The sequence below is a fragment of the Falco rusticolus genome, chromosome 9 (assembly GCF_015220075.1).
Source record: "Falco rusticolus isolate bFalRus1 chromosome 9, bFalRus1.pri, whole genome shotgun sequence".
Taxonomy (NCBI): domain Eukaryota; kingdom Metazoa; phylum Chordata; class Aves; order Falconiformes; family Falconidae; genus Falco; species Falco rusticolus.
In genome coordinates, this window is record NC_051195.1 from 17038200 (window position 1) to 17182378 (window position 144179).

The 144179-nt window shown below is 41.0% G+C and overlaps 2 protein-coding genes across 3 annotated transcripts; both read left to right on the forward strand.

Moving 5' to 3' along the window:
• The first annotated feature begins 757 nt into the window (after positions 1-757).
• REEP3 (receptor accessory protein 3) lies at positions 758-43491 on the forward strand. Its single transcript, XM_037399766.1, has 8 exons — positions 758-848; positions 21725-21797; positions 26261-26337; positions 26906-27026; positions 28326-28439; positions 35856-36003; positions 38513-38664; positions 39448-43491. The coding sequence occupies exons 1-8, from the start codon at positions 817-819 to the stop codon at positions 39502-39504; spliced, it is 774 nt and encodes a 257-aa protein (XP_037255663.1). The 5' UTR covers positions 758-816; the 3' UTR covers positions 39505-43491.
• Positions 43492-45934: 2443 nt separating this feature from the next.
• On the forward strand, positions 45935-70551 carry LOC119153693 (solute carrier family 22 member 15-like). 2 transcript variants are annotated; one of them, XM_037400443.1, is made up of 12 exons: positions 45935-46024; positions 47521-47667; positions 51454-51586; positions 52254-52418; positions 54029-54158; positions 55900-56121; positions 57788-57928; positions 59680-59765; positions 63979-64087; positions 67791-67863; positions 68362-68525; positions 69555-70551. In XM_037400443.1, the coding sequence occupies exons 1-12, from the start codon at positions 45935-45937 to the stop codon at positions 69565-69567; spliced, it is 1473 nt and encodes a 490-aa protein (XP_037256340.1). In that variant the 3' UTR covers positions 69568-70551. The 2 variants fall into 2 exon arrangements, with proteins under 2 accessions (XP_037256340.1, XP_037256341.1); XM_037400444.1 differs by lacking the exons at positions 45935-46024; positions 52254-52418 and having other exon boundaries at positions 46741-47667.
• The last annotated feature ends 73628 nt before the right edge of the window (positions 70552-144179 follow it).

A 144179-nucleotide genomic window follows, 5' to 3' on the forward strand; every position in this document is an offset into this window, starting at 1 on the left:
TGCCTGTCCACCTGCACTTTTGGATTGACAGTGTGCAGCAGCCTGTGTGGCCCACACAAGGATGCGACTTTAGGCGGCCTTTGGCCCTGAGTGCTTGTAAACCAGTATGGAGGAGAAGCACCTTCCTGTGGCGGCTCAGAGGGGTGCTGGGGCCCTGGGGAGGCAGCTGGCCTCCCAGCCTGGCTCTGCCGGGAGGGCTTCAGCCCCTGCCAGCCAGGTGAGGCACCGCACCTCTGTCGGGCCCTGTCAAGCTGCCCCAGTGCTGGGTGCACTGGGTCCTGCAGCATGCGAGCCACCTCGGGACAGCGCGGCCAGCGTTGATGGTGTGAGGGGAATGTTCTGCCAGGCCTACAGCAAACTGAGCGTACGCAGGTAGGGGACATAGCAAGGGGTGAGTGCCCCAACCTGCCGTTCTCGCAAGAGCTGGTCACTGTGCTGTGAAGGGAAGAGACGGCAAGGGGGGCAGGGGTGCCTCATGGTGTTCTTGATTAATTAATTGTATCGGTTCCCGCCTTCTTCGTGCGCCGGCCCGACGGGCTGTCTTCGCGCGTCAGCCCAAAAGCAGACTGGGCGGCTGTGGAGGGACCCAGGGCGCGGGCCCCGCCCGCAGCCCCCGCCAGCGCACCCTGTCCCCGGGCCCGCCCGGCACCGGAGCGAGCCCGGAGGGACGCGGCCGCGCCGCGGGGGTAAGCGACCCGCCGGGCCCCCTCCGCCGCCAGCGCGCATGCACGGCAGCCGAGCCAATGGGGCGGGCGGAGGCGGGGCCGCGGCCATTGGGGCCCGGGCTGGCTGAGGGAGCGCGCCGCCGCCGCCGCGATGGTCTCCTGGATGATTTCGCGGGCCGTCGTGTGAGTGCTGGGATGGGGGGAGTGGGCAGCGCCGGCCCTCGGTGGGGCGGGGAGCTGCTGGTCGCCCGGGGCGTTGGGCGGGCCTGGGGCTTCCCCCGGTGGGGCTGGGCGGGGGGCAGTGGAAGGGAGGTGGCGCCCCTTCTCCCCCCCCCCCCCCCCCCTCCCCCATCGTCTCAGCGGGGTGCCGGGCGGGCGGGTGGTGGGGACCGAGGTGCCGCATACAACCCAGGGCTTAGAAGTGCTGTGCCAAAACACCCCCCCTTCGCTTTTAGCTGTGTAATTAGTTCGGAACGCATTCCCCCCGGCCCGGCCCCGCCAGCAGCGGGGTAGCCAGGCTGCGGTGCTGCCCGAGGGCGACACTCGCCTGGCAGCGGCTGGGCTGGCGGGTGCCTCGGCGGGCCCTGGCGCTGCCAGACCCGCCTGCAGAACCGACACCGGGCAGGCGGGTACCTCGGGGGCCCCGGCGCTGCCAGACCCGCCTGCAGAACCGGCACCGGGCAGGCGGGTACCTCGGGGGCCCTGGCGTGCGCAGGGCGGCCCCGCTCGCACCGAGTGCCTCCCGCTGCCGGCTTCCCAGGGCCGTAGAGCCTAGAGGCTCAGGCCGTTGGTGCCTGTCACACATAATTTCTGAGCCTTGACTGTAAATTGATCCAAATTAACCTGTCAAATGCGTTTGGTAACTTTTTCTTTTTAATTGTGGCAGAGTGAGGAGGATGTTTGGGAGGCGGGGGTCTGTGGTGGGTATGGGCCGGCGGCGGCTGAAGGGCCGGGCAGCCTTACAGCGTACTGCTCTTCATAAAGCTGAGGTTTTGGCAACCAAAGGGGAAAACTTTCTTAGGTGAGACGTGTCATTTGACGTGTTGTCCAAGTTTTATCTGAGAAGGAGTAGACTGCGGCGCACCCTCTGATCTTTTCCTTAGGCCTTGTACTGCTCTTCTGTGAAATTGGTGGGTTATTTTCCTCATTTGAATAATATTCCCTTACCAATGTTGAGTAATATTTAAGCCGCTGAGCCTTCCTCGTGTTCCTTGCTGAGAAGCTCTGTGACTGTGGGGCCCCCAGTGCTTATTGGGTCACTTGAGCAGAGATTTGCTGTGTGTGACTTTTTGCCAGGCAAATGAGGTGAATCTGCTCACAAAGCAGTCCGACAACATCTGAATTTGTGCAAAGTATGTACCAGGAGTGTGTGACCCGAAGCAGGGTGTAAGAGGATTTCCTTGTTTTGTTGGTGACAAACATCCCCCTTAAGCTCTCTCATGCAATTTAATCTGAAAACTTTATTTGCTGTCAGGAAGTTTCCTCATACTATCCTGTACATTTTCCTGCTGTGATCTAGTCACCTAGATAAGTAGCAGCCCTTCTCCCTTTCCCTGCCCTCCCAGAGACTTATCAGATAATTGAAATTTGCAAAGTAGAGGATTGTGTTCTGCTGTTGGCAAAGGATGATGTTGGTTTGGAAGAGAGAGACTGTGGGAAGAATTGCTGTTCGTGCACTTTGTCGGTGTGATCTTCCCATGGGCAGTACACAGCACTACAGGCAAGAGGCTACATCAAACGTAGCTGTTGAGGGTATTTTACTTTGCTACCTGAAATCATCAACCAGAAACATTTTAACAACAACTAAGACCGTGTTTGTTGAAAGGATAGTATCAGTGATAATGAGCACCTTAGTTTCTAATGAGCAGATTCTTGTGAAGTTGTTTTTTCCCTGAAAGGGGTTGTATTTGCATTTTGAGGATTAAGTCCTCTGTGGGCTTAACCAATAGCATGGAGAATGTAGAGAATAGTTACTGCTATCCACAGTTTTATTGCAAGAAGCAATAAAGGACAATGTGTTGTGCAGTTCTGTGTGGTTTGGTTTTCTGGTTGCCATTGGTCACTAATTTGTGTGCCCTAATTATTTTTGCTAAAAAGGGAGTCCTTAATATTATTTATAAATCCTTTCCACCTTCTTGTGTCCTTGTTTCCTAGCTGTGGGACTTAACTAGCTTGCCAGTGTTCAGCTTCCCAGGAAGGGGGAAGTGTTCAATGAGAACTTGGACAGCTTTGAGACTATTGTTTAATTTTGATTAATAGAGCAAAATTCACGTGGAAGAGGAAGGTGGGAAGTAGCACAGAAGTACATGTGGTGTGACATGAAGTCTTTATTTCAGTGGTCTTGAGGCTGTCCTCCTTGTACTCTTTTTTTTTTTTTTTTTCTTTTTTTTTTTTTTTTTTTTTCCTTCCCTCTGTGTTCATTATGCTATCTTCCTCTATTTATTTGATCTGCTTTCCTTCCTGGTTGCTTTCCAGACATACCTGTTCCAGTGGCTTTGTTTTTCTGACTTGCGTGTCATGAGGTGTGTGTGTGTCGGGAGGTGTGGACTACCTTTTCCTTAAATGCTATAAGAAGGATGGAAATATTTTTACCTGCTATGTAGCTGCTGAGGCCTGAGGTTCTCTTATTCATGTAGTGTTTTAATTTTGGTGTGGTGACTTTCTGTTGTATATGAGAGTTACGGATGCCTGTAGCAAGTGCAAGAAACCCTGTTGTCTTGACTAGTGATTGGAAGGAGCAGCCGTTGTTTTGGGTGCAGCAGAATTTTCTCCTGACTGACCTATATTTTTCAGGGCCAAAAGACCAGCAATGTATTAATTTGCAGGTGTGTCGCAGTGCCCTCTGCTGACTTTTGACATGGAGGGCTTGTTCTGACACGCGTGTCCCAAGGAAACTGACTTCTGATTCAGTTTGAGAACTGGCAATTTGGGGTTAATCAGCTCCACTAGAATAGGTTGGTCAAAGCTTTAAGGAACTAGAGAATTGAGCTAGTAGAGAATTAGAATTTTTAATTGCATGTGAATTGTCTCGAAGAGTCATGCACAGGAAAGAGGGAGTGGTTCAAATTCTTTGCTCCACGTAATCATCTTTGGCAAAACTTAATTTTAATGAAATCTTTTCTCTTTGCTCTATAAATGCTGTTATACTTAGGCATCTAAACATGTGAAATACCTTGTTTTAATTGCATGTCCTCTCCTTGCTGTGAAGAAGCAGAAGACTTGAAACACATAATTAAGACGTCTTTTAATTTGTGTCTATGGGGTACTGCTGTAGTAAGTATAGGTTGTTATTAATTCTAAAACACACTAGCTATTGCAACAGTTTTCAGAATGATTACTGCAGATTTTTTCCTTTTTTCATTTCCAAAACCAACAAGATAGTAATTTATTTCAGAGTCTCAGAAAACTTCAAGAAGTTGTATGCCTTGTCAAGTTCTTGGTCTTTAATGGTGGGAACAGCTTTTTAAATTTGTGGCTGCCTGTCTTGTTAACTTCTAATAGAGCTCGTGCCTGACTTTTAGTCTGTTTTGATTGCTCATTCTTCTCATTTGTAAGGTCTGAGCAATTGTATACACATCAGTTGCTGAGACAGTATTTAATAGTAAACATGCTGAGTACTTGTCAGTCACAGCCTGGTATGGATGAGATCAGACTGTGCTCTTGTGCCAAGCAAAGATGTGAAGCATCCTAAATACAAAGTAGATGGCCATTTTGTTCTTGCAATCTGTTAAAGCAGACTGTCTGCTGTAATCTGTTAACTTTTTTCCCCTCCTCACTTAAAATGGAAGTTCCCCCATCTGTGTTGCTTTGCAACGCTCTCTGTACCCTCATGTTTAAGTACGTGTTTTGTTTCCAGTACAGTTGGTCAGCAGTCATGACTGTTGGAAGGAAGAGTTGGTGTGGTCCACAGGAGGATGTAGTTGTCTTGGGTACTAGTGGTTACTTTTCTGTCTGCTTGTACTTAGAATGCCTGCTTGTACTTGTAACTTGTGTCTTCCCCACTTCCATTTTGGAGCCTTGCAAGGAGCAAAAGATGTACTAGTAAAAGATGCAAGTAAAAGCATTCTGATGTTAGATTATAAATGTAACTATATTAAGCGGGACAAAGACTGTTGGGGCATGCAGGAGGTGACCTGAAGGTAGGTAGTAATATTTCAGCTGTTGCTACCTTACAGATTGGAGCTGTTTCTTTCACGGTAGTTTCCAAGGCATTCTCTTACTCTATTTTTTTATACTATTGTTGTTGTTTGGCGTTTCAGATATCCAGCTGGCTCGAGAATTACTAGGCATCTGAGGATGGGTGGCTGAACCCATAGCTTCTGTATTTGGATTGTCATCAGAAATACCTGGCTTAGTGTGGTGGTGTTGTTTTATGTAACTGTGTATGCTTTGACCGTAAACCTGGATTGTGTCTTGCTCCTGGAATACAAATTTTTTAATGAAAAGCAATAAGTAAAAAAATATTTACCCTCTTGTTTGCTCATCAACAAGCTGTCAAAAGTGTTGTCTTGAAACAACCATAATTCATCAGATGGAATTAAGTAATGATACCACCACATGCTGTGAGGAAGGAATAGCTATATACAGCCTAACCTTCAAGTCAGAAGGGCCATTTGTGGGAGAGGTTCTTTGACTGTTTGTAGCCTGCTCTTCTGGCAGGATGGTTCCAGCTGAAGTATGAAGAAGGATGTTGAGTGCTGCTGGATGCTGAATACCTTCCGGTATCCTCCCAGTTTAAAGGCCTATAAATTGTTGCTGCACCTGTGGGGAAAAAGGAGTTGCTGTCATAGTGTGAGTGATTGAGATGGAGAGATGTGCTGTCTCGCCACAGAACTGCAAAGATTCAGTCACCACATATCAGTTATCCTTAGCACTTCATGCTATGCTTAAACAGATCTCACTGGCCTGATGTTGGCAGGGGCCATCCTGCCCTTCACCTTCTCCTCATTCTCCACTTTCCACAGGGGCCAAAAGTTGTGTGGCCACAGGGCAAGTCTAGTTGTTCTGTCAACCCAAATTAAAATTAGCATGCTTGAAAGAGGTTAATCTTTTATTAGTTGCATTGAACTGTGCTAGCTCGTGCTGCTGTCCTGTAGTTGCTAGGTAAGCGCTACGCTGAGACTGAAAAGTTGCAGGACAAAACTAGTGTTGTTTTTGTATCAGCATAGTAACAGGCTAGTTAAAGCATACTCTCAGACGAAGTTCTTCACTTGCACATTGCTGCTTACTCTTTCCTGTGCTGAAACTACTTCCAGTAATAACAGTGCAGCTGTTCTAATCAAACAAGGTGTCAGATTTTTTTAAAGGGTCTTAAATTTTATAGGTTGAAATGTGTAAGCATATGTAAGTCTAGGGATTAAGTGTATTGTCTGTGCGAAAGTTTAAAGTCATTTACATAATTGAGCAATGAAACCATCAGAGCACTTCTGATAGTTCAGCTTCTCAGTTAGGCAATCCTAATATGTACAGCATAAAGTGTCTGCTCACTAAACTTTACTTGTAATACCTATTCTTTAAGTTAGTGCAATGCAAAATGACTAGCTCTGACAATTTGTTGAAGTGTCTCCACTGCCTTAAATCAGTGTTTGCTATGCAGTCTAGCTGCTTTTTTCTCTCCTGTGTTTGTGGGATTGTGTAGATGCAGAGCATGTGTGGTCGGTGGTCATGGCCTGTGGCAGGGAAGTGGACTAATGCGTGCTCAAAGCAGATGGAGTTGAACTAGAGGCATACTGTGGAGTCTGATGTTCTTACTTAATGATCTTGGCATGTACTCTGTTACAAAACGTGCTGAAATCCACATCTGTGTCCTGTGCAATGTAGATAAAGAAATACCAAGAACTGCATGGTCTGGCACAAAAGGATGTTTCTAATTAAAACAAACAATGTCTACTCTTGCATGTTCCACAAACCAATGCCTGCTTCGACCGAGCATATTTAAGGCTCTTGAGCATCTCTGCAACCTAGATGGAACAGCTTGTCTTTCCTGGTTATTTTCTATGTAAGCTCATATAATGCTGAGGAGGATCCCAAGCCAAATTCTGATTATTATTTTTTTTTTTAGTGTAGCTTTGGCTCAATACTTTTAATCCTTGATGAGAAAGTATTAAAAGATGTATGTAAAAACATGTCTGGCAAAAAGCCCTGTACTGGTGCTTCATGTGTGAAGAAACTTTCTCTAAGCTTGCTGATCCTTTTTATTCTGCTTTTAAAATTTTGGAATGTCAAAACCTGTATTATTATGTGAAACTATTACGTATTTAGAGAAGAAAATATTACAGTTTTACAGCTGAAAACATTATGATCTCTCTGTTGTGAATCTTTTCAATTTTAAAGACCTGCCAAACTAGATTGCAGCAATTTACTACTGGACAAATGAGATGAGGTATATAGAGTCTAGGTAGGAAAGATTATTGCAGGTTTTTTGCTTACCAGTCTGACTTTAAACATGACTGGCTTTGGTGGCACTGAATAACCAATCTGATGAGATGCTTTCGGACATAGGGGGAAATAAACCACCCCGTAGTGGCTGACTCTGCATGGAGCCTTTTGTCAGCCATCACTGTTACTTTCCAGTTCAGTTTATCACTGACAAAATAATAGGGTGTTACTTCTGTTTCTGCTGTTTTATAGCTAGTCTGCAAGCATTGACGTGGAAGTGAGTTTAACTAGATGAATGTTTTCCCTGTGTTTGTCATCTCTGAAATATTGCTTACGTATCCTGGAGATGGTTGGAACTTGCATTTGATGTTGAAAACTAAGTGCAGTTTCTTTCAACAGCCTGTAACCCAGAATTTAAATGCAAGGATTCATAAAGCAGAATTTTTCCTGAAGTGAGATGTCTGACATAATGCTTTACTTTCTTCTGCTAATAAAGCTGTTGGAACTTGTAGTGCTTGAAGGGGAAAATCAGAAAACAGTTTGTGCTTGTGCCTTCCTACCCCTGTCTGGTTTTGTTATTTCCTCCCCACACCTCGTTTTGTAACTCACTGATGTTACATGGAAAGTGAGGGGAATGGTCACTAGCTTAGAGGTATCTCGATAGTTTTGATAGTATAGTAACATTAACTTAAACCATAATGTTAAAAAAAACAATAAAATTCTTTGGCTTTGTGCTTTTATTATTCACTCTTTTCTGCTAATCTTTTTTTCCAGACTCGGACTCTGTTCTAGAACACATGGTTTCCCTTATGTCTAAAAGCATGTCTAGTGTTACTCAGTTGAGGTGTATTTACTATTAGACCATTTTAGAAGCCAGAGAAGAAGCTGACCTATTCACATTTTTCAGCAGTGAACAGCTTAAAGTTTACTTGGAAGACGACATATCCACAGAAACATAAAATACATGTTTTAAATGACTGCTTTGGCAGTCGTTAGTTTGCCATATATGCAATATAAGCGGTGTTGGTTCTACTATTCTACATATAGAACTTTAAGTGGTAGTTTTTCTTGAATAAAAGTTAACTGTATGTGTGAGACAAAATGGATTTTACATTTGTGTAAAGAGGATGATGTGAATTAGGCAAATGACCTTTTCATTTGCATTTGGCAAATGACCTTTCTGAAGTGGCACACATATACCCTCTGTATCTTCTGGGTTTTTAGCCTGTTTACCTATTACCAATCAAGCACATTTGTGTTAACAGAATTCTTCTCTCAAAAGTGAACCTTTGGTTAATTAGCATAGTGTGAATTATCTGCTTTTAAGAACAAAACCTATCCCTCAAACTGCTTTATTAATGCACAAGTCTCTCAAGAAAAAGCAATAAATGATTTGGGTTCAGAAAGGAGAAAATGAAGGTGTCTTCTAGCATGGTACTTTTGAACATGAAGGTGAAGTTACTAATACAACTACATGAATAAGTGTAGTAGAGATTCTGCATGTTGTCAGTTCTTGACTTGGTGTCTTATTAGCATATTCAGAGTTCTCTAAGCACTGGTTATAATTGAGGGAACACGTATACTTTGGAATGGCAAGTCCAGATGTTATCATAACAGTATTTGCCAAATACAAATTTCATAAAGAAGCCTTTTTCTGTGTACAATGGGGAAGTTTGCTTTTTGAATGCTCTAAGAGGCTTCAGGAATATTTTTCTGTGTCATAAGATTAACAGAATTGTTTGGAAATCAGGGACCTTAAGGCAAAAATTGAGATGTAAATAACTTCTGATGGCCAAAAGCAAAAAAACCCCAGCTGGCTGGGGAAGAGGTAATAAAACCTAATTTTTTACTTCAAGAGTTGGTGGTATTTGGTTGCATTTTTTCTTTGTTCTGATTCTTGTCTTTTTGTAGCATTTTCTTGGGAGAGGCAGGACCCTTGAGGCTGATCTGCGACAACACCCTTAGGTTCTAGGATGTGTAACGAATAAGTAGGAGCTTTCTGGGTTATGAACTTCACTTTTCTTTCTAGAATCAGCCAGCCAGATTAATATTCCACATAGTGTGGCCTGTAGCAGTATTGGACACATTTTTTTCCACTTAAAAAAATGCAACCCGTATGATGAATGTATAGTTACATGCAGTGTGGTGTCTTTCACTTGCAAATGGCTCAAAAATAAAATGTGGCTTTCCTTGGAACAAGCAGAAGTAATTCTTAGTTGAGGCCACTCCTATTTTAAATGATAGTTTCCTATAGCCAGTTATTTTAATGTTGATGGTGCTCCAAAAATGTTCGGAGAGGATGCTGTCTTAGAGCAGCAAGCAGTGGCATGAGTGTGGATTTTAAATTGTGAGATTCTCCGGAGTTTCTAGCAGACCAATGTAGGGTGAAAAAGCAAAGGTGACAAGGTCAGAATCCCAGTGGAAATCCATTTTTGGTTAACTATATGGTACTCTGAGGTAGTAGAGGGGATGTGTCTAGACTATTACGTGATGGTAGAGGCCAGGATGGGGAAACTTTAAAGCCACTTTCCAAAGCTGAAGAAAGCTTTAGATTCTAAAAATGGTTGAGAATGAGCACAGCTTTATAGTCTTAACTTGAGAGAATATAAACTGGTTTTCCTCTAATATTGAGAATTGTGTTAGAAATATTAGATTACTGAACTTTCATAGAGAAAATATGCTTGAACACTTTAATACAGAGAATTTCTCCCCATCACATGCAGTTGAGGCTTGGATGTATATAGTGTGCAATTATGCATGGGCTTATCATCATGGCCTCCACAGCCTGATTGAAGATGATATAACTTAGGGTAAATATGCACAAGTCAGCACTAACAGAGAAAAAGCTGGCCTTGGATCCTTTCAGACAACCAAAAATTTTTTTCCTGTCAGTGGAAGAGATCACTGCCACTTAAAATACTGAGTTATCTTGCTTTGGGACTTAGATACATTAATGAGTGAGGCTACTTTAAACATTAAGTACTGTTGCTGTAATGAGAATGTATTTTGTTTGGGGGTGGGTGGGTTTTATTCTGGAGATAATGTTGTTCATGTTTTTGACAACATTTCTTCCAGGGTTGGGATCTTTGTTAAACATGTTTTAAAACATTCAGGAGTTGGCAGTACTGAGAGAATACTATCTGCTTTAGTCTTTTACTCTAGCTTTAGCTCCTTGAACCCATCTATTTTTGCTTGTTTCAAAATTTACTGTAGCACAGAGCAGAGAAACATTTGAAAAGAGGTGACTGCTGGCTTTACATGAGTTAACATGAGTTATTGTAATGAACAATTTTTTATTGTACCAGATAGATTAAAATGGAAGGTGTTTGCAAGGTCTCTTCTGGAATATCCTTGATATGAAGGACTTCATGTTCTTATACAGAAATTAAGACCTAATTGAAAAATTGTAGGAGCTTCCAAAATTATTTTGAAGACACCAGACACAAGGCCAAGAGTACTAAGTAGGTAAGAGAGGTGGTAATTTTTTACTTCAGTTTATCAAAGCTAAAAACTAAGTATCATGCATATGTAACTTTAACTTTGTCATGAGCTTTAAACACCTCATTCTTGAATTTGTAATGTTCATGTTAATCTTGTTCAGCACTTGAGCTCCTAAAAGACATCACTAACAATGCAGATGATCAGAAATATCCTAAATTGAGAGGACCCTATTGCTCATGAAAACTGTGTAGGCTGTAGTACCTCCGAGAGCAGTAGGTATAAAGAACTTTTTCAAAAACAAGGAAGCTCATGAATGTGTTTCTCTGTCAGTCACCTTTATAATGTGAACTCTTTTAAAGCATAATTACCTAAACAGAGTTTATCCTGTTAGAGTTTATGCAACAGTTTCTTTCAACATCTATGTAGGTATCAACTTTCATCTTTAAACTTCAAAAATAATTGTGGTTTTGTGTTCTTGCTTACCCATTCCGTGGAGTAAGCTTATTCATGTATGTACTAGATAAAAATAGAAAATACCTGCTGAAAACTAGAGTTGGTTTGACCTTTTTTTTTAAAAAAAGGAAAATAACAAATCAGTCAGTTGGTCTCTTCTGACATCTTTAATCCAGCTGTTGATTGTTGCTGATCATTAAAAGACAAGCATGATTTAGTACGAGGACACTTTTTCTTTGTTCAAAGTCATGCCAGGCTCTTTTAAGAGCTGTGTGAGAAGTAGACACAGTCATTCCTAGCTGTTGGCTAGGTCTCAGTGGTCAGTTGTGCTTCTTGTCTGATGCTGCAGTTGGCTGCTGTGAGGCCGCAAATACTTTGCTTCCAAACTGGTGAACAGTCCTAGCAACAGGTGAAATTAGGGACTATTTAAGTTAGAGTTGAAGGAAGATAACTTATTTGAGGTTTAAGTTGAGTGTGAGCAGCTTTGGAAATTAATACATCTCTAGCAGGGATGACATGTTGCTATTGAGCTTGAGGTAAGAGCTAGGTGAAAGATCAAGTTCTCTAATAAGGGTTACTCTTTATGGAAGGCCGTCTGTGTTTGGTTTTTATCACATGTAAGTATTACAGATGCATCTTGTTTCAGTTCTTCAGTGTGGGTGCTTGGAAGTTATGAGCTCACCTGCTGACTGCTCTGCACACGTGGTTGAGCTTAGTAAGCCTGTAAACAGGAAATAGTGTGGGATAGTCAGGGTGTTTTTACATTAGTGATCAAACACGTGTGTTAAAATAAAGCAGTGAATAGGTAGGCATGCAGAGAAGTCACTAAGAATTTTATAACCATTTCTATTCCTACTATCTTTTTCACTTTGCTTTCTAGTACTAGCTTTTTGGAATTTTCTGTACTACACAGTAGTCTTTTGACTGTATGTTTTGAACAGGCTTTGAGAGCTGGTGGTTTGACTTTTGGTTTTTTCTTATGACATGGTGATGGTCTTTCCAGGCTTCTGCCTTTCTATTAAAATATGCTTAGGCTATCCAGCAGCACAAGAAAAGTTGTTCAGTCCTGGACACAAGTTTTGGACACCATATCCAGACACTGGCATAGATTCTTCCAGCGAAATTGATATGCAATAGCTTCTCCACAAGTACTTCTGTACTGTGCGTGATCTACATGTGAACAAGAGGCAAGTTGTTTCACAGGGTTTGTGTGCCAGTAATGCCCTGTCAACTCCAAGGAGTGACAGGGAGAGCTGTGCTGTTAGAGCACTGAAGTAGCTTGCCCATGTGAAAGACTGCCTCAGGCTGACTTGTTAGAGAGGGTAGCCTGGATTTTGCTTGGGGGTTGTTTTTTAGCAGTACCTTGTTCCAGATGCTGCAGGCCCCTGAGAGAGGGCTGTTAGGACACACATGCAATAGGTTCGTTGCTGGGAAAGTGGGACTCCACGGGGCTTGTTTTTGGGGTGTATTGCCAGCTGATGGATCTGGCCTAACAGGCTGCAAGCTGTGTGTAGGCTGTGAGTTGGAAATTCAAGGTTAATTCTTGCTGAAGGAGGTAGCACATCTAATGTGTATTCAGGTATCAAGTAAATTGTTAATTAAGACTCCTCTCTGATCTTTATTGTGTTATATAGGGTTTTGTAGTAGCAAGTAGAATGAGTAACAGGCAATGTAGAAAATGGTATGAAAGTTTCCAGTGCTTTCAACTCTTTTTGAGCATATGTGGAAAACAAATGGGAATTCTTAGGAGGGTGCATTTGTAGGTGAATTTTAGTTAGGGTAATGGCAGGAAAGGAAAATCCTTGTTTTGTACTCAAAGAAATTGCTCTTCAGAAAAAAAAAATGGGTTAAAGGCCTGACTGTTTTCTTGGCATCTAAATCTTGTTTTCTCTGAGAGAAACCTGGTAAGCCTATGTGAATAAGCAGTTAATCTTACTGATATATCTTGCCCATAACGTCTTCAGTACTTCTGCATGGATTTCAATACAGAGCATGCCTTACAGAAGATAGTTTTTTCTCATTATTTGGTGTGCTCTTTTTAGACTTCTTTTAAGCTTCAGGCAATGCTGCTTCCATGTTGAGAACTGGAAGAATATCTGGCAAAAGGTTCCCTATTTTGGGGTAAGTCAACAGAGTGTACCCCATGGACATGAGTAGATAGGATATATGGATTGGAGCCTGCAGCTCTGCATTGGAAGAAAGGCTTAATTGTCTCCTATCAGACTGTTGCAATTATTATACTTAGGACTTATTTAATAAATGTGCCTGACACATCAAAGTCCCACTTTATAGTGGGATTGGTAGGGAGGTCACCTTTCCTCTTAAAACTTTAAGGTGATTTTTGACTGCTTGAGTAATTGCATTACTTTTGGTTATGTTGTGCTTTGGAAGAATCTGGCAGGTGCTCTGGAGAATTCCATCTATCTAGGTTGGAAAGTTAACAGCCTTCTTGCTTGGCTCAAGAATGTGCTTTATTCAGATCTGTTAGTGCTTCTGGATATATCCTTTAACTGTTAAGACTTTTTTTCTATGGCTTTTGGGTATATTCTATATATATGAATGCTGTGAAGATTTTAACAGACCTGTTTCTGGTCGCATTCTTGCCTTTTGGTAACTAATCTGCTAAAGAAGTTGCAGAGTTTAAGGTTTGCTACTGTTAGCAGACATGTTTTCTTAATAGGATTTATGTGATTTCCCCTGCTCCTTGCCCAAGGCTGGGGGGTGGAAGAAAAAGCAGAATGTAATTTGGTGTGAGGTTCAGGAGCTTATCCTCATGTTCCCCTGTCCTTGTAACAGACTAGCTTTTTAGTCCAAATGTATTCTTTGTAGTTACTCAAATATGTAGCCTTTCAGTGTAGATTATGGTTAGCGTTGTATCTCTGAATGGTGTCTGGTGGCAAAACGGAACTAAATCCTGTCAGGTGCTGGAGTGCAAGACTCTATTTAGTGTAGTGCCTTTCAAAAACATTCAGGACAAAAATGCCAGGGTGAGCTTTCATTTGTCTAGATGTGTAAAAACCTAGGAAGATAGCTGGCTTAGTCTAGAACTTACTACCCAGTTGTAACTCTCAGGGGGTTTTGGTGGGCATGACCGAGTGTCATGGTTTTTCCATTTAATTGCAGTGTATTTGGTTTGTGTGGCAAGGTTTTGATAGTGGGGGGGCTACAGGGATGGCTTCCGTGAGAAGATGCCAGAAGGATCCTCCATGTCCAATGGAGCCAATGTCAGCCAGCTCCAAGACAGACCTGCCATTGACCAAGGCTGAGCTAATCTGCAACGGTGGCAGTGCCTCTGGGATAATGTGTTTAACAAGGGGATGATGACTGTGCAATTGCAGCTGGAGGGAGGACTGAGAATATGTGAGAGCAACGACCCTTGCAGATACCAAGGTCAGTGAGGAAGGAGGGGAGGAGGTGCTCCAGGTGCCAGAGATTCTTCTGCAGCTCGTGGAGAAGCCCACAGTAAGGCAGGCTGTGCTCCTGAGCCTGTGGGGGTTGGTGGTGGAGCACATCTCCACCTGCAACCCGTGGAGGACCCCCACACCAGAGCAGGTGGGTGTCCGAAGGAGGCTGTGACCCCGTGGGCAGCCCGCGCTGGAGCAGCTCCTGGCAGGACTTGTGGTCCTGTGGAGAGAGGAGCCCAGGCTGGAGAGGGTTGCTGGCCGGGCTTGTGACCCCGTGGGGGACCATGCTGGAACAGGCTGTTCCTGAAGGACTGTACTCTGTGAAAGGGACCCACGCTGGAGCAGTCAATGAAGAACTGCAGCCTGTGGGACCCGTATCGGAGAAATCCATGGGGAAATATCTCCTGTGGGAGGGACCCCACAGAGGAGCAGGGGAAGAGTATGAGGAGCCCTACCCCCCCCCCCCCCCCCCCCCCCCCGAGGAGGAAGGAGCGGCAGAGATAGCATGTGATGAACTGACTGAAACCCCATTCCCCATACCCCTGCACCGCTGGTGGGGAGGAGGTAGAGAACTTGGGAGTGAAGGTAAGCCTGGGAAGAAGGGAGAGGTCAGGGGAAGGTGTTTTAAGATTTGGTTTTATTTCTCATTACCCTACTCTGATTTGATTGGTAATAAATTAATTTCTTCAAGCTGAGTCTGTTTTGCCCACGGTAGTAATTGCTGAGTGATCTTCCTGTCCTTGACCTATGAGCCTTTTCTTATATTTTCTGTCCTCTGTCCAGCTGAGGAGGGGAGTGATAGAGCAGCTTTGGTGGGCACTTGGGGTCTGGCCTGTGTCAAGCCACCACATGCAGGTTCCCCGCTGCACTGAATAGGGTACTTACAGATACTCCTATTGCTTTATTTTGAGTATGAGGGTACCACACAGAGGAGCATAGCGTTTTTAACCTAGTGCATAACTGATTAACCTTACTGCTTTTATAGCCAAAAAAAACCCCGAGAAAATCCAAACTGCTTAATTTTTATGGGAGTGGCTTACAAGTATATGAATAGCATACAATCTAAGCAAAAAAATGTATGCTTTTCCAGTGTGTGCTCATTGAAACCTCAGTGGACGTGTTGTTAAATAGTGTGGTGCTATCTGCCTTTTTAAAGCCAAGAACAGCCAGCCAAAGACTTGAGCATTGTTATTCAAACTAGATTTCATTCCATTATTTAGTTTCCATTAGCAAATTTCCCTTCAAAAGAAATACTGTTTAAACTGAACTTGCTAACCATAACATGGAATGTTAATTATATTTCATGTAGAAGCAAAGTAACGCTAAGAACATCAGACCTAGTTTCTGCATAGATACTGCAGTACAGTTAAGGCTTTCATACCACACACAGAGCTGGGAGCCATCTGTGTTACTTCCAGTATTTCGGTGGTGCCTGACCAGCTCTTAGAAAAGCTTGTGTGTGTACGATAGGGCATCTTCCATTCCTGTCATATAATTTGCTGCCTATGCCCAGTTCCCCTTCCCAATACTAGTCTTTACCTGCAAAGTAAGGAAGTATAGCATTTACTTATATTTGCTTCCATGGTTTTGTGGAGATGGGGAGGATTCTTTTTTTCTCCAACCTACCAAATGCTGTCAAGTGATCCTTCAGGATGTAGGTGTATATTTCCACTGTAGAGGCACATTAGCAAATGTCTGGCTCTGTATCAGTCTGTGCCAAGATCATCAGTCTGTCAGTGGGTGGACAAATGGGTGTCATCTCTGTTATCAAACTTGTTAAGGAAAGGGAACTTAGCAAATGGCATTGTCTTCAAAGTATCTGCTGCTGAACGAATTTCCTGAATGGCTTTTACTATTAGGGAACACTTGTGGCTCTTGTCTTTCTGCATTTCAGAGGAACAAAAGAATGACGTGCCAAACGCTATTCCTTGCTTCAGGCAATTCTTTGGAGATGGGAACAGACTGAAGTCTTAAATGCAGTGTTGGTTTGACGGCTTAATGTTTTGGGAGTCACGATGCAAGTAGTCGTTTTGAGCGACTTGATGGCTTTCATTTGTGTCTTAGTTGTATTTTTTTATTTTTTATTTTTTTAAACATAACCTTTCGAGTTGTTTACTATCCAGGCTAAATATGCTCAGTGCCAGAGCAATGTGTGTACAGGTGACTGATGTTTCAGTTATCAGTCAAATGCAAATCCAGTTGCTTTGCTTCAGAAATGAGCTTTTCAAATAGTTGTGCGCTTTATGGCTATTTAAACTGTAAGACTGTAGATTATATGATAATACAGGCAGTAGGTTATGTTTCTTTTAATACTGGTATATGGGTACACAAAGACATTTTTTAATTCAGATTTCAAGGCTTTTTTGATACTTTTTGGTTTGCTTTGTCTTTTGATTTTAATCTACTAGTGAGGAACATTTGTCTTTAAATGACCAAAATGTTTGTAGAGGAAGTAGCTGTACCACTACATCAGTTGCTGAGTACAGCTGAGAAAGTGAAATACCTAAGCATACAACTGGAAGTAAAATTACATTGGTAAGCAGGATTATCCTTATCTACTAGTAAAATAAAGTAAATGACATCACAGCTGAAATCAGTTCCCAACTGTGGAAACAGGCTTTGGTTTTGACTGCTATATTAGTGGAGTGTGCCGATACCCAGGGTGAAAAACTGCACTTTTAAAAATAACAAGCTTTTAAATTTGAAAAGCCTTGGAATAATTGGGCACATCCATGAAGTACATAGTATGGTTATTGTAGACATACCAGAGGAGGGGTGTGCTTATAATGTGTAGCAGCAGGTGTTGCTAACAGCTTTGGGATTTTTGGGGGTGTCAGTGCAAACAAAAACTACTAGAAAATGCTCGGCTGTTGTAGCTGTGTTAACGATTGTGCCCAGGCTCCCTGCTGCTCGTCCTGTGTGTTTCTGCTTCAGTCAGCTGCAGTGATTTCCCTTTTGCCTGTATGCTAATCTATCGTGTATAGATTGAGGGTAAAGTGAATTTGCTGACCTTCAGCTACACGCAGTGGTGACGAGTTGGCTTTTCTACTGTCACATTGCCTGGTAGCTTTAGCTAAGATTAGATGACTTTGCCTGTGTGAAGGAGGTAGTGATGCCAAGAGCTGGCAGCAGCATCATGCCACACTTAAAATGTCAACTTTGGCTGTAAGGAGATAAAACCTTAACAGTACTGGTTCCTATTATTACTGACTAAATTTTTTATTTTGGTTCTGTCTACTCACTTCCAGTGAACAAGTGGCAGTTTTGTGAACACTACCATGTTACAGCAGTATTGAACAGTAATAAGTAATGATATATTGGGGTGTTAAGTTTCTTCTGTGATTTTAAAAGTGATTTCTAGAAGAATTATATAAAAGAAAAGAGTACTGAAATAGGGATTCTTTTAGCTCCTGATTTGGCCAGTATTGAGTAACATAAAGATTTGCTAGTTGGGAAAAATTACTTATTTTTATTGTGTTTGTCTCATGCAAGTGTTCTCCTTTAACTTAAGGTTGTCTTTAGCTTAGCTTTATGATCTTCTTACTGTTACTGTAATAAGCTTTCTGCTTGAAGATCAATTGTTTCTGAACCAGTGCTTTCAAAATTCCTTTCTGTCCCTGTTGTTGTTTCTACCAGATTTTAGAGGATGACAGATTCACAAGATAAATTTTAGAGGATGACAGATTCACAAGATAAATTGCTGTTAAATTTAAAAATAGGATTATTTTTTTAATAGAAGTGGTGCTACTTGACAGTAAAATGAGTGGAAAAGTATAGACCAAAAATTGTGGACTGAGTGATTCAAACTGTTTCTCCTGTGCTTCATAGCAAGAAACTTACATATGCAGTCTATTTAAATAACTTTGGAATATTTTTTGAGAATTTGGGAGAGGTGCATGACAACCAGTAACTGCTGGCATATAATTATGGAGCTGTCTGACAGCAGTGGTTATAATATTCGAGAACCTCTTTTGTATCTTTTATTTGAACAAGTAAATCTCTGCCCTTATAAAGTCTGTATTACTTTTAAGGATTAACAAAGCTTTCGTTATCTCTGGTACTTAATGGCTGTAATGTCAGCCAGAAGAACAAGTAGAGTTAAGAACCATTAGAGCTGATGGGTTACTGAACAGGGTATTCCACAGGGACAAAAATGAGAGGAAGAGCTCTTGTCTACAGAATTTCATCAAAATAAAGGGTGTTTGGTCTGGTATTCCTTCTGTTTCCAGATCTGTTATTTGGGCAAAGTGAGCTTTTTAACTTGTGTTGGCAGACGTTTCTCCTAGTTGGGCAAGAAAACCATTCAGGGGTTTTTGACTGTTGCTTTTCTTAGCCTTAGGATGAAAGGGTTTTGGATTGTAGTAGAGCTGTATTTGGAGAGGCTTCTACAGATTAGTATGCTCTACTGGAATTCGAGTGGTCTGGACTCTTTCAAAAGGCATTTCAACATGTGAAACATGTAGGTAAGCCCTGCTGCAGTGGAGCAGCAGCTTGCCTATACATATAAAAGAGCTTCAGAATCCATCTTCTGTTAACTCCAGTTTAGCATGCATTGTGAAATTCTGAGCATCTAGATCCAGGTTTTAAGCTAGTGCTATGGTACACCAGTTATGCTTTTTCACATCAATATTAAGTCATCTGCAGTGCCCCTTCCCGTCCCACTACAGAGGAAGCTGACCTCCTGGAGACCTGCCTGAAGTGCCCTTTAGCTCCTCTGCTGCTGTGGGCCATTAGCAGCTCTGTTGTATGAGCAAAGGCCTCAGGTGTGTGAAGACTGCAAACATGCCCTGGAATATTTGTTCACATCTAGTCTTGTGTTGTGGGTAGTTACTGCATCTTAGAAAAGAGCTATACATGATTAACTAGTTATGACCTTTACTTATAATCAGGTAGTAATTATTATTACTGTCTTACTTTTTCTTAGAGCCACCTTTGTTCTTTAAAGGCAAAAAAATATATGGCTCAGTGTTTGAGGGTTGTTTTTTTTTTAATTGAGTTTTAAAATTTTTAAATTACGTGATGAGGAAAATACATACATAGGACCCATTCAGGAGGGGATGGGGATGTAGATGTGAGATTTGTACATTTGATTGCATCTGGCTTTGGGCATCTTAGTGCAAGGAAGATGTTGATTTGCTTGAGAAAGTTCAGTGGAGGCCACAAAAGTGGTCACAAACTGGGCTTGTTCAGCCAGAAAAGAGAAAGCCTTGAGGGGGGGGACTTAGTACCTAACTTTTTGGAGGTTATGAGAGCCAGGCCCATTCTCTTGCTTTGCTAATCTGTTAAGAGAGATGATGGGCATAAACTTCTGGTTCTGACCGGGTATCACGAAAACTTTGCACCAGGAGGCTCATTGAGCATTGGAACAGGTTACCCAGAGATAATGTGAAGTCTGTCTTTGGAAATCTCCAAGACCTGACTGGCTGAAGCCTTAAGTAGCCTGGTCCAAGTCTGATGTAAACCTTTGCTTGAGCAGGGGATTAGATTACATGACTTCCAAAGGCCCTTTCAGACATGGATTCTGCAACTACACTTCCATAATTTTATCCTTGCCCTTTACTTGTGCCATTTACCACTTAGTGTTAGTACCTCTACCAGTATCCCCTTGCCCCTGCAACAGGCTTCCTTCCACAGGTAACCACGTCTTGCACTAAAGATGGAGAAACCCTCTCTCCATGGTGTCTTGTGGTTCTGTGATGTTGAAGAAAGTATCTCACCTTTGCTGTTAACAATTCTTGCTTTTTTTTCTTCCCGATTTATGTACTATATGATAACTGTTGCAGATAACTTTAGTACTCTAAATTTTTCTTCTTACCAAGCAGAAGACTTTCTGCCTGTGTATCGGAGTGGTGCTTGGAAGATAGTGGGTATCAAACAGATTGAATTCAAACTTACATTGATGTCCTGGACACTAGGAAAGTTCTGTGGTAGTATTTGCAAATAACATCTTGTAGAAGACAAAGGCTCTTGGAGTAGTTGCTTAAGAGAGGGAAAAAGAAAAAAAAGTACATTTGGCTACAAGTTCTTAGAATTCTTTCCTGGGTCTAACAGTAAAGTAAAGCTTGGTAGTCTCATGCAGTCTTCTGCAGTGGCTCTGTTGGAGAACCACTTATTTAGAGCTACCTGACACAACTATAAAGCCTTAAATTTTAGTTGATTATTTACTTTGGTGAACTTGAACCATGTGGGTTGAAATCTTACATGCCCGATCTGTCCCAGGCAGACTCTTATTAAAAAAAACCCTATGTGATGCATCTTCCCTAACTGTAAGAAGTTAAATTGAGTTCTGAATGTTCTTAGAAGATCTCTGGATAGCCATACAGAATCGCATAATGGTCAGGGTTGGAAGGAAGAACTCTGAAGATCTAGTCCAACCTCCTGCTAAGGCAGGTTCACTTACAGCAGGTTGGACAGAGTCACATCCAGGCACGTTTTGAGTATCTGCAGAAAAGGGGACTCTGCAAGTGTAAATTTCCCCCACATAACCATCCTGAGCAAGTTGTAAGTGATGCTGCAGAGATGTAGCCAGACTTTCTGTAATTGCTGCTTTAGGCCAGCTTGAACTAGGGACAGGCAATTGCTTGACTTGGCAAAGTGTAACAAACTGGTGAAATAAAAGTATGGAGCTCTTGCCTTTGTCAGGGAGATGGCAACTACTGCTGTTCAATATCTCATAAAAGAACTGTTCCACTAGTCTGTGGCCAAGACTTTTACTAGAAAATACTGTGTTGTAACCGAGTTGTGTTAGAGCAGGTCTTTGTTCTGATCTTGCTATCAGCATGGATTGCTTGGCATCTTCTCACACTGCTCTGCACCTTACTTTTGATTAATTTTAGTAGAAATAGGCTGAGCAAAACTAGCTTAATCCCACTTGCCTCTATTTCCATGTGTTGCTGTTGCAGAGTTCCTAGCAAAAAGAGATGAAATTACGTAACTTGTCTTGTCTTAAAATTGCTTTTGAAGAATCTTCTGGTAATCTGATAAAAGTAGATGATTCTGATTACCTGCTTGTATTTGTTTCGAGGCTCTTTAAGTGTGATAGCACTTACAATGTGGCAGTAGTCTTGGTATGGACAGACTGCAGGACTGGTTTTACTTGTAGCTGAACCAGAAGAGCTACTAGTTTTACCTTATCTATTAGAGGCAGTCTTACGAAACTGTTTGTTGTCTTCAGGCCTTACAGCCTTTTATGTTCATGTTGCTCTATTTTTGTGTATTGCTAAACTTTCTCCAAGCAACCTATAATATTGTGATTATTTTTTCCCCCAAGCTAGAGAACGGGACTTTTTCAAGTTGGCTGCATTGCTCTGATGATGTGTTGTCGTCACTGTTTTGTCATATATGGTATAACAGACTCTGAAAGCTCTTTTTATTTTTCAATAGGCTGGTGTTTGGGATGCTGTATCCTGCATATTACTCATACAAAGCTGTGAAGACAAAAAATGTGAAGGAGTATGTAAGTCACATTCCTTTTAATTGCTTAATTAAATGCAGTCACACAACTGTCAAGTTTTCATTATGCAGTGTAGTAAATGATATGAAAACTTGATTTGACTATCTTAGTATTAGATATGACACCTGTGTGAATCTAGTGGTAGTCCTGTGGCTTTGTCTGGAGGGCTAAAGTTAAGGTTTTTCAGGCTTTTCATAGACTTTGCTGAAATGTGTCCAACACACCATGCTGTATATGGATATTTTTAGGAGGATTTTTAAACATAAACCTTAGAGTGTTGGCTGTGTTTCAGCAAAGTGTCTGAAATAATGCACTTTTGGGCAAGGGGTAGAAAAAAGGTTTCTCTAATTCTGCCAACACCTGTAGTATAACTAATGACAAATTAATTCTCAGTGACCACTTGAACAGTAGCAGCAGTTTAATTGTCATTGTATGGAGCATAACAGGGCATTCAAAATCTGCCTGAGAAAAAAGGGGTAGCTGTAGTTCATCTAGCATTCCTCAAAGAGGAGAAAAAATGTGACCTGGGAAGGGAAAGATTTGGTTAAGGTGTTGAGGGAGAAAGAAGCAGAACAGACAGAGTAAAATGGAGAAAAACACAATTACTGTAGTTACTGCAGTTTCGAATTAGTCTGTTAAATAATTTACTTTTCAGTGTGAGCAATGATGATTGCAGCGGGGTAACATTCTTTTGGTAGTCACGAGGAGCTTTGGTCACTGAGTTACTTCCCTACTATAAGAGGTAGCCTAACTTGATTTCCGCAGCTAACCTGTATTCTGTCCTGAATCTTGTTCTTAACTTGGTTGCCTGACTCAGGAGGCTCAGTGCCATCGTTACTTAAACTCAGCAGCCGTAGCTGTGACCTAATGCTGCTGCCTGGATGTGTGGTGTCTCCACTTCATACTTGGTTGTAGTGGTAGAATGCTGTAGCTGTTGTTCCTCCCCTTGTGTGTCTTACATTTAGTCTGATTGCTCCATCAAGGCTCCGAAGTATGAATACGATGTCCACTTCTTCTAGTTTTGGTGTACGAGCTGATTAGAGCTTATTTGTGCACATAGGGCTAGTGCCTGCCAGAGCTACGCTTCTGGGAGAAAAAAGTATCAACAAAAATCAGAGAAGAATTTCCTCTGTCTCATGCTTACTTTACCCTGTCAGGAAGTTATATAATGCAAATAATTTATAATCTGCTTTTCCTCCCTCCTCCCTCAAAAGGAATCTACAGGCTAAGTAGAGGACAGCAGTTTCAAGCTCTAATCCAAGAAATCAGAGATGCCTATCCACACAAGACCTTGAGTAGGACCTGGAACCATATTTTTTCATCTGTATATTTTCATTTACTGTGAAAACACTGCCTTTCAGTAACTTGTGGTCTTTGAGCAGTCCCTGAACTTGCAGTTGCATACAAAATGTTCATGGGGCGGAGATGAATGAGGCCCATCACAGTGACTTTTTCAGTGACAGGGAATGACATTAACTCATTGGTGAATTACCACTCCATGGTAATGGTTTTAAACTAAAAGAGGGTAGATTTAAATTAGATACTAGGAGGAAATTCTTTACAGTGAGGGTGGTGAGGCACTGGAACAAGTTGCCCAGAGGAGTTGATGCCCTAACCCTGGAAGTGTTCAAGGCCAGGTTGGATGGGGCTTTGAGGAACCTGGTCTAGCAGAAGGTGTGTCCCCACCATGGAAGGGGGCTTGGAGCTAGATGATCCTTAAGGTCCCTTCCAACCCACATCATTCTGTGATTCTATGATTGCTGGTTGGGTCGAGTGTCCAGATAGATCTCAGGGACAACCCACGGCTTTCATCTTCTCAGCTAGGTAATTTTTGTTCGTGGAGAGGGTGTAGGTTTAACTGCAGCCTTCCAAATGACACAGCTGTGCTGCTGGTCACGTTATGGCCCAAGCACAACTTCCTTTCCGGGATTACGTGTGGCTAGGAGCCATCTGTTTTTGTTTTCTATATTGCAAGAGCTTCGTAACAGTGAAATTTTTTACTTAGCCACTGCTTCCACCAGTAACAAACAAACAAAGAGTAGAGACATCTTGACTTGCTGTTTAGGTCATGATGCAGCAAGTTGTTCATAATTATTTAAGGGGAAAAAAATGTTGCTGCTCACTTTGGTAATTTAAAAGACTTACGGACTTTAGTTCTAGAAATTAGGATCTGTGTCTTTGAGGAGATTTATTTCTTCTTGTAATTACCTTGATTTAATGGAGTTGACCAAAATCTTTGAGGAGTTTTTTGACTGTTACACTAAAGTGCTTGTAATAAGCATCTAAAATCTAGTTTAGAAGGCTGAGTGAGCAGTCTTCCTAAATCCTAGCTTAAAAATCCTGACTTGAAAGGATGTGCTTCAGCCAAAGCCAACAAAGATGGGCTTAATGCTTGGATGGTAGAAAAAAAAAGTTCAACAAAACAAATCTGTAATCACGCTTTTAACCTAAAAAGCAAAATTCAATCAGAGCTTCTGTAGCTTCATCTTTAAGAGTTAAGCAGATGATAGTCTTCTGGGCAGTGTCAAATATGACCATCTGTTTTTCCTGTTTTGTTTTTTTTTTCTGGTATGAAACCCGCTGTAAGTTGCTCAGATTCATTTGTTAAGGATACTTTTGGTATTTAATACGTTAGTCGTACTAGAATACGATTTGATTTGTGTTTTTGAGAATCTTTGCCCAGACCTCAGCAGGACTCCTGGCAGATCTCATGTGCCTGTCTGCAGAGCATTTCTTACTGTTTCTAGCAGCACAAGAGAAACTACTTCTACTGTGGTTCCTAATTGGATAAATCGATGTTGATTAAAGAATGAATAGCCTGGATAAAATATATTGGAAAAAAATTAAGTCTTGCATGGCATCCTAAAAATTGCATTGTGTCATGCCTAGGTTGATGGGGCAAGAGTGGATGTTAATTTTATTTTTATTTGTGTATTGACTCTGGTTCATGGGAGGGTCACTAGTCTACATGTCACATGGCCTGTCAGAGATGACTTCAGCTGTTGTGTACATTTGTCTTAGTTTATTCAAGCCTGAAATATCTAAATCCTCTGAGAGATTGAAGTGAAGAATGTCATCACATGACTGAGTTTCTTTTCAAATTGAAATGCAGAAAAGCATTTAAGATAAATGGGTCTCGAGTTGTGACAAAGGAGGTGGTTTTAAAGCATAATGCACAGCTATGAAATAGGCAGCAGGGTAGCATTAAGTTTTGAGTACTTATTTAAGTCCACTTCAAAAAAAGATTGCTTTAAAAGTGAAGATTAAATCTGAGCCACATCCTCTGTAGGAAAGTATGTATGTTCCTCCTTTTGAAAGAGGGTACTATGAGTTTAGGACTTGAACTACTGTCTAACAAATGTGGTTAATGCTTTCTGGGTATACCAGGAGAGTTAGTCTGTTAGTCACAGATGAAATGAGGTTCCTGCATCTGGTTACGATGGGTTTTCTTCTCTTTTCTTTCATTTTTTTTAACAAACTGTTTGGCTTTTTTTTTTCTAGCATAGATAGCATTGGAATTTAAAGAACATGTGGGCATTCAGTTAGTATGAATAACCAGTAGTGGTTTGCACAGACCTGTTTTGGAAATACATTGCATTTGGCCACTGGTATCTTAGAGAAGACAAATGAAGAACTAATTCTATATGTATTCTGAAAGATGTAATCAGTTTAGGCAGCCAAATCTGAAAAAATGTTCAAGAAAAATGAGTGATGTGGTTAACTATTAGAAAACAGAACTAAAACCTGTATTTCAAGAGCATTTTCTGATTTCAAAACAATGATGTATACTGTCAATCTCAAAAACAAAAAAGTATAAAGATGTAAACATAATGCGAAGCATTAAGATGCTTATGTGGGAGCTCTTTTATTAACAAGAATTTTGTGGTTCCTGGTATATGAATAGAATTCAGTTTCCATGAAAATGCTTTTTTTCCCTACCTTGTCCCAGTGTTTAATACCATAATGCTAAGCACACGTGTAGAACTGAACTGCAAAGTGTAGCTGAGTAACGTAGACTATGAAATGAAATCAAGGGCTGCCTGACTTACTGACACTGATTTCTGTGTGTGTGGTATAAACATGTGGAAGAGAGTGAAATACCCTTTAGTGCTATAGTGGGAATTGCACTTCATAACTTACAATAATCTACTGACTCTTTGCAGTGTTTTTTCTTATCACTAAAGCTTTCTAGAGGCAGAATCAAATCTGTGAAGCCAGCTTAGGTGAGTCTGTGACCTTGTTGACCCAGCCATTTCACACAGCTTGTTGCAGCTGCCACCAGTTCTACTTATGAACAGAAAACCCTTGGGACCTTCATGTAATTTCGCTTGAAACTTGGTTGATGCAGACTGAGTTGCTGTTGAACGTCTTGCTGTGACAGCTCTGAACTGTCTGTACAGTGTATAGTGTATTCTGTGTAAAGGCAAAATAAAAATTCTTTCTGAAGATGGTGTTTTAATTTTCAGGTTCGCTGGATGATGTATTGGATTGTGTTTGCTCTTTACACAGTCACTGAAACAGTAACTGACCTAACAATCTCTTGGTAAGAGCTTGCTTTTTATGAACTCTGGCTGAAACTATATTTGTTCCTGATGTTCTTTGACTTGTGGCGGCTTCATTTTTATAAAGAAGTTGTGCTTGTTGATAGCCTTTTTTTTTCAGGAAAAGATCGCAGTGTATGTGACGTATAACATCTGTGTTCAAGCTTGCTCTACACTGTCACTTGAAGTAGGGACTATAAAACTTCCACCTTTCCTGTAGAAACTGAATAGAGGAATGGAACTCTTAAAAGGATGGACTATAATTTCTCTGTGCAGGAATGTGTAATGCAAAGCAAGTATATTAACTGTTTCAATGTTTTAAATGACGGTACAATCAATTAAAAACATTAAATCCATAGGTCTAAACTTGTTTAATCTTGTCTTAATTGTTTTAATTTGTTTTAATTTTAATTCATTTAATAATTGCCTAATATAACTTCTTGTATGTGAAGAATCCTATATGCTAATATGTAATTGTGTTTTTTGTAAGAGATCTTTTCATGATGATTAATTACTGTGCATTTTCTCACTGCAGTTGTTGATCTCATGCAACCTTTAACTTGTGTGTAGGTTTCCACTGTACTATGAACTGAAGATAGCTTTTGTTATTTGGCTTCTTTCCCCATATACTAGAGGGGCAAGTTTAATCTACAGAAAATTTCTCCATCCACTTCTTTCTTCTAAAGAAAGGGTAAGAAAAAAACTTCTTACTTTTAATGCCTAATATGGAAATAACAATATGCTGAAATACTAACTGTTGCTAGATACACGATAAGAGCGTATCAGTGTGTTGCTGATCTGCCATACAGCACGAACTTGGACTAGTAGAGGCAAGTGCATATGACTGTCCATATATATGGTTCTGTTAAGCTTGCATGAGCAGACAATATACTACTTCTTATTGCCATGAGGTAGCTTGCTGTTCTCTGGTCTACTTAGTGCGCTTTGGGGAGCCCAGTTGAATGGATGGGATGCAGTTTGACATCCTCCTGAATGAACTGGTGCAGTATTCTCCGTGCAAAAGCATCGGTGCAGTTTTAGCAACAGCTCTTCATGTAACCGTGGGTTTTTTTAGCATAACCTAGTAACAAAAACTCTCAGGACTAATGACATTGATGACTCTTCTGGTGTGCAAATTGACAGGGTAAGAGGAGAGCCTTCCTACTGAGGTTTAAGGGAAGACCAGTCTGCAACAGAAAACAGCTAAAGGATATATAGCTTCAGCCAAAGTATGACAGGGCCACAGATCTGCTTAGCTCTTTTTCAGTATCCTGTTTGGATGTGTGGAAAGAGCAATCAGCCAAGGTGTGAAGACTACCACTGAAAAAAACCTTCCCAGTATGGAAAATAGCACTCATAAAAGTCAGTGCTGGGCTTGGCCTTTGTTAGGCAAAACAGGTACCTGGCATGCTTGCCACATGTATGACTAGTAAGGTCATCTTGACCTTCTGAAGGTTGAACCATAAACTGTTTGCAGTTTCATAAGCTAAAGGGATTTTCCCACGTAGTCTGCTAGCTGTTGTGTACTACCTTGAAGACTTTATCTCCAACTCGGACATTTACCACAGCTGGGGATAAATGTCATGACTGTATTGTCCGTGGTACTTAACTATGTCAAAGCTCTGGCTTCAGAAGTTCTTTGTGAGCCTACTACCTTTCGAAGGAGCTCTCTGATTTCATCTGAAGCATGTTATTTCTTCAACAACTTTTGTCTGACAAGTTAAGCTTACTATCTGTAAGGAACTTGCTGTGTTTCTGAGCCGGACAAAACTCATCTATTTTAACTTCTTGTTTGACCAGCTGTAATCCTTTTCTAAATGAGAGAGTATAATTGAGTGAAACATCAGTATACAAAGGCAAAAGTAATTGTTCCATTAAATGTTTTCTTAAAGAATTCTTCTGTCTTCCTTTATTGATGGAAAAATAATACTGTGGGGTAATGTGACTTTCTAACACACAGTGCTCTAAAATGTCAGTGTTTTGCTTTTAGGAGATTGATGAGTACATCGTACAAGCCAAAGAAAGAGGCTATGAGACCATGGTGAATTTTGGAAGACAAGGGTTGAATTTGGCAGCAACTGCTGCAGTGACAGCAGCTGTAAAGGTAACTTTCTGCTTGCATTAATTGCTTTTGTCCTTGCTGTAGAACAGTGTAATTGTACTGATGATTTGCCATTCCTAAACAAAAAGATTAATTCTGCAAATGCATTGAAAACCTGGAACACAATTTAAAGGTTGTAGCTCTCTAGTCTTCCTCATTCTATGTGTGTTTAAAGGTGGCTTCTAGTTATTTCTTGGATGATAGGGATCAGTTGACTGTAATTCAAAAGATAGCATGCAGTTTTCTAAGCAGGCTTTTGGTAAAGATGACCATTGTTTCTTTTTTGTCTCTGTTGTGCTTTCTTGTTGGTAAACAAACTATTTAAAGGATTTCTGGCTTTTCTGCTGTTACTCTCCAATCAACTTGAGGTAACTCCACATATGAAGTAAGGCATGAAAGATTACTACCACAGATAAAAGTTCTCTTGACACAATTAACTTGTTTGCAATCTGTTGATTTAATTATTAAATTAATACACTAAGCATATGCTTGCATATCGCTGTTTAGCATACTCTTGCTTTGTCATGTAGTTTTCATTACGTTATGAAGTAACCTGTGGTTGTTTCTAAATTAAGTTTCTGCAAAACTCATCACCTTCAGCTGAATTTCACAGGATTCTAGTTCTCGAAAAATTAAATACAAGCTCATAAGTTAGATTCTAAGCAATTTCTGGCCCACCAAAACGAGTATAACTTTAGGCAATGTGTATCCTCCCCAACAGTAACTTAAACCAAAACACAAAAATAGTATGGAAAGAAAGATGTGCATATGCTAGTTAAATGGCAGTTTTAAAGCAATCAGGATTACCTACTTAATGGGAATAAATGAAAGTGCTGTGGCCATAGTAACAGAACTGAAAACATGAACACTGTTAGTAGGTAACAGGAAGCAATGTAGAGATCCCTGGCTGTCAAAGTTAAGTAGGTACAGCTAGCATTTAACTTAAATTTATGTGCCTGTATGTTAAATTCTTGCTTTATAAATCAAAGACATTTCTAAACACTGTATTTTCAAATGTATCTCAGAAAGGTTTGGAAAAATAGTCATGCATATCTTGTTTGTTCATTTTCTGTCTTTTTAAAGATGTATGTGGGTGATAGTGTAAAAAATACAACTTTTTGTTTTAAAATATGGACATAATGAGGCTAAAATACTGAGAATGTGATTCATTTTGATCACTGGTTCTTCTTCTGTTATTCAAACTCTTAGTATTGCCTTGAGACATGAAATAATTTAGAATGAAATAGAGTACACCTTTAAAGGAATGAAAGTATCCCGAGTGAAAATAGGTTGCTAAAAAAAAAAAAAAATCCATCACAAACAAACCCAACAAACAAAATCTCAAAGTACTCTGGGGAAAAAAATTAAAAACTATACCAAATGCTAAAATGCAAGTTCTTTGCCAAACAGCAAATTGGAATTTATTGCAGTGTGCACCTGTAATGATACTTACACTCAGTGCATTTTCCTTATGTCTGGCTAAGGGTGGATATTTCTGTGTTAATCCTTACAGTGTTACAGAAATATTATAAAATAAGTAAGAGAAATATCTCCTCCCACTTCCTTCTGAAATAATAAGTTTTTCCTAAATGCCTGTGTTTAGATTTCATTGCTATTCAGCTGTGACTGGCAAGATGTCTGCTCTACTTGTCAACTTGTTAAACATAACTGTGGATATTTGTACAGAATTAGTCCAGTGCAGATGAGATGCTTGGGCAAAACAACCACCACAATATCAAAGACCTAAAATAGACAAGACTTTTACACAACATGCAAGAGGAGACTCTCTGAAAAATTTTAATTTTGGCATGTTAAACTGCTATTTAGTTTGTCATTCTATAAAGCTGAGCATGACTGCTCCATGCAAGCAAATGGAGACAATGCATGTGTTCTTGATATTTTTTGATTGTTTAATTTTTATTTTTTTGTTCCCTGTATTTCAAAAGTTGACTGCAGCCTCCAGCAGGTGAAAAGATGATCCCTTCAGCATGAGCTGGTGGAGCATGCTATAGGATTTCAGGAATGGAATCCTATTAGTGGGATCAGTTATGATGGGAAAGAGAAACACTTTCATCACTCTTTCTTTTTCTTTTTGTTTTGTGGGGGTTTTTTTGTTGTTGGTGGTGGTTTTTTTCTTTAAGGAGCAGGCATGCTTGTTCTGACATATCAGATCTCAAATTAGGAGTTTTAGGAGTTTAGAATGTGGGAAGTTTTATGCAAGAGGAACTCCAAGAAAGCTTTTCTTCACTGAAGTGTCCAAGCAAAAGATGCTACGATGTCTGCTTATGCTGACTTTAGAAGGGTGGTAAAATTGCTTGTGAACTTTCTGGAATATTTTCAAGAGCAAGTGTGGGAAAGAGTGGTTTTCTCCAAGGGCTGAAACAGGAATAGGGGATTAGTATTTAAAGGCTAGCTGGCTGTGTGTGGGAGGCAGGAGCAGTCAGCCAGCCAGGTCAGTCTGCTGAAATTTGACATAGATTTAAACCTGCTCTGCTGCAGTTAAGTTGAAATGTAATTGGCAGGAGTCATGGCTTATAACTTACATTTCTATACAGATAATTTTAGCTGGTACTAGTTAGCCCCTGCTAAATTTAATCTAAAATTTAGAGTTTCAAAACCTGCTAAATAGCATACATTAGCAATAAATTGTGTTACTTAAATCAACATGACAGAAAATAAAACTTTGTGAAATCCTAATTTCAGGAGACTTAGAAAATCAAATAGGGTCTAGGCTGACTTTTACAGTTTACTAATAAAAATTTTCTTCGTATGAAATAATCAGCAACAAGATGCCTTTATTGATAGGAAAGTTGTTGGAGTTTATTCAGCTCAATAGTGTATAGATTTGTGGAAATTATATTCACAACACTAATTCCACTGGTATATCTTGTATTTTGATGCATCTGCTTTCTGGATCCTCTGAGATGCTGATTACCTGTATGTTCAGATTTTGCTAACACCTACCTGACTTCTCAAGCTACTAGAGAGAACTGGTTTCTATATCAACACATGCACGATGGCTGCTAATTAAGTTGTGAAATGTACTGTCCTTTATGAACAGTATTTGTGTGACCTCATTTGTAAAGCATTATTTGGTGGTGATAGTAATAATAATAAATATATTATGAGGGCTGTGTTTCTGCATGTCTTTTAGTCATCCTGAATCTCTTTGCTGGTTGAATACTGTTCTCATGGCCTTGCCTAGACTTTCCCTTCTTCCTGCTCAGGGCATGGCAGAGGAAGGAGATATGTTAAAGCCAGCAGTGGCGTACAGCTACTGTGACTATGAGCAGCTCAGCTTGCCAGCAATATTGCTTTCATCCCTCCTCCCTGCTGGGACTGCCTGGCATGCTGCAGAGGTCATTCATGGGACAGCAGTCCCTCTTCAGGTTGAGAGGGAACAGAAGTCATTCGCTGTCAGCCGGGATCGGATCAAGGGGAGAACAGCTGGGAATGTGGGTGCTGCACGCTGCAGCTCTCCGGCCACAAAGCTCCAAGCAGCTTTGTGGATGTGGAGTTCATTGAGAACTTGTCTAATGGAGGCAAGCAGCTTTAGTTGGTGATCCGGACCACTGAGGGGTGCAAGCCCAGTTTAAACAGCAACAACAAAAAGAGTCCCTGAGGCAGACATACTGTGTGATGTCTGTTTACAGCAATTTCCCTGGCTCAAGTGTATAGACTATAAAAATACATGCTCAGAAACAAAATAGAGAATGGCATTTCATATATGAGAGTCAGCTGATGAGACTGCATACTAATAGCTTACTAGAGCCTGAGTAGTCTCAAAAGCAGTCCTTTAAGTAGGCTATATTTATCAAAACCTGGATTTAGAAACCTATTACAACTTTAATTAGTGTTTCAGATTGGTCATGGGTAATGAGTGTGGTCTCTGAAAAGCATTTAATATGTTTCAGGAAATACTATTGAATAAGGAAGCAAGCTCATTTTTTAAGACTTGCATTTTAAGACAACACAAACTTCACAGTTCATCTCTCCTCGAAGTTTTATTTATATAGAAATTTGAGCACTGTGTTCTGTGCTTTTTTGCCTGCATTGTGGTTGTAAATGTGTGTGTCTGTCTTTCATGGTGTGATTTAGTTGGTGGCCTCCAGGCTGGATTCAGCCTGCTGAATTTCTGCCTTACTGGTAGGAACTGTTGAGATAATGGGACACCAGTGCAGGGGTGGCAGCTGCTCTGCGATCTTCTCATAAGCAGCATCTTGGGGCTGTGTGTATGGCTGGGGAGAGGTGACGGCTGCTGCCATACCCATGACATGAGAGCAGAGGCAGGAGATCCCCTTTCAGCTCCACCTGCAACCGTATTGCTCTGCCGTCTGTTTTGGGGGCAAACATCTTGCTCGCAAGGTGTGGCTAGCCACTCTCCGAACTTTCAGCAAGGTAGCAAAGCTCTTCATGCATTAATGTTCTAAATGTGAATATTACTCTCACGTTTCCTGCAACAGAGAGTATTTAATCTCACTTTTCCTGCAGTAGGGAGGGTCTTTAATATTTTTTGGCCACACTTTTATCCTGAGCTGAGAGTAATAGAGATCCTCACAGAATACTTTGTTTTGGCAGAAAGCAGTTATCTGCTTTTTTTGGGCCTGGGGGGTGAAAGAATCTTAAATCTCAAGTGCTATAGGAGCACAGTGATTTTTTTTATTATTATTATTTTTCCCATAATGAAAAAAACCCACACAAAACACCTTGAAATTTGTCCTCCGATTAGGCTGTGCAGTGGTGTGAAGTAGAAACCAATGCTGATGTGGCTAGAGTGGATCTTCCTAGGGTGGGATGCAGACTGCATTCAGGCAGGAGTCTGGCAGTGCTGTAGGGAGTACCTGCACAGGGTGGGTGTAATGTGTGGCTGCGAGTACGTGCAGTACAGCAGTGCTTGTGTAGCCCCTATTCCTGCTGTGAATCTCAGGCATGTGAGCTGCATCTCTTATTTGTATACATATCCTTTCAAACTTCTTAATATTTGCTGTGTGTAACTTGAGTAAAACTTTCCATCTTGGCAAGTCGTTTTGGAATGAAGGGCCCATTGTATGAATCAGCCGTATCCTCCCTGAATAAGGCAGCACTCGGCAGGAGCTCGAGCCTCATCAAGTGTGCAGTTTGTTTAGGGGCACAATGTTATTTTATGGCACATAGTTGACTTTTTTTCCCCTTTGAAAAACAATATTCTGTATATAAAAGCTGCCCTGAAAAATAAGGCTGAATGTTCCCAGCTTAGATCTAGTCCTCTTTTCACAGTGGAATAGGAAATACAGGCTGTAATGTGAATTCTTCTTGGCATGTTAATTATTATATTCTTAATTACATTATCTTGTACAGTTTCCAAATGTCTTTTTGTAGTATATCACACGATGAATGAACTCGCTGTGCAACTGTTACGCAAGTGTGTCTTCCTATACTTCTGCCTCTGCCCAAATCCAGCTGCTGTCACCATTTTATTAGTAGATTCTGACCGCTCTTAGTGAGTGGAGTTGCACTGAGTTTATATGGATTCTCCTGAGAACCTACTGGATCAGTTTTATGCTTTCATCAGTGTTCAGTGATTGAGACCCGAGTCCTCTTGCATCTCTTCAAGCAGTGGACACAGACTGATCAACAGTCTTACGTGTTATAGCAGTTACGTAAGCTGTTACTTGTCAAAAGAAGCAGTCCTGCCTTTCCAGGTCTTTCCTCTAGCATCCTAGCAGCTGTTTCTTAAGTTCTGAGGCGTAGCTGGTTCCTGATTTGGTTTACTGTGTAAATGTTCTGCAGCGCAAGAAGAGGAGTAGTGGAAAGGCAGGAATTCCTGCTTTAAATAAGCCATTTTAGGGAGTAAAACTAACGTAAGAGTTTCTACAATAGTTTTTGCGCAGACTGTTGGTAGCGCGTTTTAACTCAAAGGCAGGCTGTAGTTGTCAGTAGGGCAAGTTGTGGAACTGTCAGTCATCCTGCACATGTGTAGGAAGAACTAGAAAAGTAAAGACTTGAACTTCTCTCATAAGGAACTTTTTCTTCAGTACTGTTTAGTGGCAATGTATGAATGGTGGTGTAGAATTAAAATAGGTTCTTCTTGCCTGTGTAGCACACTGTCTTAGTTTTGCATGCTGTACTAATGACTAGTCATTAGAAAATGAATATTGGGTTTCAGCCACCCCCACCCTCTGCCTTGGTAGCCATGTGAGCTTAAGGAGTATCACTCTACTGTCTCTTCACTTCACATGGCTATTTTTAACGTGGAATAATTTAGTGTGCTGGTCTATCATCTGCGAACAGTTGTTGCCATCAGAGTGGGAACAAATGGCTGTGGCCAGTGGTGCGAGAATTGCCTTATGCTGGTGCTGTTGCAGAGAGAGATGTGTGGAATTGTACCCAGATTTCTGCTACTGCTAGCTAACATAATGCTCAAATGAGGAATTTTACTGAAAACGTTCATTTGTAAGAACAACACAAAATCTTGAACACTTGCTTAAAGTGGGATTCATGCACAGGCTTGTTAACCTTCTTTTGAAATACTTTTTTTTTTGCCTCATATGCCAGAGAGGGAAGAATTAAATGTTATTTTAACATGACGTTGAGTAATGTGCTTGTTCTTTTAGTTGCTTATGCTATATAATCTTCAGTCCTTTAGTAATAACATCATCTGATATAAGGTGAAAGAGCTGCTTCACGACCCTCCTTTCCAAAGGGGAACTTAGTCTTTGTCTTTTCTACATGGGACATACAGAATCGGTGAAGGAATACTGATGTTCAAATGTGATCAACTATTCTTATATGTAGCATCAGATTTTTGGGTTGGTATTGTGTCAGTAAAGCTGCATTAGTAAGAGAACCTGCTAACCTGTAGTCCAGGCAGGACCTCTTTGGTCGGTGGCTTCAAGTTTCTGTCAACTAGAGCTTTTTGTAATGCTTCCAGTTTCTCAGTTACTTGAGTTACTGTTACAGAGCGTGTTTTCAACACTTTTTCCTTTGTTATGCATATTCAAATTTATAGAGGGTAAAATATAAAATAGTATAAACCTTTATTATCTTCAACCATGTTTTTTAAAACAGAAGTGTTAAACCCACTGTCATGGTACCTAGCACTGCTAGAGAAATAACATTTGAAGTGAATTGACTGTTTTTGGTTTTTTCTTTTGAACGCTTCCCCTCACCCCAAAAGCCTTTATTTGTTCAAATTAAAGCAGTGAAATGAGACGTTTATAATGAAGCTGCTACCTTTTCTGTAACTGTTTTGTCTAGGAGCAATATACAGTTAAGCTTGGGTAAAAGCAATACTTAAAGCAAATATAAATCTACTGCATGCTTATGTTTGATGAATTCCGTAGTGCAACAAGGAAGCATGGGCTTAAACATCTTAAACCGACTTGAACAGCAAAGTTAAACCTATGCTTTGTTTTCAAAGATGCTGTTCTTGTGTTTCAGAGTCAAGGTGCGATAACTGAGAAACTGAGAAGTTTCAGTATGCATGATTTGACTACTATACAAGGAGATGAGCCAGTAGGACAGAGACCCTATCAGGCATTACCAGATGCAAAAAAGAAAATCAGAGCCTCTGCAAGTGAATCTTCAGGTAAGTATTTTTTTTCTCTAGCTAAAAGATCAAGTCACCAAAGACAAAAGAGGGAAAGCAGAAATACTTTTACCCCAGTTAGAAATTGAAAAGGCCACAAAGAATTCCAGTACACTTGGAACAGAGGAAGATACACTTGACTTCAGCAAAGTATATTATGATAGCTGAGAAGTCCTCTCTTATTTTCTTCTTACAGCCACTAACACTGTAGTCATACTATACTCGTTACTCTTACCTTTGCCAATTAGCGGCAATAATTCCTTGCCAAAGTAAAGCTTAATTGTAAGTAAAAAGATGTGTGATTAAGTAGTTTGTAACAAATGTACAGATGTTAAACATGAAAATTTATGGAAGTTCAATAAATAAGAAGAGAAAATTAATGGAAACAAATTCAATAGGTCTGTAGTGATAGTTAAAAATGTAAAATGACATGTGGTGATAGGAATAATGAAGGCATTAAGTTGTCGTAATACACTGATGCACATCAGCACTCAAAAGATGGCACGTGGTGACCAATATATGTTTTTGAAGAGGTATTTTTTAATTAGTCTTATTTTATGATCATCATCACTTTGTTCTTCAGCCTGTGACGCCTGAAGGAAGGTTTCGGTGGAGGACTGTCAATTGCACCATGTTAAGTGGCAAGGCTACAGTGTGAAGTAGTTGGTATTTCCCACAAGAGAAATAGCTTTAGTCTATTTCTTTTTCACCTAAGCCTGTCACTTCTCATCTCTCCATTTTTGGAGAGTGATGGTCCTTCTGGAGTGCAAGGAATTCCGGGAATCGCATGGTAGCTCATGGTGTTTCTGAGGAATAAATGTCCACCTGAGCGGCCCTAAGCTGAACTGCGAATTGATCCCACGTGTAAAGATGGGGGGTGCTGGCCACAAGAGAAAGCCCATGAGTTCGTCAAGAGCTGCGTTACTGTCACTGCAGGTGTTGTGCAGGGGGTGTTTCTCAGTATGACGGCTGTAGTTACCTATCTGAAATAGCTTGAAAATGCTCAAAACACAGCGGTGTGGTTTGTTTTGGTTTTTTTTTAAATTATTCGGGTACAGCTTATGCTGTGTAAATAATCGCTGATTGTGAGATTGAATCTCACATGTCAAAATGCTTTCTTAAGAGCTTGTTTAACTTAATTGTTTCTACTCCTGGACCCAAATCTAGTATATGCCTCTTCTGTTTTCTTTGATTTTTCTTCAGCGTTAGAGATTTTAAAAAAGAACAAACCATGGATAGAGTTAGTAACACCACGTAGGAATGTTTCACCGCACTTGGCAGAATGTTACTTCTTGTGATCTGAGCTGGGAGTTCCTGTGCAAATTAGCTGAAAAGACCTAGTTGTAGGACATTGATCATAGGGTGACTGAGCTGCCAGTGCTTGCTGTGGAGAAGGCAAATATGGTACTGATGCATCAGAAGAGGCGTTGCAAGTAAGAGATAAGGAAGCGTGGTTGTCACTGCAAATACCCTGGTCAGAAACTAGATGAGTAATAGGTGTGCTTCACATCCTCCGTATTGAAAAAGATGAACTGAAACTGTATTGGAGGCAGAGACGTGTTTCCCTCTAGCATGGCTGAGGAGGCAAGTTTGCCTTAAGTAGTTGTGGAGTAGGTGAGTGCAATTCTAATTTCAGGACAAAAATGAAATGACCAAAGGAAAAGAACCTAATTAAGACTAAATGAGATACTGACTTAAGATAAAATGTACATTGATCATGAATAAAAATGGGTTTGGAGTTTAGAAGATGTCCCTGAGTGTTACAGCTTGTAAGTTCTGGAATGGCTTTGTGAAAGGAGAGCTCGGCGCGGGGAAAGAACCCTTTGGGGGCTTTAAGATACATCTATGATGGGATTCAGGGCTTCGGGACCCCGAGGAGCTTTCCAGGACGTGTTTTTAAAGCAATTTGCGCCATCTAGTGACGAGCTTCAGTAATGATCTTGGTCCTGTTCCTGCAGGATGTAAACAAGCCCTAACAGTATTTTGACGTTGTATCTGTCTGAAAGGAAATTTGCTATTAAATATGCAGAGCGGTATGAAAGTATGAAGAAAGATCATATGAATCACTTAATGGTTTTGGTTGGAAGGGACCTTTAAGGATCATCTAGTCTAACCACCCTCCCATGAGGATCGTGGCCAAAAACCTTTAAGTGCTTCTCAAGATGACCACTGAGGTTTTTGCAGTTCAGGGTAAAGCAGAAGATGGTAGCAGACTGATGGTTTAATTTTTGACCATTGAGGAACCACTACATTACAAACCTGTGGAATGAAGTGGCTTGTTATTTGCAGATGGCAGAATTATAAGTAACAAGTTCCTGGCAGACTAGATGTTCAGCTGTTTTGAAACAGCGGGCAGACTGATCATATTATCTATGGTCCGTATATATAGTATTATATATATATATCAGTTCTAAAGGATGTTTGTTAAAGATGAAACTCATGATTTGCTTAGAAATCTAAAAGTTATAGGTGCATCTTATTAAACATTTTTATAAAACTGTTTTTAAAGGTTACAAAACTCCACTGGAAAAAAATCTTGGAGATGATAAAACAGATGAAGAGATGGAGGGGACACACTCGGAGGATGAAATGATTGCTCAGAGAGGCCTTCGAAGAACTCAGAGTATGAAATCTGTGAAAACTATTAAAGGCCGTAAAGAGGCAAGTATAATCTTAGTTAAGTATTGAGTTTTTCAACAGTGTACCTTAGCATTTTTAGAAATGCAGAAATTTATTTCTTTTTTCTTAATCTTTAGAGGGGTTATCAATGGTAGCTGGGTTGTAGAAGGCTAAATGGAGAAGGAAGTATGTGATTAGAAAAGCTCCAAGCTTGGAGCTTTTGTTATTTGTGGTGTTTAAGGGAAACACCTGAATGAAATGAACTAAGCGAGGAAAAAGGGAGAGGAGATGAAATGGACTCTGTGCTTGTAATGCTAATTCTGGCACTAACAAGCCCAAACTCCAGGAACTGCTGACATTGAAAGGGGTGTAGATAGCGGTATTGTCATCTGCATTTGAGCGTCATGGTTGTGCACACTTAAACATCTGCTGTTTAATGGATTAAAGAAGATTCAGAATTTTTTAGTTCCCATAGGCATGGCCTGCTTTGACTTGTAACCCACAAAGCGGAGATTCTGTGCAGTAATCAAAGTGCTTTATATTTGCGCATCACCAGATTTCAAGATACTTAAAAGATAAATCTCTGTGGAATCTTTTAATAGTTTTGGGGTAATTCTGGGAAAACTGTTGAGACTTATCCTTCTTGCCCAGTTCTTTGAAACTGTATCCCGTTCAGTCATAGGTAGATTCTCTTACTGAAACTGTGGAGTGTCCAAAGCACATTTAAAGACACTCACTAGATTGGATTAGTGGAAAGGTAAATAATACTTCTGCCTGAAGTGATCTCAAGTCGTTGTTACTTTTTTTTTTTCTCCTCCCCCTCAGATACGGTATGGATCACTGAAATACAGAGTAAAGAAGAGAACTGCTGTTTACTTCTAGGTGTATTGCACAATGCCTGCGAGACAAACTGCTGTATAATAATAACTTGAATTCGGTGTGTCAAGGATCTGTATATGATTCTTAGAATGAGTATATATGAATAGATATGGTAGGACTTGGTTTTATGAACCTAAGTGGTCAGATAAAGTATTACTCTGCTTTTCTGTAATTGCTTATTGTTTAGACTTAAATCTGGAAAAGTTACAGTATGAATTTCAGCACTCCTTAAACAGGAGTTAAATGAGTAACAGGAAGCAGCTTTTTTTCAGAGGAACTGAACAGGTCAAAATAATTACAATTCCAATTGAATTAGCAGAAGCTGTAAGTATTTGGAACTTGTGAAAAGTGAACCCATAGTCAGTCCCCAAGTTTACGTGAAAATATAGGTATACTTGAAATATTTTTCTGAACTACAGTTCGTGAAAAGCCTTTGTGTAATTTAAAAACGTACAGTTTAATAAAGGACAGTAGATGGTGGGGAAGGGAAGACGAAGTTGATACGGTACATCCTTAAGACCATCTTCTTGCATCGTATTGCCAAGCTTAACAAACATATATAATACTAATAGGTGCAAACTAGGGGGTACACATAGCACTGTATGCAAAACTGTATAGTTTTGCACACTTACTGATTTATAGCTGCACATGTCATTTTAGTGACTTCTTAGGTAGGTTAGACTTATCTTTTGAATGCCAGCAATTCTTGTATTCGATTATCTCTTTTTAATTTATCATGATTACTTAAGTACGCTAAGTATGCTGTAGATAATTGCTACTAACACTTAACGATATTATCAGGTGCCTTTCTATGTATACAAGGCTGTGTGTTTTTTTTGTCTGTGGTTTGGTCTTTTGTTTTCTTCTTCTTTTTTGTTGTTGTTTTGTGTCTTTATTTCTCCTTCACCTAGAGAGATGTAACATGATTTAAGTCAACTTTTGGTTAAAATTGTGGTAAGTAAAACTTGTTAGTAATACCAGTGATAGACCTCAGGGATCTGATCAGCCCATCAGTTGTGTATTTTAAGTCATGCTGACACAAAGGCATGTGTGATAGCTTATTCAGGCCCTGGTTTGGTTTTGCTCTGCATTGCTTTAAGAATGTGTGTGTGTGTGTGTGTGTATAAATATATATATAAAAGAACATGTATGTGTGTATATTTCATATCATGTGTAGATTCTAAAATTGGCTGTGTACTACTTTCTTCTATTGCTGAAGTTGTTACTAAAATATTTACATACAAATAGCTTTTTATAAAGGTCTAGCTGATTTAGTCAGCCATTTTATAACCTAGAGTCCTATGGCATAACTGTTTGCACAGGGACTAATTTTGAAATGTCATTCAAGGCAGGGACTTGTCAAAATGACTATTTGAGTCCCCTTTGATTCTATTTTCTGCAATTCTGAGAATTAGGCTGTTTTAGTTTTCTTTCTACTCTGGATTTAGGGAGAAAACACCCACTTTCTGTAGATAGTATTTTATTACTTGGCATGGGGAGAGGTGGTTTTACTTTTCTTGAAGAGAAAATGGCGTGCGATTCCCTCTTAGCCTTGGATCTTGGACTTCAATCCTTAGACCTTCCCCCAGGTGTGACGGTCTACTGCAGCGCTTCTGAAGGTATTCTTAAACCTTGGGCTTGCTGCAGTTCTTTTTCTTGTATGTATATGACATCTATAGCAGGTGTCCTGCTGTTAGGCACTTCATGACCAGTTAATGTACACTGGCGTTAGAAGTAGCCTGCCGTAGGCTTTGGGCCAGGGTTTGAACTGTATGGATAAAAATGCAGCTGGTCTGTGTTGGCATTGCGTTCCTCGCTATTGTAGGCGTTTGTAAGCCAAGTGCAAAGCCCTGGTCAGGTATAACAGTACCGATGGCACGGTGCTTTTAGCGTCTCCGAGGAAGCTAAATGCTTTAGTCAGAAGTTGCAACAGTCCATACGTGATTAAACGGCCAAAGCTTGCATCCCTGTACTGGAAAATGCGGTTTCGTATGGTAAGACAGGAAGGCTGCTCTCTCCCAAATGAGTAGAGGGCAAAAATCCCATCCTCTAACCTAAACTGCAACTTGTGATCGAGCTTTTACAGGGAGCTGTTGTCTGGGGGGGAGGCAGTGGTCAGAAAGGAGCTTCTCCCCCAGGCCTGTTTCATCACTTGTGCCCCAGGGATGTCTCTGCTTCTCACCCGTTTCCCTGAACGCACAGAAAGGCTGGCTTGTGTTGTGAGGTATGTAAGACGTCAGAGGAAACAGGCTTTTGTATCTGTGTCTCACCCTCTCTGAAAATTAGACTAAGCTGGCCCTTGGGTGGAATCTCTAAATCTCACTCTCCAGTTGAGCATCCTCCTCGAGCATTTGCTGCCACATCTTGGCTTTAACTCATCATGTTTATTTTATCGGCAATAAAACTGTCATCTTCCTACAAACCAGAATCCTGCATGAAGGAGCAGGGTAAGCCCTTCTTTCAGAATTACAGTTCCTGTTACAGGCCCGTGTAGATCCTGCTTTGGGGGTCGTGTGCTTTTCGCATTTCCAAGGCTAGAAGTCATTCGAGTAGTTTAGGCTCTACCACGCTCGTGGTCAGTAAGTTGCTCGACATGCCACTATGTACTGGAGGCTGTAACTTCCAGCAGACTTAACTTGCTAATTAAGCAGTGACAAAGGCTAAATAAATTCTCCTTTTTCTGAACGATGCATGACACTGGGAAAGCTAGCAGTGTTATTCATATTCATTACTTTTTCCATATGAATGTCCTTGTGTTCTCTCAGATACTGTCTTAAGTGATAAAACTTCCCGTGTTGTCCTAGCTGGCTTTTTCAGCCTAACATTCAACCATAAAATTCTTTCCTTGACAGCTTGATTTTGCTCTTTGAATTTATCCTGAAACTGGTTCACTGTATGATCTTAATTCCCACCCCCCCGCCTTGCTGTTCATGGTCAGCTGGTGCTTGGTAGGGCACAATGGCGTGATTAGCTTTCATCCCAACAATACGTGTTTCTTTCTGCTTGTGGAATTCAGTTGAGTTTGGTTTTGATATATCGCATAATCTTGTTAAACTTTGTGTACAGGGAATTTTTAAACTTTTTTGCCTTAGCAACTGCAGAAGTGATCTGTCTAGCTCTTGCCAGTAAACTTCTTGGGGAAAAAAATTAAAAAAAATTGAACATTCTTTTTGGTTTTGAAACGTAAAGAGTAGAACATGTCAAATTACATCATCTTATGAATAAAGCGTTTCCTGAGAACTGACTGACTGCCACCAACAGGATCGCTAATATAGTTAAAGGAAAACTTAGAGAGAGGTTAAAGGCACTTTAAAAAGAGAGTATGTATGTCGTGTTAAATCGTGTAAAGGTTTCAGGCCTTTCCAAAATGTAGCTGGACTGACTCAGATTTCTTAGCAAGAGCCTACTGTACGTGTTAAAATACACAGTTTGAGATGAGGATTCAATTGATGGCCTCAGCTGCAAATAAGTTTAGGTCAGACTGATTACAAGGTAATTGCCAATACTAGCTACTTAATGCTAATTGCTTTGCTATGTGAAAGTAAGTGAATATTATCCAAGACACTTTTTGCAAACCATAATGAATTTTAAAATGAACAGAGGATAATTTGGTTAAATGGAGCGGTGGAGTAAATGCTAGATGCATTTTACACGCTGTTCATGACAAAAGATGTGTTTTATTTTTGGTGTTGCTTTTATTAATAGAAAGTTGGTATTTTTAAGTATTTTTCTACAAACGTGTATGTGCAAAGGCAATACTGTAACATTTTTCAAGAACTCGTATTTTTAAATGCTACAGACCAGAGACTGTCTACATTGAGACTGAAGTTAGTAGCTTTACAAAAATGCAATGTAAGCTTTAATTTTTATATTGTAATAATAACTTGCTGTCAACTTGTTTACATATTTGTAGGAGGGAAAGCTTCATTATTCATTGACTTATCTTGATAATATCTTTAATAAATGCTGCTTTGAGCAGGATGCAGTGGATATTTTATTATCTGAATTATGATTAACAAACCGGTCGCTATGTAATCCGTATTCTGTTATTTATTATAATGATTCCAGTGCTGAAACAACCAATCTGAATTGTGAAGAGACTTTTAAAACCGTTCAAAGTATGGTTAAACTGTCACTGAGGTTTTGCCATGGAGCCCAATGCTGATTTAGACTTGATGAAACTTGCCTTGTTAAAGGCAACTTGAAAGTGCTGTAGTGTTACCTATTTGATTAGATGCTAAGTTTGTAGTAAACTCCAAGTAAGATGCTTAGTCTCCCAAAAGAGTACGGCTTCCTGGGGAACGGTTGGATTTTTTTCTTCTTTTTTAAATTAAACCACTCCTAACAGTAGCCTTTTTTTTTTTTTTTTTTTTAATTGATATAGCTTTACTGTTGTTTGTGCCAGCAAACATTTTGTTTTGTACTTCCCCATCAGAATTCTTCTGGTAACCCAGAGAAGGAGCTGCATAGGTAAACTTGGGCTTTCCCTTTTTCGAACCTCCCTTCAAGTAAGCTGTTAACGCCCCTAGCAAAACCCAAGCAAAACCCCTCCATAGCCATGTTTTCTGGACCTTTTTTTGCAAGGCTTCCTGACTTACTGCCTCAAAAGGAAGTAATTTCTTGATCGGATTGAGGAGAAAGACTTAAAAAACCTACTATTTATTGCTACGGTCTTGTAAGCATTATGAAAATACATCCCCAGAAGCACAGACTGACTGTAAGGGACCTCGCAGTGATTCAGTTCCTGATGTCAGAACAGTTCATGTCGTACAAAACCCCGACCTACTGAAGAAATTGTGGATGTCAGAAAACAATGCCGATTCCACACACCCCACCCCCCTCCTTGATTTGTTCAACTAATGTTTAACGGGAACATTTGTGGATGTGAGCTAAAAGCTGTCTTCTTGCTGTTGTAACATTATGCTGGTGAGACCTGCTCTGGGGATGATTGATTCCAAAATGGTGCTGGTGCAGATGTCCTAGGCCGCAAGATGAAACTGATGGAGTGATGGTGAAGGTTCTTGGGGGCTCTTTTTAAATTTTTTTTTAAGAGACCTTAAGCATTGTGTATCTTCCACACTAACATGGGAAAAACATCATTGAACGTGAGGGGGAACCTAACACGTCTTGTAAAATCAGTAGACTTCCGAAATTGTTTCCATCCTTTCTGTAGATCTATTCAGGAACAGAACGGGAGCCTTTCTTACGCCTGCCTGCCTTATCCAGGGTTCAACCACAGATCACTCTGCTTGGACTAGGGTAGGAATCATGAAAGCAGCTGGAGCAGAGTCTATAAGGACTTCAGGCACAGCCTAGGATTTCACTGCTCTCTGCTAACGTACGGCGACTACATGAATAAGGAAGCTCAGAAATTATTTCAGAAGTCCTTTTTATCCGCGCTGTCACAGTTCCAAGGTAAGCAGCACTTTGACCCTCACTTGGCTCTTCCTGGGCAACGTCTACCCACTGCGCTGCATGGCGCTCGCTGCCTGCTCCCTGAGCTCTGCCATCCCCTCCAGGCCTTCCACCACTTTCAGTAAGAATACTAAGGGGAGGTTGTCCTAACTTAACTGCCTCCAAAGAAATAATTTCTTGATATGGTTAACAGGGGAGAAAGCCTACAAAAAAAAAAAAAAAAACCAACAAGAAACGCGTACCACCACCACCAACCTCCCAAAGCAAAACAAGCCCCCGTATAAAGCTAGCGTAATAATAAAGCTGCATCCTTAAATGTAATGCTAGGAAACACGGCGGCATAACCACGGGTATGACAGCCTGGAGGGAATTACACCAAGGGCGGCCACTCGCCGTGCTTTTGCCAGAGCCCTTTTCCCCTGGCCTGATTAATTATAGTTAATGTCTCTATTCTTAATCCTAGAATTGCCAGCTGAGCTGGAGTTTCGCGTTACCCACAGGACCAGGAGCTTTTAGGTGGCACTCTGCGCATGAGATGAAAGCCGGAGGACGAAGAGAGTGTTTATGGCAGTTCAGTTTGTCGTATTGACTGGGCCGGCAGGGCCGGCTTGTTCCGTGGGTGCCCGGTTAGCGGCCCCGGGCGGGGGGGCTGCGCAGCGACCCTCCCCTTTGCAGCAGCCTAACTCCCGGCGGAAACCACTGCTGCCGCCGCCGGGGCCGTGGAAGAGGGGGAGCTGCTGCCCTTCAAACGCAGCTCTGGAGCAGCCGCTGAGCCCGTCTGCTCCTCGGGTGCCGCGCAGCCCGGCTCCGGGTGCCCCGCGCGCCCCCCCGCCGTCCCGGCAGCCGCTTCCTCCGGGACCCGCCGCATCGCTCAGCGCCACGGGCTCTCTCTGCGCCGCAGCCGCCCTGCGGGGCCGCTCCGGGGCCGGGGCCGTCCCTCGCCGCCGCGTCTCGGCCGGGGGGCGGCGGGGCCGCAGGTGGGAGCGGGCGGGGGGGGCGGGGCGGCGGCGGGCGGGCCATGGCGCTGGGGCTGGAGGAGGCCTTCGGGGCGGCGGGGGAGTTCGGCGGCGGGCAGCGGCGCCTCACCGCCTTCCTGGTGCTGCTGCAGGTGAGGCGGGCGGCGGGGGCGCCGGGGCGGGGCGGGGGGCGCCCGGCGGGCTGTCCCGGGGAGCCGCCCCGGGGAGCCGCCGCGGCCGGCGCTGTCCCGCTTCCGCGTCCCCCGCTGCGCTGCCGGCGCCGGGCGCCGCCTCGGTCGGTTTCGGCGCGTGTCCCGGCCCCGGGCTGCCCCCGGCCCCCGCGGCGGCCCCGCCCGGCAGCGGGCCGGGGGTGTGCGGCGCTGCCCGCCCCGCCGGGGCTCCGCGCCTGCCCCGCGCTCCCCGCCGGGAGACGGCGCCGCGGCGGGGGCCGGGGCTCGGGGCTTCGCCGCCTCCGGGCACCTGTCCCCGCTGCCCCCGGTGCCGCGTCCGTGCGCCGCTCTGCGGGGCTCGGGGCGGTGCGTGGCGCGGAGGGTGGGCACCGCCGGGGGCCCGGTGGGTTCTGTTCCTTTCGCCAGCTGCTTCCCCGGCCTCTCCCCCCCTCCGCGCGGCCCCGCCTGCCCCGCTTCTCCGAGCTCACGGCCCGTTTTCCTTATTTCTGCGCCCGCCTTGCCCGACCCCCGCCTCACGCGGGGCGCCCCGGCAGCGGCAGGACGGGCAGCCCGGCCGCAGCCGCAGGATTTAGACCCCCCGCGTGGGCGGCGGTGCGGGGCCGGGGCCGGCCGTGCGCGGTGCCCCCCGGCCCGCCGCGCTCCCCTGGGCGCTGCCCCCCCGGCCGCTGCCGGTGCGCGTGGGTTGCGCGTAGCTTGTTCCTGCGCGGCCGCAGGGGACGCATCGCCCGGGGACCCCCGGCCCGCTGCCGGCAGCCAGCCGAGACGTAAAACCTTCCCGACCGTGGTGACGTGCTGAAAATCGCTAACGTATGGATATGCTTAAGGATAATTATGTTAGAAAAAATAAAATCACGTGCAAAGCCTAGAAGGCATTTAAAACATCTTGAAGTTGATGTTGATGAATAATATTCTCATAAGGATTTCTTTATGAAATTCGTCATTATTCCTGCATGTTCTAGTTTTCCTAATGATCAGCTCAAGGTTTCACTTTCTGCAATGGGAAGAACTAGCAGAGATTTTAACAAATATCTTGGATTTTTTTTTGTTTTTGACTTATCACTACCAGCTGTATTCTTTCAGCACTGCATGTAATTTTTTTTGGCGGTAATAATAATAATTATTATTATCTAGGTGTAAGCATTAGATCTTAGCTATGAAACTGATGAAATTCTTACAATGTTCCTTCCCTGTGCCTGGCTACAAAGCTGCAAGAACAAACTGAACAACTTTGCAACAGGGAGGAGGGTGCCGAGGTGAAGCTTTCCCTGAAGGTTCCCTCTGGAGTGGTGCCTGCAGCTCCCAGCTGCCCGCGTCACATCTGGGGATGTAATCGCAGTAGACTGCGTTCTGTGTTTGATGCTGGGTAAAGGGGAATCGTTAGTTTAATGAGCAGCTCACAGTATTTGACCAGGTCTCCTTGGGATTGTTTAGGGTAAATGACTGTGTCTTGTTTTAAGATCTACGTGGCTTGTCAGTCGATGCTTATTGTGCTCGTGGGAGCTGTACCTGACTATCACATAGACCAAGAGGGAATTCCAGCGAGCAGAGCCGAGCTGGCCAAGCGTATCCATTTTGCGGACAACTTCACATCTATAGTAACTGAGGCAAGTACTTCTGTCGCACCTACTGCTTCTTTGTTCTTGTGCAGGATGTGGCGCTTCTAAAAGCTGACCGGGGCTTACTGTAATGGAACCCGCCCATCTGGCTCTTCCATTTTATTACTATTTTTAAATCTAAAAGTCTATGACTAAAATTACTGGTTTAGCTTTCCTGGTGTAAATCTGTAACTCCTTAATTTAGGCTAAACTTTCTTTGTATTATTTGTTTTCAGTTTTCTTTACCTTCGTGTGTTTTAGGAAGTTGTTACTAATGAAGAATGATTGTGTCACTACAGTTTATAACCCTGGAATTTAGGATGAGCTCCTCCTAATATCTGTTTTCTACCAAGAAGAGTTTGTCATGCCTGCACAATCTGCTGGGCGCATAAGCTTTACCATGAGTTCTGTTAGTTTCTCACAGAAGACGCATCTGAAACTGTAAAACTAGAATGAAAATGAAACTCACGCACGACGTGTCTGGGTATTTTCACATGTGGTGAGAGTGGGAGATGGAAGAGATGGAAGTTTGCTGAGTGGGACAGAAGCTTGACCCTTCATCCTATGCCTTATGAATTCCATACAAGAGGCTGCATTTGCTTTTCCCTAGTCCCTGGGCTGTAATCACTCAGGCCAGTGTGAGTGACCTCAGCATCGCTGCCAGTGCCAGAAAAAAGACTGCGTGGGTGGCGTGGCTTGTAGCGTGAACTGTCAGAGTTCTGCTGATTGAATTCTTAGAGTGGTTGTCAGTCAACTTGTGTAAATACAACAGGTTAGGACTTGGTGTAGCCGATGCCAAAGTTTTTGTTTCCTTCCCGTTATCCCAAATGTGACTGTGTAATGTTTCTCTTGGAAAAATGTAGTGACTAGACGTGAGAAGGAATGGTGCGATATTGGATCATAACCTCTGTCAGAGACAGATTTTTTGATTAGCCTGTCTTCCAAGATCACCCTTCAATTTCAGACTCTCAGCAGGATGTGTGATACAGAGTAGTGCTTAATTTATAATCACAGATCAGATTTTAACTAATACTGTGTTTTTAAATGTAGGAGTCAGTGTTACAATTTCCAAAATATGTAGTAATTCTCAAGACTTATCAAAACAAATCTATGTTCCCATGCATTTTAGTAATTTTATTTTAAATTTTGGGGTTTTTTTTTAATTGTTAATAGTATCTTTTGTGGAATCTTTAGATGCTGGCCCACATTTTGCTGTGTGCTAGTGGTCTAGTAACTAAATCAAACTGTCATGGGGAGTTAGAGCTGAGAGGATGTCTGGTTTTGTGATAGCAAAATTGGCAACGTTTTTGTTGGCAAGTTGCAGTGAATTTTGACAAATATTTAACAAATCCCTTTTGTGCAACTGAAGTAGATAGATGCATTCTTTTAAAAGTTACATTCTTCATGCACTATTATATCAGACTTGTTAAAATATGAGCATCTTCCAGCGGCACATGAAGCAGCAGAAGTCACAGTTTGCAGAAGCAATCTTCTCTCCTGTTCTATCCTGGGAGAGGAAGCTGCTTTTCTAAAGTTTATCTCCTTTATTTTGGTGATGGAGCATAAACTTAAATATTTTCAGTTGTCTTCTGGTTTGGCAGGGGCACTGTTCTTCTCTGGAGCTCAGCAAAACTCCAGAGCAGCTCTTCAGTTCTGCTTCAAAAACTGATCGGCATAATTAACTTTGGCGTAACTAAGATTTTGTAAAGAACAGCTCAGGCCTGGTTCATGGACAATACAGCTGTTAGAATTGTGTCTTGGTCTGGCCTCAGCTCAGTCCCCTGCTTTAACAAGTGACGGTGCTTAAGAAGGTGAGTTCAGAAATGTTTTACGTTTGGTGTAGAAATGGTCGTTTACCTTTCAGAAGTTGATTTTTACAGCCATATCCAGGAGCAAAAAGTTGTTTTCTCTCTTGAATCAGCCTGAAACACTGCAGATGAGACCAGGGAGTTTGGCATTTGTGTGCTGTGGAGTGCTAGGATGGAGAAGAAGGACTTCTGTCAGCAGTGCTCTGTGCCTTGGAGAGCACATGCTGTGATATTTTTATACTTGAAGTTTCCTGAGGATTCGTGCTCAGGAATACTTTAATGAAATCAACTCAAAGTTAAAAAACTGTAAGTTCTGGGGCTACATCTTTATCCGAAGTGATAGGGTAGAATCTTCTACCCAGTGGGGTACGGTAGAAACCAGCTGCAAATGCTGCTGCTGCACAGCAGTTTTACTGTCCCAGAGTATCCAAAATTCCCCAAAACTCTGAAGTGCTGGAACACTGGCTACATTGGACTAAAGAAGGAGTCCTGTGAAGGCATTGAATCTTGTCCTGCTCCTGCAGCCTGTGTCTTGCAGGCTGCTGGATGGGTAGTGGGTAGAGCACTGGTAATTGGTGGGTTACTGGGTGGATGGAGCTGTGTTTTCTCTGTACTTTGCCAGTATGTGAATTCTGATTGAGTAAAAGCATATGTTTCTTGGGATTGCTCTGATTTAAGTTTCAGTAAATTCCTAATATTCTTTGGGGATCTGTATTAATTCAAGGCAGACGCTTCAGGGCTTAAATCCTAGTATGCTGTGCTGGATCTTGGTCATGGGCCTCTTCCCTTTGGTGTTTCTTTTTTTTTTTTTTTAACCTTCTACTTAAAAAAAATCAAATGGGATTAGGATCCTTCTTCCTTTCCCCAAAGGACATACTGCATATGTTGTTTAAAAAGTCAGTGTGATGCTCATCCAATTTTTTAAGGTAAATTTTCCAGTAAATACACTGGGAGTTACTTGAAATACTCAAATAAGGATTGAATATTTCTTTGGGTAAAGCTTTGCACTGAATTAGTTAAATTCTTTCCCTGGAAAACCACTTAGGATTTTCTGATTGCCATTCTTTCCCAAGTTCATGATGTCAGCAATGTCTGTAATCTCAGCAGTGCGTTTCTGTGAGTGCTGATTCTCCTTGTTTGTAGCAGAGGGACTGCACAAGCTGTCTGTGTGCCTTCCCCCGTCAGGAAAATAGCGTAAGGTTCGTTCTGATTTCAACCCACTGTCTGTTCATTTTCTTCTTTCCTGACAACTCTTGATTATGCTGCCACAGTTTAGCTTTTGGATGAGGTAGAAAATTTATTTTGTAAAGAAACCCATCACTTGTTTCTAACTTCTGTTTGATGGTAAATTTATATGCACAATAAGATACGAAAATATCAATGGGTAGCTAATAAGTAGTTCTTAGAGCTTTTATAAAACAAGGAGATGTTTCCCTAATCCCTTTCTGCTTCTCTTCAACAATTCAACATGTGTATGATGAGGAAGGGCACCAAGGATTACTCGTGGTTCAGGAAACATAGTTGCACAGCATTAACTCTTAAGTACTGCAACAGTGAACGTGCTATTCTTGTTAATGAATAATTCTCATTACCTGTTCATTGAAGTAGCTAAGCTTGTTCGATGTGGAAATGGCTAAGCTGTTAATAATTTAGACTTCCCTTGTTTTAATAACTTAAGATAAGTTGCAGTTGCCTTGTCAAAGCCTGGGTATTGGGGTGCAACTAATTGTACTTTCCAAGTTGAAAGCTTATAATGTAATGAAACTGGGGGGGGAGGAGACAGTAGAGAGGAAAAAAGGAGGAAAAAAATATGACTACTGTTGGCTTCCCTATCAAAAAATGTGACAAAAATTTTAATAGGATATAAAGCTAGAAGTGGGAAATGGCAAGACAAGAATTTTGATAATTTTTTATTATTTTTGAGGAAGGCAGCAGCTTGGTGTTAATACTTTTAATGATAAGGAGATTCTTTTTTTTTTTTTTACAGTGGTACCTAATCGAACAAGAAGCCTACAAAGTAAGCCTTGCATCATCCCTATTTTTTGCTGGATTGCTTATCGGAAATATTACATTTGGTCCTTTGTCAGATAAACTGGGCAGGAAACCAGTGTATATCTCAGGTAAGATTGTTAAAAGGTTTTTCTTAAGCATTTTATGTGGATAACATCATCCTTCTCTTTTCTGCCTGTGGGCCATCCTACCAGGAGGCTGGCCGTGGGTCACCTGCTGTGTCATGCTACCGAGTCAATGACCTGTATAAACACTTTGCTTGGAGTGGAGCAGCACTAAAATGGTTAGTAAGAGTGTGCTGAGCGGCACAGTGGTCACTGGAATATCAATGGGAGAGGAAAAATAACCTGCTTTTGCTATGACTGTCACTATTGGAGCACAGTACTCCACACATTGCCTAACCATATTGTTCCCAATAAAAATAATCCACTTTTTTTTGGAGGGGGTAGGAGAGAATGATTTACCTAAACATCTTGAGTGGGTTACTCATGTCCTGGTGTTTGTTTTCCAGCTGTGTTTGCAGCCAAAGCGTCTTTTTGTTTAATAACATTGTCTCAAGGAAACATCGCCTTTGGCATTGCAGACTTCCAAGTGTGTGACTTGAAAATGGTTGTAATTTTCATATGGTGTGATTTCAGAAAGCCAAGTGTGAGAGATTAGAGACAAAAGAGTGCTATAGAGTGCTCATTCAGGAGTAACTGAATGTGGTTCCTGCCTTTCTTCTGAGTTCAAGCTGTGCACCATAAGTACTAATTACATTTCATTCTCTCTCTACAGGTCTGTTTTTTGATGTCATTTTTGGGTATGTCACAGCATTAGCTCCGAATTATGACACATTTGCAGTTTCACGGTTTTTTGTTGGAATTGTGAATGGTGGAATGTCTCTTGTGTCTTTTGTCCTAACACAAGAATATGTAGGAAAATCATTTTGGTCATTTACAGGTGGGATTTGGGAATATTTAATTATTATTACTGTGCCACATGTTGTTCTATCAATACCTTACATTTTATATTTGTACCAAGTAAAGTCAATTTGTAGAATAAGTCAAATAAGTGTGATGTTATTCATCCAGGTTCTAATTTCTTTGGGAAGAGTGCCTGAATAAGGAACATGGGATTGAGTTTGTTTGATAAATAACAAAACTGAGCTTTTGGAGTTGGTACATTGATTCCTAAAATTTCTCAATTTGTACAACTGCATTACATTTTAAAAAAAATATGTTTAGGCAGATCCTGCCAACTTCTGAACGATGCTGCATGGTCTTTTGGGAAGACATTCTTGGAAGTCTTCTTGGAAGCTTCCCTGCACCACAAAATGACTTAGTGCCTGGATAGTGTTTTTTCCACTGCTGAATGTACTGATCATCCAGTATTTTCAAATGTCCTTTTTCGTATGCCACTGCCAAGACTTAAAATAAATTTAACGCTTGCACGTCAGACTGTTGTAAAGCTGGAGTAGCTCAGACTGTAACACTTTTCTGGCTAGCACCACATGGGGAAAAACTTGGTCCAAATGCTGACTTGCTGTGGCTGTAAGCATGTTTTTCTCATTTCTTCAGTTACCTCATTCCACTGTTTTTCTTATTTCTTCTCTGGACTTCTGGGGATGTATGAGACAGTTGTGGTGTAGTTATAGCTTTTCACTATTTTTTTTTTTTTAAGTACTGAATTTTCTTCTCTTGGGTTCGCTTTGTTGACTCATGCCCTCTCTCTCTCCCACCCCTCCTTCCCCCTTGCCCTGTTGTCTCTTTCTGCTCCCCCCAGCATTTCTCCCTGCAGGGCCAGCCTCCTGACGGACCGAAGAGCCAGTCTGCTTCCTGCTGCTTTTGCTCTAGGTGCTTTATTCTAGTTCTGCTCAGCTGTTGGGAAAGAGGTGCTGAAAAACTGCTTCAGACCCCCTGATGAGAGGGAGCTGCTGAATGCAGCTCAGCAGTATTAAAGAAGCTCTCTTAGGTGTTGGCTGTGAGCTAGGCTTTGTGGGCAATAGCTGAGAATTTCTGGGTTAGTACAAGACCCATGCTAGTCTGCAGAGGGTTTGCTGTTAGGCTTTTGGAGTTCAAGTTGACCCCATATTTTTAACGTTTTTATTTATGCTTGTTATCGGAAGTCTGTTGTAATAAACTTCTGGCTTGCAGCTGTTTCTGTACTGAACTCGGTCCTTTTACTTTTATAACTTCCAATTTCTGTTCCAGCCTGCCACCTCTATTCAAGATTACTTTAATAGACCTAAATAAATCACTCACTCTCAACACTTCTTCCTGTCCTTATGTTTTCTCCTTAGTCTGTAGGTTCCTGTTCATTTCTTGCTCCCTCCCATGTATCACCCTTTAGAAAAAGTGACACCCCCCCCCTACATTATACAAAGGTATTCTTCATTGGGTTTGCTTAATATATTAAGCCAGCTGGTTCACAATGCCATAAAGATATCTCACAAAATTGCTCTTTTATTTAGGTATATCATAGGCTAGGAATTTCAGGCTTCTGCTTAAGATTTTTTTTTTTCTTTTCCCAGTGGTTTCTGTAGTCACCATTTTGGTCTTGTATTTTTTCAGGTTCATTAACTAATTTGACATTTGCAGTTGGCATTGCTGTTTATGCGTTACTGGGTTACTGTGTAAGAGAATGGCGCTACCTTGCCTTGGTATCGAATACTCCAGGAATCTTCTTCCTCCTCCTTTCTTTGTAAGTGGTTCACCTGCATGATAGTGATAAGAAAAAATACTCAGCAATTTAACAGTTACTTTTTCTTGTAATGACATTCAAGAGAGTGGTATAAACAAGGATGACATTTTTCTGTATGCTTTTGTGAACCAAGCAAGAGGAAAAAATCATACTGTGAAGGAAGAAGCGGTTTTAAATGAAGCAGAAGGTCAGGGTTACCCAGAAGACAAGCTTGTGTTTCTGCATGCTGTTACAGTTGTGGTGGCCAGCATTGCAAAGAGCAGCTGTGTGCCAGCTGTCCAATAAAACTCAATTACAAATCCGCTCAGGGAAGGGAAGGCCTGCCAGAGGCTGCAAGCTGGAGCATCAGCCAGGAACACTGTCTTCTGCCAAGGAAGGGCTTCAGCGCCTGAAAAGTTTTGGAAGTGATCCTAGAGGGATTTTAGAGTTTCTTTCTGTGAGACGCATGCAAAGGGAAATAAGTGAGAGCACTTGGAATTGCCTTTTTAGCATGATACACTATGTGTCTGCCTGTTTTTTGAGGTCCCTTATGTCTATTCCTAGCACTCACGTGCTTGGGTGCCCCATTTAGAATTCCTACATGGACATTACCATAAAAATGATTATGAAATGCATCAGTATTCAAGGAATTAAAAGTGCTAGCTTTGTCTGGCCTGTGTTGTTAAAAATACTCTTTTAACATCCCAAGTAACACACCTCGTATACTTCTGATCACTAGTTAAAGCTGTAGAAGAAATAAAATAATTAGTGTAGAAGGTTGTCTACACGCTGTTACAGGTTGTGTCTAGCGTACAGCACAGATAAAAATCAGAAGCTTTTATCTTTTTTTTTTTTTTTTTTTAATTTCAATTACTTTTTAGATAGATCTGCTCTTGAAATGAATTCTGCTAAAGAATACACAAAAAATACACCACCACCATTCCACCACCCCTTTCCTGTAGTCAAGGAAAACAAACCTCTGGGCTGAGGAAAGAAGTTCTGCATAATACATTTTCCTTTATGGTGTTCTGTTTCTGATAGAAATACAATTCCGCCAAATACTACATATACTGGGATCCTCTGAAGTAATGAAAGTTAAGTTTGTTGTAGGGTGTATGTTTCTGTTTGGAGTACCAGAATAAATAAAGGTTCAGTTAAAGATACTCCATTCTTTATTTTATGGCTTGTATAAAAGCAGGAGCATGTGCTACAAAGTGGAAAAAACAGGAATCACAAACTGAAGTTGTGGTAAGCAAGGATATTCTGATTATACTTGGGAAAAGAGACTTAAAGCTTACATGGGCAGCAGCGAGCTGCTGGAGCCTGATGGGTAATTCCCCAGTAAGGTTTCTTTCCTCTTCACTCCAACTCAGAGCCCCTCTCATAATGGAGAAGCTTGAAATAAACTTTGTGAAAACTGTCTGGACTGTTCAGATAATTGGGATTTGAGGTGTTTCCTGGATAATGCTAGTGTAGCATTTCCCAAGAAGTCAGTTCAGCAGAAGTCAAGATGTAGATTTGAACTCCTCTAACATAACTGAGTGCTTTGTCAACCATCTCCAACAATGCTTCTGTAAGTTTAACTGTATTATCAGAGTACATGGAATTTAATATGCAGAACAGTGCAAATAGAATGTTTTTCTCTGAATTTTGCATTGGCACTTTTTTAACGTATTGATTTACAAAATGGAAAGATTGACTTTAGTACTGTGTTCATAGGAATGAATTTGTCATTATTGATTTTTCTGTTCTTTCCTGTTAGTATGCTCCCAGAGTCACCACGATGGTTGTATTCCCAAGGGAAAATGGCAGAAGCTGAAGATGTGTTGCAATATATTGCGCTTGGTAATGGAAAAGAGAGATTAAATCTAAAATTAAAACCAAGCACAGGAGCTTTGAGAAAGGATGAATCAGCACCTGGTATTCTAAACTTAGTAAAACACCCAGTCCTTCGGTGGCGAACCATCATACTGATGTACATCTGGTACGTAGTAACAAGACACCGAGATGCTGTGAATGAGTCAGACATGAGGAAAAGGTTAAACTTTTCATCTTTTTATTTTAAAAATTCTGCCCTCAAAAACTAAATCTTAAGTTTATCAGTTGATGGCAGACGATAATAATCTAAAATTATGTGTTGTAAATTTGATGTTTCACTATTACTGCTGTCGGGTTTTATTTTCAGTGTGTTACTAGGAAACTGCTTCAAAACCTACCAAGAAGCAATCTGGTGAGAACATAAGATTTACATTCAGCAAAGTGAGAAGCTGAAGCAGAAATTACTGAAAGGATGTGTATTTGAACCAGTTTTAGGAAGAAAAGGACTGCCTTGATTAGACAACAGTAGAAATCTGGTTTAAGAATAAGCCTTTGGAGCCCAGCAGCACATTACGCGGGTTCAGTGGAGGAAAACTGTGGACAAGATAAAGAACAGATTGCATAGATTTATATTAGGTGCTGTCTTTAAAAGTGGTACAACTTGAAAAAGAACCCAACAAACACCCCGAAGCACAGGAGGATGTAACATAATAATATATTAGCAATAAATGGCAGTGCAGAGGGAACCCCTGGGGTAGGGAAGGTGTTGGTTGGTTGGTACAGCTGCAGCTGTTGCAAATTGGCTTGCAAAAGCTGCTGGAGGAATGGCTCTTTTCCAAAATGCCAAAACCAAGATTTCCCTTTGAAGTTTGATGTCATTTGAGATGATTGTCAGGATGTAGATGAGAAAAGTCATTAGTTTGATGTGTGGGTTAAGCAGAGATGTGCAGAATGTGGGAGAAGCGGCAGGAACATCTTTGCTAAGTAGGACCTTTCCAGAAGCATCTTAAGACTCTTAAAGTTGCTGGTAAGTTAATACAAGTAATTGTGGTGATGAGAAATTACACAAAGGTATTCTTACTTTCTGGAGGAAGAGCTTGCAGCACTGTTTTTCTATCTCAAACCCTGTTAAGATGCAGTGCATGGAGCTGTTGGAGTGGTGTCAAAGCAGTTGTCACCCAGCCCCTTATGCTGTTGTTCAGGAGCTTTTGGCATCACCCTCACCTGTGACTGACTGAGGACATAGTTCTCCCTGTATCAGGGAAAACTTTCCTTTTCCACATCACTTGGCCCCGATTCTGCTTGGACAGTAAAAGAATAGTGGGGAACAGGCAAAATGTCCTTGTAATATCTGGGGCCTTTCCAACCCAGTGTGGTTTTTGTCAGGTGGGGGTGTGGAAGCTTAGTTCTTTCCAAGGGAAGTGATAATAGTTTTTTGGGGAAGCCTTCCCTAGGGTTGGGGAAGACACTTAGTCTTAAGCAATGGATGTACATAGAATTTTCTTTCATAGGATTGCTTTGCAACAGTGAAGCATTAGCTGCTTACAGCTAAGCTTACTAGATTTGCTAAATAACCTACGAAAAAAACCCTAAGCCAACAGAAAATTCTGAAAGTTATGCTGTAGATGTATATGAGCACTTGTTTTCTTTCAAGAAGTTTCTTTCTTTAAATAGGAACCGCTCACTTTGCCTTGTTTCCCTTTTGGGGGGAGTCAACAGTTCTCTTCCTAGAACATAGCTAATCCATAACACAGCCCAATTTACCTTTTAAATACTTCCTTAGCCCTAAAGATTAGTTGTGTTAGTAATATAACTTTTATGGTTATTTTTAGGTATGCCTGCAGCTTTGTGTACTATGGACTAACTTTAAATGCTGGTGAATTAAGAGGAAATCTGTATTTAAATGTGGCTCTTTCTGGTCTTGTAGAAGTTCCAGCATTTCCTCTGTGCATGTTTTTTATTGAGAAATCCTGGTAAGAAAAAAATATTTCCTAGTTTTCTGCATATATTTGTAGATAGCTTAGAAAAAAAAAAAAGCATTTTTCTCAGTAAGATACTTCTGTTTTTTTAAACAGTGTTGATTCTTTGGGGATTTACTGCAGGGGTTTCTGTAGTTGCTATGGAAATGGGACTCTGATTTTCTAACTCTTTTTTTAGTTTTGTTCATCTTTTGAATTACTCAGGAGATGAGCTTTTCAGTGATTAATGTTATTAAAAAAGTTTGGTCTTTATGGAAAGAATATGAGTATCCTAGTTAAGTATCTATAACATATATCTCTTAGACCTGTTACTCAGAACAACTTATTTTTGTACTGCATACCAACTGCAGTTGAAAGCAATTTCTAGCATTGCTCATTTTTACTTAAACTCTTCAAACAAAACTCTGAAGTGAGAGTTGTTCAATTTTCATTAAGGCATGATAGGTGTCCCTGTATTTTCATATTTTCAGTGTATTTGGAGGCCATGCTTTATGTGGGTACTTATTTTCAAAGGCCAAACAGCCTGGCAGCCCAGAGCTACTCAGGGTTTCCTGCAACCTTCAGTTTTGAGTATTTTGTAATGATACTTTGGTCTCACTGAGGTCAGTGGCAAAAAGCTCATTTTCTTCAGTCAGGTGAGGATGTCACTTTTTGGGTTTTTTGGCAGTAAAAAGCTGTCAGCTTGGTCAAGATAAAAAGCAAAACAACTAGCCCAGCCTGCGCCCAAGCCCTACGTCAAGGACATACATTTAAACTACAAACCGCCCAAGTCCTTTTCTACGTTTTTTCCCCCCCATTGTAATTTGTCAAGCTAACTGTAAATGTCAAGCTTTCGGTTTCCTGAAGTAAGGATATGTGTTGTTTTAGGTGCTTAATGCAAAACAGAATGTGACAAGCCAGCTGCTCTGTTTTCATTCAGTTTTACTGAGCAGTATCCTTAAAGTATAGATTCTTTGTTGCAAAAAAATTTAGAAGATTTTAAGAACAAGTATTGTACATTTGTTGTAGATAAACTGTAGTTCTACAAGTATGGGCTAGTAGTTAGAAGTAGCTGTGAAAGTTCAGGAAGTAACAAGCATGTGTAGTATTTCTACATGCCTGCAAACTGTTACTAAGAGTTACTTGTGCTCCTTTGCAAATAATTATGAAATATTTAGGTATGGCAGATGTAGAGATGGGCTGGTGATTTTCTATCCTGTCATCTTCTCTTTTAAAACACCAGGCAGTAGAAACAGCCTTTGCTTATTTCTATGTGTATACTATTAGACAGAAAAGCATACAAAATAAGTTTTACTGTGTGTCATAAATGCATATGTTTATGCAAAGCTGTAGAAGAGAAATACAGATTAGGAAGCATTAGAACTACATTTGTTTGACTAATATTAATTTGATCTTTGTGTGTATGCACTGAATACCCTTTTGATGACAGGGCCCATTGCCTTGCTTAGTATAGAGAAGAAAAAAGTCTGTGAGTTCTTGTTGCTGAAATAGATGGGTTCTTCTCAAGGCTACAAATTCAATAGCTTAAAAGTCAAAACTTGGCTAGAAATAGGAAAGATTTTGTGGGAGGACTTCAGTACACAAAATTAGGAAAATAATGCAAGATTTGAAGCACTTACCAAGATACAATAGACTTAGAACTGTTGCAATGCTGCTGTGTACTTTAGTTGGTATTTTGCAGACAAATTAAAAAAATACTAAAGGACTTTGTTTCCATCTTTTATCTGGGTGCTCTTTCCTTTTAGGTCTGGAAGACGTAAAACTATGACATCTTTCCTGGTATTTGCAGGATTAGCCTGTATATTTACTATGGTTTTACCAACAAATGCTGGTAAGTATGTACTGCTGCTAGAGTAGATGTTTGTTAATTTGGATAAAAGCTGACAAAACAATTTAGTGAGTATTTTGTGACAGAGTATTTCAGGGCCTAAAGCCCTGTCTGTTTATACCTCTCTCTGCTTCTGGGGCTGGTCAGGGAGTCAGGGTCTTGTCTATATTGCTTTTAACTTCCTGCATACTTTGACCCTGTTAATTGACTAAGCTTGTCTGACTGCAAGCCCGTGGCTCTTTGAAGGTCAGACCCAGCTATCGCATTCTGTCTGAAATACTGACACTGCATTCATTTATCACTATTAAGCAGTCAGCCTTAAAGTACTGGATTTAATAGCCAGACTGCAGTGCAGTGTAATGTTAGTTTGACTGGATCTTGACAGTGTGAGATGCTAAGCTTAATTTTACATTTGTTTTGGTGGCATGCAATATTTATAGAAAGAGGAACTGAAGTTTTCCTGAATTAGAAGCTAAATTAATCATTAAAAGACCCAAACCACTAAAAAGCTTTAAAAAATATTTCCTACTTTCAAATTAGAAATGGAGGTCAGAATTGCGATACGGAAGCCATGGGGATTGCAGGAAGCCTGCTGCCTTTCTCTGTCTCATGCTGTGTATTGTTGCACTGTGCAGTTGTGAGGACAGGTCATGGTAATGGTGGAATATCATCAAGTGTATTTCTTATCTCAAAAGATGTGGGTTTTTCTAACGTTGTCAGTAACATTCATGTATGCTTGGTTTTGTATTTCCACTTTTCATTCCATTTCAAATACAGGTTTTCCCTGATAATATTTATTTTAGCTGGTGAAAACTTAAGTCTACATGACACTAACAAATAGAAGTGGCTGCTCTCTGCTCCTATTTTTCTTAGGATCACTTCAGTGGAAGTGCTTTAGCCTTCACAGTGTTTTGACTGAGGAGCACGAGTGATGTGATTACAAGGTAGCCTTCTACAGGTTGTGTTTATCCTTAACAGTTACAAATACTGTCTGGCATCCATTTCAAATTGATCTCAGAAAAGTCTCAGGAAGAAAAACAGACAGATAAAATATCTTGTAATTCCATTTGCCATGCTTGTGTTAGTTCAAGTCCTCAGTTGTTTTGCTGCTCCTTCTATTGAGACGGTTTCTTCCTTTGTTCCAACAAGTTTGCTCTTTGTTCTTTTTATATATTTTAAAACGAACGGAAAGAAAAGCAGTAGCGACTGATCATGATAGGGTATTAATTTCTGAAGAGTTGGTGAATTTCAGGAAACCTCCCTTTTCCAGTTGACTTGACTTCTAACACTGTTACATCTTGCTTCACACTGTGGTAAGAGTAAAGCTGGTTCTTGGCCAAGAGTGATCTGTGTCATTTAAGGAGAAAAAAAAATCATCTCCAAGCATGATGAAGATGAGTCATTCTGGATGAAATGAGGATTATTGCATCTCTAGTCTGACCCTCCTATTGCTAAGGAGAACACTTCCTATGTTTGTCTAAGTCTGCATTCTTCTGAGCGATTGATAAGAATCCTTTATTTTATTACAAGGGATTTAAGATTTTAATGAGATATTGGGCACTTGTCTCTCATGTCTGTAATCTTCACTTGGTTCCTAAATAACTGCTAACTTGTGAATGAGAATCTGATCCAAGCAATTTGCCCTGTGGAATAAGCCAAGAACATTTCTGTTATTAAACATGTGCTGAATGTGAGACTAAAAATCTCTCAGTGTTAAGTAAAAGCTGATACATCCCTCAGCTCCCTCTTTCCTTATCACTTAAACTCATCAATTAATTCATGTGAGTATCAGATTAGAAGAAGGTGAAGGAGAGTGGCAGTGGAGAGGGAATGGAGCTGTAATACTCTTTTCTTTCAAAAGCTGATGTAAAGCATGAAGATACTGCATTTTGTGTCAGCTTTATGCTATAGCAAGCAAAGGGGACTTCTCACCTGGGGGTAACTAGATTTTAATTCTCTTTTAGATTTATCTGCTTGTGCTGAACACATCATAACTTCTTGTGACTTCCGTTGATATGCTTTCCACTGAAGAAGAAAAGAAAATTTGCAATTCTTTAAATCAGTTTTTTCTCAGCTCTTCTTAGTATTGGGTATTTCCTTTTGTGTTGAGAACGACCCTTTCTTAGTGGATAGTTTTTTTCTGAGGGAAATTTAAGGATTCCTTTAGTTTCAGTACTGCTTAAGTGAACTTATGCGCATTAAGATGACAGCAGGAGGGTGAATCTACATAATGACACTGCGAATGAGACTACTAATGGCGTTTATGGCATCAAAATGAAATCACAGACTAACTCATGTTCTAGGTGGTCTTAAACATCAGCACCATCTTTATCGTCCCCATGTCATTGTGTCGCCCCCCCCCCCCCCCCCCCCCAATTTTGCTTCTCTAAAATCCAAAGATCAATTAATGGAAGATTATCCCTTATTAATTAAAACTGAAATACATGAATTTACTAAGTACTTACAACTTTGCCTTTTACCAAAGTTTGAAACAGTTGCCCTGACGGTACTGTCTCAGGCGGAATTGTGTGCATACCACTGCTACTGGACGTCCAGGTGAAAGGGTGTTAGACAATATAGTAGAAGTGTTAAAGATGCTGCGTGGACCTGCTTGGCTAGACCTAGCAAATAACCTATAAATGGTGACCAGAATCCCCAAAGGAAAAGTGCATTCCTTATGCTAATGGCATTACAATTTATAGATATAAAGAAAATAGTGGATTGTTCTGCAAGAATTGCTAAAAATATGCTCCGAGACTGAGGAAAATGTAACAGCTATGTCTGGGCTTACTTACAGAAGGAAGCTGATGTGCAGTGAATTTCCAGTGTGCTTTTAATCCCGCAGTAATTCCCCACGTGGCCAGCCTTCAGCCTCCCCTGAGGGAGGGAACTTGGAGAAGACGGTGCACTCTAAATTGACTCATGAGCTTTGGAGTGCTAATTTCTCTGTCTAGACAGACTCTTTCTTCTGTTTTGATAGTAAGTCCAAAACTTCCCAAGTGCACTAACACTACATTTATAATACATGGCTATGCAGTATTCAATTGAAGTCTCCCTGGGAGAGAAACAGCTAGCTTTAAAACACATTTAAGAATTACACATCTCTTCTTCATCACTTCATGTTTGGTTGATGGAAGAAAAGGGATGTCCCAGCTTTGTGATGGCACCCAGCACAGCTCTGAGGACCAGGTTCACACCTTTCGATCTGGCAACTGTATGCAATATTCCAGTTCTTACTGAGCAACAGGCGAACTTGGATGACAATGCTGCATCTTTTTTGCATCAACTACAGAAATAACGGCAAAAATGCATCATACTTAAAGACATTAAATAAAGTTTCTGGATTTCAGTTTATGTACAAATGAATTTCTGCTTCAGTTGAAATAGAATCTGACTTGATCAGATTAATAGAACAGAGAATATTCAAGGGCAAAGTTAAAAGAAAAGCAATTGAGAAGCAGTCAGACTTTCCCATTATTTAATCAACATCATCTGATCCAAACTGAAACATGCTGAACGCGGTGCTGAGGAAGAGAACCTGAAATACAGCTGATCAGAGCACTCATTCTTTCTTCATGCTTAGGAGAATGTATTAAATTATCTTTGTATTAAAATGGGTGGTGCAAACATAACCAAAATCAGGATAATGAAAGCCAGGTTTCTTTTGCACTTTGAAAGATGCACACTTCAGTTTAGCCAACTAAACTCTGTCTGTTAGTAAACTGGGCTGCATTAGATTTACTCTTTCCAGTTACAAAGCTGTTGCATTTTAAGTCCCAACAGGATGTTCTTGAGGAGCAAATAAACTGTTGAGGTGAATCAAGTTCTATGATTTTAATCTAATAAATTATTTAAGGAAGCTATGTTGTCTGTGCTTGTCAAAAGATGTAGTTACTTGGTAAGGTATCCTGACTCTACAGCTGGAAGCGTTAGCCCTTCCATTTAGAGCTGTGAAAGTTTTATACTTTTCTAAAAAATAGGTCCTGTTTTCTTGGTCCTAAATATAATTTTATGTATCTGTTCTTATGCTAGCTCTTAAAATGGTTGGGAAGAACTGAGATACTGCTTTTGTGCTTGTAGTTAAAAAAATCTATGGATGAAACATTCTTTTTGAGTGATAGTCTGTTAAAAAGGACTGCATATTTTCAACATTGTGATAAAAAGAGAAAGAAAATGGACTATGTATGCTCACAGCTTGTTTTCTCTTTCCTGAAAGGTCTGCTCCTCAGTCCCACTTTGTTAGCTTTGTGTGGAAAAATGATGGTCAGCGCTGCTTTCAACATCGTGTATATTTATACATCTGAACTATACCCGACAGTACTGAGGTAACTTAACAGAGTTTCTGGGTAAATGACAATACTTTTCATGCACAAGTGTGCTTCAATATTTAACTGTAATTATTCTTACCTGAAATATCAGTATGAGTTCTTCCTGTAATTAAGGCAGCTTGCCAGGGCTTCTTCTGTTAGTCACACGTTTTGCACCAGCATGCTTTCCCAGGCTGTTTGTGGCAACTTCCTCTAGGTGTGAATCCAGAATAAAAATAAGAAGACCAACTTCTTACATTGCAATGGTAGGTGCCATATTTCTCATTTCTATTATTGATTTTTGGGAGTAAAATTACAGGGTGCAAAACCAAATGTAACAATGGGATGGAAGTGTATGCTAACTTAATAATAAATGGAGACGGTACAGCAAGGGCTATTTACAGTCTTATATACCTATATCTCCCATATGATTATGCTTTTCTACATCTTTGCTATTTAATTAAATATTCATAATGTAACTCATGTTAATAGTTTCTCTATGACAGTAATTTGCTTTACACCATTTAATTACTGAACAAGTGGGATAAACCCCTGGTTTATTTTTCACGGTTCTTACTAACTCTTTGTGAGGTTACTTTCTCGCCTGTTGTCCCAAGATAAACCTGAGATAGGAATATGTAATACCACACAGGCTTGTTCTTCTCACCCCCGTCCTGGTTCCACATGATTTTCTGAATGGTATTCTTAAGTACGTGTTCAGAATTTGAGCTCAAGAATAGCAGCTACAAAACTACTGCAAAAATTGAGCCTCTTTAGAGAAAGCAGCAAAGTTGGAAGCTGACGTGGAGTAGGAAGGCATTCTGGCTGGTAGATCTGTCCTATAGCATTGTAGAAGTAGTTAAGATGGTGACATATATCACTTGATTCCAGGATGCTGGGGGATTGGGGGGCAGGGGGAGGGTGTGACTCCTTGCATTGGCTTTTTTTTTCTCTTTTGAGGTTCACAAATTACCATATGTTACAGAGGCATAAAAGCCAGGCTTTGAATGCATGTTTTGTAATAGAACTTGTGAGGATGGAGGTGGATTGACTGTTTCTAGATACTAAGTTTGTGATTCTTGGCACAGGTTTAGGTTTAATATGCAAGTCCCAAGCATGCTGACTGAAATTGGATGTGGGGGTTTGTTTACGTTCTCCCTGCCCAAACTTTTGTATTCTTAAAGAATACAAGTAAAGGCCTTATTTTCTTTTTTTTCTTTTAGTGTGCATGGTTTTTGACTTTTTGTTTTCCTGTCCCCTCTGCTTCTCTGGAGTTGAGAAACAAGAGAATTAAATCTGAAAATGCTTTAATTTCTCAGCTTTTGCTTGTTTCAGTGTGTTTTCATGTTACACTGTCTTCCTGAGTTCCACTGACATTCGGTGCCAAGTATGTGACAGCTTATACCTAGCAGGAATTACAGCAGTGGCTCTGTGTGTTTGGAATTAAGTGTTTGTGATTAGGAAGATTTCAAATAAAAAAATAATCAAGTAAAGTGCTGCTTCATTTGAGAATCTGCACAAATATTCTGGCAAAACAGTAACTTTTTGCATCAAATATACAGACTGCTGGTGGAGAAAATGCAAGAATAAAGACAGTTTAAAAAATCAGCAACTGTATTAGACCACTCGTTTTAAATAATATATCAGACTGTAACATTAAACCATATGAAAGTTCCTCACGTGTGACAGTTTCTACGTTTAAAATGTTTGATATTTTTCTGGTAAAATTTAATTGCAAATATTACAGTTCATACGGGAAAAGCAGTGATGGGCAAGTGTTGAATTTAAAGCAAAACATCCCCATCTGGTGGCGTTTGCAAAGTTTTGTAGCGATCCCGGCATGGCGCTGACAGCAGCGCTGGGGCCTGCCGTGTGATGTCAGTGGAGAGGAGGTGGCATAAACTTTATTTTTTGTTTCCCCAATTGGATGTTTTGCAGAAAAAATAAATGTTTTCAGTATTAATGCTCCTTATTTAAACCTACTTATTACTTTAAGCATAAGGACTGTTAAGCATATTTTAAGTTAACTGGTATTGTAATGACAAATACGCCTCATGCTAGAAGTGGGGAGGTGCAGCAAGCTGGAGAAAATGTTAGTGCTTTGGGCTTTTTTTTCCGTTTTGATGTGTCTTTAAAATATCTCTGGGAGAACAAAACAGTTAAAAATAGAAAACATCACCACTGTGCATTTTGGACAGAAAGGAAGGTTGTCTTTCGGAAATAAATGTAATCGTAGCTCTAGTAATATAGATGGAAAAACAAACTCATGTTTTTTTAATGAGAAGATGGTTGCAAAATAATAACATCCTTGTGTGTGATGGGTGAAATCAGAGCGGGATCATTGGACTGTCTAGGATAGCTTTGGAAAGCTTATTTGCTTATTCTCATTGTGGAGAAACTATTGTATTTTCACATAATGGTAGTGGCGGTAGGTAAGTTTGTACTTCTTTGAAATACTTGGCCTTTTGATCTCTGACTTCCTTTGCAAGGAACTCTCCATAATTCTGTTGAACAGCAATCCTTGGTGAGCATAGTGCAATTTGAGAGCTGCCAGTGCCAGGAGCAGAGAAGCTTTTGCATTTGGGCAGGGCTGCAACCCGCTTACCAGGCAGAGCTGGGCAAGCAGTGCAGCTAGAGGAGTGCCACGTGGTATGCATCGCTTGTCAGGCAGCTGCAGCGGGACTAATTGGCTTGAACTAAGCCCCAGGCTGATGTGATTACCCTGGTTGTAGACCTGTTTTGGCTGGCATTAGTTCAGTGCTGTGCTCGGTGGGATGGTAGGAGCACATGCAGTCAGTCAGGTTTAGTAGGTCTCCTAGTAAGCGTGGTGGTAAACCTGGGGCAGTAAGGTCAGATAAGCTGTGGGTGGTCAGCTGTTGGCAGTGCAGCACCTCAAGGATGCTTACTAATAGTTCTTGGGTGATAACGCTTTTTTCCTCTTGCATACCATGGCGTTGTTCTGCACAACCCCAACTCTTGTTTTTTGGGGAGAAGAGCAGCCGCCATGAGCCAGTTCTTGCTGTCTCACAGATGACTGGTGCGGATGTCAGGTCCCTGAAGTGGCTGTTAAATACCATATTTAGGAGCAACGCAGAGATGGAAGATTTTTGCATTTGATCAGGAAACGAAAGACACTGAGGATTTTTGCAACTTCCTTTGAAGAGGATCCTGCTGTTCTAACCCATGCTTTGATTGTCACAGTCTAGATGAGATTGTTTTAGATTTGCCTGAAAACTGAAGTGAGCACAGAATTCAGCAGCCTCTCTAGTGATACATCTGGCCAAATGTTTCCAGGCTTCACACTGGCAAACATTTTCTCTTTGGAGGTGACTACTGACTTGTCCTCTGTGCAATCTGAGGTGGCAGAAGAGAGGCTGCTGCGGCAGCAGCTATTTCTTGGAGATAGCATTCAGATCCGATCCTGTTCTTCTGTCTGAAGATCCTGCCAAATTTTGAAATCATTCTCCATCCAGCACAGGGATGTCCAATGAAATTGCCACATATGGCAGGCTGGAAAACCTCTCTGTTTGTTAAAACTTTTCTCAAGGATTGCACAACAAGGTGGTTTTGCTAGGGTTTGAGAGGGTGTGATTTATCTTGCTAGCAGCTAGTTGTTACTTCAGAGTAACTGCTGGAGGTCTTTAAAAACCTTTGACGTGTTCATGCATGATTCATTTGTGTATCCTGAAACTATAAATCTTTCATCCTTTGTTTGAAACAGAAATGCTGGCTTGGGTGTCTGTTCCATGTCTTGCAGATTTGGGGGCATTTTGGCTCCATTTGTGCCGTCTATGGTAAGATTATTTTCTAGTTTTTATGTAACTCAGATTTACCGAATTATCTCAAAAAGACATTGCTGATTTTGTTACCACCTATATTCCTTGGGAAAAAAAATGTTTTTATGAAAAGTAACATTCACTGAACGTCAAGAATAAATGAACAAGATGTTTAAAAATACCTAGTATTTTATCCCTTTTGGAAATAATTTGAAGTTCTATATTGTGTTAATATTTCATCTGTTAGTGAAATGGTTGTCATATAACACATTCAGTACTGCGAAGGCTCCCTCGGTATCTGGGTTCTTTTAGGCCCGTAAAAGGAAGTATTCCTATGAAGCTGTTTCTATGAAATGACATTTATTTGGGTTCTTTGTTCTGCCAGTACATGGATAATAGCACAAACTGCTAAAGTGAAAAGTTGGAGTCTTTTGGTTTTGACTGCAGTTCATATGGATTATATATTTTAAGAGCAGGAAACAATGATGGGTTTTTACTATGTATTTTTAATTTTAGAAATCTCTTAGTCCTTCTGTACCGTTTGTGGTGTTTGGAATCAGTGGACTGTCAGCGGGATTCCTGACTCTCCTTCTGCCAGAAACACTAAATAAGCCAATTGCCGAGAGCATCGAAGATGTACAGAGTCCCAAATACCAAGTGCTTAAAAACGAAGAGGCAGAGTAATGTTTTTGTTTTGGCGTTTTTTTGTTTTTTTGTTTTTTTTTTACTGTAGCTTTGTTTTATTTTCCCCTCTATCTTACGTGAGTCACGATTTAGTGCATATTGGTTAGATTGTGCATGAACGAACAATGTGCATGAAGTTTTTAAAGCCATCTTTCTCATTCAGTGGAGATTAAATTTACTCTTTGGCTCTTAAAGATGAGTAAAGGCTAACAGCTTTCACCTGTATGTATTAAATCATATGTAAATGAGTACTATTTTGTTTCCTTAAAGGAAGACAAATTTTAGAAAGGTGGTCTAAAATAACTGGAGACAACACATTCAGCAAGATTACTGTGCTTTTACAGTAAAATAACTTGGCATATTTTTCATATATTGGATTATGACTTTTTGTCATGTTTTGTAGGGGAACATAATCTAAAATTAATATATATCTGAGGAAGTGTTTTATCCTTCATTAGTATCCTGGGTGTTAGAGGCATTTAAAATGTTTTCCTGTTGTTGGTAGCACTAAATAAAGCTTCTGAAGTGGGAAATGAAAGTTTTGATTGTTTCAACAGGTAGTAGAATAGAAAATGTGAAGTACGTTCCCCTAAATTTAGGAATGGCTTCCTGGAAGAATTACGGAGGGGGAGAGAATAAAGCTGTGTGTATGTGTGAAATTCTTATAAGAAAGGAATTGTTAGCTTAGAACGAAGCAGGTTTAGTGTAGATACAAAAGAATATGGGTTTCTTTTATGGCTTCTATTGATATGCTAGCTTGTTATTTATCTGGTAATTATTGTACTTAATCAGTTTAATTATACTACACGCTACTATGCTTTATTATTATGCCTAATACATAGTAAAACTGCATTCAGTTGAAATGGAAAAAAATAATTTTTGAGCTTTTTGAATATTGTTTCACTTACAATTAAAAAAAATCAATGAATTCTGGTTTTATAATTTGATATTAGCCTATAAAATAGGACAAGAAAAATAAGGCATGTAAACTGTTTTTCAATAATTATTTTCCTTCTGTCTGACAGGCAAACCGGTTAGAAGAAAACACTTAAGTTTCAGAATGTCTGTCTGTGGTGGAAAATGAAGCCTCCGTTGAGAAGGTGCTATACCAGTTGAAGGGCAGAGCCTTGTTCTATATATCTGACAGGAAATGTTGGAGGACTCATGTATAATGCTGTTTGTAGCATGTTGAACAGTTTTATGCGGAGGCAGATTGAGAAGATGGAAGAAGTTGATCAAAGCTTGTGAGAAAAGAGGTGACAAATCTGTGCATTAATTTAATGACTTACGAAAAGCATACTTTGGATGTTTGGACTTCTCTACGGTGTCTTAAAGTGAAGTATTAATTTATTTTACAAAATGTAATTGCAAGCTTCAGATTAAGCGATAACGTTGTAATTGAAGTTATGTGTATAATTTAAAATTTAGATGGCCTTATATATTCAGGCAAGCTGTAATCATGAAAAGTAACAGCATCCTGTATATGCTAATTTTCTCTTCAGGTTTTTTTGCCTCTAGATTACACTATACCTCACAGTGTGAAGAGACCAAAGATTTTTATATGGGTTGTTTGCCTCAGTATGTCTAGCATAAGAAACCTGAACAGGAGATTTGAAAGGGGAATAAATGGATTTTATTGTGGAGTAAATAATTTTTTAATACAGTTGTACATTAAAAAATATGTACTGTTTAAAAATAATACTATATTGGAAAATTTTCAGGTCTTTAAGAGGTGCATTTAAAGGACAGGATGAGTAACCTTTTAGACAAAGGTTATCAAATTCTAGCTGTACTTGTGGAACTAGAAATTATTGAACAGGAGTCATATATTGTATAATACATGTAATAATATGTAATCCTGTACATTTCATCTATGAATTGGAAACTCCTCCTTGCAAGGGGCAGTGTGTGTCTTTGGTTAACAGTTAATGTATTTACATTGGAATAGATCCATCACAAATATTACAGCCTTTTGATGGGCAACACAATTTTGTTATTAAAAAGAAAATTATTTAACATCTATATTGTGATTGCTGCTTTTTCCAGGATGTTTACCCAGGCTTTTTGAAGAATAATTGCATCATTTTGATTTTGGCCCTTAATGTAATGCATCTGGTATGAAAAGGTTACTGAAAGGCCTCTGATGTTTTGAGCAAGTTCCGTGGTTAAATAATAGTTCTGCAACTGAACATGCACACGTGCATAAGTACACACACGCATGCAGAGATAAGCACACACAGGTTGCTCTGCCTCACTGAAATCTGTGCTGTATCCATGCATGCTTTTCAGACAGCCTGATCAGGTCCCCAAGAGGTGAAAGTCAACTGGCAATCAGAACAACTTTTAGATAATGTTGACATACCAGTGGATTGCATGTGCATTTACTTAACCTCTGGGGCTGAAGCTTGATGACAAACAGCCTATAGAATATGCTGCAAACTTTTATCTTCTGATCATTTATTCATGATTTTTGTAATGTTTAACTTTCATGAGGATTAGAATTAAATTAGTGATGGTTTTTTTTTTCTGAATACTATTAATGCCTTCCCTTGCATTAACATTTATAACCACAGTGACTGATTATACCTCTTCAAAGGATAATTGGGTCAGCAGGGATATGGTAAAGACCAAGTTTTGTTACTGTTGACTTCAATTTTTTTATTACAAGAAATAAAATTTAGTAAGAAATAGAATGATATAAAGTTGTATTCCCAAAGCAGACACAAGACTCTGGAACAGGAGGATTGTAAAGGTACCATTATGTGGTCTATTTCTGCCTCCTGCCACATGTATCAGGCTGTATTAGAGCATTTTTCCTCTGCTTTTTATTCCACATTGTGAAAAACAGGAAACAAAGATAATTTAAATTTTGAACATGCTTATTTTTGCTTTATTTGATTTGGAATTAATAAATTCTTTGCCTGGGATGGCTTCTGTAATTTTGTGGATTGATGACCAGAAAGCCGTGTGTCTTGAAAAGTAGTTAATGATCTTTTCAGCGGCCCTGGCATGACTCATGGTACCTGCAGCTCTTTTTATGAGTATAGGCCTTTGTGGAAGCTGGTTTGGTACTATGTCTCCAAGATCCAGAAGAGAATACAGATGGAAACATAGAGTTCCATTTTTGCTTATCTTTTCAAATCAGTTTAACACCTTGTTTGACTTATTTAGATATCCTTGCTGCATTTTGTTATTGCTGGGTAAAAAGATGCTATTTGGAAGAAAGAAGCGTTTTTCCAGTTATGTGTTTAGAAATAATTATTTACAGCTTTATTAGAAATATTGTCAGTTGGACTAATGTAATCAATCCATTATATCTTATAAGGTCTTAAGAAACAGTGTCATTCATTACCGTATATGTCATAGCAAGTCAGAAAAAGCATCGGTTTTGGTCACATAACTGCATTTTTTGAGGAGGTATCTTCCCTTAAAGCTTTTAACTTTGTAGAGTTAGAAATTCTTCACTTAGAGCTGCTCTCTTTCTCATTATTTTTGATGAAGACAAGGCAGTTTTGGGGAGGAATGCCCTAATAAATTCTTTACTCAGTGTAGGACTTACCTATTCCTTTCCATTTCTCTGTAAAAAGAACAAAGGGAGCTGAGTTAATTTAAGTGACTTAATTATACACACAAGGTCACAATCGCCATCCTTAAATATCACTTCTGGCTCTTCCCCTGTGCTTTATTTGTGTGTAGAAATTTGATTATAATGTTGCATCTGCAGTGTTCATCTGTTTCTGTGTTAGAACAATATCTTCAGTGCTTCAGCACTTCGGTGTGAAATTACCTTTATCTGAAATTACCTTTAAACTGATTTGAAGTTGTATTACTTAAGCATTTGAGAAAATCCTACTGCTTTCTGGATTTTATCATGTTTCACCTGCAAATCTCCAAGATAAAAAACAAACAAACAAAACCAACCCAAAAACCCCAACAAAAAAACCAAAAAAAAAGTTGGCTGCTTTGCACTGTCCTTGAATATATCTGTGATACTCACAGATTGCCTGCAAAGGAAGTCTGAACTGATTTCAGTTTTTTCACTCCTTTCTGTGTTTTACGTTTAATCTTACTGTATTTTACTCTAAGGAGTGCTGGGGATTTTTTTCCTGTCTTAGGTGCCAAGAGTGCTGAGCAGAGGCAAAGCCTGAACATTCATTTATACCGCCAAGTTCTAATGCTATTTCCCTGTTGCTAGGCGGTATTTGTTCTTTAATTCTTGGTTAGGTTTTCTTAAGCCACCCCAGTTTTCCCCTTGTCAGAGGAAGAATATGAGTTGTAAATACCCAGAAATATTTTTCCATTGCTACTGCAAGTTATGCTTTCTTTTGTGTTTTCTTTCACGTTTTGTTGTTCTGAGGCCATCCTTGTGGCTGACTTGGCACAGAGAAACAACAGGGGTTCAGCTGAATCTTCCTGGCTGACAAATACCCTCTGTTTTATTTTGTCATCAGCCTGTGATATACACCCCCACACCATGTTAAAAATCAGGTCAGGTATAAAGGCAGGGCTTGAGTTCTTTTTTCTGGGAAGTAAACTTTGCCCGGTATTCATGTCACACTCATCTCAGTGATCTTTTTCATTATCCCATTTGATGTTTCATCAAAGCTCTTTCCTCCTTTGTTGGAGCACTGTATGTTATTGCTTGAAGTGAAGGCTATGGATTCATTTTTAGAATTTATCCTTTTTAATCTGAGCAAAGTGAAGTACAAATAATCCTTTGCTTTGTTGACTAATACTCTTGCAGCTAAGCAGCAGAGAAAGGAGGAGGTGAACTTTTCACACTACCATCTGTAACCAGCTGGTTCTGCCATTCAATTTTTAGTTTGCTTGAGGCAAATAGCTGTATCCTGTATTACAGCATGCAAGAGATCTAATTTTTTCCTTGCAGTCAGTTATCAGCAGTTCATTGGAAAGGTCATCTTTTGTTGTATCACTTGTTACAGGAGATGTAAAATTTCCTAGAGATGATTTTTGATAGATGCAATCATTCCATTAGAGTTAAATTTGTGAAAATAGTAGACAGATGTACAGCTACAGGTAAACTATATATAAATCTGGGATGATCTTTTCTTGTAGTAGCAGAATTTCATTGTACAAAGACTTCCAAACCTGAAGAAGTGTGTGGGCTGTAATGTGCAGTGGAAGTACTGTTTGTGCCCACCTGAGGGTGGTTGACCACAGTAGCTGGAAATGTTCGTGAGGGAAAGGGAGTGCAGCTGAAGAGTAACAGAGGAGATTTGGGAATCAGACTGTTTCCAGCTCCTGCATACTTGTGACACGATCCTGAATTATGCTGGGCTCCTTTTAAATTGATCTTAAGTAGTTACAGTACTTACTAGACATGCTCTTTTTCCTTTGAGTAGCCTCCTGGTTGAGGAAACAAGCTGGTATTGAGATGAATAAACCAGAAAACCAACATGTTGCAGCAATTTTGATAGCTTGTGAAATCACAGCACAGCTCTGCCTGGACTGGTTTGACAGTGTGGGTTCCTACAGTGGTCCAAAGACTGGAAGCTGTGCAGGCTGCTGGCTTTTCAATAAGAAAGGAGCATGTGAAACACTGCTTAAGTGACCTCTTCGCATGTAATAGCAACCTATAGTCATGCTAATGACAGGTAAAGCTGAATAGACTGGCTGACTAGCTTTTTCAACAGCTTCAGTCACCTGGGCTGAAAATATCTGTGCTGGGCTTTTGTCTATCAGGGAGCAGTACTGCCAACATTCAGCTGGCTGTATTTGTGTCCTTGTCATGAAAGCTTCCCGCAAAAACTGGTGATCACATTTTCTTAACTCTCTTTCAAAGAGATTCTGCATCTGCAGCACCTCATTTCTTGCTTGTCACAGCCTCACTCATGTAATTTCCTATATTCCTCTGTGCTTTTTTCCCTACTATACCCATCCACAGTGATGCACGGCCCGATTCTCATTTCTCTGTACCAATATGCAAAGGAAGAGACTGCAGTATATTGCTGGCACACCTACGGAAACTAGAACCTGTGTATACAACATGGAGTTAATCCAGATGTGTCCGGGTTGAAAGAAATTTGTTTCTTTTCACCATCCTATATCTCATGGTTGGTCAGGTGTCAATATTCTGTGAGAGCTGGCACTGAACATTTGCAAGAAGCCGAGCGGTGGCAATGTTACACCCAGTTCTCCCCACCAGGTTTCTGTTTCAAACCATTATTAAATCCTTATGATAATGTATGCTATTGGTCATACAAATGTCTAATTCTTTTTTAAGGCCTCCTCATCTCTTGATATCAAGGCTATGATACGACAGTGAAGCAGTCTGTCATTGCAGTATATTTGTTTCCTCTTACTGGTTTAGATTTGCTGTCTCATAGTTCCACTGGAGATACCAATGATCATGTATAATGACAGCAAATATGAATGCTTGACCTACAGGTAACACCCTGCAGTTTAATGGTGTATATTTTGTATTGTCTGGTTTATCTTCTTTTGAAAATGTTCCAGTAATTTCTGTGAGTGGACACTTTTCCAAGGCCTCTCATTTTTTACGTGTCTGTGTGCCTTGAAATGGGTAAGCCAATGGCTCAAAGTACTTGCATAAAGAAACTCACTCGGCGTGTGCAGTTTTACTTGTGCTATGACCTGCCAATTAAAAAAAAATAAAACCAAAAAACAACCTCCCCAATCAAAATCCTGCCCCCCCCCCAAAAAAAACCAAACAAACCAACCCAAACCCACCAAAACCCCCACAACCAACAAACCAAAATGCAACCAAAAAATATCCAAAACCCCAAAATACCCAACAATGGTAAAAATGAGTTTTGGAAATGAAATAGCAAGGAAAACCAATTACTTATGCAGCAGTTAGTCATCTCTGTTGAAGAATGTATCACACAAAAGTAAAGCTGGCAGCAGGAGAGCTCCTGCAGGCATGGTCTTAACAAATTGCTATGGATCTGATTTGGCTATTTATTATCTTTAATCCTAGTGGTCTACCAGGAAGGAAGGAACATAATTACTAATGACAGATTTTAGTTAAAGTTAATTTATTGGTGGTGGAACTAATTGTGTGTTCCAGGTGTTCATCAGTTTAGCAAGACAACATTTAACTATCAAATGTTCCAATTACAGTGTGGTTAATTAAACATGATTAAACTGTTGGGTTTACAAACACGCAACTAATTATATATAATTACACTTGTAGTGGGTTTATGGTATGCATCATGCAAGATCTATGTGATTTTTAAAAATTGCTTCTGGTAAGAGACTACCTTACACTTGTAGGTTAGTATATAAGTTTTGACAGCTTGCTGTTTTTTTAAGCCAGAAATCTACGGTGGAAAAGTTGTAGTGCAATAGTGATCAGTTAATAACCATAAAAAAGGGGGGTGGGTGGTGGTGGTGGGGAGCAGAGCCTGCTCAGAATTTGCAACTGAAACGTGTAAGTCTTGCGTGCATTGGTAAAGCTGGTTCTTTGCCATTTAAATTCTTCTGCTACTAAAGCAGAAGCAGAGTTTTTTGTTACAGTAAGATCAGTGTTCCTCGGGTCGACCTTCGCACCTACCTGCTTCAGAGGAGGCATGTGGTGAGGAAGCAGGGTGTGCGCTGGCAGACTGAGCGCCTCTGAGAAGGGTTCCCAGGGCTCTCCTGGGAGTCCAGGAGCCTGTGGTGGATTTGCTGGAGATGGGGGATAGATAGTTCTCCTCAGGAGGAGATGAGAAGCAGGCGTGAGGTGTGCAGCACCAGCTGATGGCCGTGGGCCAGACTCACGGGGAGAGATCCCCTTGACAGCTAGTGTTTATCAATGCACCTGCCAAGGCCCTGTTTGAAGCCAGTGCTCTGAAGTAAACTAGAACTGATGAATTCAGTTACTGTGGTGCCGAAGTTACAACACGTCTTCAAGCTCTCTTTGCCTTGCTTGCCTTCTTGCGGCCAGCCGGCCCTCCCACAGAGGCCGGCGGGCCGCGTCCCCCCTGCGCCGTCCCTGTGTGTCACCCCGCCGGGGCCCCTCGGCGGCAGCGGCGCTACTTGAGCTGCGCCGCCTGCCCACAAGATGGCGCCGCGGAGCGCGGCGGGGCGTCCTCCCAGCAGGCACCGCGCGGGTGAGGGCGGGAGACGGACGCTCCTGCCACCCGGCCTGGCCTCCCCCGCTTTCCTTGGCTGAGGTATTCTGGCGTTGGTTGTCCCAGGGTAGCATAAACGCTTGTGCTGTCTTCATAAGTTAAAAAACATGGCATAGATTGTCTTCGGTGCTTGGGCTTGGTTTCTTTGTCAGTTACTGTCCTTTTGGTTAGTGCCTGGTAGTTTTGTCACGTTCAGAGCCTCTGCAGTAGTTCTTTGCGTTAGGTTTAATTCTTATCCTGATGGACACACATGTCATTTAATTATGGATAATACTTCTATTAGGAAAGCTGTGCACTGCACCGTGCTCATAATAAGGGCTGTTTTCATCTCTGGTTTGTGTTAAGACTCGATTTAATTTGAACTGTCGAGAAAGAGGCCCTGAGGAGATGGGTGTTAGTGTGGGAAGGGCTGGCCATGGCTTCGTGTGGGAATGGCGAAGCAGCCACCTCTCCCAGCACCCACGGGCACCGGGCAGGGCTGGGGGTGCCCACAGTGGCCAGCGTGAGCCCGGGCTGTGAGCAGGCGTCTCATCCCCAAGACAAATCTCCTTTGCCGAGGACCCAGCGGGTGACTTCAATTTTGCAGGATTTCCTGTAACGTTACCTATTTAATAAATAAAATGGTTGTATTTTCTGTGCTTTAGAATAGAAACTATTCAAGCAAATGCTGGCTGTAGGTAATTGTTACAGAGACAGTTACATCAAGGCTGCCTTCTAATTTGAAGTGACCAGGTGGTTTGCACATTGTAGAAAGGAGATCTTTCCTGCTTAAACGTCTGTATTTGCAGTGGCAATGTGCACACCATGATCATCAGTTCTGTCCTAAGGAATTTGCTCATCACTATCTGTACGAGATTTGCAGAGCACAGAGTTGTTGGTAAACTTTTTTGAGTTAATTCTTGCATGGCTGAGCATTCATGGGAATATGATGCTTTCTTACCAGAGGATGTTTTCTGTGTGTATCATTGGTACCCACATGAATCTACTGGACTATGTTCAGTCCCTCTTTGCATAGGATTTCACAGTCATGCAATTGAAAATTTACAATAGTATCAGGCAACAACTGGAAACCCACAGTAGTATCAGGCAACTCGGGTCAGAAATTATGCCCTTTCCTCTCTAGTCACCACTGAGCATTAGCCTAATCATTAGTAATGAAATCAAATGAACATCAATAAATAACTTCTAAATAACTTTAAATAATGCTTTTTTTGTTTCAAGTCTGAAATTCACACCTGACACAGGTGTCTTCTTTTGTTCTCTCTTTTTGTATGCACAAGTATATACCAGAAAGGGAGAACAGTGCTTTCTCTAACTGAAATTTATCTTTGTGCAGTCATCTAGTGCCAGTAGGATATACTGGAAGTACTAAAAATTCAATGGATTTATAACTGTCCAGGGTTTTCCTAAACCAGGAGAGCACTGTGTGAAATGAGCTTGCCTTATTTTTCCTGTCATGCTTCAAAATGAAATTTTGCACTGAATTTTGCATTGAATTGTCTTGTCCTGCTCAAGACAATCACCTGGGCTATCAAACACAGCATTGAGGAGCAGTGTGGTTTTGCTGGGTGAGCATCCAGCCCAGCAAGGCCTCTCGTTTGGGCAGAAAGGATCTTTCCTCCCATGTTGTGGGTAATTCAGAGCTGGCCCTTGGGTGGAGCAGGCTTTGCTGTTGCCCCCTGCCTTTGCTGGGCTCATGTCCATTTCCCTACTGGTTGCGAGACAGTTTCTGTTCAAATGACTTATTCCGGGGACAGTTAGTTGCTCAAAGAAACCAATGATGCATGTGGCAATGGCTGGGAGATCAAAGTGCCTGGATGGGTACTGTGTCATCCCAGACTCAGTACTGTTATGGGGGAAAGTGGGAAAATGGGAAGAGGATCGTTAGTGCTTCCCTGGCATGTTTATATTGTTGTTAGCAAGTAACCCCAAGCAAAACCAAAATAGCAACAACAAAAAAGTAACAGCCCTGGGGGACAGCCACATACTAAGATTTCATACGGAAAGGTTGCAGGGAAAATGTCTGTCTTCAGGCTGGCAAACGACCCTGAGATAAGCTCTGGTTAGTGCTAGCAGGCTTTGTCAGCCTGGGCACAGGACAAGTGTCTGGGTGGCTGCCTGTGACACCTGCAGTATCTGCAATGGGGCCCATGCAGTGCACTGTGCATGAAGCACGGGGGCTTCTCTGGCACCTGCTGATGTGCTCCTGGTAGCCCCATGCTTGTTGCTGTACTAGCCGTGAAGATCTGGGAATGGCATTAAAAAATTTAATCTTTTTTCTTTGTCTTTTCAAGAGCAACAAATTACAATGAAATAAAGAGGATGAAAATAAAATTTTATACTGTGCCTAAAAGGCAGTTTTATACTTCTCTCTGACAAGAAGGCTGAAAGAGCAAAATAATATTGACTAAGTGTCTGGTCTTTACTTAAGTGCTCTTGAAAGTTAATCAATCCACTTGTGCTCTAAACAATGTTAGCTTTTCAGTTCAAAGGGGCTGGGGAAAATTCACCTGTTTTTCCTGATTTTAAGAGGATGGCAGGGCTGGAAGCAAACTATGATGAGCTTGTTTGCCAGTGTCTTGATGGGATTAAGATGGGATGCTGTACTGTCACTCAGATGATGTTTTCTGTATATTTAATTGACCATTGCAGCTTGCAAACAGCCATTAGCTAATGTATTTATGCTTCAGGAGGCTAATGGTGAGCGGTGATAGTCTCTTCATCTTGCATTTGTTACATAAAAACTTAAGGTAATTGAACGAGTTTGGGGAAACAGCAGCAATAAGGCAGAAAGGTGGGTTTTCTCTTTGTGCTTATTAATCTGAATCTATAATTTGGAGGCTTTGTTGAAGAGCATTAAAATGCATAGACTTTTAATGGAACTGCAATGGCAAACAAAATTAATCCCTATGACTTAAGTAATCTATCACTGATACTTTGTTCTTGAAAAATGAAAAGGGATGTAAAAGTCCTTCTGTCCTTCAGACCACCACTGGTGCTGTAGCCCACCTCTGACCACATCCAAGCAGAACTAGGAAGGGAGAAGGATGGTGGTGTCTGGCTTTGGGACGGCCATGAGGAAATTTGACTGGCTTTGAAAAAAACGTCAGGTGATTTCTGCTTCTTTGGCAGTAACATGGATGAGGGCTCCATCTCTGGTGGGCCCTCAGCCTGAGCATGAGCCATGATCCATTACCACGCTGAGATGTAAGTGCGGTTGTTTTCATTTAGTTAGCTTATTAGCTGTAGATGTTAGTAATATTGAAGTTCTCTATTTATGTCAATGTATTGGTATGTGTATGGTAGCAGGTTTAGATGCTTTTCATTTGTAGGGTTTTTCTGTGCTAAAAACTCCACAGACAAACACACTCCATCAGCCAGCCACATTTTCCTGTAGGAATTTTTAAAATCCATCCAGGGAGACTGTTTTTCCAGTCTGGAATAAATTGCCTTCTCTAGGTAGAGGAGACCTTCCTGTCTGGCCTCTGTGATCCCCCTGAGTTGCTGGTCCTGTCCTGTTGGGGTGGCAGCTCAGCTGTGCTGGCAGCAGTGCCTCACCTCTGCTCTCGACATGGCAGCTGCCTTCACAGGCAGGCTGCAGTTATTTGGAGTTATAATTAATAAATGTCCCTGGTGGTTTTGGTCTCTGCTTTTTTTCCACTGAACCATAATTGCATATTATATGCAATGGAACCATGAAAAGACTGTGATGGGACAGACGGAAAAAAAAGGAACATCTCAAAATGTGGCTTTTGAAGAAGGTCCTGTTGAAACAGGCTTGAGCTCTTTGAGCTTCATTTTAGTGCTTTCAAAACAAAATCCCTGCCCCTGCTTCATTCTGGTTTCCTTCCTGTCCTTGGCTTGTGGTTTCACCTGATGGGTGATGCACAGTCACGATAACTTGCAGATGTCTTTGTGTGTGACACCTGGATTAGTGTTTTTAATCTTGCTCATTTACAGTGTGCAGTCCCCTTCCTCCCTTCTGGGAAAGCTGCCTCTTTGTTTTGCTGAGCTTTGGTGGTGAGGTGCAGATGCTGGTGCTCACTGCTGTCTTCTGGGTGAGATGTTTGCCTTCAGGTTTCTGGGACCAGCTTAGTGGTGGATTATGCTTGCCCACAGCCTGCTAAAACAATGGGGGAGAATGAAAAAAAAAAAAAAAAGTTGGAGTAAATGCATGAAAACCTTGAAGAAACGTCAGTGAAGCCACTTAATGACTGAGGAAAGGGCTAAGTAAAAGATGAAAGAAAATTACTTGAGAACACAAAGTAAATTGCCATAGAATGGGTGTTTATGCACAAGCCGGTTTGTGAAGCCTTGCTGTCTGCTTTAAGTATGTGGTTAATGAACAGAATCTTGAGACAGTTTTTGTTCAGTTGTGAATATTGACAGAGTTGACCATGCAGAGAGAGGAGAGATGGGGGAAGAAAAAAAAAAAAAAAAAAAAAAAAAAGGCAGCTGACTATAGCAGGTGGTGAAGGTGAGCAGGAATGGCGTGTGAGGCAGTTTGGCCTTGTCCTCTTCTGCACTGAGCCAGAGGCTGGTTTTGCCCTCAGTATCTCAAAGGGGATAACGCCGCCTATGCATGCAATCAACGCTGCTTTGTAATTACTCCTAAAATAATGAGATATGTGGTCATGTGCCCAAGAGAGCATCTGAAGACTGCACGTGTGTCCTTTACTCCCTTTTTTTGCCTTTTGGAATGCATGGGGTGCCTGCATCCAGGGGTGGCAGGAGGGCTGAGTGGTCTCTGTGAAGAGAGGGGCGGGCTGCCATGGGCTGGGCATGCCTGTTTCTGGTGGCCCATGGCCAGGCCTCGCTAAGCCCCTCAGGCCCACAGGTGACACCTTGGGGGGACAGAGGTGATGGTGTGGGAAACACTGCCAGGAGCAGGGAGAGGCAGAGGAGCTGAGATTGAAGGAAGGAGGCTGAGGTGGGGAAGAAGGGGCAAGGGAGAGTAATTTATCTTTGTTTTTCACTATCCAAATGTGATTTAATTGGTAAGAAAATAAATTAATTTTTCCCAAGTTGAATCTGTTTCACCTGTGATGGTAATTGGTAAGGAATCTCCCTGTCTGTATTTACCTTTGTCTGTATCTTGACCCACAAGCTTTTTCACTGTGTTTTCTCCCCTGCCTTGCTGAGGAAGGGGTGTGAGAGAGTGGGTGGGTAGGCCCTAAAATTTAACTGTGGTGGGGTTTAGCAGCAGACGTTCTGGTACTGACCACTGCTAGGACCTCTTGTGCTCTCCAGTATGTGTGTCGTGAATCAAAATGCAAATTGTACCATACAGGAGCCCATATACACACTTAGATATTAAATTGTCTCCCCTGAAGAAATGACTGGATCACTTACCTGTATATTAGTGATTTTTTTAAAGTATTTTTGGTTCTTTTGAATTTTATTTATTTGTTTGTTTGCAACAGGTGGTTTGGGGCTGGCATTGCTTTGGCTCTGGCAGGGGAGAGACACAAGGAACACAATGCGGCTCCTGGGGTGCAACAGAAGAGACAATGGCCCTGCCAAAATTCATGCCAGACTGGTAAGGCCAGAGAAACAAATTGAGAAGCGCACAGATGCTGTTGGCTGTCAGGGTTTGCCTATGTGAATATGCACAATTCGCTTACACAAGGGACAGCAAACACTTTAAGGCCAGAGCTTTAACCTGTCAGGTCTCTAGGCTGTATCCCTGCTGAGTTTGGTGGCATTTTCATATGTTTTGGTGGGTGGGAGTGTATGTGTGTGTGAGTGAGAGCAAGATGTAGCCTGCTCTCGTTCAAAAAGCGCAAAGCAGTTAAATATTAACTGTGGAAAAGACGATCCTTACTGTTGCCTGGTTTGAGATGGCACCCGGGGGTGTGCAGCAGCTTCTGCTTGGAAATGGAACCGCTTAATCAGGGACTGACTGCATTTTACGGGAACTGCAGGTGGCAGTAGGGGCTAAGTTTTACAGAAAAAAATGTATTATATTTCCTTTCTCCACAGAAGCTTGGCATATGGCAAAAATTTGAATCTCTGCAAGAAACCTTCTCTTAAAGCCAAAATTCCTTATTTTTAAGGACTTGTCAGCTCCTTTTAGGTATAATGTGTTCCATAACAATAATGACACTTCCTGCTCCCTTTGGGATGCCCTGCACTGCTTTCCCCTGGGGTGGGTTTCTGGTGGTTGTTTTGCAGCATTGGCACTGTTCTGTAAATTCTCACTGAGTCCTGCTTTTATTTACTGTGTTCCAACTGGGTAAGTAACTGAAATGGTATATTATTTATGTTTGTCCCAATCAAAATCTTGTCCATTTGAATTTAAGAAGTGGGTGTATTGCTCTATGTCCCGTGTGTTACACAGAAAAACCTTGAACAGATCTTTGTGAACTTAAATACATGAGATGTTATCAATCTCAGTTTGGTTTCTAGTTACTGAGAAGACCTTAATTCAAGGATTAGCAAAGAAATATTGAACAGACTGTTGTCTCCCATGCTCTATTTATTTTTAACTTAGGAGTTATCTGTCATCTAGTGCTTTCTCATTTAGGATACACACATTTATTTCTCTGTTTCAGTCAGAATAAAGAATGTACTTATGTTTATTGCGTGCCATGGGGAACTTGAGAGAGACAATGTGCTGAAGTAAAGGTGGACTTCTGTGGTTCGGATAGCTCACTGTATAAACAGATGCATGTCCATGTGCTGTATACATACTGGGATCCTAGGGTGTGTGTGAGTTTGTTTTTTAAGTTGCACTGCACTGGCTTATGATTAAGCTGGTGAAACTTACCAAAATGCCTAAGGCTGAGTGCTGAGGTAAGGCTGAGTAAAGAAGATTGTTTTTAAAAAGTACTAATTGTTATTACTGATAAAGTTGTACTATAGTAAGTGAAAATCACAGAGGGACTCATTCTGATACTGGCAGGGTCAGTTCAAAATCTGCAGTAAACGTTCTTGGTAGCATGTTTTCCAATTAAAAAGCAATAGCAAAGTACTTAAATATATTGCTGGGAATTAAATACCTCTCTAGAGCTAATTGCTTTTGTTGGTAGTTTTTCAGATGTACGCTAGAAAGACAAGGGATAGTTTGGACTGTGAAGGACTCATCCATGTTTTGAAACCCTTCCCTGGCATGAAGCACTCCAGTGTTGTTTTCCCCCTTGTGCTTTTTCCTTGGCACTACGTGCTGATTACAAGCCATATATCTGCACACTTGCTCCTGGTCAGAGCAGGAGCATCAGTGAGTGAATCTCTGTACGGGAGCCAGCACTGTTAGAGAGCGTGTCCCAGCCTCCCGATGGGAAATACTAACATACAGTATGATGTAGAACTGTATTACCTATTAAAAAGCAATTATTTAGGGCATGTAGAAAAGAGAGCATATTATAAATTAAACAAAGAACAAGATGCATTTTAATAACTGTTCTTGAGCAATGGGAAATCCCAGACTGCGCGTGTAGGGTTTTACTGTCAGTATGCTGCTATTGGGGAGGATCCTGGGGAGGTGGCTCAGGAAGGAGAGAGATGTTCTGTGCACGTATTCAATCACAGTTTAAAGAGAACTAGCTCAAGCTGCACTCATGAACACTTCCTATTCCCTTATCACAAACATTTGTCTAAATTTATTTGGCTGAAAGTCTGATGAAAGCAAATGTCAAGGTTGTGTTGCCTGCCCTGAGTGCCAAATTTGGCTGGTGTGCAGGAGCATGCCTGTACTTGTCCAATCCAGGGAGAGCTGGAGTGTCCTGTGATTTACCTTAACAATTATAATCAAAGCCACACAGCTCAAATTATGAATGTTTGATCTTCAGAGCTTATAATCAACCCAGAGAAGAAACACCCCCGAAGCTATTTTATTGAATAAATTTAAATAATGCATTAATTTTGGAAAATAATCGCATATGAACAAACAGCTAAGTTAATCAAAGTATTAATTTGTTCAGCTCTTAGGGATATGTGAAAACTTAAATAATGTGTAAATATCACATTTGGCATGTGCATACTTTGCACAAAATATAAGTCAGATGTAGTGCACATGTAGCTGAATAGAGACTGTGTAAATATGTTTTAATGATGCTTCATGGGGAACTGATATACACCAGGTTTGGAAATGGTATAGGAAATTGCACAGTTCCAGTCTTGGCACACAGGTTAACAAGGCTTATTTCCTTCGTGACCAAGCTCTTGGTGGAGAATCCCAGTCAATGTCATACCTGGAGACATGCTGTAACACACGGCCTTTTGGCAAAACTTCTTGCATATAGTAAATTAAATGCAAAGTGTGTCTGTATTTATGAAGTATTCCAAACTGTGTAACTCAGCTGGAAAAAGAGTGAAGTGTGAGAGGTGCCACTGCTATGTGAAACGCTATCGCAGCTGGTGCCACAGGCGATGAGAGTTGGGTGAGGTGCGCAGCAGGTCACTGTTTTCTCCTCAGCTGCTTCTGCTTCAGCAGTGGCGAGCAGGACCCGGGCAGCCCAAGCAGGTCCTGGGCAGCCCAAGCAGGTTGGGGTGGAGCTTTCCAGAGTCTCCCCTGAAAGCAGCAATCTTCTTTTTTGAAAGTGATCTAGGAAGTTACGAATGTAATTTATCGTGGCTCCATAGCATGTATAGGTCTGTGGGCTGATGTTGAGGACCGGTGGCAAACTCTGGTAGCCTTTGTTGTGGTTTGGCCACCCCTTACAGCCCATCAGGGTTTGCAGTGTTTCTGCATCTGTACTGAGCAAACGTTGGCTGTGGCAGGGAGGGTGGTGGTACCATGCCAATGCAAATGATAGCACAGAAAGTGGCTATTTAAAGTCGAAGTTAATGCACCTCTGGTCTTACTCTGCCTGCTATGTGCATGTGATATATTCATGGGGAAAAGTATTGTGTTCTTTCCTAGATTGACAGGAGATTTTAATTTCTTACAATGTACCAGTCTTGATCTGATTTAGCTATTTCTATCCTGGCATGTGGCAGTAGTGCGGTATATTAACAGTCTCACAGCAGTCTTCAGTGGGCTCAATAAAATTAATGTGAGTATTAGTCAAGTACTGGCTGACAATTTTCTTAGGCTGGGTTCTGACAAGAGTTGTGGTTGGAAAATTATGATTTTCTTTTGTTATTTCATTTCACTTAATATTGATGTGTGGGGCGATATATATGGTGGTTATTTTTTTAAGTAGGCTCTTTATCCTGACTCAGTCAGGGACTGGAGTCTGGTATTTGTATTAAATATTGTATCAAGTGATTTGCAGTAGCTGTGGGGTTTAGTGGGATGAGAGCTATTTGTTTTTACATGGAAACCCGTGGTTCCTTTTGTTAGGGCTTTGGATTGCTTTTATGCTCCATTCTCACAGGAGAAATGCAAATGCTGCTGAAAAATTATATTTTGATTACAGACACAGATAGTGAAGAAGCATTACAGAAGAAGTTAGGTTTGTCTGCTTTTTGCCTGATTTTTTTTTTAAAGTACGGAAATTATATTCCACTGCCCTCCTGCTGAGAAAATAGTACGCAGAAGCTTGGATGAGGAATGCAACCTTGTAGCTGCTGTCAGCCTGGGCTTCAGCGGTCCAGCCCTGTATGAACGTACAGAGGAAGGCACCCCAGGGACAGCAGGCCCTTATGGAAATTCCAGGAGTGATGTGGGAAAACCAGACTGTGAAAAGGCTGAACATGGAGAAGTCAACATATGATTTTTGAACCCGGACTAGCAGAGATGCCGTGGCAGCTCTGTCAACAGGAGGGCTGTGTCTGAGCAGGATGAGGAGGGAAGTGGGCAGGATGCTTGCTAGGGGTTGCTTTTCCCATGAACAGAAGCCAGCAGGGCTTTTCGTGCTGATAGCCTCCAAACTGGAGCTCTCGGTGACTTTCCCTTTGTTTTGGTGATGGCTCTCATTTCCTGCCCAGCCTCACGCTGGTGCTGGGGGAGACTCCCTGCAGCCTCATCGTGCTCCCTGCATACATGCTCTTCTGTTCCTCCTTGGTTTATTTATCTTAACTCATTAAATTTATGGATTTATTGCTGTTCCCCCCTAGGAGCGGGTAAGCCTGTCCTTGGACGAGGCTGTGCATGACACTGTCTGGATGTGATGCTAGTTACTTCACTGGCTTGCCTGGCTCTCTCCATCCATGGAAGCTTCTGAAATATGCATCCTTTGAATTTTACTGTCACCAGGTAATCTCATCAATATAACAGATGGCTGCCAAAATTCAAGTGGGCCCTGCTATGTGAGGTATATTACATTATGAGCTGACCTGTTGCACCTTTGGTTCTTTCCTTTCTCATGCAGAACAGCTGTTTTTTTCTGTCCTGCAGCTCCTGAATAAGAGCAGGGAGGAGTAGTCAGAGTGTTGTGTGGGGGAAGGGACCTTTTCAACTGGCTGAAAGACACACAAATAATTCCATTTCATCTTGGCTTACAAATCAGCACTAGAGAAGTGCTCTTGTTCTGCTTTTCTTGTTATCTAGTACATTAGGAACAGAAAACAGTGCATTTAATGTTATATACTTAAATGTGTTGGCATTTACCTATTCAGCCACGTTTTCCAGCATAATTACAAGTCAGATTAGGTGTGATGCTTGCTGACCTTTAAGGAAGGGACCAAACCAAAAGGTAAAATGGGTTTTACAAATATTAGGCAGAACAAAACCCTCAACTACTTGCCACGATCTCAGTATATATTCATATAAGGAAAGTGAAAGACCTGATGCAGACAAAAGATATTCTAATAGGTCCCAGCAAAAATTTCAGATAAAGTGACTTTAGAAGAAAAAAAAAACCCAATGCAATTTTCTGCTGTGATAGCTAGGGGGAAAAAGGTTTAAATCCTCCAATTACAATTTTTGAAAATACAGAATAATCAGTGCTAGCAGCAAAAATATGATTCTCCTGATATTTTTTAATTGTGTCTCAACTGTTAAACCCTGATTAGCTTAAATACAAGTTTGTTATTTAAATGTGAAAATAATTTATGGTAGCAGAAGATGGAAATGGGAACTCAAAATATTAATGTTGGCTGTTTATCTACTGGTTGCCTCCCATGCAAGCAATTAATTTGCACGCTCGGGTATTTTCATGAATTCTGTGGGATGCTTTTATGTAGTTTACATAGAGAAATTGCTTATTTCCAACTTACATCTCATACACCGAAGAAATTTCCCCAAAGTGGCATGGCTGGCATTGCCTGTTGCAGTTTCCCATGGAGAGCCTCCCGCCCTGCCTGGCAGCTGTCCCAGCCCCTTCCTGGCATGAGCAGAAGTCCTCTTCCCATCACATGGTTCTGCAGAGGGTAGGGAAAGCAGTTGGGGACTCCTTCAGCCCCAATTTGGGGCAGCTTGTTCTCTAAAGGCAATATTCTTTGCTCATGGGTGAGCGTGAAACCTGGGCAGGTCAGGCAGCTGGAGAAAACTGCTGCTGCTTTTCAGTTGGGCTGAGGCCAGGTGCTGCCACAGTGGGGTGGCAATGCCCCTCTGAGGATGTGGATATTTGCAAACTTTGGCGGCTTTGGGATGACTCTCTTTTGGCATGGAAAAATTTGTCCAGATGCCAGTGTTGCCACAAGTGATCCCCTGAGTTTTTCCTTGTCAGCTGATTTGGTTATGGAGATTTGCTTGGTTTTGTCTCCCCTGAGCATCCATATGTATGATATATATATATTTTATTAATTTCCCTCCATCAAATGCTGAGTCCTCTCAGCACAGATCCTGTGCATGTGTCCCTCCATTTGAATTACTTTAGTAACACAGTGACAAAATTTTGCCTGGGCAACAGGACTATCATACAGATATTAACCTTAATATTACTTTTAGAATATTTCCCCTACACCATCAGTGGTGAGCTGTAATTGCTTCTTCCCTTTTACCAGGAGCAGCTGGAAGTGCTCTGTCACTAATTTCAGTGGTGTCATTTCTCTCCCAAAGGAGAAACTAAGGCTGATTCTTCTTTAGATGAGAGTCCATGTCTGTCCCATCCCTGGCTATGCAAAGCTGTATAGGCTTACCCTGTGATTTTGCAATCTCATTTGTGATCAGTTGCCTTTCCATGGAGCTGTTGGTTATCTTCCCAGACTAGTGCTGTCTTGCTTTTCCAGGGGACAAAACAACTGCTCACCCCGTGAGGTTCCTGTTGAGACTTAGCCGAGAAAGGACAGTGTGCTGTGGGACAGCATGCTGACCATCAGTAGCCCAATATTTGTGTTACAGGTCATAGGGTCTCTTTTCTGTTTTGTCAAGCAGGTTCCTCTAGTTTCTTAAAAATAATAATAAAAAAATACTTTAGATTGCTTGAGCATTATACTTTCTGAAATACCATTTGACGAAAGAGTGGGTTCAGTGATGGCCACTGTTAGTAGCTTACAATACATTTTGAAAACCAGCTCTGTAATATACCTCTTGCTTGGTATTTTTATTTTGTTACTTACTCTGGGGTATGCTGATTTGTGGAAATATCCACAGCTGAAGATTATGGGCATTGCAGTAGCAAAGCCTAAAAATTATATCCCCTTTTTTGTGCCAGCCTGGAGGCTAATCCCCATGTCCTTTTGTTCCCTGGTGTAGAAAGGAAGATGCCCCTGGCCTTCATCTTGGTTTTATGTTTTCAAAATTTTGTGTGTTTTTGTAAAGACGGACAGAATTTTCCATAGGGGACAGGTACCACGTCATGTCTGCAGGACCTCTGTCCTGAGGCAGATACTGAATTAATGTATCTCACATGAATGAGAGGCACATGCAGAGAGGGAGAACAGATCAATGTTTAATTATGCAAATAGTCTTCTAGGCTTTAATATTAAACTGGAATAAACCTGTCATAACAGCTATGCTGGGGACACTCAGTGAACAAGCTGCTGTGTGCGGGTGCTGCATTAGCAGAGGAGACATGGTGGGTGTGGGTGCAGGTGGTCAGGTTCCAGCAGTGGCTCCTGGCATCACTGGAGAGCTACACCTAGGGGCTGAGCTGCACTTGGCTCATGCTCACAAAGGGAGAGATGAAGTTTCTGGGTGAAAAACCAGCATAGTTGGGTTTGGCTATAGTATAGCTTTGTACAGCATTGTTATTTAAAACTCTCTCAGTATTAATTCAGACTTTGCTTGGCTCACCTGATGTGGATGTACGATGACACCTGTCTGGTGCCCACCTGCTGGCTGTGGCTGCAGTGACTTGCATGGTGAGGACTGTGAAGTGAGAGGTACTGCACTCTGGGAAGCCTGGGTTCAGCAGGGCTTTTGTAATGAGGCGGCCATTTATTTGTGCTGGATTTGATGACCTTGTGTGGGAATCCAAGAATGAATTTTCCTCTTGGCTAGTGCTTCTCCAGGAGGGTGGAAGTTAGCTCCCATCCTTGCAGGGCTTCCCTGCAGTTTGTGAGCAGCGTCCATGGAGCTGTGAAGCCTTCTAGAGGATTCAGATGTAGGTGTACGAATGTTATGATGATGGAAAAAAAATGCACCCATTTGCAAAACTTGACCTGCTTTAAAATGTCATTTCTCTTAACTTTTTAATATGCCACCTTTACAGTTTTAATTCAAATGTTCATAGTGACATTTGCACTTCTGCTCGTCGTATCCATCTGTTTCAGCATCCCTGTGTCTCACCAAGTTGCTGGTGAGCCCCAGGAGGAAGGAGATGCAGCACGCACACAGTGTGTACCTCCTGACAGGGATGAGGCTATTTGACTACTTGAGTGTGTTCAAATGAGAAAGAAAGGTGAAAGCTGTGCACCGCATAGAAGTTTTAAGGGAACATATATTTATTTATTTATTCATTTATTTCCCTCTTTGATCTCTCTTCCCTTTTTCCCATCAGGGAGTCCCCCCACCCCTTGGTGCTTGCATCCTGTTCAGTGGCAAGGCATACAAGTTGATATGGCTGGTGTGTTTCCCTCAGCGAGGGTGGTGCTGAAGCTGTGTTGGTCTCCCTTTCCTGTGCTGATTTTTGGGATCTTTTCTGGTTTTGTCTTTTTTCCTTGTTTCTTTTTAATACCCTGCTGGATCCTCATATGGATGAGCAGAAGTGCTCATCCATGAGATGCTCCAGGGGACATGGTAGGGAGAGCACATTTCTTCTAATACCCTGCTTACCTGGTAGTTGTGTTCAGCATGACTCTTACCTTACGTACTTAAGGTAATGGAGGAGGAAGAGGAATATTGCCTGCTGTTGTGTTAGATTAGGTAATGATTTTCTAGCTCTCACAAGCTATATCAGGTTTGTTTTGGTGCCCACACAGTGCCTTGATTTGCTATCAGAAGAAAGTCTTGAATTAAGCAAAGAGTAAGGTGGAAGCAGCAGCGCTACTGCTGAGCATGGTTTTACATTGCCTCTGTTGAATATTCATGGTAATCAAGGATCACACAACTTTGTTTTCAAGAGTTAAAATATTTTTTTGATAGCCTGGAAAATTCCAACCTGCACAAATAGGTGTTAATACAAATACAGAATAGCTCTGTTACCTTCTCTAAAGTGATGTGTTTTAGGCAGTGGACAGAAGGACTGAAAACAAGTCGTGATAATATTTTGGGTACATCTGAAAAAACAAGCACTTCAAAGTGTTAATTTTTATTCTTTGCCAATTCTTAAAACAAAAGTCTTTGCTCTAATATAATTGAAAGCCAGAAGATGAGCAAAGGTACTCCCATACGCAAACTGAGGTAACAGTTTAATTGCCATCTACCATGTTTCTGAGTTATTTATTACGAGAAGAGCTGTCATGAGGTGCATGGTACAGTGATGAGGCAGAAAATGAGAATATTTGTCACTGCAGGTTTGTAAACTGTCTCATGCTTCAACACTTGTTTGGGGAGGGGGAGGTGGAGGTTCATGTAACAAACACATGAAACATGTGTCCAGTTGTGAAGGAGGATGGTTAGAAGTGAAGTAAGACCAGTACTTGCCTGTTTGCTTTTATGATATGCTAAGGAACCTACTTTTCCCTTTGGGGTCTGCATGTTTCATTAGTAGGGCTTTATGGTAGGGAGAGAAGGTAATTGAATACATTTTTGGCTCTGACAATGAGCTCTTCCTTCTAACAGAATCATGTTTTGCAGTTTTTACTCTCAGCTTGCTGACAAGATGATAAAAGATAACATGGTGTGTGTGCCTTGTTAAACAGGCACTTTACTTCCAAAGGTAGGTAGGTAATTTAAAAAATGCTCTGCTTAAGGAAGGCAATGAGAGGACAGAGCTCTGCACCTTTAACATGCTGGTACAGGGAGAGGGATTGATCTTTAATTAGGAAGTGGTTTAGGGGGTAGGCAGGATGTGAGAGCTGGATGTCTGGTGTCCCCTGCTGTTTGGCCTCAGGTGTGGGACAGTCTTGGAGGCTTTTGAGGCTGCCAGTGAAGTACCCCTTGAAATTACTGCTTTTTACTCTGACTGGGATGCCAACACTAGGGAGCAGCTACAAATGATGGGGTTTGAAGGTTGCTCTAAACACTGAGGACAGGAGGGAATCACCTGTTAATTCAGGGGATTTTGATCTTTCCTGGTGGTTTTGTGTTAAGTAGTAGCATCCCAATAAAATTTAAAGAGGGCAACATTGGTGGCTGGTTTCCTTGATGCTGTTGAGGGTGGGTGAGAACTAAAGGAAGGATGAGGGATTACATTTATTTCTGATGCTTGGTGGTAGCTGAAAGCTTAGACTGCAACTCTATCGTATTGGCAGATGGACATATGTGAAGGTGAGGAAGAATATAGATGTTGGTGGTGCAAGCATATGGAGAATGTAGAGCAGCCAGGAAGGGAGAAGGGATGAACAGATGGGAGGTAGAAAAACAGTGAGCAAGGTGGAAGGGGAGGAAAAGCCTTTCTGCGAGACGCATCACCATTTCCATGCCCGAGAGAGGCTGTTCCCCAGTGAGGAGCTTGGGTACCTGCAGATGGCAGCTGCAACACAGGAGATTGAGTTTGCCAGGTCTCTGGCAGCAAAATAAAGATCAATGTGAATCAAAGGGGAGAAGACAGCCACATTTCTCAGTCTGCAGTCTGTGTCTGTCTGTGCTGCTGGCTCCCTGCTGCAAAAGGGCTTCCAGACAACAAACCAGACAGGCAGACCAGGGGCTGCGAGGCTGCAGAGACTTTGCAATATTCCTCTGTCAGGGTTTAATAGGGACCAGGAAGGAACCACTCCTACATCCTCTTAATCCGCTTACATAAAACAGCTGAGAAAGCGGAGGGAGAGTATAAGGCACTGCTTCCCAGCTGGCTGATGGCTGTAGCACGGAGAATGAGACCTTGAGAACTACAAGTGCTTAAGGAAAGCCTCTGCAGTGTTTCGCTGTTCAAACCTAAATCCTTCCAGCCTACCACTAGGTGCAGAGTAGCCCTGTTGTGGATGGTGCAGTGCTGGGCCCAGGCAATGAAATGTCCATGGTTGCTTGAAAAATCCAAAGGGGTAAAAAAAGGTTAAAAACTTGAATAGGACAATGGCAAGAGCTGTTAACTGAAAAATCAGCAAATGGTATGATGAGTGAAGGATGACCTGGCAAACCCTCTCTCATCCCACCGGCATTGCTCTTTCTCTAGTCCTCTTTACTGCTCTGCTTTTATGTTCCCTTTGGGATCATGCAGACAACAGGCAATCAGGCAAGGATTTGCATGGAAGATTAGGAATAAGTGTTGTATTTATTTTTTTTTTTTATTTCTTGTAGCATAATAGAACAATGTTAATGTATTTTTTTTAAAAAAGTGCCTCAATCCTTGTTTCTCTTTCTGTGGATTGCTGGGGATAAAAGTGAAGTGGTCCGGTTACTGCACTTTATATATGATGTATTTAAATATATATAAACACATTTTGACATTGCAAAGTCATGATAAAAAAGCTAGGAAATGCTAAAAGAAGGCTGTTTGGGGAAACACTTTGAATTTTGAAGGCTGCTCACTGGTAAAGCAAGGTGCCTGGTTAGCTATCCAAAATTGTCAATAAGTCAGTATCAGGCTTGCTAAAACTGTGTACCAATGTAGGCTTGATAGTATGGAGGGAGGATCACCTGCTCTGCTCTTCTCCCATGCATGTCTATGTTTGACTATGCTTCTGGCTTGTGGCGAAGTGGCTGCTGTGTTTCCTTGATTTCTGTAACTGTCTGGTGTCCGTGCTTAGGTCTAAGCAGCCCACACTGTGCATGGCTACTCTCCTCCGTGTTGTGTGTGATGTGCATGCTCAGTGCTGGCATCACAGGAGTGTTTGAGTAATACATGAGGTATCTGCACCAACCACAAACTCCCTTGTCCATCCAGATTAAGCCTGAAGTCAAGTGCGTGTTTTAGGCCATTTCCAGGCTGCTTCATGACCTAGATTGAATGTCAGTGAATTGAATCTGTAACACCTGAACAGATCCCTGTGCCACCTCTACATGATAGGGCTGAGTTCTCATAAACTCAGCTGCTGTATTTAGTTGCTCACATAACAACTTTGTTTAAAGTGCAGCTAAGGGCAAGCACTCCCCTCCAGTCATCTCTTCCATTTCAAAGACAGTAAATCAGGCAACTGTTGCCTTTGCAACTTTTGATTATTAGAAACACCATGTGCACTTTTGTCTCTGGAGGAAGCTAACCGTAAAAGTTGCTCTTGTGCTTCCTGGTTTTGTTAGGGTACCTAAGTAAAGTGATTTTGGGAAGTCCTGCAGTAAACTGCCTTACGTGTTCCTGTGTGGTGCTTGGTGTGAATGTCAGAGAGGAGCAGAGCTCAGATTTGCTACTTAAAAGCTTTGAGTGTCTTAACAATAACCTGAATTTATAGCTATTTGGAAAGGATGCAGCAGAGCAGAGCAAGTTAGGGAACCCCTGCTGGAGACAGAAATTTGACTTCAAGTAGTAGGCACAGCTCTTGCTGTGGTTGCTAGCAAGGAGCTCATAGCCTCTATTATTTGATGGCTAAAAGCATCTTAGAGCTGTTTAAACTTACACCAATTTGAGGAGAATGCAACAGAGTGGAACAAATTGTGTGTATGGGTGGTATGAGCCCATGTGAACCTGGGCTGTGTGTCCTGGATGAGCAGGTGTGCCCCTGTGGGGTATGCCATCTCTAGGGCCAGGCACCAGCAGCTAGGCTTGTCCCAGCAATCCTAAACTGCAGGATTCAGATATGGGCAGTAAACAATGTGATTGTAAAAACAACAGCTTTAAGTAGAGTACATTAGCGTTTGGAAAATGAGGAAGCAGAAACCCAAACAAAAATGCTTTTCTCCAGAGTAAAGACATGCCAAGGAACTGTTCTTGCCTGAAATACCAGCCCTGAGGAACACTTACCTAGAGCTGAAGATGTAGCTGTCAAGTTAAATGAGTGTGGCTGGATCTGAGGCAGTCTCCTTGCTGCAGGTGTGTGCGTAAGTCCCTTATGAGTCAGGGCATGTCCATTGGGCACAGCAGGTAACAGTCAGTGGCTTACATAAGTATGGAGTGGTGCCTAGGATGGGCTTAGCTAGGACGTCTTAGAGGCAAACTCATGCTGTAAGAACATACCTTAACTGAGATTTTAATCCCCTGGACTGACCTTAGTGGAAGTGGCTTTAAAGGTAGGATGTAGGGATTGATTTTATGTTGGGAACACAGTTCTTTGCCAGCACACCCAGCAAAATGCAGAGTCTTGGCTTTCTCCCTTGTTCTTTACACTGGGCTACTGCTTCAGAAAGAAATTGTGTGCTCTGTACAGTACTTTGGCCTTAAACCTTTGCAAACGTACAGCAGTGCTCTTAAAATAAACCCTAACCAAACAAGAAAAGACCACACTGTAATATGTAGTTTTTCCAAAGTACTTAGGGGACCTGGCAAGTACACGTTTCCTGTGTTTTCAAGATATTTATGGACCAGAGGTTCCAGAGATGTATCTAGTTCTAAATGAGGCTGTGATTTTCTTTTACGCATGTGGCCTAAGGAACCTGAATTTAAAGTGAGTACGGCACTGCAGCACCACACTGAATTTGTGAGACCTGGAAACAACTTCAGGGAGCATTGTTCTCCCACCACTCCCCTATACAACATGGCTCCTACTATTAGGAGAGAAATGCAAAAGCTTCTGCAATAACCCTGGTTCATTCTCTGTGTGGAAAGGGAGTTCAGGGTGCTGGAAAAAGGTAATTTAAGGGATCTCCACTGCTTATTGGTTCTGCCAACTCTCAAGACTTTTTACTGGCATTGTGGTGTTTGGCGCTAATGCCACAGCTCCAGGGCAAACCTAAGTGTGTCAGAGCATTAGCATCAATTAGGCTTGTGAGCCTGTGGTAACGGGAAACCTAAAAATGAGACACAATTGCAAGTTAAAGAAGCAACGTTCAGAGGGGGGAAAAACCCCAAGCATTTCCCCAAAGCATTTTTGAGGTTTAGAGACTTGGCTTGAGAACTCTGTTTTGATGACACACTTGCTAAGTCCAAAAAGAGCTTTACCTTTGTTTTCACTGAGATTTTGACTTTGGTGCAGTTAATATTCTGCTGTAACCCTCCATCAATCCTGTCATATGGCTAGTTATTCTCTGTTTTGTCTCTACTACTGAACTAATTTTCTTTTCTCAAATATGGTATAAAATTTGTATGTACTTTCGGAAACTTGAAAGATTTAACAAAGCTTTGCGGAGTGCTGTTCAGTTGATGTGCACATGGCACACAGGAATCTTTTAGAGGTGCTGAGGGTTAAGGTCCTGTTGAAAGACTAGTGAGAAATTCAGCTACATGTTTTTCAGAACCCATAAAGCTCGCTAAGACTGCAAAGACGGGATATCTGGGCTTTAGTGTTGACTGAGCACAGTGCAAATACAGGTGGGTGCAAAACCTGGAAACAGGAGGTTAGATATAAAGAAAAATGAACCGAAACAAAACCCAAGATGATGGAAGAGAGAAAAATGTCCTGCCAAAAATACCCCTTTAATTGTTCAATGGCAGAAAAGACAGCTTCCAGAAAAGATTGCCTTCCCAAGTGCAACTGTAAGAAAAAACCTAATTACCGAACCAAAATCATACACATATTGTAGGCTGATAATAATGTATTAAATATAAAATATACAAAAAGTCAGAAGAAGCCATGCTGTATTTCCTTCAGGTTGTGGATTGCCTCTTTTCCAAAGATACTGAATGCTTACCTGTTTGTAAATGAAATATTTGAACTGGAGGTAAAGGCTCAGGATTATGAAGTTTTTCACTGCCAACTGCTTGTTGGTCCTAGGGTGCAGGTGAAGCCTTTTCCTGATTATCAGAGATGATTCAGTCTTTCAGACATTGTCTGACTCTTCATCATCTCGGCATTGTGCTAAATATCAGTAACAGGCAGGGAGTGGCTTCTTGTGTCCCTGTCTGAGATGCAAAATCGTGATTTCTGCTCTCTGTCCCAGGTACGCACCTGTGCCAGCAGCTAGAGAGGAGCTTTCCCTCTGCAGAGACTCTCTGGGGTTTGCAAAGAACAGTTTCCACAACCTTGTTTTCAGCTTTAGGCAGGTCTGGCTTCATGTTTCAGGGCAGGCAAGGCAGCTTTCCTGCTGGGAGTGTTTTACACTGCTGTACTGTTTCGCTGATGTCCTGAGCTCAGTGAGTGTCCCTACTTGTGAATAAAGCATCCTTGGTGGGACTATGGGCTGAAGAGATGTGCTCCTTTTTGCCCCTTCTGCCCTTCCTCTGAAGATCTGATAGAAGAAATGCCTTTGAGAAAGGGTTTTTGACCTGCTTCAGTGCAATAATGGATTACTGAGAAGCAGCAGTACCAGGGAGTATGAATGCAATTTTCTCTTGCATGATTTGGCTGAAGATCAGAAATGTGCTTCCTTGAATGGGAACTTCGTTGATTAAAATGGCATTACTGTTGATGCCACTGATGATACAGTGGCATCTTGCAGTGTTGGTATCGCAGATCTATCTTTTCTTGTTAACTTAAAGCTTAAACTCTGAGAAGACTGTAGGAATGTAAAAATCACTCCCTCGAATGTATGCAGACCTTGAGGTATGAGCCAAACTGAGAGATAAGCAAAGAAAATTTGTATGTGATTTTCATTCATGCTTTTTTATCCAGCTGAAAGAGCTCTATACAGCTTTAAATGCTGTTGCATTTCATTTGTAGCTGAATATAAGCTGATGGTAATAGATTAGGTGTCAGGTATCTTGCGAGGGCAACTACTTGCCAATGACATATTATTAACAGTAGTTTAATGATTGCACTTGTTTCAGAACAAAAAGTGGAATTCTATCTATTTTTAACCTGAGTTTCTGAACTATCTGGAACTTAGTACTGAGGAGGCATCTAAAATAAATGAAATTTTTCTTCATGATGATCATCAGGGTATGGGGGTTGCGTGTTATTTTTAGGTGGTATTGTAAAATCAGAGGAGTTGAAAGCTCACCACTCAGCTAATTGTTTGGGCTGTTTTTTGTTTTCTGTGTTTTATATCTTTTGGAAAAGTTGAAGATTAAAATCTCTCTGTATATAGCTATGCACCCCTTCTCCATGGTTGATGGTATTTATATAAATGTTTAGGCCATTTTCTAGGCTGTTTCCTTTTTGCAAGACTGGCTGGAATCCCCTTAAAGCACCCTTTTACCTAGCACCCAACAGGGAGCACCACTGCATTTGGGGACCTTGGTGGCCCCAGTGCCTGAGGATGGCACGTGTGTGCACACATATTTATCTGAGGTGTTCCTGCAACTCCCCAGGACAGGGCTGCAGCCAGGGCCAAGGTTTGAGCCCTGTGGCCTGGAGGTTTTCTGGGACAACAGCGCTCACAAGGGCAGAAGCAGAGGTATGGGGAGGAGCAGCACTTAGCGATATTTAGCAGGGGCTCTCACCAAACCAGGCTGATCCATCCCCCAGCTTCTCCATTCACTTGGGGGGGATCTGCTACCACAGATGTATATGGCATTTGCTGCACCAGGAGGACTGTCAGTGTGCTGCCCTGGGAGCAAATTATAGGAAGTAAGACCCCATAATGTTCAGATTACAATGCTGTGAGATTCTTACAGTAATGCTCGTGCTGCAAGAATCCAGAGGTCAGAGAGGAAAACTGCAATACCAACTTCAATTAGTAACTGAGAAAGGGAATTACTGTCCTTACATGTGAGACTGTCCCTCCAAGCCCTGCAAGAGGCTGCCGCCCTTCTCCCATGACAGGTAGTGGTGCAGTAGCAGCACAGCGGCAGCTACTGCCAGGCCAGGAGCAGCAGGCAGATGCTGCACAATAAAATTAGAGCAGAGAGCAGGCAAGCTTCATCTGTGAAGGATCTGCTACCCTATAATTAATTCCCTGTCTTATTCACCAGAGGCTGAATATTGGTCCCCCTGCCCCCCCCCTTCTTTTTTTCTTCAGTTTGTTTTACGGTAGTTCTGGAGAGTCAGAACTGGCTAAGGGAGGCAGAGAAGATCTGGTAATCCAAAGGATGTTTTTTCACTTGTTCTTGCTGTTGTTTGTTGTTGTTTCTTTGGGTTTTGTTTACATCTTCCCAACCCCACTCCACACCTCTGGGATCCATTACATTTTATGGGGATTATTGCTTTGGAAAATGGCAGGAGGTCCTGTGGCACCTTCTGCCAGCCAGCCCTGCAAAGGCTGGGGAGCTTGGCTGGGAGGAGGCCAAGGGAGGGTGTAAACAGCTGCTGCAGAAATCCAGATGAGCAGTTCAGATACATAGGAGGGATCAGGGTACAGTTCAAAGGATCCACAGAGGGATGTGCTTGACTGATGACTGTTCCCTTCCACCCCAGTGCTATGAAGGACATTTGTGCCAAAGGGCTTGTACCAAGGGACTGTCGTCCCCTCATGTGTGGGGGCCCTTTGTACCTGCACCTTCACACAATGAACTTTGCACCCCTTTGAAACCTCTGAAGGGTTTTGAACCCCTTCCCTGTCTTCAGAGGGACTCCAAATAGTATAATGTTTTTGGCTTGTTTTTCTGCCTTGTATGGTGGGGACGGACCATGGCAGCATGATGTCCTTACAGTGTCTTTTGGCAGGGAGACTTGGACTGGTCCTTTACAGGCTGGACATTAACTGTGCTGCCAAATGACTTCCCGGAGCTGGCTGTAACAAAGAAATGCGGTGTCATGCTAAGGGGGAAATTACAGAGCTACAGCTGGATGTCTCCCTCCCAGAAGCAAGAGAAGAGAATGAGAAAAATGAGAGATAATTACAGACTGGTTTGTAGTTGTGACAGGGACTTTAAATTGCCTGGTATAAAAGAGGTATTAGACAATGTTAATTGCTCCTGACAGTGGTGTCTTTTGAAATCAAAATAGAGATTTTTTTCCTTCAAAAATTCTCAGGAAGTTTTTGGTGATACTGGCTATCCAGTGCAGAACGATCTGAACACTGCTGCAGTGTCCTGATGACAGGACTTTCCCAAGCGCTTAGCTTTAGAAATAGTCTATGGAAAGAAGTCCATGTCCTAGGCACCAGATTAAAAAAAATAAATAAATAAAATTTGAGGGGAAAGTCCTGGAAAGTCCTCTTTCTTCCCCAGAGCAATAATTCTTCATGGCACTTGGAATCATGCTCGAAAGTGTTGAATTTCTTTCCCTTAAGTCTGAAAGATGGAAGAAAGGTTTGGAAATAAATATGGAAGAACGCCTGGTTTGCAGAAAGCATTTTATGGGGAAAAAAGTTATCAAAATCAGCTTGGTGATAGCATTTTTTTTTTGCTATTGCTGTTTAGGTCAGAGAAACCAATTTGTAGGATTTTCTTAAAAATACTTTCATGTGTAAAATTTACATCAAGACTCAAACAGGACAATATTAAGGATGGAAATATTTTATTTACTGGCATAACAAGTTTGGTGTAATGTCATCCAGTTCTGGGCTTAGCAGAGAGGGGTGAAACATCACTGGGAGTCAAGGTGCTACTTATTTCCATTAAAAAATTTGTTAGAACAATGTTCATTTGAATAATTCTTTTCTTACTGCAGTTTGTACGGGCATTCATCTTCCTCTTCCAGTGTTTCATTCACATGCTGGAAGAGTAATTTGAATAGGTAATAGATACAGAGTGTAACCACTAAATTTTGTTCATGACAATGCAAAATATTGGATGGCAACAACTGCAAATATATGCCTGGCTTTGCAGGATGCCAACGCATTGGCTTGGGACACAGAACTCACCTTAAGTGACAATAAACATTTTATATTTAGATGTTCATTGCTGAGCCAGATGAACATAAAGAGCTGCAGCATTTCTTCTTTTTTTTTCTCTCTCTTTTTTTTTTTTCTTTTTGTTTTATGTGGAGGCCTTATGCGGACTGACGGCAGTCCTGGAGAGAGATCCAGCCTTGCTTAAGTGGGATACACATGCAGATTTTCATCAGAAACGACAGCTATAAAGCAACGCTGTGTGCAATACCTCTGAGACCTGTACCCTTGCTGGTGCTCACACTTACATGGAGAAGGAGGTGAGCAGGATGCCTTGCAATAAGAGAATGATAACATTTGAAATTTCTGAAAGAAATACAGGCATTTGATTTTAAAAAGAGTTGTTTCTGCCTATGTTTTTTTCATTCCTGTCTTTTCTGCTCCTTCTGATAAGCAGTGTGGCTATGTTGTCAGAAGGATAAGCTGTGAAGTGGGTTAAATAAGAAGGTTTTCCTCTGTGGGGAAAAAAATGGAAGTGGCTTGGACCCATATTTTGTAGTTAAATGGATTATAGCTGGCAAAACATGCTGTATGTAGCTAGATGATGAGTAAAGCTGGGTTACAAACTGGGGAAGCTGTGGGTGATTGAGGGAATCTGGAGGGTTTTTTGTTGTTTGTGGTGTATCTTTTTAAAGAGCTTCTGGAGAGCTTCAAGAATAATGTCAGGTTGTTTTGGGGTCAAAAAGAAATGTTGAATTGCCTCACAAAGAGATTGTGGGGTTTGCTGTGTCTGAAATAATTTGTGGGCATCTGTGGAGGCACAGTGTTTTGGGCTGTGTGGTGGGGACACCCCCAGAGGTGCAGTGTAGTGGGCAGTGGGGTGAGGGTGTACTTATGTGGCTGTCACCCCAGCCTGCTCGTGTGTTTAATTCCGTGCTTGTGTGGAAGCTGCCTGTGTCTAGGTGAACAGTAACACCTTCCTTCTCATATTGTTTTAACATTATCGTGTTTTAGTTTGTCTCCCATTATTAATTAATGGATTGACTCCCCTTCAAAGAAGCTCACTGCTTTTTCCAAGTACTGAACTGAAAATTGTGACGAAGTCCTGTATACAACCATACTTTGTGCTGGAAAGGCACTGGAATGATTCAGGCACCCACTTTGGTGCTCATCCATTAGGGGAGGACTTAATGTATGCTGTACTTTGGGAAATGAGTGTGCATTTATTTCTCTCATTTGTTACTGGATTTTTGTGTGAGTGAGCTTTGTTAATATCATTGCATCACAAACTTTGCTGCCTTGCCATAGAAATCTTTCCAAAAAGAGTTAACAGCTATTTCTAAACAAGATCCTTCAGACCAGACACATCCTGAATAGCTGAGATGACCTGGGAAGTGGTTGTAGCCTCAGATGGTGTTGCTGTTACAATCACGATAACTCAGCTGTCATATTACCAAATTCTCCAGCTCCCTGAATTGCTGATCTCACTTCTAAGCTTTCTGTAAGTGGAACTTCTGAGTCCCTGATGTAAGAAAAGCTGCAGCAGCTTTTAGTTATCTTTTTGGCAACTTCCATCAAAATTTCTGACTGAACTTCACAGCTTCCAGCTGCCTACTTGGCACTAGCTTTAGGGAGCTGAGCCAGCACTAATGCCAGCCCCATTGGGGTCTGCGCCTGCCTTCGGGCTGTGATGGCTGTTGTGATGCTGGTGGTGCTTCTGGTGCAGAAAAGGAGCCTTCCTACAAACACAAAAATAAGGCACAAGTCAGCTGGCATGTCCCACTCACTCTGCTGTAAATAAGCTCAAGTCTTCTGAGGGCTGGGCCCAAAGTGACAGCCTTTCCTTGCCACTGGAACATGAAAGTCAATAGTAAAGACTGTGAAGTAACCAAAGCCCATAGTAAACATTTCATCCTTGTGAAGCCCCCAAACAGTCACCCATGTGAGGAGTACCTGCTCTAGCCTGAAGTTACTGAAGAAAGAAAATGTGTTAGCATTTAGAGGATAACAATTTTCTGATATACATTGATTGCATGAGCTAAAATCACGTAGTATTGAATGCTTATCTGGGAAGTACAGCAGAAAATTAAACTTAAAGGGGATATGGGGAATGTCTGTTGGAAGAAAAAGGTTCTATTTTATCTATGCCATTTTCTGAAATATAAATGCACCCACCCTCTGTATTCCTTAATCTTTTATTCCCTTTTTCATTTCTACTAGTTGTGAAAACTGGAAAACAAACTCATTTGTTATTCTTGTTTAGCCAAAAAGACTTCCTAGAAGAAAGAAATGTCAAGAAATGTCTAATGTGCAAAACCAGCAGGATATCTTGCAAACGAGGGCAGGGTTTGTCAGGTATAGCATGGCCTGGCCATTTCACGCTCTTCAGGGTTTAACAGAGGCTGTGATTTACCTGAACTGGAAGTTGAACCAGGAGAACTGGTTTTTCCCCAAACCAGGAAACAAAATTTGTAGTTGTTTCAATAAAGTCGGTGTGATATGGCACAGGGGAAATGGAAAACACAGCAATGGTTTGTGCTAATGTTATGTGGAAGGAAGAAGAAAAGCAAGCTGAGAGAAAACCTATCAGATAATGGAAATACCCGGTCATGATCTTACTGTTTGCAGTAGGGTAAACTGCAGCTACTCAGGACAAACATAAATGTCAGAAACCTATGGGAGAGATGAGATTACCCAAAGGTTAGGTACAAAAACAAAGCAGCTTCAGTATATTGAAATAAGTGGTCCTCATACTGAACACTTAAATGTTTCCCTTCTATCAGTTCAGTGCTAAATGGAAGTGTAAAATCAAATGATAAAGTGAATCAGATAGAGCAATGTCCGTTTGGCTGCTTATGGCTGACAACTGGCCTTGGCGAAGGCTGAAATGGTTTTGTACGTATCAGCACCCTGCTGCATTCCTACAGTATTTGCAGTTAATGAGATTACTGGTTTGTTGTGTTATGTATAAAAAAAGCTAATATTGTATCTACAATACCAAGGTGTCTGGGCAAGCCAGAGATAAGGTTAGAGTGAAGGTATGGGACTTGTATATAGGTATTTATATTTCAGAGATTTTGTCCATTTACTCTACTGCTTGCAGTGAATAGAGATGATTTATTATGGAGTCCAAAAATGCCATTAGTATGCTACATTTGAAATGCATACCCTAATCTTATTTACCATTGTCCTGTGAGAGGAATTTTAATTATTCTCTAAGGTTTAAAGGAAAAATACTGCCCGGGAAAAAAAAAGGAATAATGCTGCAGTAAACTGGCTTTCTCAGACATAAGCTTTCAGCAGTAACAAAAAAGAAAATGTGGAAATCTGTAAGCAACATTCATTTTTTTCCTACATTACCTTGTGGAAGCAGTATACAAGAACTATTAATATTTTATTACAGAGATCTGTAACTGTGTTTGCAGTTGACTGATCTGACTCTATGATAAGAATTAAGTTGACAAACAGGCATTTCTCAAGTACAGGCGTGGCTTTTTTTTGTTTTGTTTGGTTTCACGGCCAATTGTTAAGCTGTATCAACCAGGCCACTACGTTGTTGTGCAAGGTTTTCCTTTCACACCATGCATTTTTATGCACATGTTGCATGGGGTGAGGTGCTCACAACAGAGGAACCTGCAGCCAAACACGGATGACTGTCTCCTCTGCTTCTCTGTGAGCACCCCTCCCAGAAGCAACAGTATATACATGCAGTACTCTCACTGAATACATAGTGGTTTGGCTGGTGTGGGAATTTTGTTGGTTTTCCCCTTTGGTTGCTCGGCTTTTTTGCAGTAATACTTTGTAGGCCTGATCCAGCTGAAAATTTCCCACAACAAAAAGCTTGCTTTTTATCATCATTTTATAGAAGATGAGCTGAACCCAAAAGATAGTGAATACTTGGGTCCAGTTCAATACTTGCTGAAGGCTGGCGTGCTGCCACAGAGCACAGCAAGGCTGGGAAGTAGAGCTGGCTCAGGGGCAGCCCAGGAAGCACAGGGGCAGAGGTGCTCTGCTGAGTGGGATGCCCTGTGGCTCTGATCTGGCTCTGTGATCCTGCACATGGAGTGTGGGCTTCCGTGTTTGGGGTTTTTTGTTTGTTTTTCCAAAATTATATGACCTTAGGATAGATAAATAGATAAATTCATGTGAGCAGCCATGTTCAAATCAGTGGGAGCAACAAGAGTTCTTTTGGTGAGACTAGAGCTGATATTTGCTAAGAGCAACAACGGTGGTGTAATTACAAAATTTTGTTGTTAACTAAGTGCACCATATATATGTCTTCATTTTTATTACGGTAATAATTTTCACTGTTTTGAACTGTCTTCTATGCAATTGTCCAGTGGCAAAAAGTTTCCTCAAACAAGCCTTTAATTTTCACTGCTGCTTTGTTGAATCTGAAGAAACACAAAGTGAGTTTTTGTTTGTTTGTTTGTTTTCAGCATTCAGTCTTAAGCTCTTGGGATACAGTTAATTTCTCTGTCTCTATCTCTACTTTTCCAAGAATGAGAGTACTGGGCAGCTCATTTGAAAAACAGCAGCTGACAAACGCACTTGTTTTCAGATGGTGTTAAACTTTTGTTCCTCATTTACTTGAGTCTGCTGAAGATGCATTTGATATGAAAGACCTAATTTACAATCCTGTTCTTGTAAGGTTTAGACTGGGCTGATGCAGAGACTTTGTTACACACATAACAAGTTATGCTGATAATAATAGAAGAAAATTACTTTGAAAGAAGTGCCACATGTATGTGCTTAGAAATACTTGTATTAAATTGAGTCAGATTGTTATAAGTTTCAAATGTCAAAGAAAACTTCACGAGCTTAGCAATGTGATAGAGATATGCATATTTTCCACAGGGCCGAATAAGACTATCTTAGAAACTCTGGAACAGTGTTTTGTGTTTGCATGCTTTTCTATTGTACTGCTTCCTCTCTGTCAGTGTTGGGCTAGTCTTCGCTAATAGCTGAAGTTCACTGAGATGAGAAGGTTGGGAGCGCTCTGCTCTCTTGCATAGTCCCTTTTTTCCTCAGTATGTGTAGTGGTCCCCAGAATGAATCCTAGTAGTGTGATAATACTGCTCTGAGCTCAGAGGTGAATTTTGGTGTTGTCAGATTCACCTAGCTGTCTTTGAATACTCAGGATGTGGAGTCAAATGCCTATCACAATGTAAGAAATAACATGCTAAGGGACCTTGAACCTGAACTTAGTAGGTAGATAAATTCCTTCTAACTGGTCCAGCTGAGCAGAGAGGGGGGCCCCTTGCATGAATAAGGGTGTCAGAAGGTCTCTGATTTGCCTTAAAAGCTGCTTCCTTGCTGGTAGGCTCTCGGAGGAAAGAAGAGTTAGGGTCTGAGAAAAGACTGCAGCAAAGCCATCATGCCCGACATGACCTTGTAGAGCAATTTAGGCCCAAATGTGCAAAGAATTTCAATGGCGATTACACACAAATAGATGCAGTTGGAGAATGCATCTCTCTAAAATGGGAGAAATGGTACTTCCTTTACCTGTATTTCCACCCTTCCAGAATGCAGAGGTTAAAAACATTAGCGATTGTGAAGTACTTGAATGCTAGAAAATGAGGCTTCTCTGTGTACCACTGATGTATTTCTAACACCATAGTTGCTGTTAGTAGGAATTTCTTCTTTCATATACCTCTTGCTTCTCAGGCTCTTCACAGAAGCCAGTACTTGCCATTGGTTAAACTTGCTGTGATTTCATGTAAAATAGCCGGGCACCACCACTATGCTGAGATGGAATGAAAGCAACTGCTGGTGACACATGCTTCAAGGACACCTAGTGCATCTTGTCGTTGAAATGTAATCTAACACTGTGACACTGCTTTCCTTCAGGCTGTATTAAATGATGGGGGAAAACAGCCTTTGGCTGTCCACTTTTTCACCATTAGAGAAATACTGTTTTCTTTTATTTCATCTTTGCATTCTGCAATGTATGTTCCACTGTTCACTGTAGAAAATTGTCAAGGGTGTGCACAAGAGAGTCTGTGTTAATGTCTGGGCAGGAGGTGGGTTTTTGAGGGCTTTTTGACCTCTCCAGGACTATCTTGGAGCATCCAGTGCAGGCAGGGAGATGGGTTCATATTTTCAGTGAATGCATTTGCTTGCATAGGGAGGAAGTTCCCTAGGTGCAATGTTGGTGTTGGGCAGAGGCAGGGTGAGCCAAGGGCCTGTCCTGGCAGCTGGACTTCTAGGGCCAGCCCTGGGCCACTGCCAGCTACGGTTTGGGCATTGGAGAGGCATGGAGAGGAGTGGGCACCTGAGCTAGACTGTGGGTGTGCAGAGCCTCAGCAGTGTCCCCCTTAGTTTTGTGCTGGGGAGGAAGGGTGGCACCTCCCTGTGCTGCTGCCATGGGGGTTGCACGTGGAGGAGCCTGGGGGTGTGCTGCCTGCCATCCCACCAGGGTGTCAGCCTCCTGCTGGTGGCTTGATGGGGCACCCCGGCTCACTCACTGCATCCTCCATCCAGAGGAACACTGTGGTCAAAATGTGTGACTGGGTTTACATGAGCTTAAAACCGTGGTATGTGCAATACTCCCGTGTCATTTCTTTTTTCACATGTTGCAGCAGTATATTGTGCAAGTGAGTTACCAAAATATCTTGGAGCCCACCCACAACTTCAGCTAGGAATTGATTGTTTTCATCAATTTATGTTTGGCTTTTTTTTTTTCCCCTTCCATCCCACTGAGTCTACTCCCCCACAACTTAGTGAAGCAGGGATGTACCTTTCTCGCCTGGCATAATGCAGTATGGCTCAGGAATATAGAACCAATTTGTCTGCATGACAATATGAAAACTCGATAGAATTACAAAAATAGATTGTTTTTTTTCCCGTGCAATTGTGTATTATACTCTTCTCATCTGGATAAATACACACGACTCACGTAAATGACCCTCAACTAAAGTGAAAGTGAGAGTTGGTTCCTTTAGGCATGGATTTATTCATTTTTAACTTGATACTGGCACATCAAATTGCATGCAGTTTGAGGGTTGATAAGGTATTTATGTTTTTCCTTTAGACTGTAAATGAAGCAGTTTTCTAGACACTATTAACTCCTTTAAAAAACAATTCTCTGTGAATTTTGTGCTTTTGAAGCATGCCAGAAAATTTCTTCTAAAAACAGACACCATGTAATACTTGTTTATGAAAATCATATGACATATTGGGAAGCTGTAATAACAATTGCAACACACAAAGGCAGGATTTAATATTTTTCTAGTCTCTCCTCACCTACCAGTGATGATGACAACACTTCTTTTTCCCCTTGGGAGTAGAATTAATGGTGACCTTGTGCCACCATTTTTTTTCTGAGCTGCCACAGAGAAAGAAATTGTGTCACTTGATGGAGATGCTTTAGAACTCCTCCAAATCCAAATACTGTCCAGTCACAGGTTTTGTTCTGTTAGCTCCCTTCCTCCTCAGCCACCCTCAATCCATATTGTACTCGTGCATGAATTACATCCACTCTGCAAAAATATTGACTGCTTCAGAATAGCCCTAGTTAGTAAGCAGAACCACCAGGCCAGAGAGAACTGGGATTTTTTCCCCTTCTTCTCTCTAGTCTTGATAAGTTATTGATTCCAATTCCAGCTGTATAAGGTGATTTTCTGTGGGTGTTTTTCATGCATCAGTCTGAGCTCAGGTCCCAAGGCCAATAATTTCCTGCTTTGCCATCTGTCAGTAGCCATAAAGATACAGTGTTTGGGGCAACTGTTCTCAGGGGCCATGGTGGGTAGATGTGAGGGGTGATGCTGTGGCCCCCAGGGTGGTTCTTTGCCTCTGTTTGAATGGTTGCAGCTGCAGAGGCTGTTTCTTCCTGCTGCCTGCAAATGCCATCTGACCTTGCCTGCAGGGTGTCTGCAAATGGTTTGGGTTTGGGTCTTTTTAAATGGTCCTTTGGGTTGCCCAGTATGCTATTTTCTTTACTGGCAGACTACTCCATTCCCCTGTACTGCTCCTACTATGGTGACTTCTCAGGGTTTGACCCAAAGCATGTGTATTTATTCTTCTCTCAGCATCTGTTCAAGTTTGACAAAGCAGAGCTTGCTGCTTCTTGTCAAGGCAGCAGGGAAAGACTTACCACAGAAAGTCCTTGTGGTGCAAAGCTAACAGAGTTGTGTTCTTCCCTGCCATCTCTCAGCTTGCCACTGCTTCTGGCAAAGCTTGTGCTCCCACATGTATTTAAGACCTGTTACCTGTGCCATGGAGAACCCCACAAAGAAATAACCAGGGTGCTGAGCTGTTTCCCAAGAGTCAGCTCCTCTGCAGAGAGAGGTTTCCATGGGTTTCTATTGCCTTACTGCTGTGAGCGGTAGATTTGTTGCCAGGTAAAACCCTTTTGCCATTTGCAGTTGTGGAGTCTACCTGAAAGACCCAGATTCAGGAGGACCCCACACATGGCAGTATTGGCATGCAAAGGCAGGACAGACCTTCTGATAGCCTCCTAAAGATGCAACAGTGAAATACAGCAGCAGCGATGTACTTCTGCATCACCTGTTGGGAAAGCAGTTACCTGCAACAGTTGGAACTATAACACACATTAGAGCTGTGAGTTCTTTTATGGTGTATAGATAATGCGTGGGAGGTATCACTGCAGTGAGTATGAAAAGTGCTGCACAGTCCTTGGCCTCTCAGCAGAGCTGCTGAATTTTTACTCCCACAGCTGGCAGCAATGGTAAAAATGGTGGGTTTGTGCCATTGACAATGGCAGTGATTTCTTGTACCTTGGATTCAATAAAACCCTGACATTTCCCTCACTGTTAATATTTTCTCAATCACATGTCAATGGACATGTGCTCAGAATCTGGCTCCTCTGAATTAGAAACTGGACTTTTTCAGCAGCAAATTTTGCTAGGCAGCCATCCAGTTGACCTAAACAATTTTTAACATGGTAATTTGGAGGCAAAAGACACATCTATATGCTTTGCTACATCCTGAATCATCTGTGCTTGTTATCCTCATAGTTGCACTATGTCATTTTAGTCGAAGTACTATAGCTGAAGCATTTACACATGGCTCCAAAAGCTCTTTGAATATTCTTATAAGAAAAGGTTGCTTTATAGGAAAATAGAGCACAAATTATTACCACTCTGGAGCTGACATGGAGATTTGGTGCTCCATCTGGAGTGCTTCCTTTCAAGAGGTATTTCTATAAATTCTGCCCTGTTCCTGATGAACAGGCAGTCTCCGTTGTCAGTCTCAAACCGTAGGCTTGTCAGACGTGATAAAGGCAAAGGAATATATACAGTGTGCGTTGGCTGATTGCACATTGTCTAGAGCTGTAGAATTTTCCTATACTGTTATTGCTTTCAAGTGATTTATTTGTGCAATTTCTTGGGGAAAGTCATCTGCAGGTTTCGAAATGCTAGTGTTATGATCTTAGGGATTTATTCTCACTGTGTAAATGGGGACTATCAGTGTCATCTGTGAAACTACACTAAGATAGTATGGAAAAATAATCAAGACCACTTTTAGAACATGGACCTCAGCAGAATGACTGCAGGTATATATTAACACGCCTGGTGTATAATAATGTGACTGGAGAGCAGTTGATAGTCTATCTAAGAAGAAGTAGTACTTTCAGATAAAAATTATTGAACATTAGGGGGAATGAACAGAAGGTTTGAGAGGTGTAGTCTGTAGAATTTCCCATATCTCTTGAAAATAAATGTCTTATTTTCACACTAAGTACTGTCTTTTTCATCCTCTACAGGAAATACTTCAACTCTCATGGAAATAAGTAGGGAAGATAATTATAGTTTCTTACTCATTTTTGCCCCTAGAGGAAAGAGACCAACTTTTCTTTTAAGACTATTCTTACTGTAATTGAACTAGGGTAATTACTATACAAACAATACCTACTTTTCTCATAGCTTCAGGAAATTTGTGATCTCATTATTTGTTTGCTTGTTTGTTTTCCACTGCCTGCAAATCACTGGCTAGATAAAGTAAAGATTAGTATGTGTGAACCCTTTGTAGTTTGGACAACACATTCCATGTGCAGAGCGGTGGGGTCCTGCTGCAGGAAAAGCTGGACAGTTTAAGATGCCAGCTTGTTGCTCTCTGATGATTTGTTATTCCTTGGCTGTGAGAAATAAGCACTTTTCTGGCTGATGTGGTGGGACAGGCCACATGGCTCAAGCTCTCTTCTGTTGGCTGCAAGAAACCATAAGGTATTTGCTGTATAAATTGGTGTTTTCTTTATGCTGAAATTGCATGCACTGGTGTTGAAATCCTTAAACAAAACCGGTAGTGACTTGTTGTCCAGCTTTTGTATATTGGTGAAAGTCCCTGAAGTCATTACCTTTTCTCCTGGCTGTGGGATGGAAAGCATTTCTAGATGTAAAAACAGCAATGCTTAGTATGGGGAAAAAAAAATTGCTTCCATTTGCAGGACATGTGCAGAGGTAAAGGCATTGAAATCACCAGGGTAACATGGACACATTAGAAAAACTTGATTCTTTCTTTTTCAGTCCATAGCCTAGAAATATGGTGCTGTGATATGAGGAAATAACTTCCTGTAATTTTCTGAAATAGTCGTTTGAAGTTTGTCTCTCATGAGTCCAGCTGCAAGCTCTGCCCTTGAGCTGCCTGCAAGACTGTTGTTGGGAGCAGCTCCTGTGGCTAGCTGGACCCTGTCTGTCTCGGTACTGGCTCCTTCTGAGGAACAAACTCCACATTAAATACGCTGCAGCTGTGGCGGATGACCTTCCCTCACTGCTACCGTTCTTTTAAGATGGACAGCATTGCTGGAGTGTTTTTTTCCCAGCTGACACAGCATGTTTTATTTACTGCAGGAAGCAGAAATATCTGTGTCACTTTTGGTCTGACTACCTCAAATCACATTCCCTCTCTTTTTTGTTTTATTGGCTTGTTGGTCATGAAAGTGCAACCTCCTACTGTTTTGTCTTTGTTGCTCTATAAATTACTGAATATTGCCACATTTCATCAGTTCAGAGCGAGGCAGTTGTTGTGGTTGTAGCAAGCAGGTGTTCTGCACTTTTATATCCTTTACTTTTAATGTAGAGATTGTATTTTCTGCTGATCATAAAAAGTGACAGGGGCACATGGGATTCTTTGGATGCTGAATATGTGACTGTTTTGACCCAGGTGGTGAATTCACACAGAAATATTCTATTTATAAAGGAATTAACTGCCAAAGTACCAGCATTGGAGCTCAGTTTGGGATCATGGTAAAACTGCAGAAACAGTCCCCAGGAGAGCTTTGTTACTTACTGTCAAGTACCTGAAACTAAACAAAGTCCAAATAACTAGCATTTAGGGTTACTTAATTTTTCTCTTAATCGAATCTGGCAGTATTTTTTTTTTTCAATCCTAGAGGTTTCTGAAATGCTATAAAGAAATAGAGTGAGCAGAAGAAATAGCTTCATGAAGAATCAAGGTGTGAATATCCTTCAGTTTTGCACTAATACATGCACAAGATCTTTCTCCTTCTTAGTGTCTCCTAAGATACTTTCTCAGCTGAGGCCCTCTCTCTAACACCCTAGGAAAGGATGAGGCCTTGAACTCCAGTCACCAGAGCAACCAGAAGTCTTTCAAATAATGGGGAAAATGTGTTGTGTCCTCCATAAGTATCTGCTAGTGTAGAGCATGTGTTTTTGAGTTCAGCTTGGGTATGAGCTGTTCTTGAGCTCTATACCTCTGTGTGTTCTCTGTCACTCTGTTTTCTGCACCTAATGTCCCCCTCTGTTTCTGCAAGGTGAGAAATAGGTTTTCCTTACCCATTCCCAAGTGTGCTGATCCTCAACTCAGCTTGTCTATAGTGAATCAATATTTGTGAGACAAAGCAAATGCCATTCTGTATTACGTATGTGCTAAAGAGAGAGAAAGAAGCAGTATCTCCACATCGGCATTACTCCGTATTAATTCAAACCATAGCCTTCTCAAAACCAGATCAAGTCCCATCTCAAATGAGGAATGGACAGCTTATGAACTGTCTGCATTAAACTTACTTGCTGGTGGCTTGGTCCTTCCACTGGGATGTAGTTTGGTGCTTCCTGACAACAGAGAGAGTTGCAGAGACCTCAGCATTTCCCTTGACTGAATTGTTAAGTTTCAGTCCACCTGTACCATCAAAATGTCTGTTCTTTTTACTTTAGCAACTCTAAACTTACTTTCTGAGTGACTAAAAAACTCACCAGCACATTTTATATGTTCCCCTGTCCCTTGGGCCTCTCAGTTAGCCTTCCTTCTATACCCTTTTTTCTGAACTAGTATAATTTCAGGCTCCTCCACAGAAAATATGATCTCACTGTAGTGTTCTATACCTTAAAATAAACCAGCCACCCTTCAGACCATTACCCTCACTCCATCTGTTGTCTTTCACCCTGAAGCTTAATGAACTGCTTTCTGGTGTCTTATGGTAGATACTTTTAGTTTATCCTTATTTCTGAAATGAAGCACCTTCAGCAGTGACAGACCTTTGCTGGAGATCTAACTAAGTTTCCTTTATTTTCCTGTGATGTGCTGTCTCTGGAAGTCTCATATGTGGACTCAGATTCAAGGATCTATTCACACTGAGCAAATGCAAGCTAAGTTTGTAGTGCTTTGGACAACTTTCTGGGGAAATTCAGTTTTAACAAAATTCAGTCTTTTGCCCTTTCCTTGCTAAAGGTCACTTTCTCTCTCATTTTTTTTTCTTCCCCAGGCACTGAAGACAAGACCACACTGTGTCTTTGCCATGGCCCAGCCTGCAATGTGAGTGTTATTTCAGTGTGTCCCTTGTTCTCACATCCTACTTTGCCATTTTGTTCTGTGCAGCATCATCTCTGTGTCTGCAGAATTAAAATTCTGGCTCAGGTTTCATCACCTCATGTTTGGAGTTACCTAGGAGAACCCTCACACTTCATTTATATTTGCTTAAAATGCTTCTACTGAGATTAATTTCTTGTCTTGTTAATTTAAGCATTTCATCACTCTTGTATCTCTCCACTGGCTTGCTTTCCTCCCCTTTATATGCTGTCGTTCTTCGCTTTTTAAGACCCTTCCAGGCCTGCCCCATGAGGCTATGAAGCCGTTAACTCTCATTTCTGCCCTGAAGGTGATGCCAACCTTTCTCACCCTCCTGCTTCACCTTTTTGTATGTTTTCTGCTAGGGGTGGGCAAAGTTCCTTGTAACTCCAGCAGGGCAGCCTAACTTGGGTGCCTACTACGCTGCTAGCCTTGAGATTCCCTTTAGTATTAATGCCTGTGTGGCAGCAGACACCCCAGTGCACTGCCTTGTTCTTGCGTCTATGCTCTGGTGATGATGTCTTCTAGGAAGTGGTAATTGAGGGCACAGAGCCCACCTTGCTTTTATCATTCAAAAATGAAGCCTTGTTAGCAATGCACTGCTATAGTATGAACAATGCAGCTTACTCCTTATGAAGAGTCTGGGTTATCTATATGCATAAGCTCTTCCTATACAAATTGTTTAGACTGAAAGTATCTACATTTTATAAATGTAATTCTATAAATCAAATTGTTTTCACAGATCACACTTTCTTTTTATTGCTCTTTGTTATTTGAGGGCATATGGTAGCTTTCTGTAAAATGTCGCCTTAATTGCCTTCTGGATATACCCTATAAATCCTGACAAATGCTTTTAAAAGGAAAACCAAAGGCATATTTTTCTTCTATCAGAGCTTGCTCAGCAAACCACCTTTACCTTTTCCATGGGGCCTTGCAAAATAGTGTTATGTCAAGAAGAATAATGCTATTTAATTTATGAACCATTAATATTTATTGCATGTGCAATCACTGGCATTTTGTGTGCGAGAGCTGGACAGCAGCTACTAAAATTGGGAAGAGGTTATATATTTACCAGGGCTATCCAGATTAATTCATATGGGATAATTTTTGATGAATTTATTTCTTTCTGTGACAAATTTCCTGGTAGGGGCCAATGAGGCCCCTTATTTTCTAGCTCATAATGAATTTCTCAATAATTACTACAAATAATTAAACTCCTTTATTATTAGGGATTTATAAGTGTGTTGAGGAAGACTTGCTTATACCACTATGCAGTTAAGCAGTCAGATCTCAGTCTTCTGAGTTGAGATCTGCTTATTTCTCAGAAAGATCAGGACTGAGAACTTCTTATACTGCATTTTGTGTACGTGCATCCAGGGAGTCCAGTGTATAATTCTGCTGCCTCAAAACACACATCTGATTCCTCAGTGTGAGGAATTGGTTTTGCAAAAACTTGTGCTAGTGCTTAGCTTTACAGTGAATCCCCCTGCAAACTGTGTGGAATGCTGGCCCAAGAGAGGGCTCTTGTGCCACAATATCATCTCGTGAAAACAAGAGGATTAATTTTGGGGCATAAATTAGATATATCTTCAAGTCTTTGTGGAATAGGTTGCCTGAAAATAACTTGTAACAAGGTTTTAAAATTCAGGTTGTGTTGGTTTCTACTGATACGTGTCAGATCTTTTCAGTTCCTGATGGGGAATAATATTATTTTCTTGAATCAGGTTCTGGTTGCAATATAAGTTTTGTTTCCTTAATTCTAAAGTAAGCCACATATAATACTTATCTGCTTCTAAGAAGGTTCCAGCCAATAAATTACTCTGGGAGATGCTCACAGAAATGTGATTATGGGTGATAGCCGTCCACATAGAACAGGTGGGAATTCCGACCAGTTTTGATTAACGTTTGGAGTTTGTTTGTTTGTTTTTTAAAATATTGTGATACTTGCATCTGTAACAGAATGGAGTCTGTGACTGTATCACTGAAGAGATTGATAGAGGAATATTATGCCTAACACAGCGATACAAATACAAATTTGATTCCCATACAAATTGGAAACCTGGAAAGCAGCAATATTGCAGCCAATTAAGAGTCACAGTTAGCAGTGCGCTAGTCAGAACTGAAGTGCTGCAGTGATACAATTCTGGCTGATATTGATGTAAGAACACAGACATAATGGAAGCTTTCACTATGTGCCTGCGTTATACAAAGGAATTAATTGTGATTGGATCTAGGGTATTATTTTGATGAATTATCCCCAGTAAGATATTCACAGAACAAGAGGGACTTCAAGATTGGTGGAGCACAGCAATCCTATTAGCTGGTTTGAGAAGATTGGATTTAGCTTTGTCTTCTAAATTCAGTCATTGGAGTCTAGGAGGGTGGAAATGGCTGCTCTGGCTGTGGCTCAGGTGACAAGGTAGCAAGCAGTCCTGTTAGGAGGAGGGTAGGCTACACAGAGGACTACTCCTCTACAGTGCTCTGGTTCCTCGGTGCTGGTGTCCCATTAGGCTAAATTCTTGCCCACTGGAAACCAGGCACAAATGTCTGAATGTGTGTAGGGGAAACTACTTTTCAACCACTTCTTGGACTCCAAGCATGCAATCTTGCAGAAACCTCTTAAATGCGCTGGGAATTTTGCCTGAATAAGGACAGCCAGAAAAGACTCTCTTGCAGTTTTTTTCCAGCATGCTGGGGCTAGAAAAGATTCAGGCAAAACCTCACATTGCTAGCAACAGTAAACTTCCAGAATGCATGACACACCAGGGTTCCTCACTCACATTTTGAAGTTGCACTGAAATGGCAGTAGTTATGCCCTCTTGCATAATGTCCCTGCCCATGGCAGAATTCAGAGCTTTTAAATACAAAATGAAGAAAATTTCGAAGTATGTTACCTTTTAACTCCTGGAAGACATGTCAGTCCTTTTGTGGAACTGGTAGAGATTTGTTAAGTCTGAATAGGGAAAGCAGTGAAAGCAATGGAATGCAGTTATTGGCAGCTTCCACACTACTATTTTAATGAGCTGATTTTTTTGGTGTGGACAAACAGAAGCAGCAGAAGCATTCTGTTTGTTTCCATAAGGGTGCATCAGAAGCATGGAGCTGTGCTTTTGAGTTATGAGGAAAGATGAACATGAATAAACAGACAGGTCAAGAAACGCCACAATACAAAAGATTTTGTTATTCCTTCAGCATTTGTCACCAGATGCTAGCCCTCCAATAAATCTTGCTTTGAGAAATAGTTTTTAAGTCTTGCTTAGATCTGACAGCAGTAACAGTCCCTTGTGAACTCTGAAAAGGCAATCTCAATCCAGCTGCTGGTGTTTAGGGCTACACAAGATGAAAAGTGCTGTAAATGACAGAATCTATCTTCTAATAGATTTGACAAACACGGGGGCTGAACCTGTGAACTATGGGAGCTTTTTTTATTGACTTGCCAAGAGCAATGGCTTTTGTAACTTACACGACTGAAATAAACAGTAAAAACATGCAGTGATGCAAGTTGCTGAGAAATCATGTGTGTTTCTGGTGAGGAGTAAATACCCTTTTGCTAACTAAGTGTTCAAGCAGAAAACATAGAGAAGACAATAAACTTCAGAGGAAATCGGCCTCCTGGGTATTCAGCACCAGGCTGCAGTTACTGGGTGACTTTGAGTAGGCTGCCTAGCTCAGCCTCCGTGGTTTCTTCATCTGAACCAGGTGGTTCATAAGATCATTCAGATCACAGGATTAGGGAATATTACTCATGTTGGAGTATTTTTAGGAACTTGCTAATTATTGCAGTCTTGGTAGGGTGATCTCTCTCAATTGCTAACTAAAAATATTTGTCCACTTTTTCCACAAAGCCTAGATAGAAGACAGGTGCTCGTCATCCAGCACTAGTACTTTTGCTGTAGTATGTGTGTGTGTGTGTATGTATATATATATATATTTTTTTTTTAATATATTTTACTTTCCCAAGATAAACAGCCCTTTTAATTAGTGTTTTAGCAACAGTGTTATCCAGGTAATATAATTTACCACTCTAGTCACCAGCTAAATTTCAGCAGGGACACTTGATATCAGGGAGGAATATTGCAGGGCCATAGCACACACCATGACTCTCAGACAGGTTGCATTGCTCAGTGGTGGCTGGGTGAGGATGACCTTGATGGAGACCGGGATCCTGTGCAGCTTGTGGGAGTGTGGGGGCACCAGCTGTACTACATGCCGTGTACTGAAAGCCCTCGAGTTGACTGCGGTGAGTGAACTTCAGAAGCAGTGGTGTGACAGCAAAGCCTGTAGCTGAGGAATGTAAAAATTCCTCAGGCAAACATTAATCTTTCAAGGGCACACACTCTATTGGTAGCCAAGCAGAGAAATCCCCCTTTCTCTAGCAAAATAAATCCACTTCCAATAACTAAAATCTGCACTTAAACCTTAATAACACAATCCATGGTATTTTTTGAAAAAGCTGGTTGCTCCCACACATGCCTTTCTAGCTAGAATTAGGGCATTGAAAAGATTAAATGTAATCATTCTGCAAATCTCTAAATATATTAACTGTCCGCAATGCATTGATGTTAGGTCACTGTACTGAAAACAACACAACAAACACAAACTGCAGTGTCTCTTTTCAGCAGATACCCATGACTGCTTATCGGACAAAATGATCTGAATCACTGATGGGCATGTTTAACTCCAGCCAAAGCCCAGACTGCCTATCACATTCCTCCCGCCAAGGTCCCACCAATATACAATCTTAGTAATGAGTCTTTGCCCTCAATGCAGTGCAATTCTTTTTTTTTTTTTTTGCTAAAACCTTGGGTGTAAAATGCTAGCTACACAAGTTTAACTCTTATTTCCCTCCACTTTTTCTCTTAATTCTCCCTGCCTTTTAAAAAATCCCCTGTTATTCTTTCTGCCTGCTTGTTTTGAATTTTGCAGCAGCAGAGAAGATTTGGTTGCAGTGATTGTGAAGAGTATTTTCCGTACAGGTATCAGTGAACATAACGGCACTATGCAAGTAGTATTTTATTTTCTGCATGACCTAGATGTTTTCTGGTCTTTCCATTCAATAGTTGATTTGGGAATCGGCAACTGTGAGCTGGAGGAAATGGATGGTATAGTAAATTCAGCAGAGGAGGAAACTGGGGTAAAATACTGTAGCTTGCTCTGCTCTGGGGCGGTAAAAGGCGTTGCCCTATTGTGGTAGGGCACATAGTGATGGTGTGACCATCCCTCAGGCAAAAGCAGGAGCCCTTCAGCACATGGCCATCTCCACACTTTCAGCTATGGCAGTGAGTTTTGGTCCCAGGACCACTTCTGCTTGACTGGTGGGGCTGCCTCAGCCAGTCATGAGTTTCTGGTGCCAAGTTGAGCCTTGGAAGCAGGGCTGAAACTGGTGTGGAAACAGAACGTCCTGGCTTTGGCTGCAGTCTGTCTTGTATGTCTTGTGTGTCCTAATCCCGAGGGAGAAGGAAAAATTGCTGCTGCTGAACATGGGAAGAGGAGTGTGGGGAGTGTGTGTGGATAAGTGCCTGAGTTTTGGTCTCACACACAGAGGCCATGCCATTCTGCAGCAGGCCTGTGTTTTGTCTTCTCTTTCTCAGGTTGCAATCCACATAGCCTGGGGATGTGCATATGCAAAGGAAAAGGTGAGAGAGAGGGCATGGGATATGTGGTGTTCTTCCCATGGTTCTTATAAGGCACTAAGTGAAAAAGTGAAAAGCACGATTATTTATTAATTCTGCTGTATTATAAGCATATGTGACCACAGACTTGCAAAAGACATTAAATTTGCAAAGTCAAGCCCTCAGAATACTTGTGCAACCCTGATGAAGCCCTGTGTGCATGTGTCTAGGAAATGGCCTTTAAATACACAACCACAAACTGGAGGGAAGCATCAGTGTGGGAAGAATGAATAATGGATGTGACTTGCAAGCTGTTTCTTGGGGCAGATAATGAAAAAAAAAAAAAAAAAAAGAAGGAATAAGAATGAAGGGAAAAGAATGAAGCATGTTGAGTTGACCAGTGGTCTGGGTTGTATATAGTCAGAGACTGCAGGGCACAAGACAGTGCCTTCCCAATGAAGGCTCACCTGAATCCAAGAGCTGGATTTGCTCAGTGTCTTTGTCAGTGTATTCTTACGGTACAAGTTGTGTGAACTAAGCACTTTTCTCATGATTGCTTGTGTGTTCTTTTCCTTGATGCATCATTACAGACCCTGGGGTCTGATTTGCAAAGTGCTGACTTGCAGCTGCACATCAAGTCAGTGGTAGATGTGCTTTGAACTGATAACCACAATGTTGCGTTACCTGATTGAAAAAGTCAGGTGTGAGGTGTCTCATTTGGGCACACAAAATTCCTGTGCAATATTTGCATTTTTTTCTCTTTGCCTCAGTTCTTTGCCTTAAAAAGTGTTGGGGGGTGCGTGGAGTGAGTGGAGTCCCCCCTCCTCAAACAAATGGCATTTATTTCAGAACACCTCTAATACTTTTGAAGTGCTAAGATTATCCTGACAGGTTATATTAAAAAGCCTGAGGAAATTAATTCTGTCTCCAGAGCAAACTTTGAACAGTGTGCAGTAAATATATCTTGGTAGGCAAGGGGTATAGGGCTAAAGTGGGAATACAAATAAAAGTTGGGCCAAGGTGGACTTCACAAAGATATTAAAACAAAAGGCTGTTAAGTTGTTTAGGTTTAATCATACAAAAGAAAGTGGCCTGCTGTGGAGAAAGAGGGGGTTGGTGAGCAGTGTGGTAGTTGATGTGTGCTCCGGCTAAATGGGTCTTCCACCTCAGTTTCTCAGTTAAGAGGATGATTTTGAAGGAAGAGAAAAGGCCAAGTGAGTTGTGAAAGTGTACGCATGGAAATGTGAATAATAGACCAGATGGAGAAGCTGTAAGCAAGGGAAAATTTGGCGATTTTAACCACAGTACTCTGTGGGCTGGTCATGCAATTTAGATTTCTGGTCCTAGAGCAAGTACTTAGTGCAGAGTGATCGAAGCTGATCAGGTGCTATATGGCTGCAAAATGGTAAAGAAACGATTGGAAAGCAGGGGGAGAGGGGAAGAAGAATGTAGCCAGCAATCACTGGCAGAAGCACAAGTGTAGGAACATGCTGGGAGAGTGAGCTGGTGGTGTGCATGATCAGCACTTGGGCATCAAGAGCTGTGCTGAAACCCTGGCGTTAATTGTGGTAGCGATTCCCTGTGGCCGTGCTCTTAGTTTAGATTCACGAAGGCAAACTGGTGTTCTGCTCATCCTCTGTGGAGTGGGTGGCATTTGCTTCTGGCTCTTATCTACAGAAACGACTAATCCCTTCTGCCCGGCATTTTCCCTCACTATTGACTGTTGGCAATACTTGCAAGAGTATGTATGTTGTCCTTTTAAAATAAGAAGAATGTGGGGTTTTTTTATAATTTAAAAGTGTGCCTTTCAGTTTTGTTGCTTGCTCACTTGTTTTGCATCACAGGAGGATTAACTGGGGCATTTGGCTTAACTTCTTTATGCTGTGCACTCATTTGTATCCTTCCAGCATGTCCCCTCTGATTCATATTCTTACTAAAATAAGCAGTCCCAGTTGTTCCTGTTTTCTGGCAATTTCACTGGATGAGCCATGGTCCTTTGTGAAACTCCTGGGATCGTTCAGATAAAGAGTATTTTTCTTCATATGCAGATCACTTTCTGTGACATTAGTTCTGTTTATCTTTTTCATAGAATCTGTTTTATTAATAGGTTGAGTTTTACAAAGTTATCACTTACAGGATTCAGGTGGATAAAAGGAGGAAAAATGGACTAATCTGGAGAAATCCGGGAGCAGTTAGCCCAGATTTGGCCCCAGGAAAGGTTCTGTGACAAATTATTAAACAGTCAAGTTAGCTGCTGAAGATGATGAAGTGATTAAAAAACCCCTATGGGTTTGTGAAGAACAAATTATGTCAAACTAATCTGGTTTCTTTCTTGGGCAGGATAATAGACACAGTACATAGGGAGGATTTATAATTTGACTTCTATTAAGCTTTTGACTTTTTTCTCATGATATCTTTGTATACTACATGAGGAAATATGTCCAGCATGAAAACACTGCACATAATGGAGTGGAAACCACTAAAACCTAGTTGTAGTTCACTGTCAGAGTGATAGGGCATTTAAAGTGGGGCTGAACTAACCTGTTTCTATTCAGTATTTTCATTAAGGACTCAGGTAATGAAATGGAGGTTATATGGGTCAAATGAACAGAGGACATCAAGCTGTTATGCTGTAAGAATGATGGAAGACAAAAGTAGAATTCAAAAGGACCATATTAATTTGAAAGCAAGTACTAAATTAACAAGACCAGGTTCAGCCTTTCAAAGTCCTATACCTGGGGAAGATAATGGACAAGCTGGAGTGGAAAAAGGAGAATAGTAGCTGCCCAGGCACCATGAATGGCTGGAAAAGACCTTGGAGTGAACAACAGCTGGATATAGGTGAGCGATGTGGTGTTCTTGCAAAACCACATATTTTATTGTTAAGGATGTGGACAAATTAGAGGTAACTCCAGAGAGAGTTTAGAAAGCATAGAATGTAAGTTGAAAGATGTGATTGCTTTTAATATAAAGAAAACAAAATAGGATAACGGTATCCCAGTTTGCAACAGGCTTTGTACAGAGGGTGGAAGCTAGTTGTTCTCCTTTTATACTTGCAACAGAACAGTAAAACATCAGTTTAGTGTGGAAGAAAGAAATTCAGGTTGGAGGTTAAAAAAATGTAATGTAAAATGGAAATAGATCCCTCAGAAAGGTTCTGGACTCCTCATCGGGAGGTGTTGAGAAGAAGGCTGGCCAGATATTTGTTAGGAACGGGAGTGGAGATGTACCCAACGCCTCCTTTGGTAGATGGGATTGCAAAAGTAGGGTGTCTGGAGTACCAATTTGACCCTACTTTTGTGTGACTATTCTGTATGACTATTCTTCTCCCCCCCCCCCCCCCCCCCCCCCCCCAAGTAAATTAGTCTTTTTTAAACTTTTTGAATAAAATCTCTTAACAGACTGTAAAATCTCTTAACAGACTGAACTTCCTTATCTGGATTTGATAACTCTATATGTTAGTATCTTCCTTTCCAGAACTGTTATTCTTGTGGTGCTCTGGTAGCTTTTTCTATATTCTGTCTGAAATCTTGCTCACTTAAGGTATTTTGTCTGTGGGATGGCTGTTCCAGCTAGAGCACTGAAAATGTGCTCTGGGAAATGATTTGAACTGTTTCATTCCATATCATACCTGTTACAATTTTAAACTTACAAGATAGGCCAAACCTCAATAAAGCTGGAGTGAGCAACTGGTATAAAATATAGACATGGAATATGCTTTGTAGAGTGAGTGGCAGAAAGCCCTATCAGACTTCACCCAAAATGAAAGGATGTGCAAGGCTTTAGTTAAGCAGTCCAATGGAGCTTTTGTTTTCATGTTAACAAGTTTAAGAGGAAGGGAGGGGTTGTACTGAAATGCGTGAGAAAAGCAAGGTACAGCACAGAACTGGATGTACTGAAATGACGTGTGAGAAAAACAAGGTACAGCACAGAACTGGAGCACGATAGAGAGCAAAAACTAGAGGGATGTGTCATTGGGTTTGCGCCACTGAAGAAAAAGTCTGTTTTGTCTGATGCAGGCTGGACAAGGCTTCAAGCTGTGAGTAATGACAGGCTGTAGTGTTTGATCCTGTGATCATAGAAACAGAACTTCACACATCCTATGTAAGTAAACATGATTTAAACCGAAAATTACTTGGCTCCATCATGATGTCCTCCTCCTAATCAAAACAACTGTCAGAATCCTGAATTTTGGTAAATCGTTTGAGTCAAAAATGAGTGAGTGTTACAAAACCTCAGTTTAAAAGAAATACTGCCCACAGAAACAGAAAGTTAGCTGATATCATTATTCCTCCCTCATGGTGATGACAGATACTGCTTCTTTTTTAAAGAGCACGCTCCAAGCGAATAAGCAGTCCACTGTCATTTTTTGATCTAATTTCCATGATCTTATACAAGTAAGGCAAAGGAGGGATGCAAACTTTTTCCTGAGAGTCTAAATACTTCTATTTCACTTCTACTCCCAATGAATGAAGAACTAGAAAACTGAAATTCTTTCTTGTAAAGGTCTGTGGTGGAGGAGCACAAAGTTCAGGAAATACAAATTTATTTAAATCTTGGGGGTCCATTGGAAGACATTTGCTTTCAAGCTTTTTTATTTTTGCTTTTTTTTTTCCTTGCAATGGAAAGAAACATTCTTATAATGGAAGAAACAGATTTCTCTCATTGATCAGGGTGATCAGGGTTCATATTCACTGTCTTCAATATTACAATTAAAACTATATTTTTAGCTGTGTTGGTATGTTTAGTTAGAGCTCCATTTCTATTGCTCAGTCTTTTAAAATGACTTCCTTGTGGGCAGATCAGTTTGTAACATGAACTAAGACCTTTTCTTCTACCATGAACTACAATGGTTGTGTTGCTCAGTGAGCAATCAGATGTCAGATTCTCTATCTCTGGATAAGTCTTGCTTTGTACATTGCATGACAGAATCAAAGCTGATACGGTGTTTTGAGAAGGTGATTTTAGTACTGCGGTTGTGTTTGAAGGACCACAAAGCCATCTGAAGCCTGACTGTGCCCCGTGTAATCTTCTGAGCATTTCCCGAGGGGTAAAAATATTTTTGTTTGTAGCAAAGGGTAAAATAAATCAAATATGTTTTCTATGATAGTAACATATAGATGTAGAACAAGTCCTGATATTAGTAAAGTGGTTGTTCCACTCTTTAAAAAATAGTATAGAGAATAAAAAGAAGGAAAAGCTGACCTTTTGCAATGCAATGATAATGCATTCATGGATCTGTTTGTACATCTCAATATGCAGTGTCTTTATGAAATTCTTTCGTATGAGTGACACATGTCAGATGAAGCTCTTAAGGGATATCTGGCATCATACATACAACAATTACGTGTTTGATTGCACTGGATATAGTATCAAACGATGCCAGCAGCTCCTGTTAATGTCAAAGGATAAAATCAAGCCCAACTCCCGAGCATATTTTACAGACTTTCTAGAGCTATCATTCTGTGGTATCCCATCTTTGTCTTTGGTTCTTTTTCCCTGTAACATAAATGTTTCTTCTAGCTCTAGTCCTTGGATGTGTATTTTCAAGTTGTATAGTCAATGTAATACTAAGTCATAAAGCTCTGTATATGGGTCCCATATGGTCAGTAAAATCTCAGGCTGCTGTAGGTCATATACAGTCACAAACAGAGCTGACTTTTGGGTTTCTCTAACAGCTGCCAGTCACAGGCAACAGGTACCTGGGGCAGCATAAGGGTGCTATTGGTGTGGTAGTATTTGCATTCATGTTCTTGTATGTGCCAAAAGCAGGTATCAGCACCTGCCTTCATGTGATGTCAGCAGCTTCTCTGTGATGAAATGTTTTACTTTTCAGCAAAGAATCCAGGAGGTTCCTTAAAAATATTGGAAGGGTTAGACTGATCTACTGCTATGTTATATAAAGAAAATTACTGTATGTTAGAAATTATCTTGAAACTAGAATAAAATCAAAGTACACACATACTTTCAAAGATGCGGTAGGGACTTAATGCTTCTTGATATTTGGGGCAAAAATATGTGCATATGCATCCATATGTCAGAAGATAAACACACCTCTATAGAAAGTTGCATATATTTGCTTTCTGTTTTGTGTCATCAGCATTTGCGGATTATTTACATTTTACAGAAGCATTTGTCATGTTCCAATGTGTGTGAAAAACAGCCAGTCTCCACCAGGCAAGGAGGAGATAGAGCATTGTGCGGTTTGAGGAGTTGTGTCAAGCCCTTGGCCTGGAAAAATCTAGAAAAGACAGAATATACAGATGGTACGTTTGAGATCCAACAGTGTTTTCTGTTACTGATTTTTAACCTCGTTATTTAGGTCTAGCTAGCAATGGTTTCTTTCTTCTTTCCAATGCTTAGAGAATTTGATGTGCCCCAGCCTTGAAGCAAAGCTTTTTAAAATCAACTCTGTTATCCCACAAGGTGGGTTTTTTTGATCTCTGATTTTTGATTTTTCCAAAAGTGAAGTTTCTGTTCAGTTCTCATTCATGGCAAGCACCCAGACAACCTGTCTTCTGTCTTCTTTGTTTTGTAGCAGTCTGACAGCAGTATGCACTTCCAAGACTTCATTTAGATTGACATTCATGAGCAGAAGGTATGCATTTCACCTTCATGATGCCCTCCCCAAAATCAGCACGATATTGTGCCATATACATAGTATATCATTTATTCCATGACAGTAAAACTACACAAGGATGTCTCTAGCATTACCCAGGGTGACAAGAGAATTAATTTTTCTGTGTCACTATGTCCATGACGCTGCTTATCACCATGCAGACACTTTGTCCATGAAAATCACTCAACCTGTTTGATAACCTTTGTCAGAACATTGACCAAATGCCAAATTAAAGGATTTTTAGGGCCCACTTTTCTGCCATCCCTCATCTCAACTAGCTAATAACATCAGTGTAACAAATGGCAGACAACCATGTAGACAAAGATGTAGAGATGGCATTCCTCACTGTAGCATATTGATTTTTAAAAGCTGAGCAGGAGAGCTTAGACTTTGTGCCTGTTAATTCCTTCATTAGCACCCCTACTGCAATTGCCAACAGAGCTGAATACAGTCTTTATTTTTAATCGCCAGAACGTGATTGTGAAGAAGCAGGACATGATCCTACTTCCTCTTAGGTCAGAGGGAAGATGTTTCATTGGCTACTTGGGAGCTGGTCTTCTCTCAAAAGCAGAAATGGGGGTGACCTTGTATACTTTGAACCATTCTTCTGATAGATGTTGTGATTTTGGTACCCGTCTCCCTGCCACACCACAGCACCTATATAGGGCTTTGCAATTCAGTTTTTCAGAGATGCAAGTTTGGTGGGCAAGGGCAATTTGTTTTACTTAAACATATGTACCAGTCCTGAAAGAGACAGGGATGTAAACAGCATTCTGTCTTCCATGCTTTTGTAATCAGGGCTCACAAACCAATTCTTTTTTCCCGGCAAACTACTGGGTCACAATAATTACTTAATTATTTCTAGATAGAGATAGTAGATAGGAGCATGCAACTCCTGAGCTCTGCCTCAGTCCTTTCATATGAAAAGCAAAAAAAAGCATTAAGGTTTTCTCTAAAGATGAAAAACTTGTATCTTTTAAACACAGCTTTTGAATAAGATTTCTTTTTTTTTTTTAATACCAGGTGACAAACATCCTGAAAAAAGTTCAGTCTGGAATAGCTTCTTTTGATTTTTTTGCTAAAGCAAGATTGGAGAATATCTATAATTTTTGGATAAAATGGTTTTAATTTCAGTTTTTAGTAGTTATGAAAACATAACCATGTGATAAGTTTATATAAAACAAAAATTGAAAAAATATGTTTCTGAAAATATTATGAATACTTTTTTTTTTTTGACATTTACTTTTTCCTCCATTTTTTTCTGTGATGAGCAAGGTAGCTTGACAAACTTGTGTTCTTTTGTATGACTGAAATGAGTAATTTTAATTGAAAGTGTATAGGGTTTTTTTCTGCATGTTGCTCTTTTCATTATTGAATATAAGGTTGCTTTTCAATGGCAGTTCGAAGAAAATTCTAAAAACTATGTCCTCTTCACAGTGTCTCACATGTGGATGCCTATTAGATTTACTTATTATTGTGTCACATTGGAAATTGCAATGTTTCACTGTAAGGGAAAGAAAAGCTAATGTTGCTTTTGTAACTGGCAAGGGTGGTCATTTTTAAGTAAGTTCAAGTAGGGCTGTTCAGAGGTAAGAAATTTGCATTTAACTACAAATTAATTGAAAAAAAAAAAGATAATACAGTGATTATTGAGAATGCTTTGCTCAGATTAAGTCAGTTATTATTAGCCAATTTCCAGAGAGGGTTTTGCAAATTGAACTACGTTAAATAATTGTAATATGATTTTGTAAACCATAGTTGCAGCAGCAATCACAGTGCAGCAAATTATGCTGCTGGGCAAGTAAATATGTAGTTATGCCTCAGTGGCTGTAAAGTGTCTCTGTGCTCTGATTGACACAGTCCCATTTAAAAGTTCATATTTTGGAGTTCACATAGTTTGCCTGTATTGTGTGTGATGGAGAGGAAAAAATGTCCCTAAGGTCACTTTCATTTTGTTGCATTAAGGTAAAGGCCTGTGGAAATGGATTAGGAATGGTACTTAAATTGCAAAAGCATCATTGTAAAGTGTATTGGAAGTGAAAATGGCTTTTTGTTCATATTCCCGTTATTGTGCCCATTAGACACTATAATGGTTTAAAAAAAGCGCCTATCACTGAATTGTGGTGAATACATTTGAATCACTTCTTACTGTCTTTCCTATTGCATTATGTATCATTCTACTTGGAGCATAGCATTAGCATCATTTTCTTGAAAATAACATTTTCTTTGATTCTATGACATTTTAATCAAGAAATAAGAAAATATTATTTGTACTTATGCTGAAAAATACAGGTTTATTCTTTCATATTAACTTCTTTAACCTAATTTAAATACAAATACTTGTTACAAAATTAACCAGCAGCAATATCAAAAGTATACAAAGCCAAAATAAAGATTTATGGGGAAGATTTTCAATGGCATATGTCAGTTAGCATTTCCTTTTCCTTTTGGAAATCTTTTCTTCTTCATTGTGATAGAATGACCCATTTTAATTCTTAAAGTAGAGCACTCAGAACATTATTAGCACAGCACTGGAAAACTGAAGAACCACAGTGGTTCTGAATTTTTTTTTTTTCCCTCCCACTGATGTATCCGACACTTTTGATTACATTTCAGCTATTCCTGTAAGCATAAATTACAAGCTATTTGCCGTGCTGTACAGTGATTTTCTGTGAAGTGCTCGTGGTGTGGGGTTTGTCTTGCGGCAGTACTGGGACTCTTTTGAAAGCAGCTTGAACCCAAAGGGCTGCTCTGCAGGGCAGGCAGCAAGGTCCCCCTTGGTGGCAACTGGGGCCACCTGGGGACATGACCTGGGAGAGGCTGTTGCTAGCAGAAGAAAGAAGCTTCCAAGGGCTGGTTCCTGGGGCTCAGAGAGGCTGAGGAGGGTTTGTAATTGGGGATTTCCATGGCAACAGTCTCGGGGGAGCTGGCAAGGTAAAAAGAGAAGGTGCAGGAGAGAGAAAATGTGTGGGAGAAGCAACAGGAGCAGCTGATGAAAGCTGTCCCAAGGGTTGGTGCAGGGTCTCAGAGGAGCACATGGCCTTGGGCTGCTGACTTGACAGCCTACAGCAGGCATGCAGAAAGCTGGGAGAAGGGATTGCTGGTGGTGCCGGTGCCTGAGAGGAGGAAGATGGCTGGAGGCCTGGGTGAACATATAGAGCTGCAAAAGGTGTGAAAGCACAAGTGGGTGAAGCCTTAGGAGCCAGCCATGGCCCAGACCAGAGGGCTGAGGGCACGTGTGATGCCTGCTTCTCCCTGGGAGCTGGTCCCCAGGGTTGCAACCCTCTTGCAAGCATGCTCGGGTAGAGAGTTTCAGTTGTACCCAGGGGAAAAGAATTGTCCTTTAGCTCAAAGTGTAAATCAGCACTATGCATCACTTGGTCCTAGGTAGTGGACATCAGATGGAGCTGCTCTTTGAACAGTAGTAGGAATTATATTAATGTGAAAGATCATTTTTTACCTGTTATCTATTATTTAATAAGGACTGATGGACTGAACAAAAAAGATTGAGTGCAGTAAGTACTGAATTTACACATTTCCCTGGAAATGCTTTAATATTTGATGCAGAGATTGTTTTTACGGGGAAATGTACGGTCACAGCAGGTATTAACTAAAATGGCCTGAGAAAGGAATGTGATTTCCCGCTCCTTCCCCTGGTCGCCGTCCTCCAGCCTGGCAGATGTGCTGATCACGGTGAGTTATATTAAGTGGCTGTGGAAATCTGCAGCACAGCTCCCCGCCCCAGCACCTCCCCCCCCCCCCGCCTTTCAGATGTGAGTTGCATTTCTCTGTGATCACTGTGGCAATGGGTTTAGCCTCCGGGAGCAGAGTTTACCTCCACAATTTATTTCTCTATTTCCAATTTCACACTGCAAACTTCCTGAGTGCAATTCCCAGACAGGGTGGCTTGCCACAAGCTCGCTGGTGATGGATGCCTCAGGGCTTTCGGGGAGGAAGGGGAGGAAACACGCTGTGCCCCAGCAGCTGAGGTTGTGATGGAGAGTCCATGCGTGGGGGACCCCTGTCATCTTTCTGCCCCAAATAACCCCCAGCCCACAAACCACATGTTGAGAGGTCACACTAGTCACTTCTGGATAGCAAGTCTGTGGAGCAGAGGTAGGGGAGCGAGCCCTGAGCTGGCCTGGTGGCCCTGTGGTGGGGGAGAGGTGGTCAGCATGGCCAGCAGCTCCCTGGGGACAGGGCTCCAGTGCAGGACTCCAAGTCCTCCTGTGCTGGGAGTGTGAAAGAAAAACTCTCTTTTGGGCTGGCTGATTTCACTGTGTCCTGCAACCCTCAGCACTGCAGGGCACATAGGCAAAGGTAGGAGTGCATGTAGCTGCTGTGTGTCTGAGGTGGCCATTTGCCAGGGGTGCCCCACGCGTGGCGGCCATTCTCCTGAGGCAGCCATTTTGTTGCAGAGCCTCATGTGTGATGGCCATTTACCTGAGGCAGATATTTGCCTGAGGCTCCTCACATGTGGTGGTGGCTGTGAGGTGGCTGTTTGCCTGAGGTGCCCCATGTGCAGCAGCCATTTTCCTGAGGTGGCTGGTGTGCTGGTTGTATCCTTGTGGGGACAGTGTGTCCTGTAAGCTGTGATTTAGGAGAGGGGAACAGTGCTGAGTGCTGTTAACATCTGAGAGCAGGAGCTGGTGACAGCCAAGAGATGAGTAGGCCAACAAAGGGCAGCTCCATCCTACACTGTGACCCATCATACATGCAAGCACAAGGCAGACCCTGGGGAGTGGCCCTCAGGGAACGGCCATTGGGAAGTCCTGGCATGGCATGACTGATCTTGTATTGTCCCGGGGAAAGCATGGAGCTTAATTAGGGAGGGCTGGGTTGGCTGCTCTTCTTCTTGGACCATGAGGTCTGGCTCTGCTAAAAGCCCAATGTCATGTTCCAGTCCAGTTCCACGCGAACAGGAGTCATCCAAGCTACTGCATGCTGCACAGGGAAGTAATGCTGTTTGCTGAGTAATACAATTAAGGATGATATTGAAAAGAGTAATTCTCTTCAGGGACTTCCTAGCCAGGCTGTCTTTGCACTGGTAACAGTCTTCTCGATGTAGAAAGACTCGAATGGTTTCGGTCAATTACTGAACAGGAATACTGTGTGGAGATGAAGAAGTCCAGAGAGGCAGCTGATAAAGGCTCTCTGGCAGAGAGAAATAATGCACAGAAGAACTTGCAGGAAAAAATATTTTGCTATACAATGTAAATTTTTAATTTCAGGGCATGATTTAGCTAAGTATCCAAAAAGTAGAGAAAATAAACTTTTTTTTTCTTTTTTTCCTGTAATGGAAAGACATTAACTACTCTAAAGCAATTTTGTGTTTTTCTACCAGGCTTGTGCTTAATTTGACAAGTTAAGACTTGAATCGAGATGTGAGAAAGGAGTGAGGACTACCTCATAATAGTAAAAAAATGACAACATTTAAAAAAGAAAGTAAAACAATGTAGATTAAAACACATCAAATTAAACACAGTCTTGTCTTTCTTGGTATATGAAGATAAACAGACATTTTGTTGAATGGAGATGCTGTTACTTGTGTAATTTTCCTGTGGGTTAATCTAGATTTCAGTCACACACACACAAAAAGTTTTAAATAAATAACTGTGCATCCTTATTTTTGATCTTTTTAAGAAGTTGGATTAGGCAGTGCGAAAACCTTTTGAATGCAGAAGGAGGGAAGAAATCACTGATGAGAGTAGAGAGAATAAAGTATGAGGGTTCAGTAAGACAGCAGAGAGAGAGAGGAAGGAAAAAAAGCACATGTCCAGAAGGCCCTTGCAAGTCTGGAAACCCGTGATCAAGAAGATGATGGGAATGGATAGCAGTATAATAAGAGAGACAATGCCCCCCAGCCAAAAGTTAGTGAAGAAAAGGTCAGATGAGGAGTGGTGCTGAGCATAGCAGTGTCATAAGACAGCCAAATTCTCTCATGGCGCATGGGAGAGGTGCGTGTGTGCTTTTGGCTCCTTGAATACTCCCCAAAACCCACGTGTAATGTCAACTACAATGCCTTTACTTCTTTGCTTGGCACCATACTTACAATTGATTTATTTTAGGGTTTGTCTCTCTTCTCCCAGATTGCTTCTTGCTGTGACTGATTTAGTCTGGATATGCTTATATGTGGGACTGCCCTTAAAGACTTTTCCTGAACAGATGCAAAGCATAGTGGTGCCCAGCAGCTTGGTTATTCTGCATCACTGGTAGTGACTGTACCAGCTTTCCAGGCTGTGTGCTTTAGCTATACTCACTACTGTGACCAATATGAAAGAGTAACTGATCTGTTTGGACAATGTAACATTCTTACCCTTGCCTGGCATTAAGTTTCATTGGTAAACATCAGTGAAATCTGAGAGCTCTTCATAGGGCAAGGGCTGCCTCACTGTCATTTTCCAAGTGAGAGAGACCGCAAGACTTCTACTGCGCAAGGGGAAGATGGTGCCCTGCTGCTCCCTGGGGAATACTTTAATGCTCTCAGCTGGCAGTGCACTTTCAGTTGCTGTGGGTGGGACCTACCTCCTCCAGCTCCCAGGGAGAAGCCTGAAATGCAGTCACCACATGCAGAATCTCAATAAACAATGTAAGCTGAAAAACAGGCAGGAAACAAACTCATCTTTACTCCTTGAGACACATGGTCTTGTCTTAATACCTGGGCAGTTTCATCTAAATTTGGGTGAGATTTTCAGAAAACTCCTTAGTCAGCTATTATTTCTGTGCATCTAGGCAGTTTCTCTCTCTGGATTTACCTAACCCTGCGGATGCCTCTGGGAGGGAATAAGAAATCCTTTTAAATCATAATAGCCACAATCATACAGTTGAACTTTCTTTTATACAGCAGTTGTTGCAAATGCTGTGTTGAAAAGAGGTATTTCTTTCACTACAATAAGCTCTCAAGTCAAGTTCTGTTATCCCAGTTCATAACAGTATTCTGTTTTATTGATGTGCATTTGTGGGGAAAAAAATAAGACAGAACGATAAGAATTCTGTGATGATTGACTGGTTTGAGACAGCTTTGGTATTGGCCATCATAAAAGGGAATACTGAGAGTAGGAATATGCAAAACTTGACATTTGTTTATGATTAAAGAAAATCAAGGGTAGGAAGATGCATTTGCAATATAAGCTGGAGTATATTTTAATGGTGTGATTACTATTTTATTTAGAAGCTCACAGACTTCACCTATGATGCACGCTTTGAAGATGTTTGTTTCATGTGAATTTACTGTTTCAGAACAGCAGATGGTTTTCTGAGCAAAGCTGCAAGGAGTAGATCTAGCTGTGGCTTGGTGGTTTGGAGAGTGCACCGAGAAACTGTGGCAGTGGAGTTAAAGGAGGGAAGGGGAGAGAGAAGATTTTTACTTGGTTCAAACCCCAGTTTCAGGTGGCAGTTTTTCCTGCTGCCCACAGGATCAATTGTAGAGACAGCATAAATGAGAAAGTTCATGTTGCTGGCTGTAAACTGCTGAAATCGCCTCTTACGTCAGGGTCCATAGATAAATTTTCCAGCCTCCTGGGAATACAGGACATGGTTTCACCTAGTGATCCTTGATCATGTTTGAGAAAAGCATCATTAAGAGAAAGGCATCCAATCATTTGAATATATTAGGAACAGGGAACCTGCCATTTCTCTTCTTATATCAGTAATTTATAATTTTTACTATTAAAAGCTTTATCTTACTTCAGTTTGCCTCTTTTTTTATTATTTTATTTTTATTGTGTCTTGTTAGATTTATTCTGCAGGGTTTAAGAGCCATGTTAACAGGTATTTTCTCCTTAAAAAGAAGAATAATCAAGGCAGCTTTTTTATTTTTTGTTCTTTGTCCCTTGGTTTGATTCCTAAGACCTCTTCTGTGCATCCTTCTTGATTTTTCAGTGTCCTTGAATCATGAGAAGAAGTCCATGTGCAGTATTTTATGTTATGTGTGGTTATGGATCTCAACAGTTCTTCAGAGATGAGCAACCACTTCCTGATCTTATTACTTTACTTTTGTGCAACCAAGGATCACACTGGAACTTGGCACTTTAAATTTTGGAGTTGCTGCTGTGAAAGGCGGAGTCCCCCACTCTGTAGATGTGGATGACAATCTATATTCATTGTTTTATAATTTTAAATTGGGGTGTGTAACAACTTTGGGTTTTTTTTTTTTGTTTAGACTCTACTTAACAAGCATCTGGGTCCATTCTGAATTAATACCTTTTCCTCTTCATTGCTTAACATTCTGGTTGTGTTTGATGCTAGTTGTATTTGCGGGGATGTACTAGTTACCTCCAAACTGTAAATACCGTCGTGTCAATGAGACTGACTTCTATTGAGTCATGATTACCTCTAACAAATTTTTTCTCTTTCTTTTCTTCTTGTTTTCAACATTTATGTCATTTAGTCAGTTTTTAATCCACTAACTCTATACTTTAGGGCTTTAAAAACCTTACAGAATTCTGAGTATATTGCATTTCTGGTCTTGTATTTATCAGCCAAACTTGTAATCCCACCAAACAATGAGGCATCTTTGAATCTGCAGGAACTGCTCATGGAAAATAGGCTACAAAGACACTAGGAAGAGCTGTTTTGCTTCAGAATTAAAATGTGCAATAATGTAAGTAAAAGAGACTTTAAACTTTTTCAGTCCTTTAGTGTTTTCAGTGCAGAATAATATTGGCATCTTTTCTAAGTGTACTGTGCATGTAGTTTATGGCAATTTGCATGATGTTTTTGCCAGCTTCACAGGTCTGGGCCTTTTGGTCGAATTTTTACTCAGACCTTGGGTGTAAGAGCAGTGCGTGACACCAGCTTGACCTGTTTTCAGTAAATTCATTCCCCTGCAAAATGTGACAAGTTTGCGTTTCTAACAAAATGGGCACTGTCTGACTGCATTGCTGTTTCATTCCTCATAATGCTGAAAAATTAGAATGTAGAGTAAATTTGTTTTTCTTTGCAAATACTTTTTTCCTATCCATTAAACACCCAAAGGCTCAAACTGACCTTAATTTGCATTTTACTTTCTTGCATTTCTCATTCTTGTCAGACAATAAAGGTATTGAAAAAATTGAGAACTTCTATTGTGAAATAAGTTAATTAGTTTCAGGTTTGTTATAAGTCCACATATATTAAAAAACCCCAACCAAACAACCTCCCCCGCCCCCTACTATATTCTGCAAGACAAAGGAATTAAAGTATGGGAGGCCAATAGCACGGTCGTAAGGTAGCTTTTCTTTTGGCTGCATATTTATTTGATATTAAGGTGAAATAACATTAATTCATTCTAAGTCTTCTGTCCCTTTTGTTCCCTTAGCAATTAGCAGAGACTTAAGGCTTCAGGAAAAAATTGTGTATGAGAAGTGCATGTACAGACAATACAAGGGCAATGTCAGAGTTGTAATGACTTTATTGTTCCCTTTGCATGTCTTTGTTTGTGTGATTTATTAACTGTGATTTGTTTATCACTTGTGGCTTTTTTGTATTTGGATTATTATTCTCTGAGCAGTGGTAAGTAGCTAGAATGCTACCGTTGGTAGTTCTGTTGCCTACTGAATACTTTCTTTCTTTTGAGATGAAAGTGTGCTTCAGCTGTGTAGCTATCAAAGAACCATGTGATCCCAACCTCTTTGTGCAGAGGAGAACATCTATTTCAATTTCTTTTTACATGTCTATCCAGGGCATGGCTAACTTCTATGGAAATTAGATTGTTTGTAGGCACACTACAGCTTCAGCATCAGTACAGTGCAAAACAAAATGAAAGTGGGAAAAGGAATTAGCACACAAGTTGATAATCTGTAACGTTTAGAAATGAAATAGTTTTTACTCCTTTACACTAGTCTTCTGCTAGAAAACCAGACTCATCCAGAGAAGGTACACTAATTCTGTCAGTGACAAAAAGTTTTCAGCTTATAATACTAGAAATACGTCAAGAAATGAGCACTTCTGAGCCCAGTAAAAGCCTCATTCTCCTTTATCATGAAGTCTTTAATTGTGATGTATAGGAGCAAATATTTAGTTTGAAATATAACAAGATGCATTTCTGATGTAGTGGAAATGAATGAGAGAAGAATAAGTAATTCAGGTAAACACTAGCATTTACTTTAGCACGACATCAGTCACAGAAGATTTAAACATAATCCTTGATTCTGCAGAGCTCAAACTGCTATGTTTCTTACCCAGCACAGCATTTAAGCACATACTTAAATCTAAGCATTTACGTAGCTCTGCTGAGATCCATGAGGAATATTCATGAACTTGAAGACAGAGAAATTACAGAAATGCTTTGTTAATTCGAAGATAGGATGCTTTTAACTTTGCAAGACCAAGCCTTTCTTGCTTTTTGTGCCTTTTAAATTTTTTTTTTTACCTATTGTAATGTAGATTTTGCTGATGTCTCATAGGACTCTTTTTATGTGTATGTTTTAATGGATTAAAAAAAAAATGATGATTTTTCTTGCTAGAGAAAAAGTAGTATTTTTCCATGTGTACTGTTACACTGACATTCCAGGTAGAGATGAGTATCAGGGGAATTGTTAATGTGCATGTTAACTCTAAAACCTGCTTGCGACCACTGAATTTTTTAATGCATTTTAGTCTAATCCTGCTGTGCACTTTTTTACAACACTGTAGGTACAGTTGTGTCTCAGTGACTGCCTGACATTGCAGGTTCAAGCCTCTTTTGCACACAAAACAGCCAAACTGTATTTTCCTTTCACTGTTAATGTAGCAATTGCCAACATATTGCACTAGATGTGATAGGATTATTGTTTGTTCTAAACATGGTGGGTGGCCGACTGATGGTGTGTGCCAAATGATATCTCACTATGGTGAAATATGGTATTAGCCAGAAGCATCTTAGCTTTGCATGCCATATTAACACACTTAACATTGCTTCTGGTGGTCAAGCCAGCTCGCTCAGAGACCTCTTGGCTTGATGCTGCTGCATACGTATATACCAAGATAAAGGGGAGTCCTAAGGAGTGTAACATGTTAACTCGAAGCTGCATGTCATTACCTCGGTGACCTATTTCTTTCTGTATTTTTTTTCTTTTCCTTCACCTGTTCAGTGTCATAATGCAAAGAAGGAAGTGGAAGTTGGGGGAAGGAACACCTGCTCTTCCCATTTCACAGAATGAGGTGTGGAAAAATTAGAATGAGGCTACAAAATAAAGTCTGTTGTAGATCTGAGAATTGAAGACTTGAGTTAGAAGTTGTCATCCTGGCCATGACCTTGGCTGTTGTGTTGGAGAGTATGGCCCTCTTCTGTCACACAGTTGGAAGGAGTTTAACTGAAACCATTTGCACGCACAGGTCTGCATCTTCCTCAGCTCTAACGGAGCACTGCACTTAACTGCTATTTTGTGGAGCCCTGCTACGTCAGACTACGAAAGAATCACACCTGACAAGGATGAATGGTGTAGAAATGACTCTTAATCTACAGAATGATGCAGAAGGCAAATGTTTTCCACAAAGTAGTTCAGAATTTCTATGGTAAAGTCGGAAAAAGAATGTACCTTACTGTACTGTTTTGGAATAGTCCAAAAATCTGCAAAATACAACACTTCCTTTTAATCCCTGTGGCTTTTTCCAGAAAGATTTAATTTCTTGACTGCTCTATAGGTATTAGTGGACAATCTAAAAATTGGAGACTGGGCAGATGTGAGAATATACTATCTTAAACAGTTGGTAGCTATTGAAATCTATGGGAAAAATATCTCGGATAGAGGGGACAGTATCTCAGAATGAATAGGAAAGTAAATTCACCGTTTTCAGTGTTTTAGAATCCAACGCTAACTGTGGAGATGGTCTGATCCTCCTGCTTTCAATCCTGTTTAGTAACAAATGAGTATGAAGAAAGGCTGGTGATATAAAACAAACATCTATGTTAATGGCGTGTCACTGAGTTTGGCAAATATACTCAGGAAGTGAAGCAATAAAGGATTTCAAGGTTTGGACCAAGCAATTACTTTGGGACTTGCAGAACAGACTTCAGACTGGTTGTCTGTGTATGCTCTATCTGTTTCAGACATTACAGTGTCAATATTATATAATGCTGATTCTTATCAGTATAAAAGAAACCCATAAGTGTAGGTGGTCCTTGTATTGCTTTATATAAGCGGTTTCAGGAGGCTTGTGAAATTTTATAGGCTGAAATCTGGAAAATGTTTTGAGTCAAAGGTTCAAAGGCTTGCTTTGACCCCTGTAATAAACACACGTTATTTCAGGTAAGATAAATTAAGTTGGAGAAAAGGGAGCAAAGAGCTCAGAGCACACTGCGAGCTATCTTACCTTGGTGCCTGTTCAGTGTAACTTTATTTCAGTCAACGCAGCTGTATCAGCCAAAGATCACTGGAGCCAGCAAAAGAATACAGCCCCCTGTGGATGCAGGCTTGTACTTGGAAACGGGGAACTTACTTTTTAGGATCAGTTGTTTTTCCTTTCAACTTCTTTAAAATTCAGGATGTTTTATGATTATCTGACATGAATATTCTAAAGCAATTCTAAGAAGAAGCACAAAGTCATGACTAATGTCCCAGCATGTGCTTAACTTAGCATATGGTTTATGTTTCCTTGAGGTTTCTTTATTAGCTCATGAAGGAAGGTAGTGGTACTTCCATGCATATACAATTCAGAAGGTTTAAAGTCAAAGTATAGAATAGTGTGTTTAGTAGTCTCTCCTTGTACAGTTGGCAGGCCTGCTTTTTTGAGGTTTTGTTTTGTTTTTTTCCAACAAGTCAGTGAAAATTGAATTAGGCTGCAGTGAGCCAAACCATAAAATATATATGGACATTTATTGATAGCAGGCCCTATGCTCTACTCAGTCACAAAGATAATAGAAATGCTTCCCAATATAACCTGAAGATTTTTTTCTGACCCTTTGCCATTTAGGAATTGCCCAGCCTCTGTGGTAAATGTTCATTTATCTTAACCATTTCTCTGTAGGTTTATATTACTTTTTTTTTTTTTATATACATAACATAGTACCCTTTATGTGTAAATGGAGATTTTTGACAGTTTCATATATATTGAAATCTTTCCATGGGGAAATGATTTAGTATAATGGGGTTTATGTTGTTAGGATCAAAACTGAGCATATACTTTTGATCTACTTTGTAACCATCCCCATGAAAAGAATTTTCCTCAAAATGTCAAAAACCTATGTTGTAAGTGCTCCGTTTTCTTACTACTTTCATTTTCACCACAGATTTTTCTCTGGAAGGGGGCGCTAAAGAATGCTGTTGCTTACAGCATCTTTGTGGTGGATGACATTTAGCTTTGTCTAAAGAAGTTGTGCAAGATGTACCAAATAGGGAGAGTAAATATGAGAAGGAAACTCCAGGCAGGTGAATGTGTTGTTACCCAAAGCTGTGCCAGGGGTGGGCTGGCTTTACAGCTCTGATGGTTTGGGTTGTGTGGTGAGAACACCATGAGTGTAGTGTTGCATGTCTGCAGGGTCAGACTGACCTCACTGGGGCCATGTTAAGTTATAAGGTCCTGCTGCTCTTCAGGCAAGGTTAGCGCATAGTGTCAAAAAAGCTATTTTTTTTCTGTGAACTACTATCCCAAGTGCTTTCACTTTGTGCTTTTACTTTGTCCTATACTGCCTGCAATCTGGAAAGGATTAAGAAGGAAAAGAAAGATCTTCCCTGAGGATGTCCAGGGTAGTACAAAGTACCGCTGTAGTGGAAGAAAAAGAAAGGCTTGGTTTTGTCACTGTGGGTTTACCTCTTGCAGGGTTTGAAGTCTGAAAAAGGTCTAACGTCTGACTATTTGGCCCTTCGTTGTGTATCACTTGAATAAATTAAGGTTCTTGTTGTACTTCACATATCAATGTGAATCACATATCAACCCTGAAAGGAAACAGGGACTGGTTTCAGCAAATAAATGACAGAATAAATTGGATGAAAAATCAGGCTGTGTTTTCTTTTTTCATGTTTTTCCAGTGGTCTTCAGGGAGTGAAGCAGTTGCTGAGGAAGACTGGCCAGTGAAACGAGGGGGTTTGTTGTTTTGGTTTGGTTTGTTCCCCTCTGCTTCCACAAATGTAGGTTTAGCCTTCTTTTGGCAATAGGGAGTACTTGTTACTTTTACCACTTAGCTGCCTTGTTTCAGGTAAAAAAAAAAAGTGAAGACCTGATTTAGTCCTTTGCAGGCAGCTGCTGCTGAAGAAGCAGAATGATTTACTACTATTGCTGGAGTATAGAGTAAAGGAGAATTACACCTGGATTAGAGATCTGTGCATTAGAGATCTGTGAAGGGACAGGGCCTTGAAGAACCTGGGGACAGTCATGCCTTGTTGACCTAATGGAGAGTGTTAGCTCTGCCCTTGTACTTGAGATTGACTAACAGCAAGATAGCTGAAGCATGTTCTTAGCGGCTGCATGAAACAAATGCTGCAGTGAAATAAACGGAACGGAAACAAATGGGCTGACAGCAGTGTGCAAGTCTGCTGTGACTTTTTAAATGTGCATATAACTCTTGAAAACAGTTGATTGTAAATGCAGGAATATACTTTGTCTGGGGTTTAAATTGTGCAGCTCTGGTTCTGTAGCTGTGCCCCTCTGCTGAGCCTTGCACTGGGAGCAGTGTCCCGCTCTGCCAGCTGAGAATGGGGGGCTAACAGAGGGTATAGCAGGCTGGTGGAGCAGACAGGGGAGTGGAGCACTGGAGAGCAGTGATTCAGCAAAGAGACTTGAGCCCCTGGCGGTGCAGTCCATGCCTATAAGCATCATCAAGGTTTTTGTAACAGAGGTGAGTTTAAAACCGGCTCACTCACCTTCCTCCATCTGGCTCTCTTCTTTGTCTTTTATACTGTATTCACAGTCTCCGACACTTGTCACTATGCGACTAGTAAAAACATAGTCATTAGAGGTCAGTGATTTTAACTGGGAGAAAGAACTGGTTATTTTTGAGTTATTTGAGAGACAAATTCTGCTATTTAAATTTTGCAGCCTTAAGGACAGATAAATAACCTCTTTAGAGGAGTGGTGAGTTTTGGCAACTAAACCAACTAATCGTTATGGACCATGGCACGCAAACTCTAATATCGATAGCATTGATATAAGCACCTTGAACACCTAGGAGCTGATTTGAGCACACATGCACACAAAACCCCCAAAACCCTAAAGAAAAAAGCCATAGCATGAATAAGCTGGGTGATGGAGTAATGTGGTACATAGTTATTCTTGGCCTCTAAGATGTCCTCAAATTTTTGCTTGTTTTAATGCTTTGTGGGTGGCAATGTGGATATGCCAGGAAAATATTTCTAAGGCATGCTATATTGCCATGTTGGCTTTTTGTACTTATATTTATTCCCCACCCCAAGGTGAGATAGCTGTACTCCTCAACCTTGTCAGTGCTTAAATATATCTATATGTAATTCTGTAGAAAGATCTAATAACATGCTTGTTTGCAGTACCAGAGCTTTAATACCTGCCAACTCTCTAATGTGCTGACTCTACCCCCAGTGCTTCACAGAGTTAAAGGCATCCTATGGTGAGTTAATCTCTTACTGCCTTGGCTCTTAGTTACTGGAAGTAAAAGGCAAAAGAGATTTGTTCAACTGAGATTAAAAGAGAGAAGGACAGCATGAGAGAGAGAGAAAAGAGAGAAAACCAAAGGCATTTCAGGCAGTAGAAACCCTGTACGTAGGGTCACACTTGCCATCATAAAAAGGATGCCTGTGAAAGATTCAGTATTTTGTGGCCAAGCAGGGAATTGGGAGGGGCAAGATAGTGTGACAGAGGAAGAAAAGAAAGGAACATCCAGCACTGCAGATATGGGGGAGAATTATGAAATACTAATTCGCTGATAGTCTGATGTGTGAATCTGATCTGATTTTTTTGTTCTTAGAATGAAAGTAATTTTGGTGCTGGTTATCTTGGTAGGATAAAGGGTAAGCTCAAAGAAGAGAGGGAAATCTCTCTCCTTTTGCACTTCTGAAGTACTCGTATGTCAGTATCATCTCAGTATGCTTTTGGGTGTCCCTTGGGGGTTTTTCCTTTATGTACTATAATCTAAGAAATAGTTTACTTGCCATGTGTGGTATATAGTAAAATATGATACTGTGTAAATGTTTATATCTTGAATTTTATTGCAATACATTAACAACTTAGAAATTATACAGTGAAAAAAGGTGGGTGGGGTTGGACTCAGAGATATTGTCAAAGAATTCCTAACCATCACATTGTTTTTTTCTGCTAGGGAGCTCAGCAGAAGATGAGGTATACCCTTTCCTTATCAATGACAAGGGTTTGGGATTTTGCCTCTAAAAGTCAATCTAGATCAGAGGATGTGACCCAAAACCTTGTCAGACTTGCTTGTAATGGTAAAAGAATTCCATTTTATGTTGTCAACTTTTCATTAATCTTTGTGTCACAAAAACTGTGCACTTCAAATCTCCCATGTTCCTGAGTGGAATTAAATCAGCTGTGTTCTGGTTTGATGTAATTTTTGCTTTCTGTTTCCTAGATGGACACAAACTGTTATTGTCTTTTGTCCTCTGAAGGAAGTTAAAAAGGAAAAATAAGTGAATGTGCTTTTTGATAATGAGAGGGAGGAAAGTGTACATCACATGATAACAGAAAGCAATTTCAGGAAAGAGCAATTTCTCCCCATTTCAAGAAAGAAACCTCAAAAAAATGCAAGGAATGTTTTGATTAAAGGGAGAATCATCTCTAATTTTACTTTGTCTGTCATCTTCCACTGCAGAGCTTTCATCAGTAGCCTTCCTCATCCTATCATATTTTTAAACCAAGAATTAATGTATAAATAAATTAATAACATTATTTATATGTTCAAATGAATTGTTGAGTCAGCCATTCAGGTGCAAACATTGCCTGTCTTGGAGGAAAATACTGTTCAGTTGCTTCTCCTGGAAGATCAATGGCCAAAGAAGCAATCTGTTGGTCACCATGTTCATGACATCTCAGCAGGACAGTCTCACTTCACTAAAGCTGACAAATTGATCTTGACACACTGAAAGATGGTTCACATGCAATGACAGCTGGGAAGTGACAAAAATTTTAGAGAACATGGCCTGTGAAGGAAGGCTGAAGGAATGGTGTTTGGTTTTGCTAAAAAGGACTGGCAGATGAGGGGGATTGAGGGGCAGGGGTTATGTTTACCAATATATAAGCAGTTTTTGGAAATAGAATAATGATTACTGTGTTACTGCTACTCTAAGGAGCAACTCATTGAACTTGTGATGCTACTAGTTTTTTTCAGTTACAAAATAGGCAAAGTGCCCTAATTTTAATGGTAGATTTGAAAGGGTAAAAGATATGTGGGGAAGCTGTATGAGACTGTAGGAATTTTTAGGGGGACATGAAATCAGCATCTAGTTATATCAACATGTTTGATCCTGAAAGTGTAATGGTGTCTCCAGAAGTAATTTTCAGCCTGAATTTCTATAATTCAGATTATATATTCAACGCAAAGCATGGAAAAATATGAATTTGTGAAAAACAATTCAGACTTTTGGGAGGACTGTTGATTTAATGCCCTCCCCTGCTCCCTCATGGGAGCCTATACCTATCTCTAATTGGAGCCTTTCTACTAATATCATAGAAGAAATCCACCTGAATTAGAGTTGCAGTTAAAGGTGTTCTGTTTCCCCCTTTCTTTGACCCTTCATATGCTTAGTCAGGAAACCCATTTAAATATATAGAGACTTTGACTACCTCAGGCCTTACCCCTTTTCTCTTCAAGGTGATAAAGAAGTAAAAGAAGACCTTATGCAGGCACCACACCCAAACAAAATTTGCCATTCTTTGGCTGACAAATACATGCAAAAACTACCTTTTTATTCTCTTAATTCAGAAACTGCCCTTTAGTGGTTCAGTGACTAGCTGTGAAAAGTGATGTAAAAATTTTTTTCTGATTAAAAAAATAGGACACTTTCACCAAGCTGTCCCCTGAGGGCTTGTGGAAAGCTAAAGTCTAAGGGAGTAGCTGAGATTTCTAAGTCTTTCAAGACATAAAAAGTTCCCTGCTTCTCTGAGAAGTTGGAATTCTCTGACTTTAAATATCTAAGTCCACCTTTACTCTGATGACTTTGGTCTTAAATTTGTCCTTCTAGTTTTTGGAAGAACATTCTCTCATTTCCCTGAAAGACAGAACCTGTCTTATGAGATTTCCATGCATAACTTCAAGCAATTTACATAGAAATGTCAAGGTAAAGCTTGCAATTGCTTTACCTTGGGGGCTCACATATGGTAAACAAAATACAATAGGAGTTGGGTAGTAAAATATGACTGTTCATGAGCTCAGATAAGGATTTTCTATCTCACTGGTAAAAGTAAAAAGCTTTGTTTAAATTAATAATTTTATTAATTCTTACCTGGCACAAAATGACAGCTGTAGAATGCACTTAGAATTGAAGATAACTTAGTTGGCCTGTTGTAAAGCAAATTAATATTAACAACCTGTCTATTTTTCCATCTAATTAAGCAACAATGATCAAAGCTCAATGCTTTTCTTGGAGATTAATGGTGACTTGGAAAATTAATGGTGTGAGGTGAAAGCAGGGACTATTAGCTGTAGCAAATTGTTAAGAATCCAGAAAACACGCTGGGCTGAGTCATTC

Excerpts from the sequence above, each read along its gene's own strand:
- LOC119153693 (XM_037400443.1), top strand. The coding sequence starts at position 45,935 with ATGGCGCTGGGGCTGGAGGAGGCCTTCGGGGCGGCGGGGGAGTTCGGC. Across the intron at positions 54,159-55,899 it reads TTCTTCCTCCTCCTTTCTTT|TATGCTCCCAGAGTCACCAC; the intron begins GTAAGTGGTTCA and ends CTTTCCTGTTAG. Across the intron at positions 67,864-68,361 it reads CTCCATTTGTGCCGTCTATG|AAATCTCTTAGTCCTTCTGT; the intron begins GTAAGATTATTT and ends TTTTAATTTTAG.
- REEP3 (XM_037399766.1), top strand. The coding sequence starts at position 817 with ATGGTCTCCTGGATGATTTCGCGGGCCGTCGT. Across the intron at positions 849-21,724 it reads ATGATTTCGCGGGCCGTCGT|GCTGGTGTTTGGGATGCTGT; the intron begins GTGAGTGCTGGG and ends ATTTTTCAATAG. Across the intron at positions 28,440-35,855 it reads CAGTGACAGCAGCTGTAAAG|AGTCAAGGTGCGATAACTGA; the intron begins GTAACTTTCTGC and ends CTTGTGTTTCAG.